The 143301-nt window shown below is 38.2% G+C and overlaps 9 protein-coding genes across 18 annotated transcripts; 5 read left to right on the top strand and 4 right to left on the bottom strand.

Moving 5' to 3' along the window:
- The first annotated feature begins 6871 nt into the window (after window positions 1–6871).
- On the top strand, window positions 6872–18739 carry LOC143851733 (rhomboid-like protein 19). 2 transcript variants are annotated; one of them, XM_077361222.1, is made up of 8 exons: window positions 6878–7295; window positions 9548–9666; window positions 13147–13207; window positions 15452–15618; window positions 16487–16601; window positions 16719–16921; window positions 17283–17417; window positions 18402–18739. In XM_077361222.1, exons 1-8 carry the CDS (start codon window positions 7236–7238, stop codon window positions 18484–18486), a joined length of 945 nt encoding a protein of 314 aa, XP_077217337.1. In that variant the 5' UTR covers window positions 6878–7235; the 3' UTR covers window positions 18487–18739. The 2 variants fall into 2 exon arrangements, with proteins under 2 accessions (XP_077217339.1, XP_077217337.1); XM_077361224.1 differs by lacking the exon at window positions 17283–17417 and having other exon boundaries at window positions 6872–7295.
- A 2608-nt stretch (window positions 18740–21347) lies between these two features.
- On the bottom strand, window positions 21348–32992 carry LOC143851074 (syntaxin-61-like). The gene is made up of 8 exons (XM_077360393.1): window positions 32856–32992; window positions 28549–28623; window positions 25594–25707; window positions 25077–25190; window positions 24653–24852; window positions 22518–22608; window positions 22089–22154; window positions 21348–21713 (listed from the first exon to the last, which is right to left on the bottom strand). The coding sequence occupies exons 2-8, from the start codon at window positions 28600–28602 to the stop codon at window positions 21603–21605; spliced, it is 750 nt and encodes a 249-aa protein (XP_077216508.1). The 5' UTR covers window positions 28603–28623; window positions 32856–32992; the 3' UTR covers window positions 21348–21602.
- A 1460-nt stretch (window positions 32993–34452) lies between these two features.
- Window positions 34453–46703, top strand: OXP1 (oxoprolinase 1). Of its 6 annotated transcripts, none has more exons than XR_013235677.1 (4): window positions 34453–34655; window positions 36266–36413; window positions 36627–36774; window positions 36872–37549. XR_013235677.1 is itself a non-coding variant. In XM_077358499.1 (3 exons), exon 3 carries the CDS (start codon window positions 42682–42684, stop codon window positions 46483–46485), a length of 3804 nt encoding a protein of 1267 aa, XP_077214614.1. In that variant the 5' UTR covers window positions 34499–34655; window positions 36266–36413; window positions 42672–42681; the 3' UTR covers window positions 46486–46703. The 6 variants fall into 6 exon arrangements, 4 of the variants coding, with proteins under 4 accessions (XP_077214614.1, XP_077214613.1, XP_077214612.1 ...); XR_013235678.1 differs by having other exon boundaries at window positions 36554–36774; window positions 36875–37549; XM_077358499.1 differs by lacking the exons at window positions 36627–36774; window positions 36872–37549 and adding an exon at window positions 42672–46703 and having other exon boundaries at window positions 34499–34655.
- Window positions 46704–53325: 6622 nt separating this feature from the next.
- LOC143850773 (coiled-coil protein) lies at window positions 53326–61924 on the bottom strand. 2 transcript variants are annotated; one of them, XM_077360024.1, is made up of 6 exons: window positions 61776–61924; window positions 61402–61614; window positions 61217–61281; window positions 58737–58972; window positions 53819–53945; window positions 53326–53713 (listed from the first exon to the last, which is right to left on the bottom strand). In XM_077360024.1, exons 1-6 carry the CDS (start codon window positions 61873–61875, stop codon window positions 53579–53581), a joined length of 876 nt encoding a protein of 291 aa, XP_077216139.1. In that variant the 5' UTR covers window positions 61876–61924; the 3' UTR covers window positions 53326–53578. The 2 variants fall into 2 exon arrangements, with proteins under 2 accessions (XP_077216139.1, XP_077216140.1); XM_077360025.1 differs by having other exon boundaries at window positions 61402–61595; window positions 61776–61858.
- Window positions 61925–63201: 1277 nt separating this feature from the next.
- LOC143851229 (ATP synthase small subunit 6-A, mitochondrial-like) lies at window positions 63202–69629 on the top strand. Its single transcript, XM_077360580.1, has 3 exons — window positions 63202–63405; window positions 63509–63551; window positions 69318–69629. The coding sequence occupies exons 1-3, from the start codon at window positions 63285–63287 to the stop codon at window positions 69319–69321; spliced, it is 168 nt and encodes a 55-aa protein (XP_077216695.1). The 5' UTR covers window positions 63202–63284; the 3' UTR covers window positions 69322–69629.
- Window positions 69630–71633: 2004 nt separating this feature from the next.
- On the bottom strand, window positions 71634–80916 carry LOC143850750 (SNF1-related protein kinase catalytic subunit alpha KIN10-like). The gene is made up of 11 exons (XM_077359999.1): window positions 80870–80916; window positions 78391–78581; window positions 76119–76303; window positions 75317–75499; window positions 74877–75008; window positions 74590–74775; window positions 73956–74045; window positions 73779–73862; window positions 73252–73392; window positions 72908–73144; window positions 71634–71889 (listed from the first exon to the last, which is right to left on the bottom strand). The coding sequence occupies exons 2-11, from the start codon at window positions 78575–78577 to the stop codon at window positions 71776–71778; spliced, it is 1539 nt and encodes a 512-aa protein (XP_077216114.1). The 5' UTR covers window positions 78578–78581; window positions 80870–80916; the 3' UTR covers window positions 71634–71775.
- Window positions 80917–85062: 4146 nt separating this feature from the next.
- On the bottom strand, window positions 85063–107925 carry LOC143849732 (SNF1-related protein kinase catalytic subunit alpha KIN10-like). Of its 2 annotated transcripts, XM_077358897.1 has the most exons (12): window positions 107787–107925; window positions 107643–107706; window positions 103621–103811; window positions 90111–90295; window positions 89341–89523; window positions 88893–89024; window positions 88627–88812; window positions 87993–88082; window positions 87532–87615; window positions 87018–87158; window positions 86674–86910; window positions 85063–85648 (listed from the first exon to the last, which is right to left on the bottom strand). In XM_077358897.1, exons 3-12 carry the CDS (start codon window positions 103805–103807, stop codon window positions 85535–85537), a joined length of 1539 nt encoding a protein of 512 aa, XP_077215012.1. In that variant the 5' UTR covers window positions 103808–103811; window positions 107643–107706; window positions 107787–107925; the 3' UTR covers window positions 85063–85534. The 2 variants fall into 2 exon arrangements, with proteins under 2 accessions (XP_077215012.1, XP_077215013.1); XM_077358898.1 differs by lacking the exons at window positions 107643–107706; window positions 107787–107925 and having other exon boundaries at window positions 103621–103830.
- Window positions 107926–116046: 8121 nt separating this feature from the next.
- On the top strand, window positions 116047–125414 carry LOC143850964 (uncharacterized). The gene is made up of 4 exons (XM_077360271.1): window positions 116047–116203; window positions 117013–117229; window positions 123709–123801; window positions 124624–125414. The coding sequence occupies exons 2-4, from the start codon at window positions 117111–117113 to the stop codon at window positions 125141–125143; spliced, it is 732 nt and encodes a 243-aa protein (XP_077216386.1). The 5' UTR covers window positions 116047–116203; window positions 117013–117110; the 3' UTR covers window positions 125144–125414.
- Window positions 125415–130346: 4932 nt separating this feature from the next.
- LOC143849296 (K-stimulated pyrophosphate-energized sodium pump protein) lies at window positions 130347–142419 on the top strand. 2 transcript variants are annotated; one of them, XM_077358283.1, is made up of 11 exons: window positions 130347–130700; window positions 131511–131595; window positions 133255–133451; window positions 136405–136490; window positions 137416–137461; window positions 137579–137635; window positions 137846–137900; window positions 137983–138083; window positions 138211–138274; window positions 138383–138516; window positions 142003–142419. In XM_077358283.1, exons 1-11 carry the CDS (start codon window positions 130623–130625, stop codon window positions 142174–142176), a joined length of 1077 nt encoding a protein of 358 aa, XP_077214398.1. In that variant the 5' UTR covers window positions 130347–130622; the 3' UTR covers window positions 142177–142419. The 2 variants fall into 2 exon arrangements, with proteins under 2 accessions (XP_077214398.1, XP_077214400.1); XM_077358285.1 differs by having other exon boundaries at window positions 131492–131595.
- Window positions 142420–143301: the final 882 nt, after the last annotated feature.

The following is a 143301-nucleotide window of genomic DNA, read 5'->3' as shown; positions in this document are numbered from 1 at the left end:
CATGATTTCAACAACTGATCGTATATATAAAAAAAATAATACAGAACAAAGAATATCCAATTTTTACATGCTCTTATGACATTAACTCATCAATCTGGACTTTCTCTTTATGCACGGATATTTTAAAACTAAGAACAAATGAAGAACAGAATAAGAGATCAAATGATTGAAACATAAATCCATGAATCTAAATGAAAACAGAGCTAAAACTGAAACTTATAAATTTACTACATTTCAAACAATTTAGCCTAGGATAACACTAAGATCTAAACTCCAATTATACAACATATACTTCATAAAAAAAAATAAAACATAAGTAAAATATTACCTGAATTACTGAAAATTGCAAACCGAGGTGAATAGATCTTGCACGAGCTTCTCTAATTCTCAACAGAAAACCGTCATTGAAGATAAAAAACTAAACATAGCTCACCAAAATCTGCCGAATTTATTTCTTTCTCTTCCTTTTTTTTAGCCTCCCTTTCAACAAAATACACAAAGATGATGATCCAATGGTGAAAAATGAATTTCCATCAGAGGTGGATTGTAATCGATCTACAAAATGAGTAGATCTAGGGTTTGTAATCACAGATCTAAAATCTAAGATAGAAAGTGAGCAAATGAGATCTAAAATTTGAAATTACAAAGAACAGATCTAAGGTTATATACGAGTTAGGGTTTCGGTTTAGCTTTCTCTAGGTTTTGAGTGACAGATCTAAGAAAAATGAGGAAAGAACTAGAGAAATCATTTGACCGGAACTCTACCGGAGTAAGGCCGGAGATTGACGGAGAAGAAGATCCAAAAAAATAGGGTTTAAGGGAATTTGGGGAAGAAGATATCTTTCGTTCTCTCTCTCCCTGCAGATCAGAAGAAGAAGATGCAGTGGCTAGCCGGAGAAGAAGAGCCGGAGAAGAAGAATAGGTCGATCGAAAAAAAAAAAAAAAAAAGTTTGAGCGAGATCTGGATTTTTTTTTAGCTCTCGCTCTTTCTCTCTTCTACAAAATCGATTTTCTTTTTTTTCTCTTCCCCTTTTCAAAAACGAGAGAAACCTATATTTATATCAAACATCTGATGCGGATATTGGTACTCCTATTTGATGGGCGCACAAATGTGCGACCCCATCTGGCTAAATCACCCCGTCCACTTGATAACTGCACTAACTCCACTTGTCTTTTCCGAAAATTTTCATCGGATTTTTCTGAGATTTTGCAGGGGCTATTTTTAAGTCTCGAGGCTTCTAAATATGTGTTCATGGGCACTTAGGGTCTTTGGATGAATGTAATTTTCCTTCAAATACTCAGATTTTTGGAGAAAATGAAAAAACTAGTGGGCCATCCCCTATTTACACTACACACACCCTCTCAGCCCGATTGCTGGGCAAACGAGCTCCGATCTCGATGAAATTTTGCAGAGGCTTAGCTGGGATCCTAAGCTAGCTTGGGGTGAAATTTGGGGTTCTATCTCGTTTATTTGATGAGGCTTTGCTCAAACAAAAAAGGATTAGGGCACGGTCAAAATGGGGTGTCTACAATGGGTCATCAGTCTCTTCATATTTTTTTTTATGTGGACAGGTGTCAGTTCAGCAGAAAAGACCTGTACGGAGCTCCAATTTTTCCCCAATTGCACTGATGTTAGCTGTGCTGAATTATGTTTAAAGTTATATGCACCTGCTGCAGTCGGTTCCTAGTGCCTTCGCTTTGATGAGGGGAACTTCAAATGTGACTGTTATTTCCGATGCTGATGTGGCATCATATATGTCCACATCAGCCTCCTCATCTTCGATTGCACTATCAACTCTCTCTGTGATTTTACAATGTTGGACGGGAATCTATGTTTTGTTACGATTTCTCTGCATTTTATAATAAAATGTTGATGTGCCATCAATTATAATTTACTGCTCCAAACAACGTTTTTTTTTTTTTTGATGGGTAAGCAGGGGTTAGGCAGACCCCAACCAGTATTCATAAAAATGGCAAAAAGTACACTAAGGGAGCTTGAAAGCCAACAATTTTAGGGGGGCAATCCAAGAAGGGCCCCTAACAAAAAAAACCCCAAAAAATACAACATGAAAATAGAGCGGAGCATCCAAAGTAAATTATCCCTAAAGTCAGGGGCGATGTCCACAAGAATAATCAGCAACCACAGGAATGGGGCACTACTCAGAAAAGCAGGGCAGCAGCTAGACCGATCCGGAATGAAGAAACCAGCCTTCCGAGCAGCTAACTTAAAATCGAATATAAGACTTCCCATCAGTAACATCAATAGAAAAAAGGATCACACACGAGCATACAAAGTTCCCCCTATCTTCCTCAAGAAAGGACAGAAGCGAAGGAGGGCAATCCACAGAGGTCATGCAAGAACCTTTACAGGGGCAATCAACTTTAGATAGAAAATCTGCGGCCCTATTTGCTTCACGCCAGATGTGGGATAATTTCCAAGAGGATAGTGAGGCTAGGACTTTTTTGATAAATTCAAGAGTTTGAATTTTGCGCCAAGAGCAGGTTGAATTTCCTAAAATCATATTCTCAGCATTTTTTGAGTCTGTTTCAATCCATAGGTGCTGGATCCCTTGGGAGGAAGCAATTTTGAGGCCGTGAGCTATAACTTCGAGTTAAAGGTCATTGATGGAGGAGGCTTTTCATGTCTAGCGAGTATAGGATTGAGGGGATACCTCTGCAATCTCGGAAAATCCCCCCTATTGAAGCTCTGTCTTCTGAGATGGATGCGTCTGTACTCAGTTTAACTGAGTTCCCTTCAGGAGGTACCCAGCTACAAGTTTGTATAAGCTCATCTTTCTGAAACAGAGGGATATTCAGGTTCATTGCAATCTGATTGTTTCTATCAGATTCAATGTCATTGAGATTCAGATTAAGCGTTCTGACTTTGATAAGGGAGAGGATATGCCTGAGTATAATCTGCTTGTGCGTCTCTCTTTTCTCAAAAATTCTTGTGTTGCGTTCCAGCCAGATGCAATAGATGGTAGCAGAAAATGCAATTTTCATTGCTATTGCAGATTGCCTCCTTCCTCTATGAGTGCATCTATCCCATTCCTCTTCAGCCAGAAGAGTGCTTGTAGGATTCCTCCTGTGGGAAAACCTCCAGAGAATGGTTCTCCAGGTCCAAGAAGAAAAAGAACAATGGAAGAATAGATGATCATGAGTTTCCTGAAGTTGCCTACATAGGGCACATCTCGAATCTCTGTTGGTGCCAAGAAAAAACAAGCGATCAGATGTGCTGAGCTTACCTTGCAGAGCTTGCCAAGCTATGAGGCTGTGTCTAGGGATATGGCCAGGGAACCATATTATATTTGCCCAAACAATTTTTGGAGATTTTGGTCTAATTTGATCATAGGCACTGCAAAAAGAGAATATGCCACTGTTTTCCAGTTTTCATATGGGGTAGTTTTCTGTGGAGGATTGGAGATATATTCCTTCTTTCAGAATCTTCGAAAAGAGAATATGCCACTGTTTTCCAGTTTCCATATCAGATTCAATGTTCCAAACAACGTTGCTATAAAAAAAAGAGCATTAGTTTCGATAGTTACACTGAAACTAAAAAACATGAATTGAAAAAAAAATGATATGGCACTGCCTTCTCTTGGAAGCAGCAGGTGACCCGTCAAAAAATGATACAGGTCGGGTTTTTAGTGACCCGTCAGAACCGAACCGCGGGTGACCCAACTCGCAAAAACACGGGTCGGGTCGGGTCAACCCGCGGGCATTTTTTAAAAACATTTTTATTTAATTATTATAAAAGAGAAAAGGATATCAAGGGCTAAGATCAAGGGCCATTTCTCTCGAATGTGGCTTTTGAAGTCTGTTTTCAACACACAAGTTCAGTGTCACTATTCTACATTTGAATTAATAAAGCTTTTTTGAAGTATTGTCAATAGATTGGAGTTGGAATAGTGCACTTGTGTCTGGAAATCAGTCCTTCTAACTTGAATACACCCCCTATTTTTCAAAATGGACGATTGGAAGGTACAACCCACACTATAGGATGATCCAAACCGTGCATTTGATGGGCCATAATGTAAATAGGTTGTGCCCAAAAAATCATTAGCATAGGATGATTCTAACCTTCCGATCTAAAGAGGGACTGACAATATGGAAACTTCTATAGATCGAACGGTTGAGATCATCCTATGGCAATGATTTTTGGGGCACGATCTATTTACGTTGTGGCCCATCAAATGGACGGTTTGGATCATCGCATGGTGTAGGCTGTACCGTCCATTTTGAAAATTAGGGGGTGAGATCATACATAGAATGGGGTGAATTTATTACCGCCCAATAAAAAATTTGTTTTGGAAAAACATAAGGGTAACCCGCGGATCGACCCGACCCATCCACACTGGGTACGGGTCACCTCGTTGCTGACCCGTAGGAATGCGGGTCATTTTGACCCTCAACCCGCGTGACCCACACCCGCATGACCCGCAGGTCGACCCGACCCGACCCGACCCACCTGTTTGCCAGATCTATTACCAATGAACCTGGTTTGGATCCAATTGCAGTGCCCAACTAACGTTGGAATCCTTGTATGAGTCGGACCATCTGGGCAAAACCAAGAGGGATTGTTCGCAATAGAAATTTGAGGGCGTGTTTTGGATTGTCGGAATCACAGCTTGAATGGATATGCTATTCCGATTCCACTGTTTAGTTTGAAAAATGAACGGAATGAAGGGTCATAAATGACACCGGGTGGAATTAAACAGGGAAAAACGTTGGAATCTCTTTCCTGCCCCAATAGGTGGTATCCTGATTCTACCCTGGTTGGAATGAAATTTTTATTGAAATAATTTTGAATTAAATTTTTTTTTTTTTTTTTTTTCTATTCTGTTTCCAAGGTAATAGCCATAGGAATCAGATTAGGATCCCGATTCTGATTCCTGATTTCAATAATTCAAACGTAAGGGACCTTCAATTTATGAAGATATCCCTCTAAATTATTTTAATCATGTCATTATCCCATAAATAGAGGAAAGAAAAAAAAAATTAGCGAGTTTTTTTTTTTAATGAGATGTTTTTCTTGCAATCTAAATAAAAGTAAAAAACTTTACAAAAATAACCCTAAAATAGAAATATCTTAATAGATAGATATGTACCACGTAAATTGTCCATAACTTTCTCAAATCACTATCCAATGGCTCTTAAATTCACTCTCAAGCAATCTTAAATCTGAGGTGGGGCCGATTCGATGATCTAAAAACCCATTAGATCTGTGTCCAATGGCTATCAACATCTCTCTTGTGCAATATGATATCCAAGATGGGCCCTTATGTAAAGCCATTCACATGATCCTGATCCAATGATAAATGACCATCCCATTATAAAAATCAGCGGTTTAGCTTTTATCATTGGAATCTTAATGAAACTCGATTGATCAATGAGCTATGATCATCTGATTAATGTGGGGTCGATGAAAATGAGCCAATCTCGTCCGTTTGATTAGAAATATTTCTATGAGTGAGAGAGAGACCCTTCGGATAAATGAGCGAAGAATTTATTTAATCACAATGAGACCGACATTAGGAACAGGACTAACGACGAATTAACCCGGAAGGGTGTGGCTCTTTGGTGTAAAGTCATGGGTTTGCTCCCCAGTGACGAGCGTTCAAATCCCCCCTTGCTTACCCGATGCGCGTGGTTTCCGGGTGATTGCGCGCATCCACGTAGGGAAATAGCCCCACCCCCGCCTTCGTTACCCAAAAAAAAAAAAAAAAAAAAGTACTAATGACGAAGATCTAAGTTTAACACTTCTTAGCTATTGCAAGGGAAATGATATATTCGCCTCATTTTCTTCTCCTGGCTACCCCCGTGGTGGAAAAAGAGTAGTCATAGACTCATAAATCGACTATTACGGGTGGCCCAGGGAAGGAAAGGGGGAGAATATATCACTTAAAGCTATCATGTGCCGTGCTGGTCAAGTTACTTTTGGAAAGGGAAAGTGAAATGTTTGCCCATTTTTCTTCCCCGGGCAACCCCTTCTTAGTGTAAAAAGAGTAGCCATAAGGCCCATTATTACACTGGAGGGGTGCATTCATGATATAAAAATTAAAAAAAAAAAACGATGCATTTTTGGAACCCACGTGGAATACACAGGATAATTGAGACCGTTGATCTTGTAGATCATCACGAGGCTAGACTCATGCTTCTGGTCCCATGCCGAACAATTGTCCCATCCGTAAAATAATGGCTGATAAAAAAATCAAGGGTTTAGCTTTCTCGATGATACCCTAAATGAGGCTCGATAATCAACAGGCTAGGATCATCGGATCAAGGTGGGGTCAACTGCAATAATCCGGGCTTTGTGTTCGCAGAACAGATCAATGGGCCCTTTCACACCTATGTGCCACACGTGGGCCCAAAACATTGTGTCGGAGTCAATTGTATTTGATAAGTCTTGGATTTCATACGGGGACAGATACGTGCTTGTCTGATCCTGATGGATAGTCTGAATCCGAAGGTGGAATTCGTCCTGTAATATTATTGACAATTATACTCAACCATCGGAGCTTCGGCAGAGTGGTGAGCTCCACAAGAATTTTTTATTGAATTTGTTAGAACCTCCAAAAATGGGTTGAAAGGGCTCCCCCATTAGATCCACATCACCGTAGTACATTTTTATAGTAGGGTAAAAGTCTGTTAGAAGCACAATGGTAACATGAATCCAATGGGGGCCCATTCATTCCGTTTTTGCAATGGGGTGCATCTTGGGTCGGGTCGGGTCGCGTTGAGCTTTTGCTGAAAAATGTTTTGTTTTATTCCTTTATCTCTCTTCCCTCTCTTTCTACAAGCTTTTATATTAGTAATGGCACTCCTATATCTTCCACTAACCTTCTAAAGATTGCCGTCCCAACCAAACGAACAAAAAACTTCCTAGGATATTAGTGGGAAAAAAAACTCCCTGGAAGTATCCCGGTAAAATAAAAATCCAAGCTTTAACCGTTAGGAAGAAAAAAAGTTATTCTTTTGGTTATTCTGGTTCCTCGGATTTTGTGCGGGATTATTTTGGTTATTGGGATTTTTTTTCCAGCTTTGGGTTTTGTGCGGGGTTATTTTGGTTCGTGTGGGATTTTTTTTGCCCACTGTATAACTAGCAACCAAACGTGGGTTTCCGGCGGAAATTCCACAAAAGTCCTAGGAACCAAAAAAAAATTCTGGCATCTTTACATCTTCCGTTCTTCACTCTTACTGAGTTACTGCCTGAACAAAAAACTGACAAATCCTATATGTTTTTCGTCCCTTCTTCCAACATCTCAACGCCTGAAATCCAGAGTTTGCTAACCATGGTAATGCTTTTTTCTCCTTTCTCCTTGCATTTCCTTTCGAACTACACTGTACGAATGTGTATATTCTTTTCCTCTTAGCCTTCTACTCTCACCTTTTAAATCTTTTTTTTACTTCTTCGGCTCATACATGCAAGCTTTCTATCTGTATCTCCTCTAATTCGTGCAGAAATCAGTTACTTCACACTATTCCTCTCCTTTTTCTATGTCTATCCGTACATTTCTTGAACAAACCCTAGTTTTCAAGATAAAAAAAAAAAAAAACTAAAATAACTGCTTGTGATATTTCAGGGGAAAAAATCACAAATTGATGGTTGTCCGCACTTCATGTGAGACCTAGAAGTAGTGTGTCTTTTTTTTTTGGGGAAACCTAAGAAGGGTTGTTACAATCTTGTTATGGTGCAAATCTCTTAGTTTCAGCAAGGTAGTGCCAAGCTGAATTAGGAACCAAGTACTTTTTTTAAATTCTCAGAGAAGCTGACTTAAGGAAATTGGGAAAGGATATGATGAAATGTCCCTCCTAATCATATGTAGGGTGACCTAATCATCAATCTATATGTTTCGCATTATGGGGCCCAACTTGGTTTGCCCATGACTCAAACATCCCTCTGATCGGATAATTCTAGAAATCCGATTCATGGATTTTAGATCGTAGATTTTGATCCAGATCTTGAATCGAAGGGTTTGGATATGCCTGATCGAAGTGTTTTTAGTAGTGTTTAAAAATACGGAGGCGGGTCAAAATGCGGCCTACGAAAAATCCTTGTTGAACATCTGCACCACTGTCCAAATTTCTTCTTTTAGACTACTAATAAAGCTAATGGCGAGGAACTCCTCAGTTAATGGTTCTTGCTGCTGAATTTTCAAATCTCTCGATATTCCTCAACCGAAGTGGGTTGTTTCAGCTTCGTCGAGAAGCCAATAAAATTGTCAAGAGCATTGGGCCGAATCTTGTACACAAGGCCTCCACAAGCTTTGCCCAACTCACACGCCCTTGTGTTTTCTCGAACCGCCTAAACCATTGTACAGCTTGACGTTCCGGATGAATAGATGTGAGCGGAACCTTTCGTTCTTCAGTAATCCGATTGTAATCAAAGAATTGTTCTTCCCTGTAGATCCATTTTAAGGGATCTTCTCTGTCGAATCTAGGAAAGTTCACCTTTCTGAACTTGGTTTGTATCAGTCCATCTTGCCCGGTCAGTCGTTGAAACGAGTTGCGACTCGATCCTTGTTGAACCAAAGCCACTGAATTTGCCAACTGATCATCCTTTAGATTCATATAGCTGCGATCATATTTTTGATCTCCTTGATGCCATCTTCCATCTTTGTTGAGCTGTCACTTAGTTTGGCTATCCCTGCTTCCATCCACTTGGAATCCTGCCCTCTCGTCACATCTGCCATCTTGATTGAAATTAGACAAGCAGAATTGCCGCTCTGATTCTATATGATATGGTTGTTGTGGGAGAAGATAAAAAAAAAAGAGTTCTCTCGCGTCTGGGGGAAGCCCTCTGCAACAAATGTATTAAAAAAGTTGATTCTCCTTAATTTCCTCCAAAGAGACTTGTCGCTTATTCTCTACATCAATAGCTCCACAACCAAACGAACACCTAAATTCCTACATACTTTGCGTGACGAAAACGTGGAAAAACAAACACCTAAACTCTTGCTTGTTCACCCTAACGACGAACAACTCCTAGTTTTCTTCCCTTACTTTCAGTTAGAGAAGGTAGCTTGCTGGATAATTCATGAATTAAGGTTGTTTACTTCCACCTTCGAGTTCCTTCTCTCTTGGCATGGCAGGATTCTGAGCAAACTTGGTCGTTGCCTCACGAAATGCAACTGAATGGTTCTCCATACTAATATTAGATTATGATATGACTAGACAATTCCAGTATAGAAATCTTGGTGAAAATGAGGAAACTTGTTGAAAAATGTGACAGTTTTAGGAATCTTACGTTGGTATTTATTTAGTGAATTTGCCTGTGGTGCCTTTTGTGCCAGACCACCTGTTAACTGATGGGTAAGAGGTCCCATTTCCCAATTTATTAGTAAAAGAATTTCACCTTTATCTACTATAGAAGCAATATTAATTTCATTTGGGGGTTAGAGTCTTTTGATGATTAACTCCAAATTTATGCACTCACTGTTTACGTTATTAAAATGATGCAGTTTGTCTTCATTTACAATTTCAAAATTTCTTCTGTATGCTCTCAAAAGGATGAATTCTTTGCTAAAATAATCTCTTCGATTGCCAGGTAGGTTTAACAGGGTTTACGAGGCTCTCCAAAGGTTTATCTGCTGTCCTTTTCATTGGATATGTTGTTCCATTACTGTTTCCTTGGACTACCAATTATGTGGCACTGGTTCCAGTGAAGTATGTAATACATCTTTTTGTTGATTTTTTTTCTTTCTCAGTACAAGTTGTTCTATAGCATTCTAGTCTTAAATACATAGTTCATTCTCAAAAAGAAAAAATGTTATATATATATATATATATATATATATATATATATATATATATATAGAGAGAGAGAGAGAGAGAGAGAGAGAGAGAGAAGTGTTTCTAAGCACGTGTTTAGGGAGCTCCCTAAGCACAAGTGGCTTAAAAAGCCACCGATTGGTTCGTTTGGCAGTACACCTCTGCGGGGTCCACAAAAAACGACCAATCGGTGGCTTTTTAAGCCACTTGTGCTTAGGGAGCTCCCAAAGCACGTGCTTAGAAACACTTTTCTGATATATATATATATATATATATATATGAGAAAACGGTTCCTACACATATGTGTAGATAAGTTCTCTACACACTAGCTTAAAATACAGTGGGGGCCACATTATTTGGGTGATCCAAACCATTCATTTTTAAGGCCCTCACATAGATAGGGTGTCCACAAAAAATCAGATCCATAGGATCACCCTAACCATTCGAACTGTGGAGGCAAAAAATGGACTAATTTGTGAGGGTTTAAAAACATCTATTTTACCTCCACAAATCGTAGGGTTGGGATGATCCTATGGATCTGATTTTTTGTAGACACCCTATCTATGTGAGGCCCTTTAAAATGGATGGCTTGGATCACCCAAACAATGTGGGCCCCCACTGTATTTTAAGCTAGTGTGTAGAGAACTCTCTACACATATGTGTAGGAACCGTTTTCTATATATATATATATATATAGAGAGAGAGAGAGAGAGAGAGAGAGAGAGAGAGAGAGAGAGAGAGAAAACGGTTTCTACACATATGTGTAGATAAGTTATCTACACACTAGCTTAAAACACAGTGGGGGCCACATTATTTGGGTGATCCAAACCATTCATTTTTAAGGCCCTTACATAGATAGGGTGTCCACAAAAAATCAGATCCATAGGATCATCCTAACCATTCGAACTGTGGAGGCAAAAAATGGACTAATTTGTGAAGGTTTAAAGACATCCATTTTACCTCCACAAATCGTATGGTTGGGATGATCCTATGGATCTGATTTTTTGTAGGCACCCTATCTATGTGAGGGCCTTTAAAATGGATGGCTTGGATCACCCAAACAATGTGGGACCCCACTGTATTTTAAGCTAGTGTGTAGAGAACTCTCTACACATATGTGTAGGAACCGTTTTCTCATATATATATATATATATATATATATATATATATATATATATATATATATATATATATATATATATGAGGAAACTGTTGGTGCGCTTAAGCTCACCAAACTTATGGTGCGCTTAAGCATCCTAACAAAGTGGGCCCACATGTGATTGGGTGCTTAAGCGCACCATAAGCTTGGTGAGCTTAAGTGCACCAACAGTTTCCTCTCTCTCTCTCTCTCTCTATATATATATATATATATATATATATATGGATGGATGGGATGGATAGGGATCGGTGGGATAGATGGGGATATGAGGTGCTTATCTGACCTGTCGAGTAGAAATAGCATAGGAGCCTATTATCATGATACTTCCTCAATTTATATACCTACTTTGAACCCATTCTTAGAACTCTATAGTTTAAGTATATGAAAAGGTTAGTTTATTTTAAAAAGAAAAAAAAAAAATGCTTCGACATATTCCTTTCTCAAAGATAATCTGAACCGTTTGTAAATTCTCTTTAGAACTTTGGAGGGTTCAATTGATTGTTAACCATGTTGCTGCTTTCATGGATCATATATGGCCTCGCTATGACTAGCAATTCAGGAGAAATTTCACTATCTGCTAGATATTAAAAATATATCTGGATGAAACGGTTCTTCAAGATGATAATGAATGTAAGAAACTTGGCTAGATATTGGTAGTGTGGTAGTCTGTACTTTTGATTGGGATAATATGGCCAACTATTTTTTTTTTGAAAAAGATTAGTGGGATAATCATCACAGTCTGCTTTTGCCTTGACACATTCTTAAAAGGCTTTCGGCGTGGGATTCTCATATATTCTCTTCATGAATCTCAACTTGATTTGATTCCCTTTCCATGTGCCGGAAACCAACCTCCATAGTTTCAACTGCAATTCAAAAAGCTGCAACCAATGATTCAGAACCTGGAAATTTGAATAGCTTGCAAATATTCTTCAAGATGACGACGGAACTAGTAGATCACAAACCCTGGAATAGTACAGGAACTCTACCTTTAATTTCTAAAGTTCTATTATGCGAAACCTTTAAAATATATATCTCAATTTGTAATATTCTGGAGTACTTTATTTTTAAGTCTTTTCTTAGAAGTTGGAAGTATCAGAAATAAACAGGAGCAACTTCAATGCTAAGTCACAAATATCGTTCTCGTGAATTTCTTGGCAAGGGAAAATCTTGGGGTATATTAAATTTGTTTTATCTTTTCGGGTTTATATTGGGAAAAAAATGATAAACAATAAAATTATTTTAAAATATATAAAAATATAGAAATTAAGAAAAAAAATATCGTAAAAATACCATAAAAGTATCGTGATTCTATCACAATATTATCATGTTAAATGAAAATATCTCTATAGTTTTAAATTCTCGGGATTATTTCCGGATTTTGTCGTTTTATCAAAATGTCGTGATAAAATCGCTATTTTTTGAAAATATCAGACATATTTGTGACTTGTGAGAAAGCTTCAATGTAGTGTTTGATTAATATACTTAATTTAAAAATTGAAACCATATCAGCAAGTCAGTTTGTCCTATGTGTAAAACACATAAGAGCTAATTTTTTTAATAGTGGCAATACAATTTTCCTTTCTAGAATTCTATGACATTAATGTCAATTACACCAGTGTGTCCCTAACCTTGTCCTCGCTCTCCGAAAATGAAATAATTAGTTACATGGGTTCTTCAACATCATTTTTATATAATAATGACGTTCGTCTTTCATTGACAAAAGCTTAATTACTGATATATTTCTCCAGGATCTTGAACCGCTTTCTGAAAATGAAACAATCACTTCAATGGCTTCTTCAATGTCAGATCTTTACATCTAATTGAACCTTTTTAAACTCCCTCAACTAAATTTAACTGAAACAGACGCCTTCTACTTCATAGGCAGGCATGCTGCTTATCAGATTCTACATTTCGTAACACGAAAGATGCATCTATTGAGATCTTATTTATTTAAAAAAATGGGGATGTAGCAAATATTTATGATATTTATCTAATCGTTTCATCGAATATTCTGAAAAAATCAAAAGTGAACAGCTGAACTGCTGCCTGTTGATCTACTTGCGCTTAAAAGATTGTCATGACACTGCTTCTAAAGTTATAATAGTTTAAATTTTTCTTATTTTATATCTTTTAAAAATAACAAAAATATATTAGAAGGCAGAAAAGAAGTTAGAATGGTGATATGTATTTGAATTGTTCATTTCTCGCACATGCAGGACCATTCCTCTTGCTTGGAATGTCATTACTGCAGGATACATAGAGCAATCGTTATTTGGGGTAAACCTGTTATCTTGTCTTCTTGTCGTTTCAGGAATTTAGTATTTATTTTAAACATTTTAGTAAAATCTCTTGTGGATATTCAAATTTGAACCATATCAGTTGACAGTACTTTTATTGTACCATCCCTAAAATTTCTTTCTTGCATAATCTACCCAATGTAGTTTGCGGGGCCTACTAAATATAGTGGACCGATCTCTTGGCAATTATGAAGCTCTAATGAAAGCACACATGCACGTATATCTCTACACACATGCATGTATGCAAACAAAGAGACTCTTGTGCCACACATGATGTATGGAAGGACGCAACCGATTGCATGCATATATGCACAATTATTTTAATTCTATGCATTCTTTGAATATCTCATGTGCATGAATTGCATGTCTCTAAGAATTGTACATCCTCAAGTGGTCATATTAATCTGTTAAAGAATTTTTGGTCTCAGGACTAGAGTATTAGGGGTTTGTAGAAGTAAAAGACAAAATGGTATTTTAAAGTAATATTTAACCTATGCTTTAAAAAATGTAATATTTAACCGAAACGTGTCTACCTGGTTAAGTGTGATTGCATTAATGAGTGGGAAAATTATCCTCACTGCTATGGGTTGTGCATGCTCTAGTAATCGTACTCATACATACTATAGTTATTATTTTTCATAACTAGAGTACTTGGGAGTTGGGATTTTTTTTTCTTGTAATAGAAGATTAACATTATATAATCGTACTCATACATACTATAGTTTTTATTTTTCATAACTTGAATACTTGGGAGTTGGGCCTTTTCGTAATAAATGATTAACATTAGAAGGAAATGTAATATTTATCTCAAACTTTCCTTATCTGGCTAAGGTGCATTTGTGTTTAATAGTTTGAAAATTTTTCCACATTGCTTTCATGTTTATAATTCTCGTGTCGAAAATCCTAGAGTTAGGAGATAGAATAAGTTCTTTGTTGTCAAAATGTTGGCTGGTATGCCTACAAGCAAAGTGCATCCTCCAGCCAAAGTCATGTAACTCGAACTGACTGGTTAACTTTATTGGATCCCCTCTTGGCTTTATAAATTTTAGCTAAAGTTGTAATGCTTTCTCATATGATTTTCATTTGCTCATATTGCACTTTAGTTCTTGTTCACTGGTATCTCTACAAGCAGAATGCTTTGCATCCTCCTCCGGCCAAGTCGCTGGTTAACTTTATCGGATAACCTCTTTGCTGTATCAATGATAGTTAAAGTTGGAATGCTTTCTCCTATGATTTTCATTTGCTCGTATTACACTTTAATTTTATGGGTCCAGTTCTTGTTCAATTTATTTCAGTATATCAGTTCTGCTCATTGATGTCTCTATTTTCATCTCTGAAAATTTAACTCATAAAAGAATTAAATCTTGGAAATAACTCTTACTAACCATTTTCCTGCAGCCTACATCTGTATCATGGATTCACAGAGGTTTTTAAATTAACTCTTGCTAACTATTATGGATATTAAGCTTCCAAAGCTCGGTGTGGTGTTTTAAATTAAGTAATGACCTTTCAGCTGAACTTTTTGTTGTGGTTGGGTTTCCTCACCAACATTTTAAATTTTGGTTTCGGGGGTAATTTCGGTCCTCACCGAAACCGAAATTAGCCGAAATCCCAAAATTCCGGCCAAAATTCGGTAGAAGCGTTTGAAATGTCGTTTTTTAAGCCGAAATTTCGGTTGAAATTCGGTAAAGGAATACAAAATTATTATTTTATCAATAATTTTGCCGAAATTTCGACGGCTATTTCAGTTTCGGGACCGAAATCCGAAATTTCGGCCGAAATTTAAAACCTTGTTCCTCACATCCCTTTCTTTTCCTTGTTCCATCAATTATCACTAGAAATGTCAAACAACTCTTTGCTGAAATTCTTCATACGTTCTTATTCCAATAGTCAATACTTTAATTTGAAACCCGCACGTCCCTAACTCACTACACTTAATCATTGGGCTTTGCACTCAGGATAAGCCTATATTTATTTTCACTTAACACCTGCCCTTTCTTGCCATTGTGGATGCTGTTTCTATATTTGTACTATCACGACCAGAATGCTTTTTTTTTTTTTATCAAATGCTTTCTACCTGCTGTACTCATTAATAATTCTAATACGACATAATAATTTCGAGGAAGGTTAATCTCATGCCCTGTTCTTGACCTGAAAATGTTAGATTCTTGAACCATTTTACCCCTCAGGGAATGTAAGAAGATTTGCAATGCCTTCTTTGCAGTTGATTTTGAGCATATTTGGCCTTCTAATCAGTGGGAAATTACTGGAGCCATTATGGACAGCTAGGGAGTTCATGAAGTTCATTATCTTTGTAAATACATTCACCTTATTTGGGGTCTATGTCACTGCTGTTACTTTTTATTATGTAACAAGGAGAGAAGCATTTCTGTGAGTATTTCCGTACCATAGTGATTGTATTCTTTGAGAGCACTAACCAATTTGGTTTGTTTCTCATATGCTTTACGATTACAAGTCGGTCTGTCCTTAAGCAAGTATATTTTGAATTGATTGATGCTTAAAATGGATTCATTGAAGATTCATCAAGATTGGTCCATGCCATGTACTACCTTCAACTTCTGAAAGCTCATTTTTCAGCATTGCGATTTTGCAAAAGATTTTGTTTTTCTCTAAGAATTTATTTCTTAATAACTGATTTATGTCAATATCCAAATCCATGACAACATTGTCCAATAATGTCGCCAGTTTGGCCTTGATTCAAATATGATTCAAAGATTACTGTTATTTCTTAGTGACTTGGTTCTCTTACTTCCCACCTAAACCATTTTCCTAGTGACTTGTTCAGATGCAAATGGACTTGGTTCTCTAGCGCATCCATGTGCCTCCCATATTTCGTACTCTCTCAACCATATTTCCTCTCTCTCTCTCTCTCTCTCTCTCTCTCTCTATATATATATATATATATATATATATATATATAAAGAATGTTGTTTGTCTCTTCTTTCTATGAAAATTCTAAATTCAGAATTCCTGAATTTTCTGGGTTTTTAGTGCTTAAAAATCTGCCAGTCACTCTAATTAATCTCTGTTAGCAAGTTGAGCCCCATCACCTCTAACTTGACCTAGTGTCCAACTATGAGCCCCCTTTTCAAACTTTCAATCACTAATAGAGGAAATAAAACAAGCTATGCCTTCATTCCTTTTTTCCCTCATAAAATATCTTTTAACTCAGATGTCCATCCACTGTCATGATTCTTTCTATCATCTGGATTATTTTTCCTCTATCTGTCTTTTGCAGGAGCATGCAGCTTTCTGGATTTTATGGGGTGTTATCTGGATTCCTAGTAGGAGTAAAACAAGCCATGCCTGATCAGGAAGTGAAAATACTATGGAATTTCCATATGAAAGCCGAGGTCTGAATGGAGTCTGAACCTCATTATATTGGATTTTTATCACTATTTTGGTCCTGTATACACTGGGAACCACTGACCTTTTATTTCAATTTGTTGTTGTATGATCATCCTAATCAGTGGCTACCATCTCTCCTGGTGTTGACATCTATTGTCTTAAGCTTTTTCACATCAGAAGCAATGCGGTATTTACCTTTTGTGCTATTTGGAACTTATGGTGGCTGGATTTACCTAAGATATCTTCAGAAGAATCCTGAAACCAACTTAAGTGGGGACCCACATGATGAATTTGCTTTCTCCACGTTCTTCCCACTCATCATTAGGTAATTATTTCTGTATCTGCTTCAGATCTGTGCCTTTTCTGTTTTAACTTTTAAGAAAAGAAGTTGCCCCATGTGCATCTTGGAATTTGCTACAAGCTAGTTCATGATTTTTCTGATCATTTAGTAACAAAAATGTGAGTAAATTTCCATTTCAGTTTCGGCAGAAAATGAAATTTCCTCAGTTCGGTGAAAATCTGATAATTTCGGCTGAATTTTTTTAAATTTCGGTTTCGGTTATAAATTTTTGTCCCAGTCGAAATCCGAAATTTCGGACTTCGGCCGAAATTTAAAACCATGTCACATAGATAGTTCTTTCTTAATGTATAGACTGTATGAGATGTCCTTTACCTCAAACCTGCAGGCCGGTCATTGAGGTCCTTGCTTTGGGTTTACACAAATTGCTGTGTGGGAAGAAAAGTATTCCCCATAAAGATTATGATGTCTCAGACAGCTTTTTGGAGCCTGGGTTTGAAACAGCTGAAGCTTCTAGAAGAAGGTGAGTCCGCAAAACTTCCATTTAAAATTTCTTTTAGGATCATCTTAAGTAAACTGGTGAATGATTGTTCAGATATACACCTCAAATTTCAAAGGCACCTTGCCTACAAACAAAACTGTGTGGATAATCCCAGGAAATGAACTGTTTGGGGAACAAACTTTTGGGTTTAGGGTGTATAACCACTTGCAAGTTATATCTGTCACATGATACTCATTCTAGGGCATCTCAAACCTCGAACCCTGTTGCTTTGGACTTCAAAACACACTCCTATCAGCTGTCAACATCGCCCAAGAACTGCAGAAATCGCCTGTTTAAAAAGATAAAATGCCAACATGGTCATATGTGATGATGACCAAATTGGACTTTCCATACCATTTACTGAAGATAATGCAGTAAACCTTTTGTAAGAACAGATATGAGAGAGAGAGAGAGAGAGAGAGAGAGGCTTCATTTTACCAGACAGTTTCTTGTGGTTTTTGCATTGCACCAAGAAATCAAAGACCCAGGAGCATGTTAGGCTCTGAATTTTGTAATCTTTGGAATAATCAACTTGCATATCCATTTTTACATCAACATTTTCGAAAATCAAATTTGCTAACTGAATGTCCTTTGAGGCTTTAACTCCAGCACCAAATAATAGATTATACATAGGCTTTGGTGACCTGAGCATGGCACTTTATTAGCAAGCATTGGAGACTCTGAACTGACAACAATTTAACAAAGTACATTGCAGTTGACACTGATCTCCAAGTCTGAGATTAAACCAACACTTTATTCAGAAATAACTGATTTCGTCCATCTGATCTTTCAGAAGAAAACTACAACTGCCATTTCTTTTGCGTATACAGTTTGAGCACTAGAATTATCATTTTAATTTGCAGTCTCGATGTTTATCCAGTTGATGAATTCTCACAAAGGTTAAGATTTGATAGACATTTTATTTTCTCTGCTTTTCTACTTATAAATTGTACTTATTGTGTACAGAGAAAGGGGAGCAAGAGCATTGGATGAAAGGCTACAAGATGCGAGGGATGGCGACCCCACGGATGAAGGTCATGCAATCGTTTGAGGATGGTGATCAAGGAAACTTCTCTTGTACATGGAGACCTAAAGAGTGGTAATTTTGTATCTGATATCAGATTTTTCTTTCCCCCTCCTAATAATATATTTAGAATAGTCACTACCAAAAATCTGAGATATCCATCCATAGTTGTAAACTCTGTTCTAACTTATGTGAAGCTTTTGGGAGAATGCCTTTTGTAGATGGACCTTTTCATTGTAAGGGAGGACTATGAGTAGGGATTTCACTCCATTTTTGGACATTTTCAAGTGGGTTTTGTGCTTTTGTTCTGATTCTCTATCAACATAACCAACTCCTAGAAAACTCAAAAAGAGACGGAGTAGCAAGACAATCTCATCTTGATGAATGAAAACGACCATGATCCAATGAACATGTGGTATATGTGCTTGGTTATTAGGACGGTTGATCTAATGAGCCTCACAGGGCGACTCCGTCAGTCCGAGTCATACACCAAACAGAGATTTCATTTGCAAGATTGAGATGTGTATAGTGGTAAATATTTTGATTTTCTATATTAAAGGTCATGGGTTCTATAGTCTCAAGAGCATTCCTTTATGGGATTGAGCCTCTAGCTCAGTAGTCAAGGCTTTGTTCTTCACCTGTGGGAGGTTCAATCCCAGCTTAGCTACCAAAACAAAGATTTGAGAAACGCAAAAATCAAAAGCTTGAAGACATTTGAGATACACAAAAATCAAGAGCCTAAAGACATATTTAGGATATCTTTTTCATTGTGCTTGATCAAAGGTCTAGAATCATCTGATGAGACTAACAATGTAACTGCGTGACTTGACCCTGCCAACCATACCAATGGACTCAATTGCCATGCATGATCATTTTGCTAGGCTCCATTTCTTCAACCTAAAGTCCAGCCACATCGATGGCCCAATTGCCACCTTGACTCATAGACACACTAAGGGCTAAAGAGGGGATGGCCCGGGGAAGGAAAAGGGGAAATATATTACTTCTCACATAATAAATGCACTCTGTTGGCATGCATCAAATGCCAAATGGAGGGTGCGGGGCTGATTTTTGCAAGGGCGCTCTGTAGTTTAGCACTACTTTAATACATGGGATTTGCTAGGGACCATCGCAGAAGGCATTTCGTGGCTGGGCTGTTGCATGTGAGAGCAACCACATCAAATGAATTAAGCTAATAAGACAAAATCTGAGCTGGCTGTTGCATGTGAGAGCAGCCACATCAAATGAATTAAGTTAATAAGAAAAAAAATCTGAGCTGGCTGCTCTCACATGCAACAGCCCAACAGCGAAATGCCTTCTGCGATGGTCCCTAGCAAATCCCAAGCGCAAATTGTTTGCCACACTCAGAGCTTTGAACATTAAGTGTGTGGACATCTAAGCTGGAAATTGAAGTTGCATCTCAGTCATCAACAAACATGCAAATTTGAAGTCTTAAAAGTTATAGACTCAATTTTTTAGAGGGTTTGGGCTCCACCAAATATTAGAGAGGTTTATAGTCCCAATTAGTGAATCCAAATTAGTTATCCAAATAAATGAAGGTCTGTGAGCCTAATTAATCATTGTTAATAAAATATATTGCAGAGTTAAACACCTTGATGGATTCGACCCACCATCCTCTTGAGAATGTAGTGGCCAAAATTCATTTCTCAAGAATTTTGCCAATCAAGCTGAAGATCCACAGCTTGTCCACACATTATTCATATGGAATCAATATAATAACAAGTAAATGAACAGAATAGTTACAGTAGAAGAAGCCATACGACCCAACAAAAAATTGTGTTCAAGAGGCTAATAAAAAGACATACATTTAAGGAGCAATAGAACATGGTTGGTTTGTTTCCATGTTTCTAAGGTTTGTTATACAGGGGAAAATACGGCTATGACCGAACTTGCACTCTCTGCGATAACTAGACTCTCTAATTCAAGGAGCTTCTCTCCATTTCAATTGCAATAAGGAATAGTGATGAGCCCAAAGTAGCCTAAATAACCATGTCTACTAGAAAAAAAAAACAAAATTTTATGAGAAATCAATGGATTAGTAGAACCCAACTAATCTCAAAACGAAAAAAAAAGAACAAGAAAAATCCCTAGTTAATTGCAGAAAAATAGATAGAAACTGTGAAAAAAAAAAAGTTAAACGAGAAAATGGAAAGAAAAATAAGAAAATCATAGAGAAAACCAAAAAAGACAGAGGGCAGATGGATAAAACCCTGAAAAATCTCTATTTAATGATAGAAATGTTAGAAGTTATGAGATCTCACATGATCTGACCATTGGATTGTGTGGTGATAAGATATCAAATATCATACGACCTCACCGAAATATTGTGTGGTTTGTAGATTAAGTAGTTGGGTTGGATCAGATCAGGATGATCTCCTTATCTTATCAAATCTTATCATGGTCGATTTATTTATATGTTAAGTGCTTTATATAAATCATTGCTTATTGCTAATTGTCATTAAAGAAGACGAGTTAAAATCAAAATTTACCATGCTATCACAGCTATTGGCTAATTGTTCAATTATCCAAGCTATTTATTTGCTGGTCCCAGATCAATCCTTAAAAATCATCTCTATCACACGATTCTGACCCTTAAAAATTTACCATGTATGGTTCTCTTGTAACGATCACCCAGTGGGACCCATTGTCAATTCACCCAAGCCAAGTCGACTCGTTTTACCTTCGAGTTTTGCTCTACGAAGCCAATCAAAACTCCTTTGATCCAATGTTAATAAAAAAATTAACGGCTTAGACTTGCCCGAGTCAACTATCTTTTACTTTGATGAGTTCTCGTCCGAGTCCGAGTTTTGAAACACTGATAGGAAGCAAAACAAACCATCCCAATGAAATAAAAGGATATAAGGCAAAAGTTACAAAGAAAGTGTAGTGAGTACTCATTTATTGCAACAAAAAAAAAGAGTACAAGGTAACCCACCATTTTTATCCTTCAGTTAAAAAAAAACACACTGAAACCTTGAAAAACTATGAAGAACTTATTCAAAAATCTTGCAGTACAATAATTTATATATCTTTCCAAATTCACCAGGAGTATGGTAAACCCCCCTTTTCAATGTGCCGCTCTCTAACTCATACTTCAAACCAGAACTGTAATTTGCTTCCCAATCCTAAGTTAGGAAAACTAAAACAAATAGAACGATAAATAGGATTAGCAAACCTGCTATCATCATAAGCTGTCCTTTTGCGCCGGCCTTCTTCATGACCAGAGCCACCTTTTTCTGCAGTAAGAGAAAAAAAACAGACAGAAACCATAAGCCGAGATTAGAAGAAAACAAAGTGTGAAAATCAAAACTGTTTTTCTTGTAATCTTCCTATATTCAGATTCATTAGTAGCAGCTTTCAGATGGATTTGGAAGTTTGACGTTTGATAATCTGAGAAATTATTATTTATTTATTTTCTGGGATTTGCTAGGCAATTTCGTAGAAAGCCATAATCGGCTCATTTTCGTAGGACAGAACAGCCACACAGGCTCACTTTTTAGCAGATTCTGTCTAATTCATTTAATTCATCTCAGATGGCTGTTCTACAAAAGTGAGCAGTAAAATGGCTTTCTGCAAATTGCTATGTCTATTGGGTATGGGCGGAAAAAAACCTGAATAAAATCGAGCCGATTACTAGTGCTGTCCATCTCCAAGCTTAATTCATCCAAGATTTTCTCCTGCAAAACCAAAATACGGTAGTTATTAATAACTAAATGAAAATTACAGGCAATATGGGTATGGACAAGTTACAAAAACTACTGCCCCTCCCCATTTTAAGAACCCTACAACAATCCAAATATTTAATCTCACAAATGGGACACCATTGGTTCATTTTAGGGAAAATTACGGCCCTAATTTAAGAGCTAAGAGGCCATACCCACAAAATACCATCTCTTATATTTCAATCTCAATAACTACAGGCTGGTACTTCGATCATTGTGGAAAAAATACAAGGCACAGCCCAAATCTCAATTAATCATTTTGGGAAAAATACAAGACATAGCCCTAATCTCAATAAATAAGGGACAACAAGGCATTACCTGTCCAAGGAGTTCATCATGTATAGTGAGCCCGACATCGCCAATTCTCACCACGCTTGCACTGAGCTCATCGAGCTCTTCATCTTGTTGCCTAAATGAATCAATTGGTAGGCATCGGCAAATCAGCAGAAATAAAGGTGCATATCACAATTAAATCGCTTATGAACATATCATATGACATCTAGAGAAGACATGCAGTTCATCTAGCCAACCGTTTACCATGATATGCATATGAGTTCGCACAACCATTTCTCTATCATGGTGCATCCAAACATCATGGATATGGATTCAAGTGTTGGTTTTGATGTGTTTTGGTCACCATGGAAACGGAAATATTTTGGTTTCAGTTGCAAATTTCGGTGGAAATCTTGTAAAATTACGGAAACTTATGAAAACCTATGCAAATGATGGAAATTTTTTCATGAAATGCTACAATATGTGCAAATACACTCTTAGACACCATCACATAAGAAAGACAACCATCAATAATGGTTTCACAATATCGAAACAATATCGAACACCAAGTGAAATGCTTTGTCGTGCATGTTTAGAACAATATCGTGCATTTTAAATTTAAATATAGAGGTTATAGTTGCAACAATTACAATTTACTCTTGTATATGAAGTTTATTTAAGATTGTGCATTTGCATTTATGGTTCTAAAGAAATTTACGTTTAATTATGATATTGATAACTAAAGGAAACTTTGCATTTCTAAAATGTGTTTAATTTTTTATCATGTCTTTTTATACTTATTTTTCATACGGAGGCCTCCTCTTATTCTAACTCTTGCTATTTTATCTCATGCAGGCCCTACTGGGGATTGTGGCAGTGTAGAGGCATAAGTTCGGTGGTGGCGGCTGCACCTTCTCACGCGACAGAAACAAATCTCTCTCCTTTTTCCTTCTCACGCTGCTGTGGCGACCGGCGGTGAAGCTGCGGTATGACAATGGCGACGCGAATCGTTCTCCTCACCCATGTATCTATTTTGATTTTTTTTTATTTACATCAAATATTGTTGGCTTTTTCTTTTTCTTTTTTCTTTTTTTCTTTTTTTTTTCTTTTTGAAAAGGTAACAAATATTATTGCATCAAATCAAAGGCTATACATAGGGACAAGGCGTACCCGGGATTAGCCAAGACAAATGCACAAAGGCCAAACCCAGCAGACCCCAAGAAAAGAAAATTAAAAAGTCGAGAATATCAATAACCATAGAGACACAATCCACCCCTGATTTAGCAACCTCGTCCGCGAGGTCATTCGCTGTTCTCCGCATATGATTAATCCTCGGATGGATAGATGAATGATACCAAGTCCCTGACCTCGTCAATCTTAGGCGCGAGGCGCCACGGGCCATAGCTCTTCGCCGTTGCCCAAGCGACGGTATTAGAGTCACCCTCGACTATGAGAGGGCCAAGGCCATGGTCGGCGTACCATTGTAATCCGAAGAGGAGAGCCGACACCTCCGCCTCATTCGCATCACAATCACCCTATGACAGGGCCAAGGCCATGGTCGGCTTTTTCTTGTTTTTGAAAATAAAAATCCGCTTAATGCTGATCTAGAAACACAAAAAACAAGGTTTTTGTTGTGTTTCGATTGTTTCAGTCAAAATGGCCGAAAAAAAGCATATTTTGTTTATATTTCATCGAAATTCAACTGATATAATGCACTCAAATGAATCCACATGGATTTCATTTCGGTGCACATGAAAAACTACATGTTTCAGACAAAACTTGGAAGCTCAGATAACTTGCAAGTTTTAACTGTGGAGCACGGTAAACAGCCAAGCATTTTTCAGTCACCCCATCATCAGCTACAGCTTAACAAGAGATCCTATAAAAAGAACTAGGGGAAGTTTCAGTAAAGTTGATTATTGGTATCATATGGAAAACTCATATCTAATATTGAACTTTCTGCAAGTGCAACAAAGTTAAACCAATATCATGGAATTTTCTTTATTCAAGAGCAAAATATAGTAAAATGCTTAAATCCTCAAATTATTTTCTAACGAATGCTCATCCGTAATTACCAGAGCTGGTTTGAGAATGATATAGCGCTTTTCATCCCTCCAATCACACTCTAAAAAAGAATAAAAAAAGAGTAGAAAACACAAAAGGGTAAAAGAAAATATTACTTTATAAGGAGGAGCTGCCTATCTGTTTCTGATGAAATAAAGCCATCATTGTCATGGGCAACATAGTGAGTGGATTTGCCAGCCTGATAAGAATGATCATTGGGAGCCCTCATCAACTCTTTGTGCATTCCATTCATATTGCCGCTGACTAGATTGGTCTGCTCTTTTACAGTTTCTACAGCTTTCCTCATAGTGCCAACCTGGAATTAAAAAATTTACTGATGAATTTGCAAACCTTCTAGCTTCGAATTCAAAATTCATAAGTGATAACGTCCCTATTTTCTAACTAAAGACTGCTAACATTTCAGAAAAAAATGAACCAAAAGAATCTCCAAGTCCAATTTTCAAATAAAATAAAATAAAATCTCCAAGTCCAAATTATATCATTCAAATAAAAAATATATACAATTATAATGGAAAAGACCTGATGACGAGCGGTGCTGGTCCATCTTCTTCGTTTTTCAAGCTCAACTTGATCAATGCCATACCAGGACGGATCTCTCGCTGCTACTCCAATTGTCTTATCCAATTCATCTACCTTCCTATCAAGAAACTAACTATTCAGCAGCAGCATGTAGAGAGTGACAAAAGCAGACTTAAATACAAGGTGTAATGCAATTACAGGTAGAGAAGACCAAAGAGATCCAGTTGACCTAAGCTGGTAAGAAATTTCCATACTCAATGCAAATACACCTAGACGAGTGGTAATACGCAATATACTTTCATATGGCTGTTTGGAAGGTAATAAAAAAAACAACAACAATAATAAATGAAGCATTTCTTCCATGTCTATGGTCAACTTTTATCTCTTTTCAATTTCTTTGAAGTTTCAATTTAAAGTGGCACTAGATGGTGATACCTGACAGAGCAATCTACCTAAACTCAAAGAACAAGATTGGCAATGATCCAGTAGAAAACTATTGCAACTTTAACTAAAATACCTGCCACTCAATGCTCTCACAGGCAGCAGTGACCTCTTTTGTGAGATGAACTTGCTCCCCGGTGTTTAAAGGAGTCTGTTCCCATTGGTGAAAAGTAGTTTGCAGCTTATCAATCTGATCAAACAAACACGAAATGATTTAGATGTATATCTTTTTGAAGAAACATGCTTCTAGAAGATTTAAATGTCTATCTTTTTGAAGAAACATGCTTCTGGCATCTAGAGTCATGGTTTTAAATTTCGGCAGAAATACCGAAAATTTGGATTTCAGGCGGGACCAAAACCGAAATTTATACTGAAATTTTAAGATAAGCCCTATAACAGTAGCAATCCTGACAAAAGAAAACAAAACAACTGTCCAGTGGAAGTACAAAAATGAAATGGAGGAGTATGTCCTACAAAACATAAGAAATGTTCAATAATCTTAGATATCATAAGAAACGTGATAGTTGGAACCAAACAAATAGAATTATAAAAAAAAGCAGGCTGTTTAATTTCAAATGGCAACAGAAAGTGAATTAAAGCATGTATGAAAAAAATAAAGCTTACTTTGATGAATCCTTCTGTTTAACTTCTGAGGAGTGTTAGACTAATAAAAGATACGGCAGCTTAAAGCATACCATCATCTAGTCTGCTGCTAATATTTCTTATCAAAATTTGCTCAATTGTCAAAGATGGAATACGTAAAGCTATCAGACGCATAAAAAGAAAGTTACATACTTATAAAATGGTAGCAGGTAGAACCATACATAAGTACATAACCATGAACTACTAGTTAAAAGGGTGACACTACTACAACAACCAGCAAGTTCAGACATTTCATCCTCAATTATGAAAATCTTTGAAGATTTTAGCATTTATTTAATGAAAATTCCAATCCTCCACGAGAAGAAATCCACCGCAATCCACTGTTTCCATGAGGCAAAACATGAGACCTGCCTAACATGATACGGGACCACTCCCTTTTTTTGCCATAAGTAGAAATGCATGCTCCAGCAAGAAGGGATAGAGGACCACTCCCTTTTCTCTGCAAGCCAAAGATCCCTCGAACTAGTTTCTTTGTTAAATATGCATTTCTCTGAAAGTTGCAAGGCAACTCATGTATGTATATACTTGGCAAACTAATGGCAGCCGCATGTCCCAAGATTTTCCAAAAAGAAAGTCAAAAAAATTCAAGTCGCTCATGGAATATGCTTCATGTAAGTGAGGAAACTTCATGATTTACCTGGAAGAACTAATAGAAACATCATATAGGTGCCAATCAGCACAAGAATGAGAAAGTCTACATGCACATCACTGATAATACCATTATGTCAGATTTGGAGAATGCAGCCATTAAGGGGTATTTTGGCAAATCGGCAAATCTATGGGTGGGAAGTGCACTTACCATTTTTCTGAGAATGTAGATGCTGTTTCTTTTAACATTAATTCCATGATATTGAAAATTTGAACATAAGCAATTTTTGAAGAAAATTACGCTTTATTGATAAGCAAAAGAAAGGAGTATAAGAAAACACATATAGAACAGGACATGACGCACTAGAGAGGCAGGTGCTGTCCACGAGCATGGAATTCCCTCCCAACACCTTAGCAAGGGAATCAGGGGGTCATTCACTTCCCTCATAACATGAGAAAATTGCATTTCCAATTCCTTGCAAATATCAATGGATTCATTAATCTGATGGGAAACCTCCAAGGGCCAATACTCAACTTTGTAACCCACATGATTGTGTTTAACGAGTCCCTCTCGACCCATAAAGGCCCACCTAAAAATAAAACATAGTGAGAAGAGAAGTGATCTCCCCAAGGAAGCAGGATTCTTCCTTGGGAGCCTTCGATTCCCGTTTCGATTCCCGCTTTCGATTCCCGCTCTGGCAACCTTGAGTAGGATTCTTCCCTGGGAGCCTTTGATTCCTGTTTCGATTCCCGCTTTCGATTCCCGCTCTGGCAACCTTGGATCTCCCTCTGATGAATCCTTCAATCCGATAGGACCAGAAAATGCAAAAAATGGCATTGCCATTATCATTTTGAAAGACGCATTCATTGCAGATATCAATGCATTCATTAATCTGATGGGAAACCTCCAAGGGCCAATACTCGACTTTGTAACCCACATGATTGTGTTTAACGAGTCCCTCTCGACCCATAAAGGCCCACCTAGAAATAAAACAAAGTGAGAAGAGAATTGATCTCCCTCCGATGAATCCTTCAATCCGATAGGACCAGAAAATGAAAAAATGGCATTGCCATTATCATTTTGAAAGACGCATCTGATCCTAGCAGGTCGCGGATTGCCCATAGAGAACCCTTCAAAATTCCCTGCAGGTCCCAAGTTGCCCATAGAGCACCCTTCAAAATCTAACTTGATACAGTTACCAGGAAGCGGAGTCCACCTTGCAACAGTCTTGGCTTTCTTGGATCTCCATCTTATAATTTCCTTCCACTTCCGAATGAGATCCAAGGTGAAAAAAGCCTCCACAATTCCTTATGCACCAGCGCCCAAGATATTAATTTGTTTTTTTTTTTAATTTTAAATATTAACTGCCTGACTGACGCCTCAGTCCCATCAAAGGAGGATTTTTTTCATACTTTCTCTTGGCCTCCACTTTTGCATTCATGGGTCTAGATTCACTTACCCCAAGCAATTCTTCAATGGATTTTAGCAACTCCTTTCTATTTATTAATGCTTAAACTTGGTGTTGTTCCAATGTTTCAGCTTTTCTTCCAGCATTTTATGACTTCAATCTATCGGTTCCTGGATTTTTTCTTAATGATTTTAACAGTCTTTGAAATAAATCCACACGTATTACAAAAAAGGCTCTTATAATTTAAGTCTTTGAAACAAATCCACACATATTACACAAAAGTAAAGGTGAAAGTTCCTCGTTTGACTCAACATCAAGACTTACTTGATCCCAAGAAGAGGCATAGAAAAATGAAAAGAAAGTAAACTTACAGATTCCTGAATTTCTTCTTTAACAATGTAGAATGGATCTTGGGCTGAAGACATCTTATCCTCTCTTACATCCTCCTATATAGATCGAGAAGTTTTAGTGTATGTATTGAAAGATATCACCTTTGGAAAAGCTCATTTGGAAATGTTATTTAAGGGATGAATGCAAATGAACAGTACGAGCAAACATAGACCTTACAAGTCAAGTGAAAGAAGTATTTGAATGGGAAAAAATAATCAGTTCAATCGCTAAAAAAAAAGAAGCAAGATGCAGCTACTCCAATGTGAAAAGAAACAGGAATAAAAGATTAACAAAATAAGAAAAAGTACACAAAGGTAAGATCAGCTTTCTGGATAAGCATGCCCGAATATTGATTCTTGACTCTGGTCAGCTTACCAGATTCTTGTTTGAACGGACATGCTTTTTTTGCCTTCGTTTTTTTTTTTTTGAATGGTAATTAGCGAAAAGAGACCAAGAAGGTCAGTACAGATAAAACAAGACAGAGAACAAAGCAAAGGAAAAGAAAACAAATCAAGGGGGAAGAAAATCAAACCGTTCCAGTCTCTCCCCTGAATACCCTATCTCTGGCTAGCTTATCCGCTACACCATTTGTAGATCGATCGCTTCACATGATAAGTATTTATAGATGCTCCTCCGACACTATCTTGAATTTCATCAAAAAATGCAGCAAATCTCCACGGAATTGAGTGTGTTCCATTAATCCATCTTATCACATTCATTGAATCTCCTTCTATCTCCACCTTCTCCGAGTCTACGTTCATTAGAAGCTTAATACCATGGTGAATCGGCCCGCATGATGCAGATAGTAGGCCAAATAAGTGGAATATTTGCCCATTAGTATTTATTTACATGTTTTTAGTTTTCCATGTTATTTATTTTCTAGGATTTTATTTTCCATGGAATTTTAGTTTCATTGCCTATATATAGGCCTCATTTATTAGGGATTAGAAGTTTTGATGAATAAAGATTGATTGGCTCCTCCCCTCTACAGGTTTCTTCTCCTTCCTCTATTCCTCATCTTCTTCTCCTATTCATCTTCTATTCTTCTCCTTTTCTCCTCTTTCTCCTCTTTCTTCAATTTCTCTTCCCTTTCTTCTATTTCTTTTCCCGGTCCTACATCACCGCACTTCCGCCTTGTTTGCATCCGTGACTCCTATAGGGCCCGAGTAAGCCCATATAACATTTCCTTGAGACATATGCCACTTATACAAAAAAAGCATTTATAGACGCTTTTTTGCCTTCATATTTACGTGGATTTATGGATATATGGTTAAGACATTGAAAGCTCATCACAATAGTCTTGCCACTGCAGCGCAATCTGCTGTGTGTTTTTGTTGTTGATTATATTGTAGAATAGTATATGGCAAATGCCTGGTTTTAAATTGTACAAATCCATTCAAAGTGGGCATAAGGATGTTTGTTTGGTAGTAGAAACATATTTAACAGGCCAAATATCTAAACCCCCATGTTATGAATAAACAGTGCAACACCTTTAGGGCCTCTTTGGATACCATACCACCACAAAACTGTTTGCAAATATTCAATCTTATACCCACATGGTTTTGAAGTTAAATATGATTATTTTTAAATATTGCATTATTAATGATATGCATGTCTCTTTGGATACCCTTTTTGAAATAAGATTATTTACAAATATGTCTCTTTGAATAGCCTTTTTAAAATAAGATTATTAGCAAATACTATTGTTGCATATATTTTCAGATACCCCTATTTGTAGGTGCCTTTCTAAACTTCTTATCCAAACGGAAAAAAGTTTCAAACACATTAACACGTGTCTCAGTACATTACCACCATATACTTGATTTGACAATTGGATGACTCCAACCGGCCATCTTGTGGGTCAACATGAATGGCAATGATACAAAACCATACTAATTGGACCATCCTAATCATCTAATAAATCATGATGATTATGGTGATTATGTGCAAGGTTTTAAATTTCCACCGAAACCGATATGAAATGACAGAAATGTTTCAATTTCCATCCTCACCAAAATGCATACCATAATCAAAATGGATACCACGACTAAAACCGTAATGTGTATTGGTCGTATATTATATCAGTATATGTAGAATAGTTATATTTACATGAATTGCATGTGAAATATAGTGTATGTATTATGTATAAATATTTATACGAATTGCATATTAAATGTGGTATGTATACATGTGAAATGTGGTATGTACAAAATTATAAGTTATGAGCGAGCGCGACAATGCATGCCACTGGGTATTCGATGTTGTTAAACCATTATGGATGGTTGTCTTGTTCATACGAGGTTTCCAAATGTGTATCTGTGCTTATTCTAGTATTTCTTGAAGTTTCATCTTAAAGTGCCACACTGGAGGACTCTAGAATAAACTGTTGATCGAGAGTTCCATATCTACACTTAGAGTGCCCATGAGAACTTTATGGTTCGTTGTAAATAAGTGAAAATCTAAAAACCCATGTCTCAAGGAAAATGACAAAAAATAATCATATCTAATGGAAATGCCCCATATGTCTGTTGTCTCTTTCTTGGTATGACCATCTCGGCCGTGGGTTTTCCCCATTTTTTTAATAAAATGCTTAATAATTTAACAAACAAGAAAGTATCAAAGAAGTTGCCAAAATTAGAATGGGAACCAATAAAATCAGTTGTTTAATTCCTCACTTGATTTACATATGGGACCACGTCTAGATGGCTCCATTCCTAAATCAGCAATACCTAAGCAGGGCCAAATCTTTGGGAAGGAACCGAAATGCACCCATATCATCTTAGGAACAAGAAGTAGAGCTATGTGGTTAATGACTAACTAGTAGGAATGTTGGTTCATGTTTGTTAAGAGAAGGCTCTTCAGCATTTGGGATATATAAAGCTTTCTTTTTTAACATTGAACGACCCACAACTGCAGAAAATAATATTTTACAACAGGAATGACAGATTTAAGGAAGAAATTGCCTTTACATAGAAGATAAGTTGGTCAACCAGTCGGGATTCATTTCAGAAGTAAATTCAATGACTTGATATATGAATGGAACTTGTTTGGTGATGTAGGAAACATTCACATTTCTTAAGACATAGAATTTCATTTGTAGGATTGAAAGAATGATGTCGCTCTTGACAATCTACATAGCTCAAGAACACACAATAAGTAACTTTAACAAAAAGTTTATCTTAAATTCTTTTAGGGGTAAAACCAAACACTTGAAAACCATCATTCAAGGGGATTCCCTTGTTAGCTTCTTGAAAGGATAGAGACCTCCTAAAACAAAAGTTGGAATGAGATTTATAAATGAGTTACACAGTAGCTAAGATTAAGAAAGCTTCGTTGTGTTTTCCCATAAGCAATAAACAGAAACTACTATTAAGAAAAGTGAAGACCGGGCTGAGATAACCCAAGGTGTGTTTGGTTGCACAAAAGGCAGGATAGTGTAGGGGTTTTGCTTTGCATTTGGGTGCCACGTCAGCAAAATCTCTTGTTTGGTTGCCTATGTAGCATCGAAATCCCTGGAGACTACCAGATAAGTTTCATAGGTAATTATTGCATATCTTGTGACATGGCGTCCATGTCCATTCCGTATACCTTCCAAGCCAAATTTCTCAAAAAATGGTGGAGTTTGGCTTGGAGAATTTTGCCTTTTTCTCTTTCTCTCTGTCTCTCTCTTCCCTCTCTCCTCTCGTTCTATATTAGTAATGACAGCCCCTCTCACTACGAGGTTGGCAACCAAACACTACTTATCACTATTCTATGAGGTAAATTGTAGGTAAATCAAATGTTTGTCTCCTCCCTATTAACTACTTATACCACTCATCTACAAGGTAACCAAAACATCAAAAATCAACCAAGAAGAATGCTAAATTGAAGAAATTAGAAGAATCGAAATCGATAAATAGAACAGGGAAAACAAGATTGAATGCTCGAAATCCGAGAATAGAAAAATGTGCACTTAAAATCGAATTCCATCTCTACTTTCCATTTTTCAAAGATTATATTCAAGTTCTCATCTAAATCCCTAAAACACTAATGATCCTTTCATCATCAGGTCAAAAAGATCCGAAATTCCCTCTGAGAAACACAAAATAAAGTAAAATCTGCCATTTATAGTGAAGAAAACTAGGTCTCCAGATTCGATTCACGTATATCTCAGGTTCTCAAAATCCATCCGCGAAAAATAGCGTTAACAGATGAAGAATCTCAGGAAAAACAAATGAAATTATAAAGACAAATTAAAATTAGGGTTTGAGAATTAAGAGAGAGTGAGAGAGGAAAAGCAGAAGAATACCTCTTAGGGGGTCGAGCCTCGAGAGAGAGAGAGAGAGATCTCAAACGTGGTTTTCTGATTTTCTTAACTGATATACAGGTTGGTGGATTATAAAATCCATATATCAAGCTGAAATATGGATTTTACATTCTTGGATTGTAAAATCCACCTGTCCAAAATTAATTCTCTCATGACGGGCTTTCTGTGTTCAGCCGACGCCCAAAATTGGAAGCCCAATTACTAATCTAAAACAGGCCCAGTTATTGCAATGTAAAAGAGGCCCAAACTGCAGTTGGCCTTTAACACCCAAATCTACCCTTCACTGCTCGTTTATATTTCACCAACCCAACTATTAGAATTTAGAACCCTCTTAATTAATGGGGTCAATTTCCATGTGAATAAAGATCCTTGATAAACAAACGGGTGAAATGTGATAGGGGATTGAATTTTTCAAAGACGGGTTCCACTCTCACTAAAATATTTATTGAAAATTTTATTCCATTCCGATGCTGGTTTGTGCTATACCAAACTAAAGAATCTGAATCAGGATAGGGAATTGATTCCCTGTATAAATTCTAGTGCTTACACAAACACCAGAATTGGAATTGTTATCTGTTTACAGTGGGGACTGTAATTGGATTAGAATGTGATACCGTTACCGATTTAAGATTCCAACAATCCGAGAATCAGAATATTCATTACATTCCATTTTTATTCTGATTGCCCGGGAATCTTAATTACATTTTCCCAGTGTTTACTTGAACATTGGAATGGGTCTATTTGTACTAAAGAATCTGAATCAGGATAGTGAATTGATTCCCTGTATAAATTCTAGTGCTTACACAAACACCAGAATTGGAATTGTTATCTGTTTACAGTGGGGATTGTAATTGGATTAGAATGTGATACCGATACCGATTTAAGATTCCAGCAATCCAAACGCAACCAGGGTGCGTTTGGAATCAGAATATTCATCACATTCCATTTTTATTCTGATTGCCCCGGAATCTTAATTACATTTCCCCAGTGTTTACTTGAACATTGGAATGGTCTATTTGTACTAAAATTTTGGCCCCAAAATTAGCGTAGTCGTACCCTAAATTTCTTAGAGGGGCATTTTTGTCCTTAAAATTCCCTCTTCTTTTTTTTTTTAATAAAAGAGCATTTTCACCTAATATTTTCAAGTCTACGGTTTTAATTGACTTTGTAGGAGCTTTTTGGGAAAGATACCTTTGACAGCACAGCTCTTTGTGCAAATATCAAAACACGGTTATGCTGATAGCATTTCAATAAGCCCAAAAGAAAATACTGGGCTAGCGTCCATCGCAGAAGGTATTTCGCGGATGGCCTGCTGCTTCTGAGAGCAGCCACATCATCAATGAAGACAAATTCTGCTAAAAAGTTAGCTATGTGGCGTAAAAAAATAAAGAAAGGAAACAAAAGCAGTTCCTTTCAGCGCCCCCTACTAATGAGCGCGGGAGAAAGAGAGAGAGAGAAATTTCCAAAGCCTTTTAAGATGGTTTTTTTGCCCCATATAGGATAATGCGCCCCACTTTTAACGTGAGACGCTTTTTGACGCCAAATCACGTTACCAAGGGGGCGCATTATCCTACAGGGGGCAAAAAATAATCGCCTCCATTTAAAATCCCATTTGATTTCTTTCTCTGTCTGACTGTCTGACTGTCTGTCACCCCTTGTGAGCAAAATAGGGTTTTGCCGTTTTGGTCTTTGCAAATCTTCCGATCTTCCAAGAGATCGCGGTGTTCGCAATTCGGTTCGCCGATCCGATCGTCGGATTTCGGATTCGGATCTGAGGACAAGGTATTGATTAAGAGATGCTACCGAGCTATATTTTATTTTATTTTTCTTTGTTTTTTTGTCTTTTGTTTTTAGATCTTGATTGAATTTATCTATTTTTCTGTTCTTATTCTTGTCTGAATGATCGAACAACCGGCATGTGTGTATGGATTATATTCTATTTTCTGTTCAGCAGTTTGGTGGATTGTTATTCTAGGGTTTATTTATGGTGGATTTTTTTTTCATTTTTCTTATTATTTTCCATTTTTCTAGTTTAAGAACAAAATAAATGTTGCAAAATTAGTGTTGAGAATCCTAACATCTTTTTTTTTTTTTTTTTTTAAATGTTCTTGAAATTTATGCCAATGTCACTGTCGTAATTATCATTGTACAAATGCTAGTTGTACAATCCATAAGCTGGAAATTGTTGTGATTTTAGAATAATAGTAGAATTTATGGAGCTGACTGAGGAATCAGAAATATTCTGGGTGTGGCAATTGGAAATGCGGGTGAAACCAAAGTATTATTGGTTTATCTTATTTTGATTTTGGAATGCATTTCTCTTTTGCTTAGAATTTTTTTATACTCTGGTTATTTTCAAATGAATAGAAAGAAAAAGAGGAAGCTGTTATATGAATGCAAGTGATCCGTAGAGGCGTAGACTCATTTTTTAATCAGTGTAACTTTGTCAATTTTCAATCTTATAATCCATATGATTTTCTGATCTTGATTGATTGATCAACATTCATTACAATCTTCTCAAATCCACAACATGTAGGTATTTCCATTGGGTTTGATCCCAGATTACCCAGAAGCACCCCCCACCACCATCTCTCTCTCTCTCTCTCTCTCTCTCTCTCTCTCTCTCTCTCTCTCTCTCTCGGGTTTGATCCCAGATTACCCAGAAGCACCCCCACCACCAGCTCTCTCTCTCTCTCTCTCTCTCTCTCTCTCTCTCTCTCTCTCTCTCTCTCTCTCTCACACACACACACACACACACACACACACACACACACATACACAAACAAACAAACAAACAAAAAGATTAATTGCAATGACTTTCAGACAAACAATATGTTGCCATTCAAAAAAAATATGGAGGGTGCTCTGTTTGTCTGTTGTGTAAGGTTGCAGTCTTGAGGTTTTAGGTTTGTTTTCAACTTACCCATGAACATGGTATACATTTTTCCATTCTATTTTCTGTACTGTGTAGCAGCAAAAGTAGCAGAGTATTTTGAAACTGTGTAAATAATGGGTGCCATGTTCTGTTTTTAATAGGACACAGTTTCCTTTTAAGAGGAGCCATGTTCTGTTTTTAAGTTTAAGGACCTTTGAAAATTGTCATTGCATTTCTCCCCCTAGTACTTGTCTTTACAAAATATATGAAGGCAATTTATTATCTTCCTACTATTGTTTACATGAAATAGATACTATAATTTGCTTAATCAGAAATATGATGTGACACGATATTGAGTGGCCTAAAGTAGGCTTGAGTAACCCCACTCCAGGTAGTTGATCATTGGCGACTGTCTTAGCCATATTTTTTTTTCCAAATTTGTTGAGTGGCAGAAATAATCTTCTAGTATGTGTTAGACTTAAACCATCGAATTGAGTCTTTTCTGTTTACTGTTTAGTTGGTGCAAACAGTTCTAAATTCACACAATGACAAAATTGAGGATGCCATTGAGAGTCTCGATGCTCCTTCCCTGGGTGATGCTTCAGGAAAATGTGGATCATTGAGCCTTGATTCTATGGTCATTGCAAGCGGAAATGATGTTCAAGGTCAGAAAATGGCTGCCATTTATTATTTAGTATGGGAATTTCCTCTTTAGATTTGCTAATTTGTTTTGTGTGTAAAAATGTTCACACTCGAGTTATTTAGACCTCAGGTTCATACTTACGTATGACATACGACATTCCAGGTTGTGAAAATACTAAGACATCAGAGCATAAGGTTGACGTTTTACGGAATGATAATACAAACTTTGAATCTAGGATCCCCATATATGGGTCATCGTGGGTGGATATATTTGTTCAAGAAATGATGAATGCATCGGATCTGGACAATGCTCGGGGCCGTGCTACTAGGATCTTAGAGGCTTTTGAAAGAAGTGTTATTGCCCATTCCAAGGAATTGGAGGAGGTAGATTGAATTGTTCTGTTTAATTAATGCGGCTGGACACTTGGTGGTTTGTTCTTTTCTTATTGACAGGCATTACCTTGATTGTGGCTATTTGCAGCAGGAAATGGCCTCCCTGAAAGAGCACCTGCAAATATTATTAAAGGATAACCAAGTCCTGAAAAGAGCTGTTGCCATTCAGCATGAGCATGCTTTGGAGTTTACCTACTCTTAGGTAATTACCATAATGCCCCTGGACAGGTGTCGGCCTCTGATAGGTTTGAGTTTACCTACTCTGAGGTAATTACCATAATACCCCTGGACAGGTGTCGGCCTGTTATAGGCTGCTATTTTTCATACCCCATCACTAGATACTTAGAACCCATATGAGATTCTCTTGGTATATGACTTTGTTTTTTCCAACTGTAACCAATCAAGGGTTTTAAAGGTGAAAGACAAAGAACCCTGAAAACAATCAAGGGTTTTGCAGACCAAATATATACAAATGGGTTATGCAATTAAAACACCAGAAGAAATACTAGATCATATTAGGAACCCTGATTTTTTCTGCTACTAGCCAAATTAAGGTTCTCTGTATCCAATCAAACTTAGGGTTTTAAATTTAAAAAAATAGAATAACGAATAATTACACACAAAGAGAGCATGCAATTCACAGCAACAATTGCAGAAAACAAGAATGAGATTAATTCAACTCAACTGCTTACCTTGATTGAGAATTGATAGCCACCAACAGAGAGAGAGAGAGAGAGAGAGAGAGAACAAAATAAACAATAAAGGTTCAAATGCAAAGCATCTAGCGAGAGGTGGCCTTGTGGGGGTGAAGGAGAATTGGGGGAGGAGAGTGTTAGGATTCACTGTCTTTAAAGAAGATTTGGTAGAGTCCGTAGCAAAAGGCATTTCGCGGATGGTCTGTTGCGTGTGAGACCAGCCACCGCGTTAATGAAGACAAAATCTGCTAACAAATGAGCCTGTGTGGCTGGTCTCACATGCAACAGACCATCCGTGAAATGCCTTTTGCGATGGACGCTAGCAAGTCCATTTTTTATTATAATTGAGCAGGTAGAATCCTATTGGATAATATATGTTAGCAAATGTGCTTAGAAGAGTTTGAGTCATCTAGGACTCTAGCTTGGGTAGAGAATTTAGCTGGATTGGATGTTTATGCAGACAATAAGAAAAAGGGAAATGATAAATGCGCCCCCTTTCATCACTAGGGACACCCAGCGACAGTGTATCCCAATGATGTACTTCGCAATTAAGGGTGTCAATTTTGGCTCGGGCTCGGAAGCTCGCTCGAGCTCGGCTCGAATCCTTAACTAGCCGAGCCGAGCCGGCTTGCCAGGCCCGTTAAGCTTAACGAGCCGAGCCCGATTTAGGCCAGGCTCGACTCGTTAAGGCTCGTTAAGAATTTAATATATTTAAATATATATATTATATATTAATATATACACTAAAAGGGTTATCCAGGGAGTGAAAGGGGGAGGCAAAATATGTCACTTCATTTTTGGAACCCCATTTGTTACTTGGACCACCCCCATAGTGTAAAAAAAGTAGTCAAATTACACTAGATAGGGCTGTCCAGGGAAGATGAGGGGTGTAAACTTAATGTAAACTTTGGAATCACGCCGAAGAAAATATCTTATTTTATTTTGTTGTAGCCATTTCAGTTAGAATTGCAGGTTGTCACAGGGTTTTCTTTCTTTTTGATGTTAAAATTTCAAGACTGAGAGGGGTGTTCTGTTTCCGTCTGGAAGGTGAGAAGAGGTAGTGTGTTATTTGTTGTAGTATTTGTTTGTGTGAAAATTTCACTTGACAAAGAAGGGCTGATTGAGGGAGAAGTTTTTCACTTGGTATTAACCCCCAATGTGTGATGGATGCGTACACCCTCAATTGGCATGTTGAATATATCATCTATCTGGAATAAAGTCCGAGTGGATTTCCTAGCAGCCTGGTTGTGCAATCAACATGCTGCGAGCGGGAAAAAAAAAAGGAAACCCCGAAACCTCTTCTCTCCTGTAAAATGAGCGGAAATGGCTTTCAGCTCCTCAAAAAGTGAGTTGCTGTTGGATCAAATATAGGGATAAGATGATGAGTACATGCAGGGACGGAGCTAGGGGGGTTGGGTCCTCAAAATACGATTTTTTTTTCCTTTTTTCCTTGAGTCAATATATTTGCCCCCTCCAAAACATTGGAATTTGTTCAATAAGATAGGTTTAGTTGCCTTTGTTTTGGTGTAAGTTCCCTAAATTATAGCTAAGAGACAAGAGAAAAAGCGGATCAACCGTCGTTTTTACTTCTCGCACTTCTTTCTGTCAGCAAGAGAGTAGCAGATCCTCCCATATTTCCAGGTCTTAGAAATCTCACGATGCGGGAGAGATTTTTTAAACCTGAATTTCTCCCTTAAAATCCAAGAAATGCTGTCAGGATTCAAACTAAAAAACCTAGATTCTAAAATCCACATATCCAAACAGCCCCTTTTTTATGTAACAATCCATGCGTTCCTATATTATAGAATGCCAATTAATCTCATAGGATAGGTTTAATTGCCTTTATTTTCTCGTAACTTCCCTAATTCTAGTGTTTTTTCCCTAACAATCCACGCAAATTAAGTTCCTATATTATAGAACGCAAATTACTCTCTCTCTCTCTCTCTCTCTCTCTCTCTCTACATGCTTGTTAAACAGAAAGCTACAAGGTGCACCATGACGTCCAATATTTTAGAAAAGTAAAGTGGGCCCACTTCGTAGGATGATCTAAGCCATTGTCACACCTGAACATATTAAAGCTGCACCCTGTAATTCGTCTCCACAGGATGATCCTAACCCTCTTATCTATAGTCCCCTATAGATTGGAGGGTTAGGAATTAGGAACATCCTATGAAGATGATTTACGGGGCAAACCTATTCATGTTGTGGCCCAACAAATGAATGGTTTGGATCATCCTACGAAGTGGAGCCTACTGTATTTTTTGAAAAATGCCAAACTTCACGCAAACACAACACAAAATCACAGTATATGAGGTGTAAATTGTGGGCTCCACCGTATGCATCAGCTAGACGGAGATGATGGGCCCCACTGATCAAAACATTACGTATAAAATGGCGGGCCCAACATGATATGCTGTAAAATAGTGGGCCCCACCCCCATCAAAATCAAAATCAAAATCAAAATCAAAATGTAAGGTTAAATGCGCACGAATAATATAAATTTATCGTGTGTCCATCACAATGGACTCAAAATTAGCATGAAAAATTAAATATTAATGGATTTTTAAATTAAAATTTGTGCCATCATTTGATTTTTGTGTTTCTAATAATTTGTTGATTACTAAATAACATCCATTCTCTACCCTCTCTTGAGCAAATTCCTGGCTCAGATTACTAAATAACATCCATTCTCTACCCTCTCTTGAGCAAATTCCTGGCTCAGCCCTGAGTATGTGTTTATATCCTCATCATAGACCAACTTTGTTCCAAAAACCTTATAGATCAAAACTATCTATCTCATAAATCCGACAATTCAAACCTTCAATTTACAGGCCACCAAGAGCCATGGGACCCTCTGATCAACATATACGGTGTAGGAAACCACCAGATTTGATTCCCAGAACCTCACAAAAGAAATCAGAAGAAGGCTTCCTTCTACCAATCTTTTATTAGGAAAATGATAAATGCGCCCCTTTTCATCATATGGGACTCCCACCTGCAGTGTAGGGCAACCAAATCCTTCTGATGTGAATTGCGAAGTACATCATTGGGATACACTGCCGCTGGGTGTACCTAGTGATGAAAGGGGGCGCATTTATAATTTCCCTTTTTATTATTGTCTGCATAAACATCCAATCCAGCTAAATTGTCTACCTAAGCTAGAGTCCTAGATGACTCAAACTCTTCTTAACACATTTGCTAACATATATTATCCAATAGGATTCTACCTGCTCAATTATAATAAAAAATGGACTTGCTAGCGTCCATCGCAAAAGGCATTTCACGGATGGTCTGTTGCATGTGAGACCAGCCACCCAGGCTCATTTGTTAGCAGATTTTATCTTCATTAACGCGGTGGCTGGTCTCACATGCAATAGACCATCTGCGAAATGCCTTATGCTACGGACTCTACCAAATCCCTAAAGAAGATAAAGACAGCGAATCCTAACACTCTCCTCCCCCAATTCTCCTTCACCCCCCACAAGGCCACCTCTCGCTAGATGCTTTGCATTTGAACCTTTATTGTTTATTTTGTTCTCTCTCTCTCTCTCTCTCTCTCTCTCTCTCTCTGTTGGTGTCTATCAATTCTCAATCAAGGTAAGCAGTTGAGTTGAATTAATCTCATTCTTGTTTTCTGCAATTGTTGCTGTGAATTGCATGCTCTCTTTGTGTGTAATTATTCGTTATTCTATTTTTTTAAATTTAAAACCCTAAGTTTGATTGGATACAGAGAACCTTAATTTGGCTAGTAGCAGAAAAAATCAGGGTTCCTAATATGATCTAGTATTTCTTCTGGTGTTTTAATTGCATAACCCATTTGCATATATTTGGTCTGCAAAACCCTTGATTGTTTTCAGGGTTCTTTGTCTTTCACCTTTAAAATCCTTGATTGGTTACAGTTGGAAAAAACAAAGTCATGTACCAAGAGAATCTCATATGGGTTCCAAGTATCTAGTGATGAGGTATGAAAAATTGCAACCTATAACAGGCCGACACCTGTCCAGGGGTATTATGGTAATTACCTCAGAGTAGGTAAACTCAAACCTATCAGAGGCCGACACCTGTCCAGGGGCATTATGGTAATTACCTCAGAGTAGGTAAACTCAAACCTATCAGAGGCCGACACTTGTCCAGGGGCATTATGGCAATTACCTCAGAGTAGGTAAGCTCAAGCCTATCACAGGCCGACATCTGTCCAGGGGCAGTATGGCAATTACCTCAGAGTAGGTAAGCTCAAACCTATCACAGGCCGACACCTGTCCTGGGGAAGGTTTCCCTCTATAAAAGGGCTTTCAAAGCTCAAATCAAAGGGTAATAACTTCTCAACCAAACTCTTAAAACTAGCTCTGCACTCCCGCTCATACTGACTTGATTGTCGAAGGGCCTGTCCGGAGTAACGACTCCGGGTTGGTCTTCTGACCTCATTCGCTCTTGTGCAGGACTTAGCTCCTTCACATCGATTCCGCAGAACTCGGCTTCTTCACTTCGGCTCCTCGGGTCCTCCAGCTCAACTCTTATGTCACTGCTGCATCTGTTACCGATTTTAGGCCCAACATCTAGGTTTCTTCTAGTTATTTGTTGGATAACTAGAAAAAAAATTCTTGCATTTTTTATGGTTGGTAAGCTGGGATTGAACCTCTGAGCTCAAGGTTGAAGAGCAAAGCCTTGACCATTGAGTTAGAGGCTCAAACCCATTGTGATTTGCTAGTTTTAGCATTTTATTGTGAACTGTATTATGAATCTGTTTGCAAATATCCATTCACTGACATGGCATTGAGTGAGTGCCGCGATTTTGCTTGGATTATAATTGCTATAGTGTAGTCTTTATGATTTCAAAAAGTCCTGACTGAAGAGTAGACTGGTTATCAGTAGGGAAATGTTGACTTAAGATCAACGGAAATTTTGTTTTTCTCAAATACCCTGTTTTTTTGTACTTTGGATCTTATTTTCACCTTATAGGTTGATGGAATTATTCCAAAATTTTTCTATTATTTTCTGAGGCAATATTTACGTTCCTCTACTGTTTTCTAATAGTAAACCTCTAAAAAAAATTAGAAATTAAATTTTGGGATTTATTTTATGTTAATTGTTTCTTAGATGCAAGCAGGACTCGTTGAATTTTATCCGGGCTTCAAAGAGTATATTCTACTCTGATGGGTTGACCACTGATTTTAAAGTTTGTTTTATTTTCAGGGATTTACAAATGGGGAGTGTTAAGGAGGAGAAATGTAGGTTTTGTATTGATAGAGGAGGCACATTTACAGACATCTATGCAGAAATTCCAGGTCGGTCTGATTGTCGAGTGATGAAGCTCTTATCCGTGGACCCTTCAAACTATGATGATGCCCCGATTGAAGGGATTCGAAAAATTCTAGAAGAATATACTGGGGAGAAGATCCCTCGATCTTCAAAGATCCCCACGGAGAATATAGAATGGATACGGATGGGCACAACAGTAGCAACCAATGCTCTGTTAGAGAGGAAGGGCGAGAGGATTGCTTTGTGTGTGACTTGCGGATTTAGAGATTTGCTTCAGATAGGCAATCAAGCTCGTCCAAAAATATTTGACCTCACTGTCGCAAAGCCTTCAAATCTTTATGAGGAAGTTATAGAAGCTGATGAGAGGGTTGAGCTGGTTCTCAGTGGTGAAGACAAGGATCATAGTAGTTCATCTCTAAAAGGTATATCGGGCGACCTTATAAGGGTTGTAAAGCCACTCAATGAAGAGTCCCTAAAGCCTTTATTGAAAGGTTTACTTGAGAAAGGGATAAGCTGTTTGGCAGTTGTGTTAATGCATTCTTACACATACCCTCACCACGAAATATCAGTGGAACAATTAGCTTTGTCTTTGGGTTTCAAGCACGTCTCTTTATCGTCAGCTTTAACTCCTATGGTCCGAGCTGTCCCTCGAGGTCTAACGGCAAGTGTCGATGCGTATCTGACTCCAGTTATCAAAGAATACTTATCGGGGTTCATATCAAGATTTGATGAGGGGCTAGAGAAGGTGAATGTCTTGTTTATGCAGTCAGATGGAGGGCTTGCACCGGAAGGTAGATTTTCTGGCCACAAAGCAGTCCTTTCGGGCCCCGCAGGAGGGGTTGTGGGTTATTCACAGACCCTTTTCGGACTCGAAACTACAAAGCCTCTGATTGGGTTTGATATGGGTGGCACATCCACGGATGTAAGTCGTTATGCTGGAAGCTATGAACAAGTACTAGAGACCCAAATTGCTGGGGCTATAATTCAAGCACCTCAGCTTGACATAAATACTGTTGCTGCAGGTGGTGGGTCCAAGCTTAAGTTTCAATTCGGAGCTTTTCGGGTTGGTCCTGAGTCAGTTGGCGCACACCCGGGTCCAGTTTGTTATCGGAAAGGTGGGGAATTGGCAGTTACAGACGCTAATCTAATTTTAGGAACTGTTATTCCCGACTTCTTTCCATCTATCTTTGGCCCAAATGAGGATCAGCCATTAGATATTCAAGCTACCCGGGACGAATTTGAGAAACTAGCGGCCTTGATCAATTCTTACCGAAAGAATCAGGATCCATCGGGAAAGGATATGACAGTAGAGGAGATTGCACTGGGATTTGTAAATGTGGCTAATGAAACAATGTGCCGCCCAATTCGACAATTAACTGAGATGAAGGGCCACGAGACGAGAAACCATGCGCTTGCTTGCTTTGGTGGTGCCGGTCCACAGCATGCCTGTGCAATTGCTAGGTCGTTGGGTATGTCCGAAGTACTTATCCACCGCTTTTGTGGGATCTTAAGTGCATATGGGATGGGGTTGGCGGATGTTATACAAGAGGCACAAGAGCCTTACTCTTCAGTTTACAGGCCAGACTCTATTCTAGAGGCCTCTCACAGAGAGGCTATTTTGTTGAAACAAGTAAAGCAAAAGTTGGAAGAGCAAGGTTTCAGAGATGAAAGTATCACAACAGAATCTTATTTAAACTTGAGATATGAGGGTACTGATACTGCCATCATGGTGAAGAGAAAAAATGAGGGAGAGGGAAATGACTTTGCTGGTGAATTTGTGAGGCTATTCCAGCAAGAATACGGATTTAAACTACAGAACCGAAAAATTCTTATCTGTGATGTGAGAGTTCGAGGCATTGGAGTTACTGGCATTTTGAAGCCTCGGGAACTGGAACTTAATTTGGGAACCCCGAAGGCCGAAGGTTCCTACAAGATCTATTTTGGAAATGGGTGGCGTGAGACACCATTATTCAACCTTGAGAAGCTAGGTTATGGGCATGTCTTACAGGGCCCGGCAATCATAATGAACGGTAACAGTACAGTGATTGTTGAACCGGACTGTGAGGCAATTATTACCAAGTATGGTAACATAAAAATCAAAATCCATTCAGCGCCAAGCAGGGTAAAAATATCAGAAGATGTTGCCGATGTTGTGCAACTTTCTATCTTCAATCACAGGTTTATGGGCATTGCTGAACAGATGGGCCGGACCCTACAGAGAACGTCCATTTCAACAAACATTAAAGAGCGGCTTGATTTTTCCTGTGCACTATTTGGTCCCGATGGAGGACTGGTTGCCAATGCTCCTCACGTTCCAGTGCATTTGGGAGCCATGTCTAGTACCGTCTGTTGGCAACTCAATTATTGGGGTGACAATCTGAATGAAGGAGATGTTTTAGTCACTAATCATCCTAGTTCTGGTGGGAGCCATCTTCCTGATATAACTGTTATCACTCCTGTTTTTGACAAGGGAAAGTTGGTATTTTTTGTAGCAAGCAGAGGACATCATGCAGAGATTGGCGGTATAACTCCGGGTAGTATGCCACCATTTTCAAAGTCTATATGGGAAGAAGGAGCTGCCATAAAAGCATTCAAGCTTGTAGAGAAGGGAATTTTTCAAGAGGAAGGAATTATCAAGCTACTTGAGTCTCCTTCTGAGGAATTTTCAGCTCGTAAGATCCCAGGAACACGTAGGCTTCAAGACAACTTATCCGATCTTCGAGCACAAGTGGCTGCAAACCAGAGAGGAATATCACTGATCAAAGAGCTCATCGAACAGTACGGTTTAGATACTGTACAGTCCTACATGACCCATGTACAAACAAACGCGGAACAAGCGGTAAGAGAAATGCTCAAGTCAGTCTCTGCTGAAGTTGTAGGCTGGTCACCCAATATCAACAAACAAGAGAAAGGCTCTGTCACCATAGAAGAGGAAGATTATATGGATGATGGGTCTGTTATCCACTTAAAACTTACTATCAATACTGAGAAGGGCGAGGCTACTTTCGACTTTGGTGGGACCAGCTCAGAAGTATATGGCAATTGGAATGCGCCCGAGGCTGTAACTGCGGCAGCGGTTATATACTGCCTGCGTTGTTTAGTGGATGTTGATATTCCACTCAATCAAGGCTGTCTAGCGCCAGTGAAAATCCATATTCCCTCAGGGTCATTTCTCTCTCCGAGCGATAAGGCCGCTGTTGTTGGTGGCAATGTGCTTACATCTCAGAGGATAACAGATGTTGTACTAACAGCATTTCAGGCATGTGCTTGTTCTCAAGGTTGTATGAATAATCTTACTTTCGGCGATGACACTTTCGGTTATTATGAAACAATTGGAGGTGGAAGTGGTGCGGGACCAAATTGGGATGGTACCAGTGGGGTCCAGTGCCATATGACCAACACTCGGATGACTGATCCGGAGATATTCGAGCAGCGATATCCAGTTATTTTGCACAAATTTGGGCTCCGAGAGGGCAGTGGTGGTGCTGGTATTCACAGAGGGGGTGATGGGCTTGTAAGGGAGATAGAATTTCGACGACCAGTTGTGGTTAGTGTGCTTTCGGAGAGGCGTGTGCATGCACCAAGAGGGTTGAAGGGTGGTAAAGATGGGGCTCGGGGGATTAATTACCTTATTAGGAAAGATAAACGTCAGGTTTATCTCGGCGGTAAGAATACGATTGAAGTGCAGGCGGGCGAGATTCTTCAGATTTTGACACCTGGTGGTGGTGGATGGGGTTCTCCTCTTTGATAGAGGATCAGATGAGGTCATTCTCTATTTGATCTTGGCAATGTCACTGTAATGGGTATTGGGATCTCCTTTACAGGAATAAATGGAGTTTCTCTATAAAGATTTTTTTTTTCTCTGAACCATGACAAACTATAAAGCTTTTGCTTTCTTCTTGGCAATGCCATTGTAATGGGTCTTGGAGTATCCTTCTTTACAGGAATAAATGGAGTTTCTCATTAGTGTATGGGGTCCTCTTTGATAGCAGATCCTTCAGATGAGGTTAGCCTCTATTTCATCTTGGCAATGTCATTGTAATGGGTCTTGGGATTTCCTTTATCACATGGATAAATGGAGATTATTAGGGAAAGTCTGGAGTCTATGATCTTCATTATTTGATGAATATGGAATCTATCTTAGTTACTGTAAAGAATTTCAAACAGACAAACAGTAGATGAAAGAACAAGCTTCACAGTTTGCACTGTTTGAAAAAAAAAATGCTTTATAGTTTGAGAATCAAAAGTAAGATTTTTGGGAACCTGGTTTCTGATTCTGAACATACCCCAAGTCATGAATCAAATTATACAATTTTTTCTTTCTATGTTCTCAAAATATAAAATGGAAAAAGGAAGGTGTCTTTCAGTGTCCCATGCAATCTACACCATACATCATTATTACATCTGCCTTGTTATAAGTGATTGAGATTTGATTGTGAGGTTGCTTCTCAGATTCTTTTAACAGTAAAAGGGGATAAACCCAGATAGCCTAAATGCAGTTGCAAAATAACTGGTCATTGCAAGGTTGCTGTTTATTTACATCAAACAGGTTACTAGTTTTTATGTGAAAAATTCCTTCTATCATCAAACTTGTGTGATCTGCAGAAAATGTGCTTGAATTTCGTTAAAATTGTCACTTCATTTGATAGAGAAATACAACTACAAACTCAAAAACCATTGACCTCTTACCATATAATCTAAACTCTTTATACAGAAGAGTGAAGAAGTAAATCTAGTACAAGATTTCTATCTTAATGCAATGATTTAAAATAGAGTCCTAGTCTGAGGTAGCTTCCATATTCTGAAGAGAAAAGCAAACACAAGTGAACCAACTAACCTGCTGACAGAAATATAAAGAGTAATTATTGTTGGAAACAAACTTCCAACCGATTGTGAGTCCAAAACCAAATATTGGACTCAAATTTAGGTTTAATTGAGTCCAATAATTGGTTTTGGACACACAATCGGTTGGAATAATCCCAAATGAATATGGCTTCCAATAAATGGTTTTGGACCCACATTTGGTTCTTAAAATCTGAAATTCAAATTTAAACGTAATTTTGAGGTCGGGTTTGGGTTAGCGCTCGGGTCGGGTCGGGTTTGTGTTGAAGTAATGTCGTTTCGGGTTGGGTTCAGGTTGGCATAAACCCGACCCAATCCGAGCCAAACCCTAATTGAAACGGATAAAATTCAAAACATGTGATAATTGTAAAGGTTGGGGTGCTAGTATTAAAAAAAGGACATGTGATAATTGTAAAAGGTGTGGTACTAGCATTCAAAAATAACAGAGAGGGAGACTTAAATTGGCTGTTGACAACATTTTCGTGAGAGAGGAGTAATAGAAGTGGTTTGGAGTGTATGAGAGAGATAGAAAGGAGATTGCTGGAAACAGTTAGATGTTTGTGAGAGATAGAGATATATGAGCCTGAGATTTCAGGTGGCGATCTCACCGTTGAATCATTCTGGTGATAGTAGACGCACTGAATGGATGGCGGTGATTGACTGTCCCACCTCTCCGATTAAAGATACACCAGTACCAGCACCTTTATAGGATTTTCGAGGGACCATTGCAGAAGGCATTTTGCTGGCGGGCTGTTGCATGAGAGACCAGCCACCTCAGATGAATTAAATCAATAAGACAAAATCTGAGCCTATGTGGCTGCTCTCTCATGCAACAGCCAGCCCACGAAATGCCTTCTGTGATGGTCCCTAGCAAATCCCTTAAAATATTTAATAAGTGTAACATAATTAGTTGAGTGCCGATGTTAGAAAAAAGGAATCCATTTATCGTCAAGGGTAGAGCTATTTACCATTTAGAATAGGGGTGCAACTTGGGTCGGCTATTTACCATTTAGAGTAGGGGTGCAACTTGGGTCGGGCTAAACCAGATCTAGATGAGTTTGAGTTCAACGGCTCATGTTGGGTTGGATTAAGGTTGTGAAAAGCCAACCCGATTTAATTTCGCGTTGGGTTCAGGCTTAGGGCTTAGGCAACCTGACTTGACCCAAACCCAACTTCCACCCTCTTTCTTTTTTTTTGTTTTGTTTCTGTTTTTGCCCTAGGCTAACCCGAACCCAACCCAACCCAACCCAACCCAACCCAACTCAACCTGACCCGATTTGGAAAAAAGACAGCTTAGATGGGCCGGATTAGGAATGAAAGATTCAGAGGCGGGTCAGCCTAGGGTTGACCCTCCTCGACCTGATGCTAAGGTTAGGCCGGGTTACCCAACCCACCCTGGCCCGTGTTGCACCCCTAATTTAGAAGGGCAATATAATCATCTTCATGTAATTTGGAAAATGCTGAACCCTATGAAATTCGCCCTAAACTTCAACAGGAGCAGCAACTCAATAATCCTCCTTACTTGGAAGGGCCCAAACCAGGGGAGAGAAGGGAAGGTCTGGGCCAAATTTGCTAGCACTGATAGAATAAGAAGGGGGCTAATGATATCAACACCCCTGTTTTTTTTCTTTCATATTTTTGCCATACTTAAAGAGGCATGGGAATAAATTGCTTGGAAGAATTTCTACAAAGGCTCCGTTTCTTTCAATGTAAAAATGAGCGTAAATTTTGTTTTATGTTCATTTTTACAACATAAAACAAATTTTATGTCCATTTTTACGTAGGAGAAGAGAAATAGCATTGAAAATAAGAAACACAAATGTTAGGAACAAGACGAATGCTCATAACAGTAAATGAACCAAAAGTAGAAGTTTAAGTGTGATATGTAAGGATGACCCAAACCTATGAAAATTTGGGAAGAACAGAAGTAGGGAACTAGGGATTTCCTATGCAATTCTGGTAAAAGACATTCCGTAACTCACCTTTGCAGGAGAGAACAGACACACAGGTTGAGTTTTTACCAGATTTTGTCTAATTCATTTAATCCATCAGAGGTGCCTGTTCTCTGCTGCGAAAGTGAACCGCGAAATGGCTTTCAAATCCCAGGGGAACTAACACTGTGTAGCACCCGTATCCAGCACCCAAGAATCTTATTAAGGGCATCAAAAGAGAGATCCCCCATCTGATGGGTGAGAGCCATCAGAGAGTTTTGTTTTCTAGAGGAGTAGAAACTTAAAACTTGACGAAGCACTTTCGATGTGTGCATGGAGTTCAAACATGCCATGATAAGTTGATCCCTTACCAATAATTCCTCATATTTGAGTTCTTTCGCACCAAACAGCCTTTTCTGTGTTCCTTGATTGTGGTTCTCTCTTCTTTCTAAACATATCTAGCAGGAGCCATAGAGATATCATTTGAGTGATCAAGTATTCCTTCGGCGTGATCAATGTTTTCAGAGACCGGCGTAAGGCGCGATGCTCAACTCTCTTCAGGCATGAGCAATGTTTAAAAAAGCGGATGTGACGCGGAACACTGCCAAGAAAAATCCTTGTCGACTCGGCGCATAGGCGGCCAAGAATGCAGTTGATGCGGTCATAACTCGGGAGAGTCGAATGAGTTTTTATTAACTCCGTAGGGCAAAACACGGAATGCACAACGCGGCAAAGAAAAATCAAAAATCCTTGTTGACTCGGGCAAGCCCCTTCTCGTGTCAACAAGTTTTTAAACATTGGGCGTGAGGAGTAAGCCTCACGGGTTTTATGATTTTTTTTTTTTTTTTTGAATGATGTATGAGTTTTATGAATTTTTAAATAAAAAAAATTTAAGAAAAAAAAATCACCACAGAATCTAAGAAAAACACATGCTTCATTTCAAAGCAAATACTAACATCAGATCATCAATTTTGTGAATAAGCTAAGGTAACAACCCTATCATCCAACTATCCCTACCAAGTTACCAACAAAATAATGCAAATTAAAGAGATTAACAAGTTTACATTACATTCCCAATTTCTCATATTAAAAAACAAGCACACAAAGTTACAGCTCACAACTCACAAACGAAAGACGGAAAATTACTTGGACTCATCAACAATCTACATCTTCGTCCTCAATGTCAATATCATGTCCATCCCCGTAGCGAATGCTCTCATCATGTCCACCATCCTCCTCCTCATAGTCTATCTCTTAGAACATGACGAGAGTGCTCTACATCTTTAACTATAGCTAGCAAGAATAATAAGTTGACAGCTAAAAACATAAACTAAGTAACTTCTACATCCATGGTACTCCAGTTATCACATAGTATGAAGCACTGCATGTGAGCCTACTTAAAACTCGCACAACAAAGGAAATCAACTCTGGTGCCTTGGATCTAAAGCAGACCCATCAAGATCTAAAGCGGACCCACCAATAGCTACAGAAACCAATCGATATTTTATTAGATAATAAATAAGAAAAAGGAAATCAAGACAAAACATCAAAAACTAGAAAGTACCTAGAAAGCACTTCTTCCTCATCTCAATGGCAAGTGAGTGTCAAACTCTCCCCCGGCCTCATGTTAATATTCTACTCAGAATCCTTGCCAAGTATCCTATTCATACGCTCAGATAATCTTTTACCCCATCCAACTTGAGAAATTATCTTCGTATTTGAACTGAGGATTTAATTAGTAACCATCTGCATGTAGAGGACGTTGTAACCATGGAGTCCATCTATCATTTATCACCTTCCAAATAAAAAAATAATTGCTTTTGTTGCCTCCACAAATATATGTGATCTTCTCATTAGCTGAATCCATCAATTTTATATCTCATAGCAAGCTTCTATTTTGAATCCACACCTCTAAAGATACCCTACTAATGGCACTGTAGCCTTAATACAAAAAAAGGCTACTTGCAAGAATCAAATAGTACTATGATGCATGCCTTTATACCCTCAACCTCCTTGGCCTAAGCATTGCTAGTGAAAGCCTCGAATTGAAACAAGGTTATGAGAGGCTATTTCTTCATATAGAAGTTCTAAAGCATGAGATATGGTGTGGCAACTCTAGCGAAGTAGCAATCACATGACGGAGAAGCTCAGAGAAGCTCACAGTTCTCTGTACTGGTGGCTAAGAGCCTGAACCCATGCACCTCTTACTTAGTTATGTTATATAGCCTCAAGTCAATGCAACGAGCAGTGCAGGGAGTCCCAACACAATGTCTTCCTCTTCTCCATTACCATCTTCCAAGGGCTAACATAGTTGGAATGGTTATCAGTGATAACCTTCACTACCTTCTCCTCTCCAACTTCATATATCTCAAAACTCGTCATGGGTATGCTCCCCATTGACGCAAGTTCGAATCCCGGGCTTACCTAATGCGCGTGGTTTATGGGTGATTGCACGCATCCGTAGGGAATAGTCCCGCCCTAAAAAAATGGGGTGGGGGTACCCTATGTCATAAAAAAACGCAAACTTCATATATCACATCATCAACAAGTCTAAACAATATATTTCAATCCTTGATGAAAACCAGAGCATCAACTCATCTCAAAAACCATGTCCTTGCTAGACTATTTAACAGAAAATTAATTAAAGATTTATTCTTCAAATCTGTCCAACCGTTTGACATGATACTTATTTTACCCATGCCTTGTCCATCCAGTATCCCATTTATGTTCTTAACTTCCTCCTTAAGGCTCCGTCATAAATAGCCTCATTTTGATGATTGAAATACACTAGAAGCGATGACTTATTTCCATTGAATGATTGGGGAGAAACTGTTAAAACAAGGAGGCGAGAAAAAAGTCCTTGAAACCTCTAAATTATCTAAAATCACCAAATAGATTATTCATAGGACCTCCCTCTACATAACTTGAACCATAATTAAAATTTTGAAAAAAAAACGACTCGAATGTCTTTTTACCGCCTTGAATGTGCATGCCTGAGAGAGTACACCTTCCACTGGAGGAATATGCCTCGGCCATGCCTGTGAGAGGTGTACACCTCTCACCAGAGGAGTAGCGTCAAATGAAAGGCATACATCTTTTTCGCCTTGCCCAGATGCATCCACGCCTTTGAAATAAAATGTTATTTTTCAACATTTTGAGGGTGCCATGGCTTGAGTGCCTCACTCTGTATGCCTCCCACGCCTATGACAACATTGGGTGTGACATGTCCTTCCATAGATGAAAGTTTCGTACAATAAATTGATAGTGACGAGTTGAGCAAGGGAAAAACAGTGTTGGAAGATGAAGCCATAACAATTGAAATGAAATAGAAGGCAAGTAAGATGGTTGATGATAAGTTTGAATGGAAGAGGTAAAGGATGAAGTGTGATGATTAGTTCGAATTGATGGGATGAGCAGGTGAATAGAGTTGAAGTTTCGAAAAGATTTGAGTGCTAGGTTGAAGATTTCAAATAGATTTACGGTGAGATTTCAAAGGAAATATTCGAGATGAAGAGAAATAGTAAGCACAAGATTTGTAAATGAATGAAAGAGATAATTTAGATTTGATAGATTAAAAGGAAATAGTATGGAAAGTATGATTTGTTTTGAAAGCTATGGAAACTAAGATTTTGGAAAGTCAGAACAAAATAGGAGGTAATTATTGAATTTGAGAAGAATTGAGTTACGTAGAGCTTGGACATGTGTCAGAAATACCTCTTTTGGATCCGGAGAAGAATCTTTGGAATCTTGATCACTTATGCTCTCGTATGGTCGTACCATGTTAAAAATGTGTGAATCTGATGTAGATTGAGGGAGAGAAAACAACTAATAACAAATCTGCCATTAATGACATACACATGATAATAATATGTATGTGTGTTACTTATTTCTAACATTAGGCATTCCAGAAAATTAACATTCAGAAGAAACATTCTTAAATAAAGGAAAATCCATACTCAGATAATATAGTTGCAGGAAAGCTAAGCATGATTAACATACTTAAGTACTCCTAAATGAGAACGATATTGTGATAGTGTGCAAGAATATGCTTTAGTGGATTGATTGCCTTCAAGAAGACGGGGTTTCAGTAATGGGTGGAAGATGGAGTCCAGGTCTCGAAACCCATCCTTTGCGGTTCCTGTAGGCTTCTACTGCCTGCAAACGAAGTCTTTGGTGCGAAGCATCTTGGCTGGTCTTCAATGCCTTCAAAAGACCAGAATGCTTGTTTTATCAACATCATCTAGCCTCAGGAATTTAATAATAAATTTGCACAGTAATTAGGCAGTAGTGGAAACTCAGACAAGATACCTTAGGAAATGCCAACTTTGGTGGAGCTTGAACAACATCTCCAAATCTGATTTCCTCATGCCCAGGAAAGTCTAAATCTTTATCTGTCTTTCCTTTCTTGTTTTTCTTCTTTCTAGCATCCAAATACCTACATGAATTGAATTAGGGAAAATTGTGTCATGTTTTTATAGATGCGTCACATAGAATGAGAAAATTTCTAACCAACTTTTAAAAACACAATAACCAACAGATCCAAGGGCTGTGGATAAGATTTCACCAAACTTGTGTGCACGCTTTTGATGGAAAAAGGAAAATAATGGAAAATGGGAGTTTCTGTTATTTATAACTCAGATCTTATGAACAGTTTCCTAAATTAGAAGTTTGAGTATTTGCCCCAAGGGTGTGGCCTCAACTGTGAGATCAGCTTCATGGCAAACTATCAAAAGAAAAATAAACAAATAAGGAGTCACAAATATCAACAACATCATCATCATCAAGTAACTCACTATGAAGATGAACATCAACTAGGAATGTGCAACTGAAGGTTGTAGCGGTGGCACGATAGGCCAAGAGATAGGGGGTGTTCAAAGTTTGCCTTGCATACATGCACAATGGGGACATGGAACTACGTGTGTAGGCTCAGGGCTGGTGCAATGGACAGAGAGAAATGTAAAGGTTTATTGAACACTTTGCGGTTCTTACGTTGTGTTAACTTACCAACTTCTCCAAAAGCTTAAGCCGTTGGAGAAAGGCATTATTTATCTTTTATACTTTAACACTCCCCCGCACGTGTGGCCCACTTGGTAAACACGTGGCACATGTGGTCCCACTTTGGGCCGACCATCGCACGTGGATTTTTGCTATCCGGGAGGTTTGAACTCGAGACCTTTGGCTCTGATACCATGTTAACTTACCAACTTCTCCAAAAGCTTAAGCTGTTGGAGAAAGGCGTTATTTATCTTTTATACTATAACACGTTTTAAAATGAACACTCAAGTGAGTTGGCATGCATTCCTTTCCTAATCTTTTTCTCTTTCAATGTTGATAGAAATAATGACATTTCTCGTTTACTAAGGGACTCCAAACTCAACAACTATGATAAGTAACCCAATGGTGGGGGGGGGGGGGGGGGGTACTTATTTCTGTCTATAGAAGAATAAAGTGGTTCTGATCAAGGATTATGCACTGAAATGGATCCACAATTTGGCTTTAGAACCTTCCGAACTCCTAGCATTTGATATGGTCGCTTCATCTTGAGCAACCGATTGAGGAGGTTTTTTGTTTGGAGAAGCAGAAGATTAGTTCAGAATTTTAAGAGAGAACATAGTGCTTGAAAGACCAATGAATTTCCCACACCTCGAAGAGATTTCCTTTTTTTATAATCCTGAATTTATCTAAGAACCAGGGACGACACCTTAAATTTAATTGATATTAAGCAAAAGATACAAGAGGACATGTTGCCTTGCCTCAAAACCCAAAAAAAATAAAAATCACTTGAACCAAATATTAGGAATTCCTAATACATCAAGTCTTAAATCCACCCCTTATAGGACAAGGGGGATCTTTCCATTCCCAAAAGACTTGATTACATTTCATATCGCTGGCGAAATTAGCAAGAGAATCCAAACCATATTGAAACCTAGGATCTTATAATATCTAAGGTCATCTAAAATACCTCTCATAGTACCAACTTCATAAAAATAAGTAAAAGCAAAAATAAGCTTAGCCACATTGATCTCTAAGGATGAGCAAAGATAAGCTTACACATCTGGAACAAATTTCTTGTCAATGATTTTTTTGGATTAGACATGTGAGTAGAAGGTCTTGGGCTCTTTCTTGTTCTTTGGATTGATGTCTACGCTTAACTTAGAGCGATTGTAATGGAGTAAGATATGATGCCTAGAGTTAGATTTTTGGGGCTTTTGGTTGACTTAATATGAAGACTCTTGTAATGTCATTCAATGGCGACAATGAGAGTTCCAAGGGAATAACCATGGAGCTTTTGGAGCATGCTACTCTTAATCCTTACTTTAAATGCCTTAACTTATGGCAACTTATGGTGGGTTGGAGGAATTACCCAGTGATTTCTTTTCCCCAGTTTGTCCCTAGCAAGTGGATTCTTGGAAGGTGTCTGACAGGTTTAGGTGAAGGTGGACTACTTCAACAGACTTTCCAAAACCTTCCCCTAAAGGTAGAGGGCCCCAAGGGCATAATGGAGTTGGCAGAGTGTCGGTATTGTTGCTATATCCGAGATCAGTCTCGATGAGTCTCAACGAGCGGAGTAAAAACCGTATTAAAGATATCAAGACGAATCGTCAAAATGAGGAAAAATCGCCCTTGTATTTGTAGTCCAAATTCTTGACTTAGAATTACAGCCAAGTTCATGATGAATATTGTAGCGCTAATGCTGTGGATTTATTGGGGCTTAACTCCATTAGATGGCTCGAGGGAGAGGTGACTTTCCACCTTGGCATTGCCTCTCATTTTTCAGGAAATCAACCACTTGTCTCTTCAATGTTGGTGGGATGAATTTATCATGTCCAGCGTGAGGCAAACCATTTAGGTCATGAACCTGCTAATTTTGGACTCCATCGGAAGTCTATTTTGAATTGCACCTGTCCCAAACTCCCAATTGTAAAAAATAGGAATGCCATGAAAATGGGGCCGAACAGGATCTGAGGGGGCGATCATCACAACAAGTATCATGCCAAAATTGAATCCTGTTAAAGTATAAAAGATTAAATAATGCCTTCTCCAACAGCTTAAGCTTTTGGAGTAATTGGTTGTTTCACATGGTATCAGAGCAATTGGCTTGGGTTCAAACCTCCTTGATATTAGAAAATTCATATGTAACAGCCAAACCCAAAAGGGCCACATGTAGCCGAACCATAACGAGAGGGGCCACACGCGAGGGGGAGTGCTAAAGTATAAAACATTAAATAAAGCCTTCTCCAACAGCTTAAGCTTTTGGAGTAATTGGTCGTTTCGCAAATCCTATCACCACTCCTGAATCTAATACCAACAGTGTGGCAAATGTCCACGCACGCACGCACGCACAATTACCTCTTTCCATAAGTGATCCAAAGAAAATTCTTTCGTAGGATTTTAGTTTATGAATCACGCTAGCGGGGCAATGGAAAGGGGAGAGGAAGTAGATAGGCATATTCGATAGGTCAGATAGTTAACACAATTTTGCCACCGACAGCATTCCCTTCTTCCAGGAGGAGAGATTCTTCTCAAATATCTTGAAGACTAGGTTTTATAAAGCCTAACGAGCCCCTTATTTGTTTCAGTAGGTAAGCTGGGATTGAACCTGAGACCACAGGGTTGAGATACAATGCCGCAACCACTCGAGCACAAGCCCGATCTCAAAAACAGCCCCTTGTTTTGTTCTATAATTAGTAGCTATCTACTTGACAAATAATATGCAATTGACGTGTTAATTCAATTTCTATATTTTGATTTTATGAACAACATCATTACAAAGAATAAAAGTATTCTCAATCAATGCGCCGAGAAAATTAAGCAAAGCGGACATTTTCATGAAGCTGGATGCCAAAAGCAAAGCCTCTGATGACCTTTGCACTTTTCACTTTTGTGGTGAATTTATCAATCCATGTATCTATTATGGAACATCCTTTAACCAATGCATATGACCATGCCATGACATCTTGTTATATATTAAAATATTGGGCAAGCCAGCTTTAGAACCTGACAGAAAAAAGAATGTGAGCATGAGGAAAGCATTCCTCAAGATCAAAGGCACATTGGGAGTGCTTACATTCCCCATGCTACCATTACCACAATGCACACACCCACATAAGCTTAATTTCATTTATATTATATAAGTCTACAATATACAATATACCACGTGTAATCAGTTTAGCATTCAAAAAAAAAAAAAACACGTGCAATCAACATCAAAGTTTTAAATTTCAGTTTCAATTCAATTTCAGCTCTGGTCTCAAGGGAAATGGAAACCTTTCAATTTTGGTTTGAAATTTCAGTGGAAATCCTATTAAATTGCAAAAACATATGGAGATGATAGAATTTTAACATGAAACTTCAGGAAATGCTAGAATAAGCACAAATACACACTTAAAAACCATCACATAAGCAAGACAACCAACCATAATGATTTAAAGAGATCGAACTCCTAGTGACATGGTTATCGCTCGTGTATGATAATTAAGTACATACAATATTACACAAGTAATTCATATAGTATTTATACATAATAAATACCCCACATTTCACGTACAATTCATACAAATATAATTATGTAAAACGCATATTGATATAATATACCACCAATACACTCGGTGTTTAAAAACGTGGATGTGACGTGCCCAAGAAAAATCCTTGTGAACTCAGCGCGGAAGCGGCTAAGAACGCGGTTGACGTGGTCAAAATTCCGCGCAGTCAAAGGAGTTTTTATTTACTCTGTAGGGCAAAATGCGGAATGCAGATGCGGTGCAACACGGAATGCGGCCAAGGCAAAAGGAAGTCGACTTGGGCGAGTTCCAAGTCGAGTCAACGAGTTTTTAAACACTGAATACACTTACCATTTTGGTTTCGGTATGTGTTTCAGTTTCGGTATCATTTCGATGGTGATGGAAACAAAAAACATTTTGATCATTCCATATCGGTTTCAGTGAAAATTTAAAACCATCATCAACGTATAGAATAGTTTATTGCATGTCATCTAATAAATAAATGGTGTATACATTATGAATAATGGAGTAAATGGTATGCCGACTATTCTACTTCCTCAAAATATTCATAGGTTTAGTTGTATTAGAAAGTGCTACAACAGACAATTAAACAACAAAACAAAGAAAAGTGACGATTGCTGAATTTTTCGTTGCAAGTAACATATATTGGTTATTTTTCACGAATCAAATGAAAAAAATAAAATATATATGACTGAAATGCTTACTTTTTCTTGCGATCTCGTTTTTTTAAGCCGATAGCAGCTAGTTCCTGATTCGTGTTCAAAAACCGAAGATCTTCAATTGCCTTCCTCTTCCGCTTTGCTTTCCTCTTGTCACGTGCTTTTGTATTCATAATTTCATCCTTATCATCTTTATGATTAAATGTAGTCACATACTCATCATTGTCGTCCACTTTAAACTCGACATCATTAATGCCATAATCACCTTTTGAATTCGCTTCCTGCAAATGAATAACATCTCTAACCTTAGGCCTCAACATCCAACACACTTATTAGAGAATACAACATGTCATGAGGCCAAATATTGAGGATTACTAAAAATTAAGAATTTTCAGAGAAAAGGTTGTACATGTAGACCAAATACAACACAAAGGAAGAAACACTAGGTTAATCATAATTGCTTAAAATGTCAAATTTATACCCTTGTCTAGTTTACTAAAGAAATAGGAAACAAGGGGAAAGCATGGAGAGTAAGAATAATCAGCCAGATCTAACAGCATGCAAGACTTAGCCAAGTCACCAGATCCCTCAATAAAAGAATTGAAAGCCAATAAAAGAATGTTACTGCACCAATGAGATGAGTTACTTTTTTTTTTGTGAATGGAATGGGATGAGTTGCTTTGGAACGAGGGAACTTATGTTGCGTAGGTGCACGTATGAGTTTTAGACTCTAGCACAAGGACTGTCAAACTCAGTAAATCCCGGAAACTAGGAGCAATGGATTCAACAATATATTATATTATATTTAAAATTGTCATATTTTAGTGGTCTGTAGAATCTTGGAATTTACATCTGAAATTTTGGTCTGCAATAGAACCTGTCACAATGCAGACCCTATCTATTGGCCATTTGATACGAAAAAAGTGCATGTTACAACTTACAAGCTCATATGTTAGCAAAGAAAGTTCACAAAGAGAAGGCTAATTGAGACCCAAAAGGGGACCCCAAGAAAACCCAACTGATTACATCATGATATCAATATTGGGTGTAGAGTGAATTATTATAATTTATGATGATTCTTGCTGATTTATATCTTCTTTTGTTAAGAGTGGGTAGGCTTTAGAAAGACCTGTTGAAGGAAAATGTGAGTAGTGTTTTTTGGAGGTAAAATATGCCATCTTTCTAACTTGAAGAGTGCCTAAAACTTAAAAGTTCACCACTTCGCCTATTAGCCACTTAGCCAGTACCTAGAGTCCTAATAACACACATGATGAAAAGTAAAAACAAATCTCATGAAATGTTGAAGAGAGGTTTCAAGGTACCAATTTTTACAATTAGCAGTTTAGGATACTCACAGTGCATAATAGAGTTCCAACTGGATCCCAAATTAACAAGTCGTGACCTTTGGTTGATTCACACTGGGCATGAGAAATTAATTGCACCAACAAGGAAGAAGCAAATGGAAGATTGCCTAAAAAAATGAAAAGTAGAGCCAAATTGGAAAGGCACCTCTCCCTCTAGCCATCTAATGGATTTCTAAAGTCTCCATTAATCCACACCATCAGCTCCATGAACGTGGTTCCAGTCCTAAGGCAAGAATTGGGACTACAAATACAAGAATGGCATTTCCCTCATTTCAAGACACTCTGCAAACCCTAATATGCCCTAGGGATCCTCTACCTTTAAAGGAGGATTTTACAACTTTTGTTGAAGTAGTCCACCTTCACCTAGCCCTGCTAGGGACCTTCCCAGTTTTCATGTGTTAGGGGTTATATTGGGGAAAAGAATCATTAGGGAAATTCACCCAACCTACATAAGTTGCAACGAGGAAATGCATTTAAAGTAAGGATCAAGAGTAGCATGCTCCAAAAGCACCATGGTTATTCTCTCATGAGTCTTCCTATGGAACCACAGGAGAGCTGCAAATGTTGCAAAGTCTTTTAGGGCAAACAAAAGCCAAAAAAAACTACTTTCAAGCATCATAACTAAATCCAGAAAAAACTCTCAACACATTTCTCCTTTTTCTTTCTTTTCTTTTTTTTTTTGAAAATGACAACCCATTTATCCTTATTGTAGTCACTCTACCGTAAGCTTAGATATCAACCCAAACCATAAGAAAGAGCTCAAGACCCACTACTTACATGTATCAAATCCAACAATAATCACCGATAAGAAATCTCTCCCAAATGTGGAAAAATCATGGGTCTCTCAAGCATTACAATCACTATCACATGCAGGCATGCAGCACATATTAAATGACGTCAATGAATTCGTCTCATTATATTTTCGTATAGTACCATTTACTTCAACAAAGAGTAATTTCTCTACATTAAAATATAATAGGTCCTTCAAGTACTACAGCCACTATCACAGATTCACAGCAGAACATATTGAATTACATCAAGATATTCACCTCATTATAGTTTCATATGATAGCATATGAAAACAATAAAACGAACTTAAAATGACCTCCTTCTCATGAAAACAATAAAAGAAACTTAAAAACAAATCATAAATTCCCTCACTTTGCCAATAGCAGCATCTCCTTTTCTCTGCTCTTGCTCGACATCGTTGGAAGTTCTGATAGAATCTAAAAACCCAAAAAAGAACAGACCCAGATAAGCAATAAAGGAATACCTAGATCAAGAAAAAGAGATGGATTATAAATTTTTTTTTTTTTTAGAAGAATCATAAAGGGTGGATCTCTGACCTGGGTTTCTTAAAGGGGTTATGAATTCCATGATTCTGCGGAGTTTGGAAGGAAGGGCGTCAAGGTCGCGGGATTTCGGAGGCGGTGGTAGGCTAGAATTGCCTCCATGAGCTGCTCGAAAGTTCTTCTCCCTTCTCTTTCGCCCTTTTCCACCCATCACTTCAGTTTTTTCTTCTTCTCCTCCTCCGTCGAATCTAGTATGGGGCTCACAATCTCAAATGAAAGGGGGCTTATTATATAAACAGTTGGGAATTCAGAAAATAATTTCTTAACCATCCTTAAACCCAAATTCATTACATTTTATAAAACTTAAGGCAGGGCATCAGCTTCATCCTAAGAACTGACTTGGGAAGGCAGAGATGAGAAGGGCTTACCTTTTTCAGGGCAATAATCAGTTCGCAGTTTTAGGGTTTCCTTTCGAGCTACAGAGGAAGGGAAGGGGAGTACTTTGACTGTAGCAAAATATATGAACATGGGTCGAGAGTTCTCTACACACTAGCTTAAAATACAGTGGAGCCCACATTGTTTGGGTGATCCAAGCCATCCATTTTAAAGGCCCTCACATAGATAGGGTGTCTACAAAAAATCAGATCCATAGGATCATCCCAACCCTACGATTTGTGGAGGTAAAATGTATGTCTTTAAACCTTCACAAATTAGTCCACTTTTTGCCTCCACAGTTCGAATGGTTAGGATGATCCTATGGATCTGATTTTTTATAGACACCCTATCTATGTGAGGGCCTTAAAAATGAATGGTTTGGATCACCCAAATAATGTGGCCCCCACTGTATTCTAAGCTACTATGTAGATAACTTATCTACACATGTGTAGAACCGTTTTCTCTTTTCCAAAAGAAACCTGCTACCTTGCTTTATTTGCAAAAAGAGTCTTCTAATTTATCTACACTAGTCTGGTAGAAACCGTAACCCTATTCAACTTTTATTTAGAGGAGCTCTATGATGATTTCTCTACTCTCTGCTCTCTACCAAGACGCATGTGCCCCATTAGATCCATGCTACTCACGTCATATGTGTATTTAATTTTGTACTCTATCATGGCTACTAGTATTGGCACTCCCATGTTTTGGTCATGACCCTAACTCACTATGCTTATTATTATTTAATCAGCTGTGAAACCCTATTACAATTCTCAAAAGGGAAGTGATATATATACTTCACATCAGAAGGATTCAATGGTGCTGATTGCCACGTACACCGCTGTTGGGAGTCCCATGTAGCGATGATATTTTCACCCCGCCGCATTACGCATGCGCTTCCCGTATAAGGTCTTTAAAGTCTAGCATTTTTATATTGTAACGACCAACTTTATAAGAGGAGCGCATGTGTAATGCAATGTGGTGAAATTGTGAAAATATCATCCCCATAAATAGGTCGGCCCCCAAAATCATTTCCATAGGATGACCCCAACGGCTGCTTTATAGATGGGAAGGGCTAGAATCATCCAATGGAATCGAATTTTTGGAACAGAACCTATTTACATTGTGGCCCATCAAATGGACGGTTTGGATCATCCTATGGTGCGACTTTATGAACTATATATACACCTATAGAGGCTTACACCTTGTAAAATTTATAGAATGGCATTTACAAGTCCGAACACTTGGCCAACTAAAGGGCACCCCACAAGCGCGCCTCAACGATGTGTAAAATGAATGATTAACGTGGGGAGATAGGATAATTCGCACCCCTTTAACGTGAATTGTGGCAGATAATTCTATTTGAAGGGTGCGAATCATCCAACAGTGGGTGCGAATTTATCAGGACCCTAAACGTGGAACCAATAGGGGAGAGAGAGAGAGATAGAGTATAAAATCGAGAGAGAGTGAGAAAGCGAGGGATTGAAGAAAAAACGAAGAGAGAAATGGCGAAATTCGATCCATGGCCCGTGTTTTTCAGGCGAGAGTGGAAACGAAACTGGCCTTTCTTGGCTGGATTTGCCATAACAGGCTCTGTCATTACCAAACTTACCCTCTCTCTCACCGGTAATTTTTCCATACCCTTTTTTCCCCCTTTTGATTTTCATCTCTCAATCTTCTTCTCATTCTATTTCTCATTTTTTATTCTTATTAATTAATCTTTTTACAGACGAAGATGCTAAAAACTCTCCATACATGCAGAGGCGCAATCGGTATGTTTCTTTTTTTTTCGATATTTCATCTGCCCTAATTCTTATGCAAACCCTAGATCTGATTTTTTTTTCTCAACTCTGTTGGAAGATTTCTTTATTTCTTTTGTGCATTTTGCCTACGATCTATTAATAGATGTAAAAGATTAAAAAATCACCACTGGAGATTTACTCTTTTGATTTCTTTGTTGAAGTTAGAGATGGGTTTTTAGGTATTTGGTGTGAAATGATGTTTAAAACCCTAACACGGCCTGTCTAACCCTCTTTTTTTTTCATATCGGTTCGGGTTAGCCTAGGGCAAAAACAGAAAAATTACAGAAAAACGTAACCCTAAAATTTTGAAACTCATGATAAAATTAATGGATGAAGGTCGGGTACAGGTTGCACAAGGCCTCAACCCTAACCCAACCTGAAATTGAATCGGATTGGCTTTCCCAACCCTAACCCAAGCCCAACTCGAGGAAATGCCAACCCAATGCGAGCCGAAATCGGGTTGAACATGTCGGGTTTGGACTGAGCCCGAACCAATTTGCACCCTTTAGTTGATACTAACTTCGAGTCTATGCTAACCTGCAAAAACTATTGGATTGGATTTCAGCTCTCTTATTGTCAAAGGATGAGATGTCGAGTATGAGAAAGAATTTGAAAGTCTTCTAAAGGTTACCAGAGAAGAGATGAGGATTTTTAATATTATGCTGTGATGGGTGCCACATGGAAAGGAGAAAAACACAGAACAGACTGACGTTTGAAAAATCGATGTTAGGTGTTTGAATCCGATAGTATTTAGGTGCACTTTTGCTTTCGTTCGAAGTAATTGTCGAGGTGGGGAAATGTTTGAACACTGGATATTATGTGTTTGAAGCAAATAGTATTATGCACATTATTTTATCCTCCAAGTTGTTGGCCCTTTCTATATTTCATTATTTTGGGTTAAGTCCCTTCCTAGCTTTAGATTTGTCTCTGCTTTTGAGTTGTGGAACAGTTGGCGGGAAGTTTGTTGTAGTTCGGAGATGAGACCTTCGATTGTTCAAGCGTGGGAGGCTCCAGCTAGTGTATTCTTCAAATTTAATCTTGACGGTTCCAGTTTGGGAAACCTGGGGCCGGCCGGAATCGAGCGTGTGCTTACAGACGACAGGGTTGGTGAGATGGGCCTTTGTGGGTCCTATTGGTGTCGCTGATTCCAATGAGGCGGAGGTCCGTGGAGTTCACCTTCTGGTGGGAGAGGATCTAAATCGAGTCGTGGTGGAAGGGGACTCCCTCTATGTTAATCAAAATCAAGGGAACGGCTTCACTGCTATCGGTCCGACCTCTGACAAGTTGCTGGTAGGGTCTAGAGTCATCTCGGAGAAAGGAATCTACACCTCCTACCAATGCTCCTGTCCCCCCCCCCCCCCCCCCCCCACCCCTTTTTTCCTAACACCAACATCCAGACGACCGCCCACCATCCTTGGGAGGTTCAAATCCGTCCCCGACCAGATCTTACCACACCTCCAGCACTCAACTCGCATGCGAAAGTTTCGGAATGGGCACCTTCGGCATCTCCAATCGCCCATTCCTCCTCTTCTTCGTAGGGTAGCACGATTAAGCTCCTGATTCCTTTCGTTCAGCACTTTGCTCCATTTTCCTCTCATAATTTTCCCCCCGTTCCCTTGATCTTATCCCTACTCCTAATGATGGAAGGCCAAAAAAGGTGGATGAGATGATAGCTGATTTGGTGGCTGCTCATGGATAAGTGTGAGCTAAAATTGAATCTAAGAGAATGTTGAATCTAGCTACATACAGCCTTAAAACAGTTTCCAATAGCTACATACAGCCTTAAAACAATTTCCAATAGCATGATTTGAAATGGTCTCTCTTTTCTTTCTTGTCATCGTGAATTGATTTCAAGAAAAGTGGTGTTGGTTACTCAATATCCTCAAAAAAGGAGAGAATAGGTCTTACTCTTGTATGCCAATGACATACCTATCAGATGCCAAATTAAAATGTCTCAAAAGTGAAATGAAGCTACTCTTTTACGTCATTGAATTTGCAAGATGCCAAATTAAAATGTCTCAAAAGTGAACGAGGCAACTCTTTTACGTCATTGAATTTGCAAGGTCAAGTAAGGGTATTTACCTCACAAAGAAAGTACGCTCTGAGTTTTTAGAAGAAGCAAGAAAAGCTGCCGTTGAAATGATTGGCTCATCTATCATATCCAATCAGTGTTCCCCTCTAGAAATCAAGGATGTTATTGAAGGATGTTATAACGGTGTTGGATGGAACTTGGTTTACCTTACCATCATGAGACTAGATTCTGGGGTATTGCTAGCCATTTCATGGACACTCGGTACCTCCCATGGTGGTTCAACCAGATTCTATGGATTCTGAAGTCTTCTCATCATTTTTTTTTCACGATATGGAGAGCTCATTGTATTGACCTATTTTTGCAGATTAGGATTGTTCTCAAATAGAGAAAATTACTACATACTATAGTAATTTTATGCGATTTTCCTCCTACCCACAATAGCTACTTCCATTTTTAAGGGGCCTGGGCTATAGGAGAGAGAGGGTGCCAAGTCCAGGATCTATTTGTAGTCTTACAATCTATGCTGTTAAGTCGACTTGCCCTGAGGAATGTGGTGCATATGTTGTCTCCTTGGCTTACCAGACCAGACTTCCCATACCATATTCTTGAGGCGTACCCAGTCCTATTATTCTGATCCACTTAATCACCCTTCAGCAAATGTTGTTTGATCTACTTGGAGATAAGTAGCCAATTTTGTGAGGATGGATGGCCCCAAGATGGCAAGATCTCCAATATATGTCTGCTTCAGATGATGTCACGATGGTTGCCAAATGGTATAGTGAGGAGGTTTTCTATTTCCAAATGGTATAGTGAAGACGGTTGCCAAATGGTATAGTGAGGAGGTTTTCTATTGCCAAAAGTTTCTGACCCACTTGATCACCCTTCAGCCAATGTTAGTTGACATACTTGGACATAAATAGCCAATGTTGTGAGGATGGATGCCTCAAAGTTCGCCAACAGTTTCTGACCAACTTGATCACCCTTCAGCCGATGTTGGTTGAAATCCTTGGACATAAGCAGCAATTGTTGTGAGGATGGATGCCCCCAAGATCGCCTACATGTGTCTGCTTTATACTTGATGCAAAATGAGAGAAAGAGGGAATTTCTGTTGGTGTGATTCCTAAAGGTGTTAGTGAAGGAGAATGCCACCTAGTTCTTTGTGTCTATATGATATCTGAACAAGGGTGGATCCTCCTCTGTTGGCGGTGATGCAAAATGTGGAGAGGAGAGACACCCTCAAGTTTTCCCAAACATCCACTCTGCACTTGACCGAGATAGATGGAGCCACCATTAGGAATGTCAAGGCCCATGGAGGAAACAAGGGGAGCAAGAGAAGCGACCCCATTGTGGCGATGCACACAAAAAACTTAAGAAAATCTAGCTTAGTGATGTGGTACATTTTCCTAGGCCCAAGAGAAGAACCAAGACATGAGCCAAGCAAGCGGACTGTTCATGACTACAATTTGGATGTTCCTGGGGTTCACTCCACTAGTGGACTATTGGATACAAATGGGGTCCACTCCAATGTGTTGTGGACTTTAGGGGCAACTCCAAGGTGTTTTACTTCCATTAGAATTCTTATTTAAATAGTATTTATTTCTATTAGAACTCATGATTTGATTAAGAAAACAAGTTTGAACTTTTTTGGTGTGCAAAAATTCTGTTGTTTTGGGGGAGAAACACAAATCTTTAAAGTCTTGCTGCAGATTTCTGCAAGGGTTCCAACAATCGGATCTACGGTTGTAATCAACCTTGATCTGGATTCATTTGACTGTGAGCATCATATCCATAGTTTATTGTTCAGGAAAGGTGAGTTGCTGTATTCTTTTTGCAGTACTTTTCATATTCTTGGATCTTATTTCTATAAAAGGAAATGATATCAGCACATCCATTTGCTTTTCGTTTCTTTTCTTTTTTAATTTGCTTGTGATAGCTTTTTGGGAACTATTAACATTTTTTTTTATAAATGAACTATAATAACATTTTACATCTCTTTAATTAATAAAAGACAGGGCGGGTTTGTACAATCATTAAAACATGGATGCACTGATATCATTTCCCCTCTATAAAATATCCATCATATTTGGTATCAGAGTCAATGGTAGATTTGTTCTACATTACTTAGGTTCATGTGGGTTCTCTCATAATTGATTCACATAAAAATTTCTTTGATGATTTGGTTGTACAATCCAAACCATCCGAACAATGGCATGTTAATAAACAATCAAAACCACCAATCCATGTGTGGGCAAGAATCCTCCATCTGGTTAGGACCATTTTATTGGTGCTGATTTTGGGCCATGCCCACCAAAGGTTATGCCCAGCATGCCCATGTGCACAATGTGCTGCAAGAGCCACTCTACTCATCACTACATTCCTCATGTTTACTTATCTTCTGCTGAGAATTTCTAGAACTGCTGTTATTCTTAGGACTTTGTCTAATCTTGTAGCATGGAATGCATGATATATATAGGGTGTGAGCTTGAAGCTCATATAGCTTATATGAGCTTGAGGGCCCAAACACATGGGTCCCACATTTTTTTTGGTCATCCAAACCATTCATTTGCAAGGCCCCATCATAGATAGGGTGTGTACCAAAAATCAGCTCCATTGGATCATCCTAACCCTTCCAAAAGCGGAGGGCAAAAATGGGCAGATTTGTGGCAAACGATGTCTGTCCATTTTGCCCTCCACTTTTGGATGGGTTAGGACTTAGGATGATCCTATGGAGCTGATTTTTTCTACACACCCTATCTATGTAAGGGCGAGAAAAGAGAAGGTACTCCCTGGAGTAGATAACTTATCTACTCCCTACCTTAAAATAACAGTTGGGGCCACATTGTTTGGGTGATCCAAAGCATTAATTTGATGGGCCCTCACATAGATAGGGTGTGCCCAAAAAATCAGCTCGATAGGACCATCCTAACCCTATGAACTGTGGAGGCAAAAAATGGACAGATTTGTGCAGGTTTATAGAAGTCCATTTTTGCCTCACAGTTCATAGGGTTAGGATGATCCTATCGAGCTGATTTTTTGGGCACACCCTATCTATGTGAGGGCCCATCAAATGAATGCTTTAGATCACCCAAACAATGTGGCCCCAACTGTTATTTTAAAGTAGGGAGTAGATAAGTTATCTACTCCAGGGAGTACCCTCTCTCTCTCTCTCTCTCTCTCTCTCTCTCTCTCTCTCTCTCTCTCTCTTTATATATATGAGGAATGTTGGTGAGCTTAAGCGCCCCAATCACATGGGTCCCACATTTTTTGTGGTGATCCAAACCATTAGTTTGCAAGGCCCTATCATAGACAGGGTGTGTACCAAAAATCAGCTCCTAACCCCTCCACTTGTGGAGGACAAAAATGGGCAGATTTGTGGACAAATAATGTCTGTCCATTTTGACCTCCACAAATGGATGGGTTAGGATGATCCTATGGACAAAAATGGGCAGAACATGGACACACAGTGTTAGTCCATCCCCCCACCCCTCACCTTTGATTGGGTTAGGACGATCCAATGGGGCTGTTTTTTGGGCCACACCTTATCCATGGAAGGGCCTTCCAAATGAATGGTTTTGATCCCCACAAAAATGTGGCCCCCACCCTATTCCTGCACTCGTGTGCCAACATTATGTATATATTATTATGCTACTTTGCCAACATAAAATAGCACTATGTATTCTGAACTGTACTGCTATATTTTGTAGGTGAACTTGCAGATGCTGATGTAGTTTCTACTTCAGCATTCGTTTCTTTTCATCGGAATGATCGGACGATTCTGCTTTAATGTTCTTAATGATGTTTGAGATGGATATGAAACTCTAGAATCTTCTATTTCTGTGTTTGAGTTGAATAAAAAGACCAAAGGGTGGTAACATTATCTTCCCAATTTCATTGGCTTCCCTAGATTCAATCTAGGCATGTTGATGCTATTTTAAACAGATTGAACTTGAAAATTAAGTGTTCTTGCATCCCCATGGGTTTTAATGGGGCTTATCTATGCATGATAGTTGTCTGCATTTTAGCTTTACTGTGAGATTTATGCCAACTCTTTAAAATATAGTAGACATTGTCTCGTCTTGATGAGCGAATATGACGATGATCCAATACACGGGTGGAATATGTTCTTGGTGGTTGAGAGTTGAGACTGATGATTGGCTATTACAGGGTGCATAGTCACAACCAAGGTTTAAAATTTCGGTTTGGGTAACCGTTCGGACCCCACCAAAAACCGAAATTTGGTAATTTGGTTCCAAATTCCGGACCCAAATTTTGAAATTCCGAAATTTCGGTAACACTTTTTTTTTCTAATAAATAATGTCATTAAACCGAGATTTCAGACCGAAATTTCCGAAATTTGGTAAAGGGCAAAAAATGGAATTTCGGAAATTTTCGGTTTCGGTCCCCCACCGGTATCCGAAATTTTGGATTTCGGTCAAAAGTTTAAACCATGGTCACAACTATCTTTGACATGTTTAAAAATATCGTTACTTTATCACGATATTGTGATAATAACATTCATATACTAAAAAAATTTCATGAGAAATTTAAATAAACAAGTAATTGGATGGCTAGGATCTTCCGATCAAGTAGATTTTTGTGGACGGATCATCCATGACATTGGTGGTTCAGATCCACTAATAATGCCACAATAATGTACGGTGGTGATGGTGACTGATACTTGGCCATAAACCAGAATCAATCTCTAACTTCTTACTTACGGGATTGTGATAGTAGAGCAATCCGGACCCTTCCAAATGATGTCAACATGATCCTGACCATTAATCCACCGGCCCCACCTTGTATAGGTCTCCTAATTGTAACATTTCTGATCATTGATCATAGAAATTGAGAGCTGATCTTGCTTATTAATTTTCTTAACCGTTGATTCGTAAGCCATTTAATGGACGGACATAAACGAGGCTTGATGGATCAAAGGGCTAGGATTATACATGGGTTAATCATCACCGTCCAATACCATTAAAAAAAAGAGTCCAAATCATCACCGTCCAATGGGAGATGGGGGCATGTTTGATCCTAGCATCTCTAGTCTCTACAGACATTACCTGACAGACACACATGAAATTCACCTATAACTAGAATGTCTGAAATCGAGATTTCTTAGCTCTTCATAGATGCTATTTCAATTTGATCACATTATCAGAAGAAAGCTTTACGTTTGGATTCAGGAATGAGGAATCGGTATTGGTATTGGTATCGAATTCCATTCCTATTCCAACTCCCTTCGTAAAGGGAATTTCAATTCCGTTATTAGTGTTTTGGTAAGCAATCAGGAATTGAAATATCTTCGTCGTCCTTCGTGCCGATATCATTATCTAAGAAAAAATTGCAAAATAAGGGGAAGTTGACAACCCAGACTGTTTGATTTGATTAATAATGACTCTACACAGACGCAAAGCCGGAACTCATTTCCATTCCATTCCACAGATTTCTTAAAATCAGTATGAAAAACTGCTGCATTTTCTCCATTCTCATTACACTACTGGAAAAGAAGGAAAAAACAAAAGTAGAAGAAAAACTTCCATATCTCTGTCCTCCCACCAATCTAAACTGAAATCCCGATTGAAAATATGCAAAATATTAAGCCCAAACACAGAGATTCAGAACAGAGCTATATTCCTCCATTGATGGTGTTTAAATACTCAAATCGAGAGCCCAATTCCACGTGAGTTGCTAATTTTATCCATTCTCTTTACACCACTAGAAAAGGAGAAGGATAAAAGTAGAAGAGAAACTTCCATCTCTCCGATCTCCCTCCAATCTAAACCAAAACCCCAAGCACATAGATTGCAAAAAATGTATAATATAAAAAGCACATAGATTCAAAACTGAGCACTATATCTCCATTGCTGGTGTTTAAATACTCAAATCCAGAACCCACTAAGAGGAACCCAGGAGATTCAGTTTTTTGGGAAGAATGATATACATCTCTCTATCCGTTGGTGTTTAACCTGTTTGGATCTATTAAATGGATCGTTCAGATCAATCAAAGATGTGACCCGTTGTAGAAATATCTTTTAGATTTGAATATATGATCCAAAGAAGAAAATAATCAAATAATAGAATATAAACTTATTCACAAAGATAGGAACAGTTCGGAGCATTATAACTTCCAGGCATAAAGACCCAAGTAAGATCCATGTGTCAGAGAACCCTGAGCTGGGCAAGGAAAGCAGCGCAGAGATCGAGGAAGAGTAACTGTGTCCCATTCACCCTCTGTAGATCAAGGAGATACTTCTCTTCACGGGTCTTGTATAGCTGTCACGACAATCAAAGGGTACAAACAATTACTGACGATCATAATGAGAAGTATGAACAATCATACATTTGGTTTTTGAAACAAAGCTGTTAATATATATCATGTAGAGTTTTCCAACTATCATCTGTTGATCTTTGAGCAAATCAAGAAAAGTAAGTTTCACACATGCTACCCAGGCATGACATGGATATGGCATTTACACTTAAAAAGTTGGAAGTGTTGGACACAAGTACAAGACCCGTATCAAAGAGTTTGGTTAACATAGGCCAATACATAATCTCCCATCTATATAGAGGAGAAGGGTTGCTTTCATGGCTCTAATCAAGTTACTTACTCGAAAGCAGCCATGGATATGACATTTACACTATCCATAGTTGCTATTGCACTTTCGGGCAAACACAATTAGTCATTTACTACTCATGTTAGTAATGTAATTGTAATGGTTGCAGTTGTCAAAGTTAATTGTAATGGTTGCAATTGTCGAAGTTTGTAGTATAATAGAAATGGATGGTAATGATTTACTAAGATTTAAGCACCCAATAGAACTAAAGTTATCCAATGTAAACAAGTCTGACAATATTACTTTTTTCAGTAGTTTTCTATTTTGAGTTGTTGTAAGTTAATGTAGAAATGTGTTGTATACTCCTCACATGTCTTCATAACTTGTGTTTCTTAAATGTGGTGAGGAACACTCATTGGAGAAAAAAACAGGAACATAGAGGGTGGTAGAACCAGCCCCAAATCCCGGACTCTCCCTTTCTTCATGTTTAACTTGAAATATGTACATGCTATTAGTTTTCCTTCAGTCTCTTCACCTGAATGGAAATGAAAAAAGAAAAACTAATATACTGAAAAACAGAATTCATCTCCTCAAAAAATGAAAATTCTGAAAGGCACGTATAAAAGTTTAAATGAAATGGGAAGCAGTACAGGCCATCTTGTGAAAATATAGTTCTTTTCCAGAATTTCTTCATGAAAAAATAACCATGGATGAGAGGAAGAAGAAAACGAGCATACCTGAACTTCAAACTTGATCACATTTGATCTAATACCAGCACCATCATTTTCTATGATGGCTGATTCATCTCCGAGGATATGATTGGCTTGAAGGGGAATATCAAACACATTTTCATGATGCCCACCAGGAGACCATCTGCATTTCATGCTGTAGTGTCCAATCTTTTTCCAACATACATTCAATTCTTGCAGCGCTTTAAGAACCTCGGTCATTATCTCGCGAGGATGAGCACGAGACTTTCACAGCCATGAAACAGAATTCCATAATAAATAAAATGTTAAGTCTAGATACAAGATAATTGAGCCCAGGCAATTAAACAGTCCCTGAGATTAAATGAACAGACCTGAAGTCCAAGAGCCCATTTCCGTTCAACCGGGAATTGTGTTCTTAAATCCATTCCCTGATGATCCATATATCCTGGAATGTGCTGCACAATAGCCGAAGCTGCAGCTTCGCTCGGATGTGGACGAGGGAAACTACATTCCTGGATAAATAACCATTCAGACATTTAGTCACGGTTTTAAATTTCAGCAGAAATGCCGAAATTTCCACCGAAATATTGGATTTCTGCCGGAACTGAAACCGAAATTTATAGCGAAAATTTAAAAATTTCGGCCATAATTATAAGATTTACATTGAAATTTCCACCGAAACCAAAATTTCAAACCTTGCATTCAGGATTTGTAAAGTCTCAAGCTATCAGATTGTAAAATGAAGCAAAAAAGGAAACAAAAATGCACCGGTGCTCCAATTATACGAGATGAGGAAAACAAAACGTTATTCAAGAGCACAATAACCAAAGGTGAGAATGAAAATGAAAAGGCAGTAAAAACTAAATCAGCATATAATAATTTTAGCAAACAAACACACCATGGGTTCTTGAAACTCAGCTCCAAGATAGCCATTGGAAATGCGGAACCGGTTGTCCAGTAGCAAATAATATGCAACAGTTGCCTGAAAGGGGTAATGAGATTATTTAGGGTACCAGAAAACAGAAGATAAGGAACAAGGAAAGAAAATAAACAAAACAAAGGGGACTTGCAATACCTCATTTTGTAGTCTGTTGCAAAGTGAGTCAACCAGTTGGTTCCTGTCATAACCCATTTTAATCACCTCCTGAAGAATTTCCTCATCAATCTGCAAGAGTGATGGCAAAATAATAGGATTTTATGAAGAACGGCATATATCATAATAAAAAATAATTATACATTTGTCACCTTTATTATTCACTATAAAGAAACCTAAAACCTATTTGATGAAACCCACACATCTATGGTAATGAACAGACCACATGCATCATAAACACAAACAACACTCCTACTCTGATTTGGTAAGGATTCTCCAGTCAACCAGACGCTCACATTGGCAAAACAAACTTCTGAACGTTATGCAGACATGAGATTACTACTATCAATTAAATGTGTGAAACGACCAATTACTCCAAAATCTTAAGCTGCTGGAGATGGCGTTATCTAATCTTTTATAATTTAACACTCCCCTTCATGCCTGACCCCTCGTTTTAGGGTTGGCCTACACATGGCACATGTGGCCCCACTTTCGGGTTGCCATTACAAGTGGATTTTTAATATCAAGGAGTTTTGAACCCAGAACGTTTCCTCTTATCTTTTATACTTTAACAAAAAGAAAAGCAATAATTGTCTGCTCTTAGGAGTGATCGTGCCTTTTTTGCTTGTTGCATAGTATCTGGTGGAGGTACAGCTAAATAGCGTGGAAGATGAGCTTGGAACCATGGATGCTGACGGATCTCAGGAATCGTCATTCGCTTCATGGGATCAACCACCAGCATTCTCGGGATCAAGTCCCTTGCTCCAGCAGACAAATGACTTGGAAGAGTATAAATTCCACCCTACAAAATAGAATAGTGCAAATTCGGGGAATAACAGTTTGCATCTATATGCACAAATCTTTAATCTAAATGCTCGATTCAGCAGTGAGAATTTTCCATACCTTTATTTTCTTGAAAAGATTGGGGATGTTTTCATCATCAAAAGGAAGTGTACCACATAGAAGGGCATACAAGATGACCCCACAGCTCCAAACATCTACCTCAGGTCCCGCATACAGTCTCCCAGAGATAACCTGCGCAAGAGATAGTTTGGAATAACATTGAAACGTCAATGTTATTATATAATAGTATACTTATCTCTTACTTTACAGAGTTTATAAATGGTGCCCGACCGTCAAGTAACGTGAAAGCGGTACCACCCTTGATATTTGACCCAACAGCAGCGCACTTTTTAAGAGGCTGCTGTTCGATCAAATATCAAGGGTGGTTCATTTGACGTACCACCGTCACCGGACCTCATAGTCAGACGCCATATAATTTCTCCACTTTACATCCACAAACTTGTGAAAGACCTTAGGTTGTGATAGCAATCGCTACATACCTCGGGAGCAGCATAGTTTGGGCTTCCACAGCTTGTCTTGAGAAAATGCCCATCCCGCATGATATTGCTCAACCCAAAATCTGCAATTTTGACATTACATTTGGAATCCAACAGCAGGTTCTCTGGCTTAAGGTCCCGATGAACCACCATATTTCTGTGGCAGTACTCAACGCCAGAAATAATCTGTTTCCAGGACAGATGCTATTCACCATTAGAAATTATGCCTAGGAAAATGGAATTGAAATTGATTTTCCTTTGCCAGGATGACAGAAATAGTACGACAATGTATTTCTGACGTTAAATTTTGGCCGAAATACCGAAATTTTGGATTTAGGCCGAAACCGAAATTTAAATCGAAACCCAAATTTAAAAAAATTTCGGCCAAAATTATAATATTTTCACCGAAATTTCCCCCGAAACCGAAATTTCTACCAAAATTTTGTTTTCGGCTGAGGCCGAAACTGAAACCGGTTTCAATCCCTGTCTATGGTGAGTACTGTATCAATTGATAAGATTGATAGAGGTATCGCGAAACCAGTCAACGTATTTCTTCATAAATGAAGGAATGATTATGTTAATCCATGTATTCTTAGGTTTGTACAGATGCATCAAACTGATAATGCAGATATGTTCCAATCACTTGAACCAAACAACTACATTTATAGTTTAATATGTCTAAAAATGGCAGAGAATTATTATTACAAGACTTAAAGAATTTTTTCTACAAAGAAATTTCTTATCATACGTGTGGAAAAAAAAACACGTCTGAATAAATATTATAAATGAGGGAATTGTCAACTACCTGTTGGAAAAAGCAGCGAGCTTCATCCTCCTGTAATCTACCCTTCTCCACTATGTAATCAAACAGCTCACCAGACTTCACATACTCCATTACAACATAAATATCTGAAGGTGTCTCTATAACCTCATAAAGGCGTATAATGTGAGGATGCATGAACAGTCTTAATATTTTGATCTCTCGTCTCACTACACAAGAAATGAATCAGACAAATCAAACAAAAATCTCTTAAAATCATCCTGAGTAAATGTTCTACAATTCATAGAAAAATGAAACGGAAACAATTAAGATAGTCAATTGAAACAACAAGATCAGTCAATAATTCATCGTGCATAAAAAAGAACTCTTAAAAAATAAAATCATAAAAATAGGAAAAATAACTGACAGATGCATTATGTCTAACTGATGCAGTTGAAAGTTGAAACCATAAAAGTACTTAAGCCAATAGAACATAGAATTTGCATCACACAAAATAGAAGTCAATTATCATTTAAATTTTAATCATTACATTGACTATTGAGACTTTAGTGAGGGAATCCAAAAGAGGAAATAGTTACCCATGGACAGAGCAAATGAAAGCAACGAATAAACATTCTTGAATGACCAAAAGGGGCCTAGGTCCTCTAGTCAATAGAGGGTAAAATGACCAGCATGACAAAAGATGGGATCCCCAGGATTACAGTGTGGGGTTCCTTTGCGGTGGAGAGGGTGAAATTCTTGCGCAGATGTCTGGTCACGGAGATGAACCAAGGGTGGTCTATGGATGAACTGAAAGGATGGGTTGCTGTGAAATGGAACCATAAAGATGGGGTCGGTTCTTGTAGGAGAAACAGGGATTTGTTCCTCCCAGTGATGAAGAAAATGGCAGGGTACTGTTTTCATGACGTACTGTAGCAAGCATGGGGTTCGGAGACAAACCTAACATTGGTGAGGCCCCAAAGTTGGATGGTTTGGGAGATTGATTTTCCAGTCCGTCGGTGCAAGAAAATTGGAATATGTTAGGGATATGGTGGAAACCCTAGTTTACAGAAAAATGCCCAAGTACAGCGTAGTGGAGGTGGATGGTGAAGGCTTCCCGGTCGAGGTTGAAGATGAAGAAGCACCAGAGGTGGGTGAGGAGAAAGAAGTATGGTTCATGATGGTGTGAGGGAGATGCTGGCCTCTCTGACGACCGTAAATCAGTGTTTAAAAATGCAAATGCAACGCAGATAGTGACCAAAGAAAATACTAGTCCACTTGTCACAACGTGGTCAAGTACTCGATTGATGCGACTGAGTACGCGACTGAGTACTTGCGACTAAGTACTCGGTTGTCGCGGTCATAATTCAGGAGAGTCAAAAGAGTTTTTATTGACTCTGTAGGGCAAAAAGCGAAACACGGCGGCAAAACACGGAACGCGGCCAAGGTAAAAGGGAGTTGACTCGGGGAAGTCCATGATGACGAGGTGGAGTTTTAAAACTATGCCGTAAACAGTCTTGAAGGGAGAAGAAGTTGGGTGTCCCACGCCCTAAAGTTGATCGGTTGTTTGGTGAACTAAAGCTGAGCCATAGTCCAAATCAACCCAAAATTTGAATGGAAAGGACTCATTTCCCCAAGCCGACAACAGTATAGTTTTGAATGTTAGAGGGGTAAGGGGTAGGTCTAACAAACAAATAAACGTTAAGTCTGACAACCAAATAAACACTCTGAATGAGAAGAAAGATTGCCAAAATAATAAAAAAATGCAGGGTGGCTTTTTTGGTCCATGAAAGTAATGACTTGGTATAGATGAAAAATGTTAGACTGAAAGCAGCTCCGGATATATAGTTTTAAGATGAACTCTTTCTGTTTATTGACTTGATGCCAGTTCATTTGGGAACAAAATAGGTAACCAATATCTGGAGGTTGTTGGCTCAAAACGAATACAGAGGAGCTACTAGCTCACACATACTTGACTCTTGTTTCATGTATAATTCAGCAGACACAATCACTTCTATAGCATCAATCAAGGCTCCATGATGAATGGGAAAAGTACATACCCCCTCCCCTCTTTTTTTAAATGCCAAGTACACATTTCCCCTTGAGCACATAATAACCATCTCTGACATGTTCCATGGTATTCTTTAAAATTTCAATAAGAAAAAATGAATAAATGTCATGAGAACATCTCTATACTTAATGACAGCATGAAGCTTGCAACAATTGGTAAGGAATATATAATTTGTAAATGCAATTGCTTAATTGTAAAGTTTGCAGTTTGTATACTATATAGTCAATGTTCAAGCTTGCAGGGTACCTTTTTCTTCCATTTCCATGTTCTTTATCTTCCGACGATTAAGGATCTTGATAGCAACTTTATGCCTTGTCAATGCATGCTCTGCAATTTTCACCTTACCAAATGAACCGATACCGAGAGTCTTTCCAAGTTTGTAATTTGGTAAAAACAAATCAACGTTGCTGCCTCTGCTGGTTGGTCCTTCCATTTTCCTGTTGTGGAAGCACGGTAAATAAGGAACTTATAAGTGATACCTAATAAAAACAAAATACAAAACATAAACGCCATATGCTGTAGCTACAAGGGGAAAACCACAAACTTCTTTTAGAACATATAAGTAGCAAGTTCTCATTAATCTTACCAATGAATAAAAACTAACAGCGACTGCAATGTGTGCTTTTTGTGGTGTCAACAAACTTTCGACAAATAAAAACACTAATGCTTAGCACGTGCAAATTAAATTTAACCTCATCCGGCTTCTAAATACTTATATTACTCAATATTCCCAAATCTACTCAATTACCATTCTAAAAAAAATTACTCAATATTCCCAAATCTACTCAATCCAATAAAATTTCCAGTTTCAGCTACCCTAAATGTTTTGTCTGACTCACTCACATGAATGGGAAAACAAAAGTCAGAAAACATTAGGGTACTATGTAATGCACATCGAAAGACAAACCAACAGTTATATATCAAACATAAAGTTACAACAATCATTGCAAAAGATACATATCTCAAGAAAATCCTCAACAAAAAAAACAGCATAGAGGAATCTCATGAAGTCTTCAGTTACAGCTATGCAAAAATAATTGCACCCTTGCACTCATACATGGACGGGAAAAGAAAAGCACATCATGGGTCTGATCTAATGCAGTCTTCATGAAATGCCAACTACTAGATAGCAAGCAAAAATTCACAGTTCTCTTCACAAAAATAACATCTACAAAAAATCCTGAGAAAAAAAAAGTCTAGAGATATAAAATCAGCTGAGTTTCAATGAATTAAGGTACATCTACAGGACGTAAAAAAAAAAAAGGAACGAAAAACACAAGTTTCAAACTTAAATTCAAACCCAAAAGAAAACTAAGAATGTACCTCAATTAAAGACAAAGAGAGCAAAGTACTTAATGAAAGACAAGGAGAGCAGAATATGGTACTATTTCAAAGAGAAAACAACAAAGAAAAAGAGTAAAACTCCTTGTATAAACTTCAATTTCCATTAAGCTTACAAAATCAGTCCAAAAACCCCTTAGATAGACCAGTATTTTCAAAGGCGGAGGCATAAAGTGAGTCATTTTTTTCCTTGAGGCACCATGTGTGACTCGTAAGCCTTGAGGCGTGAGGCATAAGCCTTAAAATAAAAAATTAATAAAATAGAAAAAATATGAAAAATACCAAAAATACCAAAAATAGTTACAAAATCTAAAAAAAGCATGTTTTTTATTTGTCTCAAATTCTACCCCATGTAAACTCCTATGGACCCTAAAATTACAATATGGGCCCAAAGGGCCATTGTATGCGAGGACTGCCGCAGTCCCCCAGGTGGGGGGATCAAGGGCAGCGTTCCCAAAGCAAGAGTAAGGGTGTTTTCATAAGATAAAAATAGTATAGTTTCCATGTTAGAGTGAAACTTGTATATAGGGAAAAAAACTCGTTAAAACCTCAAAACTCTCTAAAATCATCAAATAGATTACTCTAGATTATGATATAGGTCTTATAAGACCCCTTCAACTTAACTTAAACCCTAATAAGGGTTTAACTAAAAATGGAAAGAGCCAGAATAAAAATAGGGGTTCTGGCTGCAAAATTGATGCCAAGGTTCAAATTACCTTTGAGGCAAATGCATTTCATCAGACATATACCTTAAGTGAAAGGTGTACACTATAATTTAGCTAACATTTTGAATTTATTGCTGACAAGCGTGTCCTGCCGTGTCCAACACGACACGCATGTCCACTCGTGTCGACACTCAGTTGGACACTTTTAAATGTACACATTTTTGTGCCATGTCTGTATTATTGTATATTGTGTTTGCGTCTTTCATGACTAACTCTTCTTTTATTATAAATTCTTTTTTAGCACGTCTTTAACTAATATTTGTTGCATCATGTATGCTTTCTAACTTAGTTGTGTCTCCGTTTCTAACTTTTGGGGATTTGCCGTGTCCGACACTCCGTGTCGGTGGCAGCACGCGACACTAGTGTCCGTGTCGACAAATCAGTAATCAGATGCTATTCAAAAATCAAAATAATGACTTGAAGAGGGTGTCATTATAGATTCCAAATCCAAATACAAAATGGGAGGTATCCAAACGGGCCCTTACAGATCTGAGGAGAAAAACAAACAGAAGGAAAATTAAAAAGAAGCCGTGGCTTATACTAACCTATGATTACGGAAAGCATATGAGGATGAAAAATCTAAAACAAAAAACGATTTTGATCTTCAAAATGGTAAAGGAAAGGGAAAAAATCAGAAAAGAAAAATGCGTGCTTCTTACCGATTGAGCAGATGAATCAGAGACGAAGAACCGGAAAAAATCCCAACCTGTAATACGAAAGATCTAGGGTAAAAAGAGCAGATGAATAAAATATGAAAGATCTAGAGTAAAAAAGAGGAGATTATACCGAGAGAGAGAGAGAGAGAGAATCTTCGTTGATATGACGCAAATGCTTTCTGAGAGGAACAGGAGTAGCCACCTGGCAGCCAAATCAGGTAAACCAGAGAAGGAAAAGGGACTTTGAGAATTTATAATGGCACCCTCTTGACGTTGTGGAAATTATAACTAAGTCCCTCGGAGCGAGATGATTTTTTCGCACCCCGTGTAGGATAATACGCACCACGTGTAACGTGAATTGTGAGCAGTCTTCAACGCTCACGTTACAAGTGGAGGGATTTATCCTGCAGGGGGTGCGAAAATATCATTTCACTTTCACAAATACCTCTACCTTTAGTACGTTCCTTCATTTTTATAGTAATTGTCTTTTGCACAATGATAGGTGGTGGTCAGGCCCATTTCGATACACAGATAATAGAATTTTGGATTTCCTCAAAATTGTAGATGATGGGAGAAGAGAGAAGAAAGAGACCGGGCATCGTTTTCTGATTTATCAGCCTTCTTTTCGACAACAAGAGAGCAGGATATTGACCTATGGTTCCATCTTTTAGAAATCTCAGCATGGGGGAGAGATTTCTAAAACTTGGATTTCTTAATTAAAATTCAAGAAACGTTGTCAGCATACAACAGCTCAATATTGAATCCGCGTATCCAAACGGCCCCAACACGTTTTGACGTCAAATCACATTACAAGGGGGGGGGCACATTATCCTTAACGAGGGGTGACAAAATCATCTCCCTAATAATCCCTTTACTTTTTAAAATTCAGTCATTTTCCTTATACATCAAACTTCTTCAACTGAGGGGCATTTTTTGAATTATGTAAAGTGTAGGGGCTTAGTTACAATTTCCAAGTTGAAGAAGATATCATTACACCATAGGGAAGGTTCATAAGGGTTTGCAGAGGAAAAGAATAATATGTCTATGCATTCCACATAAGAAAAGTAAGGAGGTAAAGCGGAAAATGATACATGATAGAAAGGTGAAATTACAAAGGCCCAAGTGAAAAATAAGTTGTGTAGAATTGGATGAGCCAGTGATAGAGACGACTACCTTTTTATATGCATGGCAAACTCAATGGAGTTGATACTACTGTAAATTTGTTTGAAAGACGCAATTTCAACTTACCCAAAAGTCGTCAAGCATGAAAAAGACACTAAAGCCGGCCTTAACTTGCAAAAGCCAACAAAGCCTATTGCACAAACTTAGACTTTGCAATGAGGAGGGAGTTGTGAGGGTAATCAACTAAATCCAATGTACAGAACCTCAATCCACATCTACTATTTTCATCAAAATCCAAGTGTTTCTTCGAAAAATAAAGTAGTCAGTATCTGTAGACATGATAGTATAAAGAATCATACAGCCACTTGATAAACAGATCCAAATAGTGGAGAATATAGAAGACGAAAAGATATCATGCAGAGAGTCATGGGGTAAATAAAAATATGTGAAAATAGGTAAAAAGGAGAGAAGCAGTGTGCAGGGGTCCGCGTTTTTTTGTTCACAGACATGTGAGTTAGGCATCAGGACTTAATTTTTCCACATCTACGCACCTAATCATAGATTAAGCATTCAAAATAATACAACATAACATAAAAATACTTCAATTCTTTTAACACGAAAATCTTTCTCAGACACAAAGTAGTCCTTACTGATAATTTTTACTAACATTAAGACAACTTAATTGATTCAGAAATCCGATTAGATATCAGCCACAAAGTAGTCCTTACTGAACAGTAAGACGACTTAATTTGATTCAGAGAATCGGATTAGTAAGAGTAAGACAACTTAAACCATGAATTTAATCCTGGTAAACTGATATCTAATTCAAATGGAAATACTTGAAAACCCACAAACCTCATAAAACATAAACACGAAGGCTACTTATTCTCAATATCTCAAAATTCAATCACAAACATCCACAAAGAGAGAATCTATCATTATTTTCTTAAAAATTTGAGGAAACGAAGATTTTATTTATTTGTAACTAACAAAGAAATCAGTACCTCTTGATGCTCAAGTGATGAACCTAATAAGAAAAAGAAGAACAATAAGTAAGTTGATGTTTATGAGTAAGAATTGGGTACTGATGGAGATGGACAGAGACAGAGAGAGAGATATATATAGGGATGGCAGTGGGATGGAAGGAAGGATAAATAGAGAGCTGAAGATAAATTACTAAAACGTGTGAGGACGTATGTAAAAGAGTCCAAAATAAAGAGGAGCCTTTGAGGAAATTGCTATTTTTTTCGGTAGAAGTTTCCAAGAATAAAAACAGAATCAGGTGTATATTTTATAGCTATTTTAGAAGAAAATTCGGTAAAGAAAAAAAAGGGGAGCAGAAGGGGTATCAGATGGAGCTGATTTGGTAGGCCCCACCCATTTTTTGAAAATTAAGTGGACGGACCACACCATAGGATGATCCAACCGTCCATTTGATGGGTCCCAACGTTAATATGTTATGCCCCAAAAATCATTCCCACAGGATGATCACAACCCTCCGAGCTATAGAGGGTTCCATAATATATGGTTTCTCTTTAGATTGGAGGGCTAGGATCATCCTATGAAAATAATTTTTGGGAAACAACCTATTTACGCTGCTGCGCACTTCAAATAAATAAATTAATTAATTTATTGTTTCTCTTTAAATAAATTAATTGTTGTACGAAAATTAATGCGAGTGGAATGGGTGAATGGAACCAAAATTTTCTGAACCGACTAATATTTATTTGTTAAGGCTATGAAATCTATAGATGAACGGTCGGATGAAACCCGAGCCAGAAATTGGGACTCTCTCCGTTGATTCTCATAAAGTTGACTTGAGCTAAAAGGTAGCCAGCACAACATATTAATTAGGAAATGGCTAAAAATGAATAAATAATTAATTAACAGAAATCTTCTTAATCAACTACTTAAATAGAACATGATAACATAGATGGATTTCCTACTAATTGAATAAACTTCCAATTAGATACGATTTACTCTTCCACGTACAGCTGAGGATAAATTAGTAAAACGTGTGAGGATTTATGCAGAAGAGTCCAAAATAAAGAGGAGCCTCTGAGGAAATTGCTTTATTTTATATGATTTTAGAGGAAAATTCGGTAAAGATAAATCTCGAGTAGAAGGGGTGGCAAGAGTCTAGATTAAAGAGGAGCCTTTCAAGAAATTGCTATTTTTTATATGATTTTAGAGGAAAATTCGGTATTGATGGGGTGATTATTTTAGTAATCTAGACCATTCATATCATGGTTCCCTACCATCGATAAACTGCTCCCCGAATATCTTCTCCATCACTTAGAAACGAAAAGACAGGGTGATCTTGCCCCATTATCAAAACATGGTAGTGCCAATATCAAAACATGGTAGTGCCAATTGCCTTAAAAGGGAATCAGATACCGATTCTGATTGCTTATACCTCATTATGATGCACAGTAGGTCCGACATTTGACTGGTAAAAACCGTCTATAAACTTACTTTGCTCTGGATTTCCTACGGCCAAAAAAATCATGGCAATCAAAATTTGCCGTCCCAAGATTTCACCCATATGACCACGAAAGATACACATAACGTTGGATGATTATCATGAATTTTGGGCCGTAGATCCAAAAGACTATCAAATGGATGGTTCAGATCAATCAAAGATGTGACCCGCTGTAGAAATATCTTTTAGATTTGAATATTATATGATCCAAAGAAGAAAATAATCAAATAATAGAATCATTCCATGATGAAAATAGACTCGCTTTCGCTATGGCTCCTGTGAGTTCCTTAGCCAAGTCACTGCCTATGAAGTCGCGGTTCAAAAATCAGTCATCCTTGGAATGAACACTTGCCGAAACAAAAACAAAAAAATTGCTGTCCAAAAATTGAAAGCTTGAAACAATTGAAACTTTTTAGGAGGTTGGCTGCAGTTGCTAATTCATGATCATGGCATGTACAGAATGAAGACTTCATTATCAAATCCAGAACTTTTGTGAAACGAAAAGTTCATGGAAAATCACAATTCCTCCATGTAATACTGCACCGATACATCTTCAGCATTTTTTTATCAGAGGATCAGAAGGCAAATCATATCTTACAAACATTGAAACTTTAGGCAATTCATATAAAAACGAGCGAGGACTAGAGCGTCGCTCAACATAAGCAGTGTTCAGTAAGATACATTTTTCAAGTTGTGAAGATCAGCAGCCATCACATTTGAAAATGACGGCGATGCACAAACATCTCATTCAATTAAAACAGTAAACATCTCTGATACAAAGAAGGAAGCTGACTTACCAGAGATCTGAGAAGAGGCACCCTCTGAAGCCTGGATTCCAGACAAGTTGGCGAAGTCCAGCACAAAGCAACACAGATGGCGGAAGATAGTTTGCCTGCCGACGGGTGCTTAATTTGAAACATCTAGGCCTAGAACATAGATAAGTGATATGCAGAACAAAAACCTCAAGATTGAACAAGTGTCAGCATATACACTTATTCACAAAGATAGGTACAGTTCGGAGCATTATAACTTTCTGGCATAAAGACCCAAGTAAGACCCATGTGTCAGAGAACCCTGAGCTGGGCAAGGAATGCAGCGCAGAGATCGAGGAAGAGTAACTGTGTCCCATTCACCCTCTGTAGATCAAGGAGATACTTCTCTTCACGGGTCTTGTATAGCTGTCACGACAATCAAAGGGTACAAACAATTACTGACGATCATAATGAGAAGTATGAACAATCATACATTTGGTTTTTGAAACAAAGCTGTTAATATATATCACGTAGAGTTTTCCAACTATCATCTGTTGATCTTTTGACCAAATCAAGAAAAGTAAGTTTCACACATGCTACCCAGGCATGACATGGATATGGCATTTACACTTTAAAAGTTGGAAGTGTTGGACACCTGTACAAGACCCGTTTCAAAGAGTTTGGGTAACATAGGCCAATACATAATCTTAATCTCCCATCTATATAGGGAGAAGGGTTGCTTTCATGGCTCTAATCAAGTTACTTACTCGAAAGCAGCCATGTATATGACATTTACACTATCCATAGTTGCTATTGCACTTTCGGGCAAACACATTTAGTCATTTACTACTCATGTTAGTAATGTAATTCTAATGGTTGCAGTTGTCAAAGTTAATTGTAATGGTTGCAATTGTCGAAGTTTGTAGTATAATAGAAATGGATGGTAATGATTTACGAAGATTTAAGCACCCAATAGAACTAAAGTTATCCAATGTAAACAAATCTGAGAATATTACTTTTTTCAGTAGTTTTCTATTTTGAGTTGTTGTAAGTTAATGTAGAAATGTGTTGTATACTCCTCACATGTCTTCATAACTTGTGTTTCTTAAATGTGGCGAGGAACACTCATTGGAGAAAAAAACAGGAACATAGAGGGTGGTAGAACCAGCCCCAAATCCCGGACTCTCCCTTTCTTCATGTTTAACTTGAATTTATGAACATGCTATTAGTTTTCCTTCAGTCTCTTTACCTGAATGGAAATGAAAAAAGAAAAACTAATATACTGAAAAACAGAATTCATCTCCTCAAAAAATGACAATTTTGAAAGGCACGTATAAAAGTTAAAATGAAATGGGAAGCAGTACAGGCCATCTTGTGAAAATATAGTTATTTTCCAGAATTCCTTCACGAAAAAATAACCATGGATGGGAGGACGAAGAAAACGAGCATACCTGAACTTCAAACTTGATCACATTTGATCTAATACCAGCACCATCATTTTCTATGATGGCTGATTCATCTCCGAGGATATGATTGGCTTGAAGGGGACTATCAAACACATTTTCATGATGCCCACCAGGAGACCATCTGCATTTCATGCTGTAGTGTCCAATCTTTTTCCAACATACATTCAATTCTTGCAGCGCTTTAAGAACCTCAGTCATTATCTCGCGAGGATGAGCACGAGACTTTCACAGCCATGAAACAGAATTCCATAATAAATAAAATGTTAAGTCTAGATACAAGATAATTAAGCCCAGGCAATTAAACAGTCCCTGAGATTAAATGAACTGACCTGAAGTCCAAGAGCCCATTTCCGTTCAACCGGGAATTGTGTTCTTAAATCCATTCCCTGATGATCCATATATCCTGGAACGTGGTGCCCAATAGCCGAAGCCGCAGCTTCGCTCGGATGTGGACGAGGTAAACTACATTCCTGGAGAAATAACCATTCAGACATTTAGTCACGGTTTTAAATTTCGGCAGAAATGCTGAAATTTCCACCGAAATATTGGATTTCAGCCGGGACTGAAACCGAAATTTTAAAAATTTCGGCCAAAATTATAAAATTTACATTGAAATTTCCACCGAAACCAAAATTTCAAACCTTGGATTCAGGATTGGTAAAGTCTCAAGCTATCAGATTGTAAAATGAAGCAAAAAAGCAAACAAAAATGCACCGGTGCTCCAATTATACAAGATGAGGAAAACAAAACGTTATTCAAGAGCACAATAACCAAAGGTGAGAATGAAAATGAAAAGGCGATAAAACTAAATCAGCATATAATAATTTTAGCAAACAAACAAACCATGGGTTCTTGAAACTCAGCTCCAAGATAGCCATTGGAAATGCGGAACCGGTTGTCCAGTAGCAAATAATATGCAACAGTTGCCTGAAAGGGGTAATGAGATTATTTAGGGTACCAGATGTGAAACTACCTGTTTACTCCAAAAGCTTAAGCTATTGGAGAAGGCAGTATTTAATCTTTTATACTTTAACACTCCCCCTCACGTGTGGCCCCTCTTTTTAGGGTTGGCCTACACGTGTCACATGTGGCCTCTCTTTGGGTTTTGCCATTGCATGTGGATTTTGCTACTAAGGAGGTTTGAACCCAGGCATTTGCTCTGATACCATGTGAAACTACCAGTTTACTCCAAAAGCTTAAGCTATTGGAGAAGGCAGTATTTAATCTTTTATACTTTAACACCAGAAAACAGAAGATAAGGAACAAGGAAAGAAAATAAACAAAACAAAGGGGACTTGCAATACCTCATTTTGTAGTCTGTTGCAAAGTGAGTCAACCAGTTGGTTCCTGTCATAACCCATTTTAATCACCTCCTGAAGAATTTCCTCATCAATCTGCAAGAGTGATGGCAAAATAATAGGATTTTATGAAGAACGGCATATATCATAATAAAAAATAATTATACATTTGTCACCTTTATTATTCACTATAAAGAAACTTAAAACCTATTTGATGAAACCCACACATCTATGGTAATGAACAGACCACATGCATCATAAACACAAACAACACTCCTACTCTGATTTGGTAAGGATTCTCCAGTCAACCAGACGCTCACATTGGCAAAACAAACTTCTGAACGTTATGCAGACATGAGATTACTACTATCAATTAAATGTGTGAAACGACCAATTACTCCAAAATCTTAAGCTGCTGGAGATGGCGTTATCTAATCTTTTATAATTTAACACTCCCCTTCATGCCTGACCCCTCGTTTTAGGGTTGGCCTACACATGGCACATGTGGCCCCACTTTCGGGTTGCCATTACAAGTGGATTTTTAATATCAAGGAGTTTTGAACCCAGAACGTTTCCTCTTATCTTTTATACTTTAACAAAAAGAAAAGCAATAATTGTCTGCTCTTAGGAGTGATCGTGCCTTTTTTGCTTGTTGCATAGTATCTGGTGGAGGTACAGCTAAATAGCGTGGAAGATGAGCTTGGAACCATGGATGCTGACGGATCTCAGGAATCGTCATTCGCTTCATGGGATCAACCACCAGCATTCTCGGGATCAAGTCCCTTGCTCCAGCAGACAAATGACTTGGAAGAGTATAAATTCCACCCTACAAAATAGAATAGTGCAAATTCGGGGAATAACAGTTTGCATCTATATGCACAAATCTTTAATCTAAATTTTCCATACCTTTATTTTCTTGAAAAGATTGGGGATGTTTTCATCATCAAAAGGAAGTGTACCACATAGAAGGGCATACAAGATGACCCCACAGCTCCAAACATCTACCTCAGGTCCCGCATACAGTCTCCCAGAGATAACCTGCGCAAGAGATAGTTTGGAATAACATTGAAACGTCAATGTTATTATATAATAGTATACTTATCTCTCACTTTTCAGAGTTTTTATATGGTGCTCGACCGTCAAGTAACGTGAAAGCGGTACCACCCTTGATATTTGACCTAACAGCAGCGCACTTTTTAAGAGGCTGCTGTTCGATCAAATATCAAGGGTGGTACATTTGACGTACCACCTTCACGGCTTCACGGGACTTCACAATCAGACGCCATATAATTTCTCCACTTTACATTCACAAACTTGTGAAAGACCTTAGGTTGTGATAGCACTCGCTACATACCTCAGGAGCAGCATAGTTTGGGCTTCCACAGCTTGTCTTGAGAAAATGCCCATCCCGCATGATATTGCTCAAGCCAAAATCTGCAATTTTGACATTACATTTGGAATCCAACAGCAGGTTCTCTGGCTTAAGGTCCCGATGAACCACCATATTTCTGTGGCAGTACTCAACGCCAGAAATAATCTGTTTCCAGGACAGATGCTATTCACCATTAGAAATTATGCCTAAGAAAATGGAACTGAAATTGATTTTCCTTTGCCAGGATGACAGAAATAGTACGACAATGTATTTCTAACGTTAAATTTTGGCCGAAATACCAAAATTTCGGATTTAGTCCAAAACCGAAATTTAAAATCGAAACCCAAATTTAAAAAATTTCAGCCGAAATTATAAGATTTTTACCGCCAAAATTTTGTTTTCGGCTGAGGCCGAAACTGAAACCGGTTTCAATCCCTGTCTATGGTGAGTACTGTATCAATTGATAAGAATGATATAGGTATCGCGAAACCAGTCAACGTATATCTTCATAAATGAAGGAATGATTATGTTAATCCATGTATTGTTAGGTTTGTAAAGATGTATCAAACTGATAATGCAGATATGTTCCAATCACTTCAAACAACTACATTTATAGTTTCATATGTCTAAAATGGCAGAGAATTATTATTACAAGACTTCCAGAATTTTTTCTACAAAGAAATTTCTTATCATACGTGTGGAAAAAAAAACACCTCCGAACAAATATTATAAATGAGGGAATTGTCAACTACCTGTTGGAAAAAGCAGCGAGCTTCATCCTCCTGTAATCTACCCTTCTCCACTATGTAATCAAACAGCTCACCAGACTTCACATACTCCATTACAACATAAATATCTGAAGGTGTCTCTATAACCTCATAAAGGCGTATAATGTGAGGATGCATGAACAGTCTTAATATTTTGATCTCTCGTCTCACTACACAAGAAATGAATCAGACAAATCAAACATAAATCTCTTAAAATCATCCTGAGTAAATGTTCTACAATTCACAGAAAAATGAAACGAAAACAATTAAGATAGTCAATTGAAACAACAAGATCACTCAATAATTCATCGTGCATAAAAAAGAACTCTTAAAAAATAAAATCATAAAAATAGGAAAAACAACTAACAGATGCATTATGTCTAACTGATGCAGTTGAAAGTTGAAACCATAAAAGTACTTAAGCCAATAGAACATAGAATTTGCATCATGCAAGAATAGAAGTCAATTATCATTTAAATTTTAATCATTACATTGACTATTGAGACTCTAGTGAGGGAATCCAAAGAGGAAATAGTTACCCATGGGCAGAGCAAATGAAAGCAACGAATAAACATTCTTGAATGACCAAAAGGGGCCTAGGTCCTCTAGTCAATAGAGGGTAAAATGACCAGCATGACAAAAGATGAGATCCCCAGGATTACAGTGTGGGGTTCCTTTGCGGTGGAGAGGGTGAAATTCTTGAGCAGATGTCTGGTCACGGAGATGAACCAAGGGTGGTCTATGGATGAACTGAAAGGATGGGTTGCTGTGAAATGGAACCATAAAGATGGGGTCGGTTCTTGTAGGAGAAACAGGGATTTGTTCCTCCCAGTGATGAAGAAAATGGCGGGGTATTGTTTTCACGACGTACTGTAGCAAGCATGGGGTTCGGAGACAAACCTAACATTGGTGAGGCCCCAAAGTTGGATGGTTTGGGAGATTGATTTTCCAGTCCGTCGGTGCAAGAAATCTCTTCTCCCTCGCTTCTAGTCAACTGGTCTGTGCAAGCCAAGGGTTTTTCGCCCTTTCTATCACCGAGTATGGGGACCTGAGGGGAAGTAGGGATTATGGGCGAATCTAATATTATCTCTAATCTATTGGACGAGTTTGCAGAAGCCTCTCGGGGAGCAAGCAACTCCGAGGCGGGCGTTCAGGGTGATGTTTATGTGACAAAGGGGAGGCAAGGTCAGCTACTATTGCAAAGTGAGGAGGTGAATGAGGTTATTCCTTCTTCAAATGCATCTTCCGATAGTTGCGTGCAGACGGATAGGCGGGTGGGTATCGGCGGGGAGGATAGTAGGGGCCACGAAGAATCATTTTGGTCCGAGAACAGGAGTAATAACATGGCTTTGGTTATTTCTCAGGAGGAAGATCCAAAACCCATTTCCTGGGTTGATCCTAAAGCTCAGATTCTGGAGGTGTTCGTTAACCACATCATTTCTACGAGTAGGGCCTTGGGCTTGACTTACTCCGGATCAGAGGATCAGTTAATTGATTTGTTCAGGGTTGTAGAGGGAAGAGAGTTAGATCAGCGAATGTTATCCGACCCTTCCAGCTTAGAGGGGATCAAGAAGATGCTGCGGGAACTAGCTAAACTCAAATCTGATGTTAATTATGAAGGGTCTCATGGAAGTATCCCTAAATCTTCAAATAGGAAAAGCAGTAGAAGAGGAGGTCCAAGGGGTCTGTTACCTCTCCAATCGGTGTGTCCATGAAGATAATTTCTTGGAATGTGAATGGGTTGGGGTCTTTGGAACAAAAAGCCCAAGTTAAAGCAGTTGTAAAACATAATAAACCTGTGGTAGTCTGTATTCAAGAAACTAAGTTGGGGGGGATGAATAGGTCTCTAATTAGGAGCTTAGGTGCGAATGCGAATTGGGAATTCCTGGCCTTGGATGCCATTGGAGCTGCAGGGGGAGTTCTAGTGATGTGGAATCAATCAAGGTGGGAAGTACAAGAATCTTGAATAGGCAAGTTTTCAGTTTCAATAGTATTGAGGCAGGTGGGGGAACCTATCCTGGTAACCTTCACAGGCATTTATGGTCCAACAGTGAGGAATGACAAGGTCAAGTTATGGGAAGAATTAGCCGTAGTCAGGAATAAGTAGGGTCATCCGTGGTGCTTTGGGGGGGGGGGGGGATTTTAATGAAGTTAGATGGGTGGAAGAAAGGATGGGGTGCAGTAGATCCAATCAGTATATGGGTGATTTTCAGATTTTATTGCTAGGCATGAATTGATAGATATACCATTGTCGGGGGCTAAATTCACTTGGTCTAGAAACTCCAGGAAGAGTCGGATTGATCGGTTTTTGTTTTGCCCAGAGTGGTTATCCATCTTTCCGGACTCCTATCAAAAGGCTCTTATTCATTTGGTCTCGGATCACTGCCCGCTATTGCTGGATCCGAGATTGGGTTCTTGGGGTCCATCCTCGTTTAGGTTCGACCTGGCTTGGCTGGAAATTCCTAAGATGGTGGAGTTGATGGGGGGATGGTGGGTATCTCACAAGGCAGATGGGGCGGCGGATCTTGTCATAGGGGAAAAGCTCAGAGCGGTAAAAAAGAAACTCAAAGAATGGAACTCTAATCGACTGGGGGAAAGATCAGGAAGGAAATTGTGGTTATTAGACCGTATTCGAGCGATCTCTTTGGCGGATGAGGAGGGGACTGCTGTAGAGGAAGAGCTGCTAGAGTTGGGTCGTTACAAGGAAGAACATAGCTGTCTTCTATTGTAGGATGAAATATCTTGGAGGCAGAAATCAAGAGCTTTATGGTTAAAGGAGGGGGACAAAAACACAGCTTACTTTCACTGCATCGCTAGTGCGAGGAGGCGAAACAATCATATAGCGGCTCTTGAGGTTGACGGTGTTTCTTCATTCAATCGGGGTGTCATCACCAAGGAAATTCTGGATTTCTTTAGGTCTTTATATTCCTCGGAAGTCATTGTGAGACCGGTCTTAGATGAAGTGCATTTTAAGGTTCTAGACGAACACAGCAGGTTGGTGCTGGAAAGGCCATTCTCTAATGAAGAGGTAGAGACTGGCGTTTTTTCGATGGAACGCGATAAAGCTCCAAGGCCGGATGGTTTTTGTCTGGCCTTCTTCCAATCTTGCTGGGAGTATGTTAAAGGGGACATCTTTAAATTCTTCAAGGTCTTTTTCGAAGGGATGGAGCTGGATAGAGGTACTGGAGCGTCGTTCATAGCTTTGCTGCCAAAAATTAAAAGCGCGGTGAAGGTCTCGGATTTTCGTCCTATTAGTCTAGTTGGTTGTCTTTATAAAGTTTTGTCAAAAATATTGGCTGACAGACTAAAAGTGGTTCTTCCCTCGATAATTTCGTTGAATCAGTGTGCTTTTGTGAGCCAGAGGCAGATTTTGGATTGCTCTTTGGTGGCCAATGAAACGGTGGATTGGATGGTTAAGTCGGGTTCTGCGGGGGTTGTGTGCAAACTTGACATGAAAAAAGCGTATGATAGAGTTGAATGGCATTGTTTGGACCATTTCCTTGGGAAAATGGGGTTTGGGAATCGTTGGCGGGGGTGGATAAAAAGTTGCTTATCGTCGGCTTGGTTCTCCATCTTTATTAATGGTTCTCCAAAAGGATTTTTTAGATCAACTCGGGGCTTGAGGCAAGGGGACCCTTTATCTCCTTTCCTGTTCGTTATCGTTGCTGAAGCTTTGAGTCTCTTAATGGAGAAAGGCAAATCCGTGGGATTAGTTGAAGGGATCCAATGCGGCCCGAACGGCTTCGAAGTGTCTCATCTGCAATTTGCAAATGATACTCTTTTATTTAGTTCCCCCCAGATTTCTAAAATATTGAATCTTAAAGCAGTTCTGAGGTGCTACGAAATCATCACTGGTCAAAGATCGAACTTTTCAAAGTCCCGAATGTATGCTGTGAATGTGGGGGAGGAGGAAGCAAAGAATTTGGCTAATCTAATGGGATGCCTTTTGGATAGGTTCCCTTCTTCTTATCTTGGGCTCCCTTTGGAAGGTGGCAGACCAAAAATAGGTTCGTGGGCGCCCATTGTGGAAAGAATCGAAAGGAGACTAGATACATGGAAAAGGAATTTGGTATCCAAAGGGGGAAGATTGACTTTGATTAAGACCGTGCTGTCGAATATTCCTATTTACCAATTATCATTATTCAGGTGCCCTGTTTCTATTGCAAAGCGAATCGAATTGATTCAGAGGAGGTTTTTGTGGGGAGGTTCGAAGGATAAAAGGAGCTTCTCTTTGGTCTCCTGGGAAGATGTTTGCAAGCCGGTACTATGCGGAGGTTTGGGGATCCGTAAGATCAAACAGGTAAATGATGCTCTCTTGGGGAAATGGGTGTGGAGGTTTGGCGAAGAACAGACTCAGTTATGGGCGAAAGTTATTGGTGGTAAATATGGCGCAGACGTGGAAAAGTGGAGATCCCTAAATCGATACAACAAACCAGGGGTGACTCTGTGGAGGGATATTTTGCGATTGAGTCCATTTTTCGACCGCGGTATAAGATATAGAGTATACTCGGGGGATAGAATTTCTTCTGAAATATGGTATGGTGTTCCGACATCCCTTTAAAAGATTTGTTCCCTGATTTATATGTGGTGGCCAGGGACAAGCAAGTCTTAGTCAAAGATTGCTTTGAGTTTCGGGCCAATAAGGTGATCTGGAAGCCGCTGTTCCGCAAAAATTTCTTCGACAGGGAATTGCTCTCGTTGGTTTCATTTCTTCAGGTCTTGGACGGCAACTACATTAGTTCATCAGGGACGGATAAAAGGATCTGGGTGTGGGATTCTTCGGGTTACTTTTCGGTAAATCTTTCTACAAAGGACTGTATCTGTGTGCGGCAAATCTGTCTGTGGCAAAAGTGTGGAAGTTGAAGGTTCCCCCAAGAATTTGTTTCTTCGGATGGACGGTGATTCAAGGCCGTATTCCAACGGTAGATTTTTTGAGGGCAAGGAATATGATCATAGTCAATCATTGTGCTATGTGTATAGAAGCTGGAGAATCTGTGGAGCATTTATTTATTCATTGCAAAGTCGCTCGAGAGGTATGGGGAAGGGTTCTGTCGAGATTCGGTATCAAGTGGGTATTCCCTTCCCAAGTGAAGGATCTTTTTGAGGGGTGGGCGTTTATTCCATAGAGGTCAAAAGGTAAAGTCTTGTGGTCGATTTCATTATTGGCTACGCTGTGGGTTTTGTGGTTGGAAAGAAACAATAGGATTTTCGCTGGGCGTTCAAATTCTCCTTCTTGTATATCAAGGTAGTTGCCTTATCGATTTCATGGGCGAAGGCACTGCCCATGTTCAAATTTGTTTCGGCTTTCTACGTGTGGGCGGGATGGAAAGTGGTATGCAACAGTCAAGTACCCGCTCCAAGAATATCTCAGCAATGGGTCAATCCTCCTGTAGGTTTTTCAAAGCTGAACTTCGACGGATCCAGCTTGGGTAACCCTGGTCCAGCTGGGATCGGGGGTGTCTTAAAGAATTCAGAGGGGGATGTTGTGCAGGCTTATTCCGGGCCTATAGGTGTCGCAGATTCAAACGAAGCTGAAGTAAGAGCCGCTTATCAAGGCTTTCTGCTATTAGGAAGCGAGAGGGTAGCGAACACTATCGTGGAAGGAGACTCTGTAAATGTCATTAGGTGGCTTAAGGGTTCAGTGGCTCCTCCTTGGAGATTTCTTCGTTTTTTCGATGAAATAAAGGATATATCGGTCGGATGCTCGGTAGATTTCCTTCATGTTAAGAGATCAGCCAATGAAGTCGCGGATAAGTTGGCTAAAGCGGGTGTGGTCAAGCAGTCTCTGGAGCTTTTCAACTTTCTCCCCCCTTAATTTCTTATTGTATTGTTTTCCTATTTTCCTTTCTTCCTGTGTGTAATTCTGGCCTAGTGGGGTGTGCGGGAGGCCTTTTTTTTTAGGTCTGTCCCTTTTTAATATATTCAGTTACCATTCAAAAATAAATAAAAATGGTGGAAACCCTAGTTTACAGAAAAATGCCCAAGTACAGCGTAGTGGAGGTGGATGGTGAAGGCTTCCCGGTCGAGGTTGAAGATGAAGAAGCACCAGAGGTGGGTGAGGAGAAAGAAGTATGGTTCATGATGGTTTGAGGGAGATGCTGGCCTCTCTGACGACTGTAAACCAGTGTTTAAAAATGCAAATGCACGTAGATAGTGACCAAAGAAAATACTAGTCCACTTGGCACAACGTGGTCGAGTACCCGATTGACGTGACTGAGTATTGACGCGACTGAGTACTCGGTTGTCGCAGTCATAATTCAGGAGAGTCAAAAGAGTTTTTATTGACTCTGTAGGGCAAAAAGCAAAACACGGCAGCAAAAGGGAGTCGACTCAAGGGAGTCCATGATGACGAGGTGGAGTTTTAAAACTATGCCTAAAACAGTCTTGCAGGGAGAAGAAGTTGGGTGTCCCACGCCCCAAAGCTGATCGGTGTTTGGTGAGCTAAAGCTGAGCCATAGTCCAAATCAACCCAAAATTTGAATGGAAAGGACTCATTTCCCCAAGCCAACAATAGTATAGTTTTGAATGTCAGAGGGGCAAGGGGTAGGTCTAACAAACAAATAAACGGTAAGTCTGACAACCAAATAAACACTCTGAATGAGAAGAAAGATTGCCAAAATAAAAAAAATTGCAAAGTGGCTTTTTTGGCCCATGAAACTAGATACTTCAAAATGAGTGGAGTACCCATCTCACAAGGATATGATGAGGCTGTGCTGATTTTTAGTACAAGAAAGATGTGAGGGCTTTTAAAAATTCAACCTTGATTTAGTTTAAATTATTTTAACATGTTCTTAATGGATTCTTAACTATATCCCACACACACATATCAAATCCTTGTCGTATTTATATCACAAGATTTAATAGCTTGCAGGATCCGATACCAGATCCGTGCAGTCTCTCATACCCACGCTCGTATTCATGTAACATAGTTGTTGGCCGCAAAACCAATCAAGCTTGTGATTAATTTGGCAGGCCCAACTTTTTCTTCAGTAGTGATGGCAAAGCGCGTCAATTTTTTCCATATGAAAGACCGTGTTGCGAGTCCCAATGCCACCAAGGGGTGCTCGCTTCAAAATAAATTGGTTTTTTTTTTGGTGGCGTGGGGAGGGGGGGCGTGGTGGTGGGGGGGTCTCTCTGTCCTCAAAGCGCGTCTTTTTCGTAAAGCAGGGGGTGGGCATATCCCATGCATGGCCAGCTATGTTGCCCTTAATGCATTCAATTTCAATTCACCCATGTTTTTCGTCTAGCCAACAAAATGGGTCTATTTCCAAGATAGTGGATGGGGTTTCTTTTAAGTCCTAACTTAGTCGAAATGCATGCTCTAGTGACAAACACCGTTCATATGAAGGAGGGGGGGCGAGGGGACCAATGTATTTGTTATAATAGAAAGGAGGTTGGACGGAGGGTAGATAGAGATTGGAGGGGCTATGGAGAACCAAGGGCTGAGAACAAACGAATAACAGAAGGAAGACTTCGAAGATGAGGACACAAGCGATCTGAACTAAAAGGAGTAACTGATTAGAAAGTGTTTCAACGAGTTGAAAGATGGGCATGATAACGACAGGCTGGAAGCTTCATCAGAGGTAGCCTGTTTGGAAGGAAAGTGGGGAGGAAGAGTAGAGGTTGATGACAATGATGGACCAGAATTGGTCCAGTCCGCTAACTATAAGGAACTGGAAAAGCAATTTGTAATGGGTGGAGTGCCCCTTTCCCTTTATAACAATGACAAAATTAGGACGAGACGCAGGAGACGATGATGGAATGTGAGACTCAAATCAGGTAGGCAACAAAGATACTTGTTGAATCGTCGGCAGCATTTAGTGAGCCAAGGTGTTTAACAGACAAAGACAACTTCATCAATATGAGGAAGTTTTGGGTGTGGATGTGGAGGGGAAAGAAAACGAAGCGGATACTATCTTCTCGGAGCTAGAAAATAAAGAGAAAAATCAGTGACACTGTGACAGTAAAAGAGACTAATAATTTAGGTAGATCGTGAATGAAGGTTGCGAGGGAACTAAAGAAGTTAAGAGTCCCCATTTAATTATGACGAAGAAGGGGGGAAGAGGAAGGGCATAATGTTGATTAACGGAGGTACAAATAGGTAAATGAGGGACTTGGTTGAGAGTCATAAACCCTAGGCGGTGTCGACGAGGCTTGTAAACGTGGGACAGGGACGACATGGAATGTGAATTTTGGAGGTTGATTAGAATTGCGGGAGGCAGCATTGCCTTATGGGATAGCAATGCACCTTGAGAAAGAAGCTTCATGCATAGGTAGTTTCAGTGTTGGTTACCTTTATATCTTTGTTTGATGACTTCAAGCGGGTTCTAACTGCGATGTACAATCCAACTAATCCTTGTAGGTGGACCTGTGGACGGATTTAGAAGAGCGAGGTTGTTGGTAGATTGGTCGTGACTCGTGAGTGATAAGTGGCATTTCCTAAGATGGCTCCTCTTATTCTACGAAAATCCAAGCAGCAGCTCCACGAGTCTGCTCAAAACTGGTCGATTCTTGAGCCATTCATTCTCCCGTCAACCTCTCGGTTAGCGTTGCCAGCCACTAGAGCAATTAAGAGAACCTAAAGTGAATGAACTTAAAGAACCAAAGGTTTAGCCCCTGACTTTATAGAGATGGTACACCGTTGTGTGAGGCTACGTATATGGATGTGCATAAAGAAGGGACATCTCTCGACGGGGAAGAAGTTGTAGTAGCATGTCACGAACTAGCTACCAATTGAGCTCCTCTAGATGTAGTAGTCAATCAAGATGGGTGCCGGACATTCAAAGAAGGCCTGACCCCTTCTTCAGTACAATCAGATCATGAAGCAGAAGAAGGGGTAAATGGGATACCACTAGGATATAACAACAATGAGTTTATTGATATTCCGCAAGTGTTGCGATTGACATGGTCCAATAGTAGATTGAACTCGGTTTTGGCTCGGCTTGGAAGAAGCATTTTCCTGGGTGTGACTAGATGACTATCCTCAGGCTGACCTCTCGGATGATGTATCAATCATTCTTGGGTCAGAGGTTAGCTTTGAGCCCTAAGTTGTTTCGCTTCAAAAACATGTGGTTGGAAAAGCAGGGATTCGAGAAAAAGTTACGAGGGATGGAGAAGGGCACAAGGAAATGGGTGGAAAGGTCAAGCGTTCATGCATAAATTGAAGCATGTAAAAAATGTATTAAGGAATGGAAGGCCAGAAACATAGTAAAGGAAGAAAGCAAAAAACAATGGTTGTTAAATGTGTAGAGAGCTATGGAACTAACTAAAGAGGATAGGGCCATATCGATTCAGGAAGTTGCTAGATGATTGTCAATGAAACATAAGAATGAAGAAATGTTGAGAATAGAGGAGATTATATGGCTCAAAAGTCCAAAATCCAAATCCTTTGACTTAAAGAAGGAGATAGAAACAAGGCTAACTTCCATCGGATGGCTAATTCTGGCAGGAGAAAAAACAACTTGAAGGTTTTAAATGTTGAAGTGAGAGTGATGGAGGATCAAAGGGAGATAGAGGAGCTTCCATAGGAAGCTATATAAGGGACACAATGCTTGGAGGCTGACGCTCAATAGGATTACTTTCAAACGCCTTGAGCCTAGTTCAATTATAAGGATTGAGCGTGTCTTTTAGGAAGACAAGATTAAGAAAGTGATTTTTGCCGTGGATAGGGGCAAGGCTCTGAATCCTGATGATTTCACTAAGGCATTTTTCTAGGACAGTTGGATTGGAAATAAAGGGGACCTAATGGATGTAATGCGGTAATTATTTTTCCATAGGGAACATCAATAGGGACGCTAAAGATACTTTTGTCTTTCTGTACCCAAAGAAAGCAAGAGATCGAGAGATGGACTTTAGACCATAGCTGCTAGAGGGGGAAGTGAATGCGAGGAGTGATGTGATGCGGGAAGCGAGGTGTTTAGAAAAGAAAAAATGCGGGAAGAAAAAACGCTCAAAAGAAAGTTAAGAGAAAATGTGTGGGAATCATTGTTGAAAGTCAATATGAAGCATGTAATAAGCCTCATTAGAAGCGAACAAGAAATAGAATGACAGAGTAGGATTATAGTAGGTTCGGGAGAACTAATTAATATATGTAAGAATTACAAGTAGAAAAGAAGACTTCGCAACAAATTAGAATTACAATTTTATTTTTATTTTTTTTGAATGATAGAATTACAAGCTTTAGGAATTTACAATTTCACATGTTTGATTCATGCATATTTAATATTAAGCTTTCTGAAAAAGATCATAATAATTTTCATTAGAACTTACAACGAGTTTTCAAGTTTTAAATGCATATCAAATGGAGAAAATACACCTAAATAGGATGTATTTTTATTTAAGAAGAAACACATAAGCGTCAGGGAAGCGCACTTTCCCTAAATTTGGGAAGCGAGAAGAACTTAGCTTTCGAAGTGAGTTTCTGGGGAAGCGAGCTTCCCATCCAACTAGGAAGTTTCCAGTAACTATGCTTTAGACCCATTAGGTTGGATGGGAGCCTTAGAAGGTCATTTCCCCTACACATGGGACATTTGTGGATGGGAGGCAAAATTCTTGATGGAGTGTTGATTGCTAATGAGTGCATTGACACTTGGCAATATAGAGAATGGAGAAGGGTATGATTAGAAAGATCGATATGGAAAAAGCTTATGACAACGTGGATTGAAGCTTATTGTTGAATATGTTGGAGCATAGGATTTGATGATCGATGAAGAGGGTGTATAAGAGAGTGCACATCAAATCCTTTCTTTTTGTTTATTGTTAATGGGATGCTGGTTGGTTATTACCCAGTTTGAAGGGTCATAGGCAAGGCAATTTGTTATTGCCATTTTTGTTCACAGTGGTGGGAGAGGCATTCAACAGGTTGGTGGCTGTAGGGATTGCCAACGACTTCGTTAGGGGTGTGTATATTGGTAGAGAGAGGGGCGTTCACATTAGCCAGCTTTAGTTTGTCGATGACACTCATTTGCTTTGCATGAACTTAAAGGCACAAGTGGTTACTTGAAGATGATTTTGCGGTGGTTTGACGTTGTGTGGGGACTAAAGGTTAATGGGCGGAAAAGCTCCATAACAAGATTTAAAATTTCAACAAGGATGGAAACAGTGTTTCAACACGAGGATGCGGGTTAAAACGAGGCCACAAAAATTCTAGCTGACTCACCACAATGCGGTCGAGTACTCGGTTGACGTGACTAAGTACTCGGCTGGTGCGGTCATAATTCGAGAGAGTCAAAGGAGTTTGGTTGACTTTGTGAGGTAAAACGCAGACTTGGACAAGAACACAGCCAAGGTAAAAGGGACTTGACTCGAAGGAGTCCATGATAACGCGGGGAACTTTTGATACTATGGGTGGAAATGTTAGTGGAGATCATGGGGTGCACTGCCACTTCTCTTACCATATCTTATCTCGGGCTTCTTTTGGGGGTGGGCTTGATGACGAATGCCTTACGAGAAACAGTGGTGGAGGAACAAATGGTGAGGAAACTAGAAGGATGGAAGAAGAATTACTTATCCTTTGGTGGGGGAGTGACGCTGACTAGGGCAATTCTTTCAAACCTGCCAATCTTCAAGGGGGTGGCCCATAGAGTGGAAAAGGCCCAAAGAGATTTCCTTTTAGAAGGAAAGGAGGAAGGGAGGAAGATTAAGCATCTTGAGAATTGGAATGTTTGTAAAAGGAAGGGGTTTAGGCTTGTTACAAATTTGCTAGAGTTAAGGATAGGGAGTTTTTGGTGTTCAAATGCTGTGAAGCGTCGGGACGGGGGGGTGGGGGGAGAATGGGTGTTTCATAGGAACCTAAAAGAATCTGAGTCCACTAGTTTCTCTCAGTTACTTCAATTGTTGGAGGATGTTATCCCTTCGACCTCCAACACTGATAGTAGGGTGTGGGTTGTTGAAGCCCGTGATCATTTCCAGTGAGAGATCGGGGGCGCTCTAGAGTTGGATATGGAAATCGACCATTCTGCTCCGAATCCAATGATTCATTTGGATGATGATTCTCGATGAGATCAACACTTTGGACATTTTGAAATAAAATGGGTTCTATTTCGTCAATCGGTGTGTACTATGCAATCGGAATGAGAAGATTGTGGACCGCATATTCCTTCATTGCTCCATTGTTGGAAGGACGTGGTTTTCTTCAGTGATTTGGGGTTGTTTGGGTTTTTCCTCTAACTCTCAAATAGTTATTCTCGAGCTGGGAGAGACCTAAGCTCTATACTAGGATTGTACTCATGTGGTGGTTCCTCATGCCATCTTTTGGATCATTTGGACCGAAAGGAATCGATGCCTGTTCGAATAACCCTTTGGAGATTACTATGGGAGATAAGTTTTTGGCTGCTACTGGGGCTCCTGGCAAGGAGAATTTCAAAGGTGTTTCTCTTTCCGACCTATTCAAAAAATAAAATGAGGTTGTAGCGGATAGAAAAGGTAGAAAGAAGAGGTTGGTTTCGTGGGTTCCTTCTCCTTCGGGATCCATCAAACTAAATTTTGACGGGTGCTCATTGGGGAATTTTGGGACCAGCTAGAATAGGGGGTTTGTTTAGGGGCAGGAATGGTACATTGATGTGGGAGTGCTCTGGTCCTATTGGTATTACTGATTCCGACGAGGCTGAAGCAAAGAATCATTAACTGGATTGGGAATTTTCTGATCAAGATTTGAGGGGCATCTTGAGGGAGTCTCAAAATGAGTGTGGTGGGGACGAGAAGATTAGAGGACCGTGGCAGTTGGGCCTCATCATAAGTGAGATTTTCAACATCATTAGAGAGGGGAACTGTTCTTTTATCCATACTATTAGGGAGGCCAACGAGACAGCTTACTTGTTGGCCAAAGCTGGTGATAGTCAAGTGATTCTTATAGAGGGGCAATCTCTGCCCCTTATGTATAATTTTTTTCCTGGGCGTGCTATATCCCTTTTGTATATTTGGTTTCTCTCTTTGAATGAATCTGGTTCTGGTTGCCATTTTCAAAAAGAAAGTAATGACTTGGTATAGATGAAAAATGTTAGACTGAAAACAGCTCCGAATGTATATTTTTAAGATGAACTCTTTCTGTTTATTGACTTGATGCCAGTTAATTTGGGAACAAAATAGGTAACCAATATCTGGAGGTTGTTGGCCCAAAACGAATACAGAGGAGCTACTAGCTCACACATACTTAACTCTTGTTTCATGTATAATTAAGCAGACACAATCACTTCTATAGCATCAATCAAGGCTCCATGATGAATGGGAAAAGCACATACCCCCTCCCTTCTTTTTTTAAATGCCAAGTACACATTTCCCCTTGAGCACATAATAACCATCTCTCACATGTTCCATGGTATTCTTTAAATTTTCAAAAAGAAAAAATGAATAAATGTCATGAGAACATCTCTATACTTAATGACAGCATGACGCTTGCAACAATTGGTAAGGAATATATAATTTGTAAATGCAATTGCTTAATTGTAAAGTTTGCAGTTTATATACTATATAGTCAATGTTCAAGCTTGCAGGGTACCTTTTTCTTCCATTTCCATGTTCTTTATCTTCCGACGATTAAGGATCTTGATAGCAACTTTATGCCTTGTCAATGCATGCTCTGCAATTTTCACCTTACCAAATGAACCGATACCGAGAGTCTTTCCAAGTTTATAATTTTGTAAAAACAAATCAACGTTGCTGCCTCTGCTGGTTGGTCCTTCCATTTTCCTGTTGTGGAAGCACGGTAAATAAGGAACTTATAAGGGATACCTAATAAAAACAAAATACAAAACATAAACGCCAAATGGTGTAGCTACGAGGGGAAAACCGCAAACTTCTTTTAGAACATATAAGTAGCAAGTTCTCATTAATCTTACCAATGCCTCAAAACTAACAATGACTGCAATGTGTGCCTTTTGTGGTGTCAACAAACTTTCGACAAATAAAAACACTAATGCTTAGCACATGCAAATTAAATTTATCCTCATCCGGCTTCTAAATACTTATATTACTCAATATTCCCAAATCTACTCAATTACCATTCTAAAAAAAATCACTCAATATTCCCAAATCTACTCAATTCCAATAAAATTTCCAGTTTCAGCTACCCTAAATGTTTTGTCTGACTCACTCACATGAATGGGAAAACAAAAGTCAGAAAACATTAGGGTCCGATGTAATGCACATCCAAAGACAAGCCAACAGTTATATATCAAACATAAAGTTACAACAATCATTACAAAAGATACATATCTCAATAAAATCCTCAACAAAAAAAACAGCATAAGGGAATCTCATGAAGTCTTCAGTTACAGCTATGCAAAATTAATTGCACCCTTACACTCATACATGGACGGGAAAAGAAAAGCACATCATGGGTCTGATATAATGCAGTCTTCATGAAATGCCAACTACTAGATATCAAGCAAAAATTTAAAGTTACCTTCACAATAATAACATCTACAAAAAATCCTGAGAAAAAGATAAAGTAAAAAAAAGTCTACAGATATAAAATCAGGTGAGTTTCAATGAATTAAGCTAAATCTACAGGATGTTAAAAAAAAAAAAAGAACGACAAACACAAGTTTCAAACTTAAATTCAAACCCAAAAGAAAACCTCAATGAAAGACAAAGAGAGCAAAGTACTTAATGAAAGACAAGGAGAGCGGAATATGGTACTATTTCAAAGAGAAAACAACAAAGAAAAAGAGTAAAACTCCTTGTATAAACTTCAATTTCCATTAAGCTTACAAAATCAGTCCAAAAACCCCTTAGATAGACCAGTATTTTCAAAGGCGGAGGCATAAAGTGAGTCATTTTTTTCCTTGAGGCACCATGTGTAACTCGTAAGCCTTGAGACGTGAGGCATAAGCCTTAAAATAAAAAATTAATAAAATAGAAAAAATATGAAAAATACCAAAAATAGTTACAAAATCTAAAAAAAGCATGTTTTTTATTTGTCTCAAATTCTACCCCATGAAAACTCCTATGGACCCTAAAATTACAATATGGGCCCAAAGGGCCATTGTATGCGAGGACTGCCGCAGTCCCCCAGGTGGGGGGATCAAGGGCAGCGTTCCCAAAGCAAGAGTAAGGGTGTTTTCATAAGATAAAAATAGTATAGTTTCCGTGTTAGAGTGAAACTTCTATATAGGGAAAAAAAACTCGTTAAAACGTCAAAACTCTCTAAAATCATCAAATAGATTACTCTAGATTATGATATAGGTCTTATAAGACCCCTTCAACTTAACTTAAACCCTAATAAGGGTTTAACTAAAAATGGAAAGAGCCAGGAAAAAAAATAGGGGTTCTGGCTGCAAAATTGATGCCAAGGTTCAAATTACCTTTGAGGCAAATGCATTTCATCGCAGACATACACCTTAAGTGAAAGGTGTACACTATAATTTAACCAACATTTTGAATTTATTGCTGACACGCGTGTCTACTCGTGTCGACACTCGGTTGGACACTTTTAAATGTAAACATTTTTGTGCCATGTCTGTATTATTGTATATTGTGTTTGCGTCTTTTATGATTAACTCTTCATTTATTATAAATTCTTTTTAGCACGTCTTTAACTAATATTTGTTGCATCATGTATGCTTTCTAATTTAGTTGTGTCCCCGTTTCTAACTTTTGGGGATTTGCTGTGTCCGACACTCCGTGTCCGTGGCGACACGCGAGACTCATGTCCGTGTCCACAAATCATAGGTGTACACCTTGCAACAATGTTTGCCCAAATGCTGACGCCTTCTGGATTTAACATTTTCTACTTTGTGCCTTGTGGCATTTTACCTGAGTTACATCTAGACCTCCCCAAACCCCGCAATGGCGGGAGCCTCGAGCACTGGGCCGCCCTTTTTTTTTTCCCTCGAGGAGGTGTAGGCGTCGAGCTCCTTTGAAAACACAGTTATAGACCATATACTTGCCCTATTATGACTCCAAAGCCTTCCAAAATTAAGGATTCCTAATCCTAGACACTTCCCAACTTTAAAACAATCCCAAAACACTTTTATTTTAACTTGGATTCTAAATACATTTAAAGTAGACATCCCAACATAAAACCAGCCCTGTAATAAGTCAAATTGAGACTTTCTAAAAAAGCATAAGATCCATCCGAAAATAAATAAAAAATGAGAAATAGCCCGAGGATATTTTAGCACAATTGATAACATCATCTTCCACAAAGAAAGAACCAGCCAACTCCTCCTTAAAGATGCTTAGCCCTGTTAAGAGAGCTCAACAGGGCTACTAGGCCAAAGAAAGATTTTAGAACCTCAGCAAAGGCATCCCTAAATACACCCAACTCCGGATGGCCCTGGATTACTGCTAGAGTACTTAATTTTAAGAGTTCCAATATCAGCTTCCTTTTCAAATATAGTTATAAATTAGCCCATCAATGTTCAATTGCTTTCCCTGTGTTCCTCTTGTGCAAGTATCTATGGGAAACTGATTGGTATGATTACTATTTATGTTTTGCTCTTTAAAATATAGAAAAATGATATGAGGGTGTGCTTCGAGTATTTTCCGGTACATTATTATGGATTGGATTAGTCTTTCTAATCGCTATCCTTAATTCTCTCATCTCTTTAACCTATTCAGCATTTCCCGAATTATTGACTCGAGGCTCTTTATTATTTTCATTTTTCCTATGAACCAGATTCATCAAATTAAGTTCCGAATCAGTGGATGATGCCAAAGGGCGATGCCATACGCAAAAAGGAAGAGACTCATATAATGGCAATATTAATAAAAATACTAAGAGTGGGATTAATAATTATGTGGAATAAATGATAAGAAAGATCTTTTTTATACGCACTCCCGGTGAGAGCCAATAATGTTTTGCTACATGTCCTCATTGCCAGGATAAACTGTAACTCAGTTGCTCATTATAGCAACCGAGGGACACGTGGCAACACATGATTGGGCCTCCCAAGGATGCCTATTGGTCATGCTTCTTCCTATCATTCCTCTTAAAATGTAACACTTAATATTTGTATGTGTGTATGTATTTGTACACGAGAAAAATGGTGCGCTCTTCGCGAACATTTTTAATGCAAAAAATACATGCTTTTATGAATTAAATTTTTTTGTGGTAAACATAGAGCTAAAGCATAAAAAATGTAAGGTAGTTCATATATAATTGAGATCTATAGAGAAATTTATATGTACGAGATGTTTAATAGCTATAAAGAAATTTACATTTATAAGGTATTTAATAGTTAAATGGAAATCTACATTTATAAGGTTTTTAAATAAAATCAAGAGCCACCACAAGTTTTCCCATTACACAAATCATAAATAGATAGATATAATTCATTCGAAAATTAGTTGTTCAATCAATAGAGTTATAGTCCCTAAAACAGTAATCAGATGCTATTCAAAAATCAAAATAATGACTTGAAGGAAAATCCAAACAGGCCATTACAGATCTGAGGAGAAAAACAATCAGAAGAAAAAGCATATGAGGATGCAAAACCTAAAACAAAAAACGATTTTGATCTTCAAAATGGTAAAGGAAAGGAAAAAATCGGAAAAGAAAAAATGCGTGCTTCTTACCAATTGAGCCAGACAAGACGAGAGGCGATAATCAGAGACGAAGGACCCCAAAAAAAATCCCAACCTGTAATACGAAAGATCTAGGGTAAAAAGAGCAGATGAATAAAATATGAAAGATCTACAGTAAAAAAGAGGAAATTATACCGAGAGAGAGAGAGATATAGATTCTTCGTTGATATGACGCAAATGCTTTTCTGGGAGGAACAGGAGTAGCCACCTGGCAGCCAAATCAGGGAAACCAGAGAAGGAAAAGGGACTTTGAGAATTTATAATGGCACCCTCTTGAAGTTGTGAGAATTATAACTAAGTCCCTCGTAGGGAGATGATTTTTTCGCACCCCGTGTAGGATAATACGCACCACATGTAACGTGAATTTTGAGCAGACTTCAACGCTCACGTTAGAAGGGGAGGGATTTATTTTACAGGGGGTGCGAAAAAATCATTGCCCTTTCACAAATACCTCGACCTTTAGTACGCTCCTTCATTTTATGGTAATTGTTTTTTGCACGATGATAGGTGGTAATGTTGAGATTTATACAACATTTTCACCCTCGCTGTAGGATAATGCACCCCCCCCACCCCCGCCCCCGCCCCCGCCCCCTCTTTAAAGTGAATTGTGGTCAGGGCCATTTGGATACGCAAATATTAGAATTTTGGATTTTCTCAAAATTGTAGATGGGAGACGAGAGAAGAAAGAGACCGGCCGCCGTTTTCTAATTTCTCGCCCTTCTTTTCGACGGCAAAAGAGCAGGATATTGACCCATGTTTCCATGTTTTAGAAATCTCAGCATGGGGGAGAGATTTCTAAATCCTGGATTTCTTATCTTGAACCCTCTTTTACAATGTTTTCAAACTAAAACCCGAATTCTAAAATCGAGTATCCAAACAGCCCCAACACTTTTTGACATCAGATCATGTTAAAAGGGGCGTGCATTATCCTTAAGGGGGTGACAAAATCATCTCCCTAATAATGCCTTTACTTTTTAAAATTCAGTCATTTTTTCTGTAGATCAAACTTCCTCAGCTAAGGGGCATTTTTTGAATTATGTAAAGGGTAGGGGCTTAGTTACAGTTTCCAAGTTCAAGAAGATATCATTGCACCATAGAGAAGGTCCATATGGGTTGGCAGAGGAAAAGAATAATAGGTCTTTGCATTCCATAGAAAAAAGCAGGGAGGAAAAGGGGAAAACGATACATGATAGAAAGGTGAAACTACATAGGCCCTTTTTGTGGCAGAAAAAACATTTCTAATGAAATTTTTTCTTTCCAAAATATAGAGGGGAATCACGTGATCGTGGTTAATTATGAATTTTTTTATGATAAATTTAAATTCTCAAGTGGAGAGAGAAGGGAAATGCAGGTAAACATAAATCGTTTTGTTCAAAATTAGAGAGCTACCAAATCCGTTTGTATAAGGAAAGAGAATCGTTAAGAGACATTTTTTTTAAAGGATATGCCATGTGGGATGGAGAATCGTGAGAAGTGCTGATTTTTTTATTGCTTCCCACACGTTTAGGAAAAAAATAGAGAAGTGGCTGATTTTTGCCTAAATATTATAGGGGAATAAATATTAACGTTTTGATATTATGTAGGAAAAAAATAGAAAAGTAGCTGGTTTTTTGCCTAAAGACTCTACGGGATAAATAGAAACGTTTTGATATTGTATTTTGTATATACTGAATAAAAAAAACAGATGCCACGTGGCGCACCGACATCATCCAGGATTCTGTTTTACATATATATTGTGTGATATGAAGTGTGTAAAATGTTAGAAAAAGGATGTGCAAATCTGTAATTTAAGGATTCGAGAATACTTATAATGATCTAATCCCTTAACTTATGAAAGCAGAAATCAACAGTAACTATTCTCTGCAAGAATTAACTGTAAACAAATAGAGAAAATCATTATATCACTTATCGAGTTGAAGCACGAAGGATCTTCGTTGTCCTTAAGCAAATCTCACCCCCACTAGGACGAATCGGTGCAGATGCGTGCTTTGGCGTATGCCTCCAGGATACAACAACTCGTAAGTTCGGATGCCTTAGAACTTGCTTATATGTGCCAAATCTCCTTGATTAGAAAGCTTGGGGGAGAAAATAGAAGTTGCCGAAAACATATCAAAGCAAAAAGAAGAATAATGGAAAAACAGAAAGCCGTTCCAAAAATATGTCTTTATGTTTTCCACAAATGCGGTTTTATATAATAAGAAGAGACACGTTAGATGAAATGTCTCACCCTTTAATGCGTTAATGACGTTTCCCAAATGGCCACTAGACCACGTTTACACCGTTTCTCAAACGGTAACAAAAACATTAGACAACGTTTAAAAATTCGTTAAGTTAAATGAGAACAAATATAAAAAAATAGAAATCAAAGAAAAGAAGACTTGAGCCCACGCACGCGCTCGGCGGCTGCGCGCGTGTGTGGTATGACCAAAATCTTACCGGGGCAAATGGGTGATTCATGCACGTAGGATCCTCCTTTCCTCTTTCTCATTCACAAGACAATGAGAGTGAAAGTATATATATGGCCACTCTCTTCCTCTCACACTTCCCATCTTGGACTAAAGGTTCTCACATGACTTTAGCCAATTTGCAGGGAGATTCAAGTTTTTGGTGAAAAACCTCAAACACATAAAGTAGGTCACAAAAAGATAAGCCAAAAAAGACAAAGATTTGTTATTTTAAATTACAAATGACTTTTTCTTTAAAGAAAAGTCAACATAAAAAATGTAGGAACTTTTAGAAATATTTTTCCTTTTTAAACATTTCCAAAAAATTCATGCAAACTAAACAAGGCAATAGTGTTCAGGACTATTCCAGAGGAAACTGAGTTATGGCAATAGTATTGATGGGGCGACTATTTTAGCGATCTAGACCATTCATATGACCCTACCATCGATAAACTGCTCCCCAAATATCTTCTCCATCAAATGTTATAATTATGAGGCGAACACACCTTGTCTCTTATAGTTTAACCAACTTTCAAAAGCTATTGCAATTCACAGATAGATCTTAGCAGACACTTAGAAACGAAAAGACAGGGTGAGCTTGCCCCATTATCAAAACATGGTAGTGCCCATCAATAGCCTTATTATCATTATAATCATCAACAACAACATCATCATTATTATAGTAAAATAGATGGCTCAAAGAGTTAAAAAAAAACAACAATATAAAAATTTAACAAAATGGAGGGTATAGGATTGCCTCAGAAAGAGAGGGATTTCACTTTCATCGAACTTCTCGTGTATCTTCTTTTCATTATATTTGCAATTCCGTGATATTTGTTGTCAGGAGTTGATGGTCGAGACAGTGTTGAATTGATCAATAGTCACTAAGGATGTGTAATGATTTATGTAATGAATTAATGGGCATGCAATTCTCGAATGTTCACTACTCTACTATGGAAAATATTTGATCTTCAATTAAGAATAGAACTCATGAATCGGGACAATACCATGTGTTGATGCAGGAATTAGGACTCAAGCCTCGGGGAAGCTCCGACACTGGGCTTGATTGATGCGGACGACTTGTAAGCACAACACAAACTCATTAGAGAGCGAGGAGTTTGGACTCTAGGGGAACCCTTTGATGTTCAAGTCAGTATGCATCACCAAATAGCTTGAATTGAGCGCATGGAGCAAGAAGAACTAGAGGAAGGTGATGAGCGAATAGGAGTCCATAAGATAACTGTCTTGGTCAGGGGTCCCCCTTTTATAGACTTGGAGTCGGAGGTAGTTTTGGAAGGTTGCCTTCCGTGGAGTCCTTGTGATTGGACAACTTACTTTAGATGCTGGTTTCTATCTTCATCCTCAACGTCAACAAGTTGTCTGTCTGGACACGGTTTATAAGTTAGGGCTACGGGACGAGGTGTGAAATGACCTGTGTGCCCTCAATTACCATTTTAGTTGTCCTGGCCTTCGACCACCTCGGAGCCACATGGCGGTGCCCTGTTGGAGGTCGGATTTTCACCCTAACACCATGTATTATTTCTTTTCAAATCAATAAGGTGGTTTTCTACTTTTACTTGTGATCTAATCAGAAGGTATAGGTTGGGGTTTACTATGTAAAGATGGTAGTTTTGAATTTAGAGCCAATATCATAAGGTATATTTATCTCATCAAAGTCATCTTTTTGTCATCTACTTTTTTATATTTTCATATTTCATTCGTTTAGGCTTATGTTGTTGTTGTCTCTTGAGAGCAAGGACCTACTTGATTTATCCATGCATTTGCACGTGCAAGGTGCCAGTGTTGGTGTGTAATGATACAATACGTACATATTAATTAGATTATTGCTTGAATATATCACTACAAGTCTAATACCCTCATATATCATGTGGACAGCTAGGTTTTTAATGTTTCGAGCACCAGACAACTTGTAGACCTTTTCCATTAAAGGTTTATGTATTTCTCATTTTCACGAGCTTCATTCCAAACTATTGCATCCATCAACTGAGTAGTTTGGGGAGTATATGAGAGTATTAGAGCCGTAATGTAATATGTAAGTTCTGTTGTGAATAGAACTAGAATGAATGCCTGTACTAAACTCAGCCAAAATTATTTAGTTTTCACACCCAAGTAATCTTTTATTTTCATAAAAATAATATTGCATTCAAATATCATATTACCCAATTTAACTTCTACTCCGAGTTTGTATTATTAGCTGTATATTTATTATACATTGACCGCATCGTCTTGTTCTACATGTTATAATTCAATACTCCACTGCTCAATATGTCATTCTCAATTTAATACCCATAAATACAATTGATTATTATCTTTAAAAAATATATAATTGAATAATATCTTCTTCTTCTTTTTTGCAATTCCTTGATGTTGTTCAATACTCTGGTAGTTAATGTATTTATTACATATACAAATCATAATCAATTTTCTTGCAATTGTTACATATATAATACATCTCTGATACCCATATCTTCTAGCATTTGCCATCGAAGCACTATTCGAAGTTCATTATTTTTAAAGTTTCAAAATTAGAATACCCTTGTGCATATTGATCAATACATCTATAGCAACTATATTTAATCAAAATAATTACTAAATTAATATTGTGGACAAGCAAACATAATGGTACTTTAAGCTATAAATTTAAAAATAATGACCTTGATTCGCATTATTAAGTAGGCTAGTGTCAAACCAAGATTTTAACATAGAGCTTTAGCACATATGCATACCTTCAACTGGAAATTGTTTTCAATGCCACCCAGAATTTTCTTTCTTCAACTAAACATAGAGAAACAATAATAACTATATACTCATAGGATCTTAGATTCACCACTTTATAATATTGGCTACCCGATTTTCGTAACTTCCATTCTATCATTTTTTTGAAGGTGTCCTTTTGAATTCCCATTCTATCGCTTTTGGTATATATGAATGAACATATCAAAGCATTCCATTACTCGATTTAACTTGTACAAATATAATAAATCATAACTTTAGATTTGTGTTGAGTTTTTATAGTTTTATACTTTGTGATGTTTACATCATCTCTCATTAGGGGTGCAACTTGGGTCGGGTCAAGCTTTTGCTAAAAAATGAATTGGAATTAACCCTAATCAGCCCCGATTTTAAGCTAAAAGCTCAACCCGAATTCCGAATAATCGTTGAGCTGCACCCCTATCTCTCATGATTCTTTAGATGATTATTTATGTTTTCTCTTCCTAAAATTTGCTTCAGTTTTATTTGGGCTACAACATACACATTCAAGGTAAAATACGCATCACCATAAATAATTAAAGATAGGTAACAGACTACTGTCATCCTTCAACCATGTCTTCCCAATTAACCTCCTCAATTGTTATTCAAAAAAATCGAATAATTAATTTTAATTGTCATAGACCTAATTATTAATTTTCTTTGACCTTCTTGCATTTTAGTCATTTTTCTCCATTAACGATAAAGAAGACAATGCTTCAAAATGCAACAAAATCACTGCCAGCTGTAAACATGCCTTCAACAACAAATAGTTGGTTTTTTATAGCTGTAATAGGTAGCACAGAATACTCTACATAAAAACATTCATGATAAACAATAATTGAGTAGTCAATAATGCAAATCATCAATAATATCACTTTAGTTATATCATGTTAGTCGTCCCCATCAAAACAATATTTATATCTAGTATTATCAATTCAAAACATAAATTTCATGCAACTGGTAAACTCATTTTCCTTCTTCTTTAATATCGTATTCCCAATACTAAATCTAACCTACGTAAATACAAAATAAAGGAGAGAGTTCTTAATAGTTTAAATTGTGTATGCACAGTTTTCGGATGCACTAATGATAAGTTTTGGATTTTCCGCTAAACTTGAATGATTTACAAAGAGAATCAATGTTGCTATGCAGAGCACTTACACGATAAACATAGAAAGAAGATCATGGTAGACATGGAAAGAGATAGTAGTGGAATATTATATTCTTACCCTGTTACTAATTCAATCTAGGTGCCTATTCTAGCAAGGTTCCTCCTTTAACCAACTTGCCTAATCTACCACCATGATGATCCAATGGTGTGATTTCAAGTATTCTAACGTGCCTCCTCAAACATATAGGGCGGCCCAGTGCACAAGGCTCCCGCCATTGCTGGGCCTGGGGAGGGCTAGATGTATGCAGCCTTACATCTGCTTTGCAGAGAGGCTGTTTTCGTGACTCGAGCCCGTGACCACCAGGTCACAATGCCCCCTCAAAAGTTCATGGATCGAAAATCGATATACGTTTGATTACAATGAAATTTCCCAGTATGAAACTAGAATTTCCTCTAGATTTCCCCATAAAGAATAGAATCATTTGATTTGAAGGGCACTGCCGAAGTTTGATGATGAATATCCCCTAATGGTGTTGTTGACGAATGTCTGAAGATGTCTGAGACTGATTGCTGAAAAAGACACCGCTTGTTGATGTGTCGCGAAGAGGGCTTACAAGCCAATAGATCGTAGCCTCGATGAGGTTAGATGATACTCAAGCCTCGATGGGCGAGTTGGAATGAGTCACTAAAAGCCATCTTTAATTGTCTTATAAAGCACATTCCAAGAATGCCCTCTTTAAAGAGATTAATTCCAAGTGAGTTTATATCACTAATCCAACAATCTCCACCTTGAAAGAAAATCACCACCTGCCATTGCCAAATCACCAAACTTACCTTGGCATAATATCGAGAGAAGTCAAGCTCCACTCTAACTTCTCTCCTTGAACCACTTTAGTGAGCGTATCCGCCACATTCTCTTTGGTTCCCACTGTAAACAATCGGATCCTTCCATCTTCAATGATTTTCTGAATGTAGTGATATTGGACGAATATGTGTTTGGTCCTTCTATGATTATCCAGATTCTTAGCCAAATAAACGGTACTCATGCCATCACAAAACAAATCCATGGGTTCTGACTCAATGCCAATCTCAGCCATCCAACCTTGAAGCCAAACCGCTTCCTTGCAAGCTTTCTGTTGCCACATGTACACTTCTTCTTGAAGATTACCATGTAAGAACGCCGTCTTCACATCCATTTGCTCCCTTTGTGGTTGTGGTATGTTGGCATGATTTTCTCCATCTTGTAGTGCAAGATCTTGGGTATTTCCGTGTATTCGCTGGTGGTAGATTGGTGGATGTTATTGGTCGTGGGTTTTGGCCCCCTACAACTCCCCTTGTGTCAATTGTTATATTATATGTCACATATCGAAAGGGCCACTAATATTCCCACCACCATGTTTTGATAATGAGACAAACTCACTGTATATTTTATTATTTAAACCGTTGTCAAAAGCTATTACATTTCCCAAAAATTCTCCGCAGCCAATTAAAAATGAAAAGACAAGGTGATCGTGTCTCATTATCAAAATATGGTAATGCAAATATCACTAGTGTCCAAAATACCCATATCTAGCATCTGGCTTTAAACAACTCAGCTGTCTTTTATTATTTAAACAGCTGTCAGAGGTTATTACATTTCCCAAAAAGCTCCAAAAAGCAAAGACAAGCTGAGTTTGTTCCATTATTAAAACATGATAGTGCAGATATCAATTATCCTAAGGCCCTCCCGTCGAGCGTTTTGCCCTTTTATCTGGTTCTTATCCGACTTAATTGAGGAAATGACATATTCAACTCCTCAACATCCTCCACCCCACCCCTTTTAGTGTAAATAAATACACCAGTGGGGGAGTGGACCGGGAAGAAAAGGGGGTGAATACATCACCTCCCCTAAATTTGTCTTTGTGTCCATGTCCCAGTTGGGAGACACCAACGGACCCACATGTTCTGTCCATTCTCAACCCTCTGGATCCGGATCCTTTGGTAGGACCTTAAGGTACCGTTGACAGCCGTGGTTTTGGTCCTTTTGGATCATCATGTAGGTGGGCCCACTTGTAATTATACGGAGAATCATTTTTTCCCGTCAAAATTTCCATTTCTAGAGCTTCTCTCTTTTTAGGTTTGGTTTTGTTTTTCTTCTATATATTCTCTCATCTTTTCCTTTTTCTAGGGCTTCATTCTTTTGCTCTCCTCGGTACTCCGTTATCTTTGAGGGCAGAAATTGCAAGGTTCGGTGCCTTAATCTATTTGGTTATCTTATGAATTTTTTTTTTTTTTCACTTCTGAATAGATCTTCTGTTTTAGATCGCTGAAGGGTTGGTGGGATTATAGGATAGACTTTCATGGGAATTTGTAGACGATATTGATTTTGGAGCTTCTGGTTGAAGTTAGGGTTAGGTTTCGTGTTAGGGTTTTGGTTCCTTAAGATTAGGGTTTTGGATTTAGGGTGATATTGGTCCATAATGTTGATTTTTTCGACAATAGGGATATGCATTCTTCGAAAGTTATAGATTGTTTACCTTTTGCTGTTTGAGATTGAATTTATTAGGGTTCGACTAGGTTATGGTTTTTAGAGATTAGGGTTTTGGAAATAAGGGTTATGTTGAGTTTGGGGTTCTTGATTATCGGTGTTGGAGAGCCAGCCTTGTGTTTCTGCTTGAAACTTTTTTTTTCTTGAGATTATGCAAGCTCATTTATGGAGGCCAGACGATTTTTTTTTTCTTTTTTGAGGTTGAAGTTATTTTTGGAGATTAGGGTCAATGTTAGGGTTTGGGTTTTCGATTCCCGATGTTATTGGAGAGGGTAGTTCTGTGATTATGTTATTGTTGGAATTGGTTTGTTTTAGGTTTTATGAGACCTTGGAATTTATTTATTATTTTATTTGTTATTTTCATTTTCTTTACTGTTTATGGATTTTGAGTTTGGTGTTGTTGAGCTGGCGCATTTGGAAATTTGGGTTTTTTGAGCTTGGTTTTGTTGGAGTGATGGTAGATTGTTTTGGACTTATGGGGGTGGCTTGGTTTTGCGGTGTGGATAGGGAGGAGGAACATTTGGCGGTTGTTGATTGTTGATTGCTGGAGGCGGTGTTTGTCTTGGTTCTGTGGGTTTTGGAGGAATTTTGTTGGATTTTCCAATATGAGTGAGGACAGCAGCAGGAGCAGGAGCCCTCCAAGAGCCCGGCGGTTCCGTAGTAGCGAGCGTACGTCTTATCGTGATGCGCCTTATAGAAGAGATCGAGATCGTCGTAGTTACAGGTTTGTCCTTGAGCTATATCATTTCCTTAACTTCCTCTCATCCATTGTAGATATAAAATTTTCTTAGTTATTGGTTTTACTTGAATGGTTGCATTTGATTTTTTTGAGTTTTGTTTACATTGGGTTGGAAGGCAACAAATAGTGGGTGCTCATTTGACAATTTTTGAAGAATCTGGTGGTTTCTTTTATTTTTATTTTTTCTGCATCCTTACATAAGTTTGTTCAATACAATGAAACATTAGTAAAGACGGAGGTTTACTTCACTAAAGTTGGTATGTATTTATTGTTTTGCAGAGGCAAATCTATTTATAATGAGAAAATTCTTTACAATATTTGCATGCTGTTTTCTAGTGTTTTTTATTCAATGGTACTTATCATTAATTTAATTTCTGATTAAGTTTGAGTTGTTAGAACATATTTGTGATCACAAGAGGTAATTGGATCGGGGGACAACTGAAGTAAATGGCATGGTAAAATTTACTTGCGTTGCAATAGCTTAATCACTGCCTCTTTGAAATACTATTGTGTGAAATTGTGATATTGCGTCTTGGTTGGAAGTTCTGCAAACGATTTCGTTGTTGAGATCGATAGAAATATAGAAAATGTAGAAGGAATTATAATGAATATTTGTTTCTCTAGGTGCTAGGAAGTTTCATGATGATGGTGTGATTCTCTTCTCTACTTTGTGGCTCATGTGAATCAGGGCTAATAGAAATACGTTGCGCCGAAAATTACGTACTTCTGATGGTGGTTGTAGCCTAAGGGCGTATTTGGATGTGCAGAAAGTTTTTTCCTCGGAAGTACTCTTTTCCTAGAAAGTTCTTTTATGGATATTTTCTCTGAATGTTTTTTTTACTATTTGGTTCACATCTTTCATTTTTTGGAATTTTACATTCTATAGTTAGGTTGATGATGGTTAACATTTCCCATAGAAAATTATTTAGAGGAATGATAATGTGAAGGGTGCTCTTTGTCACAGTGCCATTTCATCCAGCGTGGTTCACAGGGCCTATGGCCCGTGAATTGCTGTCCCATATGTACAAAGTGTGTATATGTTAATAGTGGGGACACGGTCGGTATTATAATAGTTGCGTGTGCTCGTCTTGTTGTATCTTAAAAAATTCGTTACCACAAGACCTTTGGGAGTCACTCCTGTCCAAGCACGTATGTTGCTTCCTCCCTTTAACTGGGAGCTTGCTTGGGCATCGAGTGGTGCATATCCTTGAGGAGATTCCATTCTAGTCAACGGGTGATCGAGTCCCTTTAGGAGTCTTAGACTTTGGCAACGCCATATTGTAACTTCATTTGGAATTCAGTAATAAAAATTACTGCTTGCCACTTTGTGCCCAATTGCTTTTAGTGTGCTTGTGAATTCCGCTTTCCTTTTTGTGCTTGCTTTGTATGTTTGAGACTTACAACCTTGCTTGACTGACTTGCTCTGTCAAGAGGCATCGCAAGTATCGCATGGACCTCGTCATCAGACTGACGGTCTGTGACACCTTGCAAGGGCCCAATGGCAAGGTTGCCCCATTATATCCGTGTCACTCATCGCAATTGGGGCAACTTTAACTCTAAAAATGACCAAATGACCCTTATCTCATAGAAAATGGTTAAAATGCCCTTTATCTCATTAAAAAGGACCAAAGTATCCTATCCCATTGAAAATGACCAAATTACCTCTCTTGTAGAAAATGACGAAAGTACCCCAATTTCATAGAAAATGATCTAAATACCCCTAATTGCTATGAGGTAGGGGTAAATAAAAGATGGGGGTATTTTTTGATTAATTTCTATGGGATAGGGGTATTTTAATTTTAGTTAATTTTCTATGTGATAAGGGTAATTTTTTTTTGGGATATGATTATTTAACTTATTTTTTTACAAGAGGAGTATTTTTTTTAGAGGAATGATAGATACAAAGGAGCCCTTGCATAAACAGACGCAAAAGGGCTCTTGATTGGATCCACATCATCAAATGTAACTCATTTTACTTTTTCAACCAATTTTAAAATGTAACTGAAAATGAGGTGGATCCAATGAAGGGCCCTTCTGCGGCTCTTTATGCAAGGGCCCCCTTGTATCTATCATTGCTCTTTTTTTTATATCATTTTTTTATGAAAAGGGGTGTGTTGTTCATTTTTGATGAGATGGATCTTAGAAGCAGGAATATTCCCTCGGGGTGCCGCTCTCGACTCGGAACCTCGATTCGGCGCTCCTTAGGAAGGAGCTCCCAAGGAGTGCGATCTCGAGGAGATGGAAACCGCTCCCAGTTCCCAACCCGCTCCTATTACTCCATCAGTACCCCCCTCACCAACTTACTTACATCAATCTCATCCAACTGTTCAAAGTACTTCGTTGAAGCAAGCACTGAGGCAATACTTCAGAAAGCATGGGGAAAGAGGGCATAAAAATGAAGACTGTTAGAAATTACTACTTTTGATATACTTAAATTTTGGAAGATTATTTAAGATAGTTAAAATTTACTATTTTTATGTACTTGAATTTTGAAAGACATGATGAAAATATTACATTAACGCTCCCACGACGCTCCCAACCTTAGACTCTTCTAAACCCCCACGCTTCCCGCACTCGCTTCGTGCTTCTAATGAGATGGATATTTTGTATATAAGATAGTTAAAATTTACTATTTTTATGTACTTGAAATTTGAAAGATATGATGAAAATATTACATTAACGCTCCCACGGCGCTCCCAACCTTAGACTCTTCTAAACCCCCACGGTTCCCCGCTCCTGCACGTGCTTCGTGCTTCTAATGAGATGGATATTTTGTTTATTTTTTATGAGAGGGTATTTTTGTCATTTCCTATAAAATAGGAGTGTTAATATTTTTCCATTTTTAAGGTTTTATTTTAATTTTTTACTTAAGTTTTGTTATTTTTCTCAAATATACTGTGGATTGACTAACTTATTGTGGATACACAAACTTTCTCTAAAGCTATTCTTTTGTCATGAGATATGGGTATTTTGGTCAAATTTTCAAGATATAAAGATATTTAGTTATTCTCCATATGATAATGCTATTTTTCTCATTTAATACTAACTTGGAGTATTTTTTGTCATTTTCTATAATATATTGGTGTTTTGGTTATTTTCTATAAATAGGCCTGCTTTTGTTTCAAGCATAGTTGCCGGAAACTCCTTGGGCGGTTGGGAAACCTGTTTCCTCTAAAACGCATTTCTCGCGGTTGGGAAACTCGTTTCCCCTAAAATGAGGGAAACACGTTTCGGAAACGTTTCCAAAATATGATAAAAAATTGGAGAAATTTTTCTGAAACACATGGAAAATATATGGAAAACTTATGTAAATAATGTGTAAACACGTGATAAACGTATGCAACACTGGGAGAAAACACATATGAAACGTGTAGGAAACATTTGTGGAACTTACGAAAATCATTTTGGAAAAAACACATCATTTCCTAAGACGTTTTTCATACGATTTTCTATTGTTTCTAGTTTCTCGTTTCCCGAATTCGTTTCCCACGCCGGTAACTATGGTTTCAAGTCCTCTCTTTTTATATTTTTGATCATCCCTCTCTTGTTTTATGATTTCAAGTCCTTTCCAATTTTCTCAAACATACTGTGGATACACACATATGTGTGTGTTTTAGGGGGGGGGGGGTTGTTCTAGGTGATTGGGTATTTTCTTGGAGAAAATTTAAACATAGAAATAAAAAATACTTAATAAATAAGTTATCCAAATTCACCCTTAGGTCGGGGTTCGATCCCAGCTTATCTATATTAAAAAAGAGTTATCCAAACAATGGGAAGCTTATATTACAGGGAAAGTTTTTTTCCCCTGAGAAAATAGAATGCATACATCCAAACATGCACTAAATGTATACGTGTACCTCAATTTTATGGTGCCGGGGATTTTTTTGTGCTCATGCCAACACATTAGATGATTCGCCCTTGATAATTAAAGATCCTAATCAGTGTTTGACAAATCCATCTAAGGCTCCATAATAGGGTCCATTCCCCCGCCTCATTTGGCCCACATGTGCAGGCTGGCCAAGAAAAGGATTGAATGGTGCAGCCATTTCCATTACGGAACACTTTGCCAGTTCTGGCTCTTCCTGGATTACCGTCTGAGCTCCCATCAAAGCTAATCCAACTGTGAGGTGAAAGTTTTCATTTTGGTGTAGTTTTCACCTTCAACGTTCTTTCATAGATACCTTCTTCCAATTCCTTATAATATCACGCATGCTGTAGCTCGATAAGACATTTTCATTTCTGTGATGAGCAACCAAATCTACCTTGATATAGTCAGAAAGGGGAATCAATGTCTGTCTGCACGGAAGGAAAAAGAGGCTCCACTTTTTTGTTTTATGGGGCCTTGATATAGTCTGATACGGCGGAAAAGCGAAAATAAATCACAAGAATAGGAAATCGTAGTCCTACGATAGCAAAATAGAGAGAAAAGAAGAAAACTCCAAGAGTGGATGTCTTCTCTCTTAATTCAGTAATTGATAAAAAACTAGAAGTCCTACATGTCTCATTCACTCTCTTTTATAGATTAAGAGGGATTCTAAAAATGGAATCTCATACAAGCAAAAAGAAACATAAAAAATTGGCACCGTCATATTAAATGCAACCTAAAAAGTGAACTCAATCATAAATGACCTTATTTAGCTATGCATGGAATGGACATATTTCTTATTTGGCAATGCATGGAAATAGAAATAAATCTGTCCTAACTGGCATGAAAGAAAATGGAAATAAATCCATCTAATTGGCATGTAGGAAAATGGAAACAAATCAGCCCTACGATTTGGGTTCATCAGCCTCCCCGGGTTGGAGAAAATCCGTTCTCAGATTTGAACCTTCCAAAGAGCACATGTTTTCGGTGGTCCTCGTCGCCATCATTCTTCCATGGTTCAAAAATACTCGTCCTTGAATTTTGAAGTAACAAAGAAAGATCATTATATGAAATTGACCCAACCACATTATATAATTTCCAAGATAAAAAAATATATTTTATTGATCTTCAATGAGCTCGAAGCCATGAGTAACCACGGTAGACTTTAATATAGGATCTAATAAAAATGGGTCAAGATAAACTGATAAAGAAATCGACGTAATATTTTTCTATTCGCCCATAATTTCAATCTCTATTAATCCTCCTAATTTGCTGTCAGATTTAAGCTCTTTTGGTCCTCTATTCAAGTGATTTATTGATCACTTGGTCTTCACTGAAAGGCAAAAACTCATCGTCTGAACTTTAGGAAGGATTAAATATCCTTCATCTGAATATTCGTCATAGATAGGTGGTGACTCCCAATCTACGATTTCTTAAGTAATAATATAATGGTTTCAAGTCTGGTGTTACCTTCCCTGTCTTGAGACCTGATTCCCAATGCCTGGAATTACCTCCGGTAGCCTCAGTCCTCACTGGTCGTCGCGACAGATATCCCTGACGTTGGCTCACAACGTCTACGTCTGATACGTCATCTCGGCTTGGGAAGAAGTATGAACTGATCTCAACTGTTCCGTGAGTTCCTCTACTTGCCTCCTCGGCGCTAGGATCTCCTCTTGGGATTCTTCCTTCGCATCTTGAACCGCTGCTCAAGCTATCTGCTTCATTCTTGGTGCCATCAACGAACGCTCGATCGCAAACTCAAGCTCTGATACCAGATGATGTAGTCCTACGATAAATCACAAGAAAATAGGAAATTGTAGTCCTACGATAGCAAAATAGAGAGAAAAGAAGAAAACTCCAAGAGTGGATGTCTTCTCTCTTAATTTATTAATTAATAATCAAAACATAAGTCCTACATGTCTCATTCACCCACTTTTATAGATTAAGAGGGATTCTAAAAATGGAATCTCATACAAGCAATAAGAAACATCTAAAATTGGCCCTTCATATTAAAGGCAACCTAAAAAGTAAACTCAATCCTAAATGACCTTACCATGCATGGAGTGGACATATTCCTTATTTGTCCATGCATGGAAATAGAAATAAATCTGTCCTAGCTGGCATGAAAGAAAATGGAAATAAATCCATCTAATTGGCATTTACGAAAATGGAAACTAATCAGCCCTACAATTTGGGCTGCATCAGGCCTTCATTCCGAAGGCGGACATATTCAGATGGGGCCATGTTGATGTGGATGTGGCACATTTCAGTAGTTCTCACTTTTAAGGAATGGTGGTCCTTTTAATGTATACAGTTTGGTATTCTTTTTGTTTACATATCTTAAAATGTGATCAGCCAAATAACAGTCATGTTTGGAGCTTTGAATATTTTTGATGAATAAGCAACCGCTAGTAATAGTATGACTTTTTCTGTAGGGGAAACTGTGCATATTTATCTCTAGTTTTCATTGAGAAGTACCTCAATAGTACTTTTTATCTTTAACTGTTGTTCTTGTAGCATGTATTTGAAAGTGCTTAATCAATGGCTGTTTTTCATCTTCTTGGCAGTATGATTATATATTTGTCCATTATTTTTTCAGGCAGGACTCTCTCTGCAAAAACTGCAAGCGGCCGGGGCACTATGCCAGGGATTGCCCTAATGTGCCTGTCTGCAACAACTGTGCACTTCCTGGGTAAGATGACTAACTCTTCTCATTTTTCGTCTTTTGTGCCACCTGCTCATGCACTTGAGACCAATATTGGTGTATAGTGCAACATCAATCTGGCAAGAACGCCAAATAGTCTGCTTTTATCGGTAAATGGCTTTCACCATATACCGTTGTTTTTTGCGTAGTTCCATCAATTACATTCTGAAATAAAAGGAAAAAGTTTTAGGGCATTCTGGCCACTGATGCGTCGCCTGATTTATTATTTATTCTGAAAATGACTAAAACTTCTTGACGGTGGAATAAATCAATCAACACCAAAGGAAACAGACAAATCTGGGTTGGTGTGCACTCACTTGGAAAATGCTAGAAGTAGGATATAATAAGAGACTGGTGAGTGCCTAGTTAAGAGTAATGGGTACTTACAGAGGCTACACTTATTATGAATTTTCTTTACTTAGACCCTGTTTGATTTGGATTTTGAGAACTGATTATTGGAATCAAAATTGAATGCGGGTAGTCCAAAACTGATTACTGGACTTAAAACTGTTTTGGACTTGCAATCTGTTGTCAAAATCCTGTTTGTTTTGGATTTTGAGAACCGATTGTGAGTCCAAAGCAGATTATTGGACTCAAATTTACTTTTAATTCTGAGTTCAGTAATCAGTTTTGGATTCACAATGGGTTCTCAAAATCCAAAACAAACAGGCCCCTAGGGTATCACTATACTCAGTGAATAAACTGTTCTAGCTTCACACCTCTATCTTTTGCTTTAGCAGTTCTTTTATTTGTATGTTCCTTCTGTTATATGTCCTCATTAATTGGTGCTTATTTATTCGTTACTTCTAGCCACATTGCGGCTGAGTGCACTGGAAAAACCCTGTGCTGGAACTGCAAGGAGCCGGGGCACGTTGCAAGCCAGTGCAACAATGAGCCCATTTGCCACACGTGCGGGAAGATGGGTCACCTTGCTCGAGAATGCTCTGGCCCTGGCCTTCCTCCCTTTGACACCAGAGTCTGCAACAACTGCTACAAGCAGGGTCACATTGCGGCTGATTGCACCAACGACAAGGCATGCAACAACTGCCGCAAGACCGGTCACTTAGCTCGCGAGTGCCCCAATGACCCTGTCTGCAATATTTGCAATGTGTCTGGCCACTTAGCACGCCAATGCCCCAAGTCAATGTTGGCATCTGAGATCTCCGGTGGGCCTTTTCGCGACATTATTTGCCGTACTTGCAACCAACCAGGTCACATAAGCCGGGACTGTGTGAGCATTGTTATCTGCAACAACTGTGGCGGACGTGGTCACGTTGCTTACGAGTGCCCATCTGGCAGGATGCTCGACCGCGGTCTTCGAAGGTATTAAGCTTTTGCTCTTAATATTTGACTATATAAGCTGGATGATTACTGTTTTGGGGATGTTAGTTAATTGGCAATTGGGGGGATTTGGTGATTTGAAGTGCTTTGTTATACTGTTGTTTTTCTAGTGACTGTCTTTTGGGATCTTGGTGTGTTGCACTGTAGTTTCATCATACCTGCTATTGATGTTAGCATTTTGTGCCCTTACAGATGTAAGCACACAGACTACATGAATTTTTTTTCTTTTCAGTTAGATGCAGCCTTCATCTTTTCCATTATTCTAGCACTTCCAACATATTTGTCTGTTTCCTTTGGTTTGCTTTTACCTTTGATTAAGCATGATGCAATACATCCGATAAGATGTCTATAAGCATTACAGGCCCCTCATATCAACTGTCATGGTTGTTTTTCTTCATGAAGACATAAAGTACCATGCTTTTAAAAAAATAAAAATAAAAAAATAAAAATTCTAGCTTCCTATCTTGGCTTGCAAAGCATTTGGTCGAAGAAATAAAAACAAACTAGGTTGGATTTTTCCAGCCACAAACCAGCCCATAGAAAAACGCCTCTTTAATTTTTTATGCACCTACAAACCAGCTCTAAACCTCTACTCCAATTACAAGAAAAAGCCACTGCCAATAAATAGTTGGAAACTCTCCAATACAATGCTTGGGCTGCAAGAGAAAAACACCAACAGAGAAGAAGTAGATTGGAAGAAGATTTTTGCTACACAACACTTAGGGAAGCCAACAAGAAGTAGAAACCCTGGTTTTTCTTCCCCACAAAATCCTCAAATAGCCTCAAGAACAACAACCCCTTTTTAATAATGTTTTTGCCTTCTAGAACCTCACACCTTTCCCCTTCTTTTAACTCTCTTTTCACCTTCACCATGTGTAGTGAGAATAAAGAAAATATCCCACATAGGTACCAAGTGGGACCAATTTTAAAAAAAAACGGTGATTATATGACACCAGCTTAACAATCTTCATCTTGATGCATAATCACTAGCTTTGTCAAGTATCTTGAATCCTAGAAAAGATAAAATCCAATCCTAATTCTTCTTGACCTGTCTTGGTGTGCATATCCACTACATTCTCGGTTCACATTTTCAACAAATGGATCCTTATATCTACAATACAATGACTTCCTTAGTGTAGTTAATAATACAACTGTTATTTGGACTTCTATCTATCAAGTCAAAACACATTGATCCTTCAATCTACCAAGTCAAAACATGTATTGAACCGATATGTGTGTGTTTGGTTCTTTTGTGATTAACCAGGTTATTGTCCAAATAAACGACATTCCTGTTATCCTAAAACAAATCCTTGGGTTTTGACTTAATTCCAATCTTACCCAACAAACCTTGAAGCCAGACCGCTTCTTTGCAAGCTTCTATTGCCATCATGTACTCGGTCTTGGTAGTACATCCGTGTATTAACAAATCGAAAAACACAACTTGAAGTAGATTTCCTTCTGTTGTCTTCCAGTTTGTTTTAGCCCATATAAGAACTTCAACTTGCACCCAAGCTTCCCCATACTTTTTTCAATCCTCAAGCTGTGTCGCATGTACACCTCTTCTTGAAGATCACCATGTAAAAATGTTGTTTTCACGTTAATTTGCTCAAGCTCTAAATCATGCCCTGTAATAAGCCCAAGCATCAACCGAATGTTCACTAACTTTACTATTGGGAAAATATTTCAAAGAAATCAATGCCTTATTATTGTGCAGAGCCTTGGGCAATAAGCCATGCCCTATACTTTTTCGCTTTGCCATCTACCGATTTCTTAATTTTGTAGACCCAGTTGTAACCTATTGCCTTCTACCTTTTGATTACTCCACCAAATTTCGTGTCTATGTTTGGTTGCCGGGTTTTTTTTTTTTTTTTTTGTTCCTGGGAGTTATGTGGGAGAGTAAGTTAAATTTTGGTCCCATCCCATGTTTGGTTGCCTTTTAGCACTAGGTTTTTTTTAATCCACTCTTGTAATGATTGCTTGTGTGGTGAATTTTTTAATCCCACTTTTGTAATGATTGCCTTTTCATCCCATCCCAAAATAACCCCAGGAACAAAAATAAACTCAGGAACCAAAAATAAGTTTGAGAAGAATTTTTTTCTACCCAACAGTTCAAGCAACCAAACAAAGGGTTTTTTTTTTTCCCACCATAATCCGGTCAACCAAACATGGGATTTTTATTTTACCAGGATACTTCTAGGACTTTTTTTTCCCACCTATCTCCCGGGGTATTTTTTTCTCCCACATAACTCCCAGGAACAAAAAAAAAACTTCCAATTCCTTTCAGAGTGTCGTTTCAACTTTTTTGCATCATTCCTATTGTTGGCATCTAGAAATGAGTTTGGTTTGTCATCCAAAAGCTATGAATGCTTTAAGGGTAAGACGGTCAACATAATCATTGAACCATGTTAGGCAAGTTTCTTTTGAAGACCTTTGCATAGGTTGCACAACTTCTTCAGCATCAATTACTTATTCATCTTGATTCTTCTATTCTATACCTTGATCACTAAAATCCATGAGAACATCTTCCTTATGAATCCTCCTTTGAAGTAGAGCTTAGAGGTTGAATTTAAAATTCACAGATACCTTTAACAATGGGCTTTTCTTTGTTAACATTTTTCAATCCACTCAACCACATGTCCTTCTAGTGTCTTCTTACCTATTGCTCCGCCTCCGATTGGTTGCCGGAATTTTTTTGATTCTTGGGACTTTTGTGTGGAATTTCCGCAGGAAACCCGCGTTTGGGTGGTGGGCCCAAAATAATCCCAGGAACCAAAATTACCCCGCATGAAACCCCAGGAAGGGGAAAAAAAAAATACTCCAAAATAAGCTTGCACAAGAATTTTTTTCTTCCCAACAGTTCAAGCAACCAAACAAAGCCTCCGGTCAACTAAACATGGGATTTTTATTTTACCGGGATACTTCTAGGGAGTTTTTTTTCCCACTAATCTCCGAGGAAGTTATTTGTTCAACAAAAATCCCAAGAACCAAAAAAATTCCGGCAACCAAACGGCATGACAGCAGAAAACATGCTCTGGATTTCCCACTTATCGAAATAGGAGCTAAGAACAGTAAGGGCTGATCAGGGCCCCAAAAAAGTGGAGTTCCATTAATTGAAACAGGGAGTGCATGTATGAATTCCCGAAGAAAAAGTTGGTATAACAAGTGGGTCCATACTCCATATTACCTGAAAGTTATATCCCCGTTGGATCTACCGATCTACTTCACCCGATGTTACAATGACATTGGTATTGAAAAACGCAAAATTAAAAGGGAAGGGAAGTGATATATTTGGCCTTGTTCTTCCTCGGGCCATACTCCTAGCGTATTTATGAGTACTATTTTTACACTAAAGGGGTGGCCCAAGGACGAAAAAAGATTGATAAATAATGATGAAGTCGGTCCAATGGGATGCCCTGGGGCTGGGTTTTTGTATGGGCGCCCCTTCAGTTTACGAGTGATTTTATATGAAGTCCTTGTGTACTACTTGAAAATCAACTCCAGAAGATAATCCTAACCCTTTGTCTGTAGGACGGAACATTATAGGAACAATATTGATCCAAGGGCTAAGATCATCCTTTGGAGATGATTTTTTATGGTCTACTTATTTACATTGGGGCAATCCAAATGAACGGTTTGGATCTTTGAACAAGGTATCCTCTCTGTATTTTTCGAAAAATACACACAAGCACTCGTAGACATTGAATAAATTGGTGTGCGGCAAAAACAAGTCCCTCAGCTAGCCTTTAAGTTTTTTAATGAACCATGTTTTGATAATGAGACAAACTCAGCTTGTCTTATGCTCTCTAATTGTCTAATGAGAGTTTTTTAGGAATTATAATAGCCTTTTATAGCTATTTAAATAATAAAAGACAAAATGAGTTTGTCTCATTATCAAAACATGGTATTGAGAATATATACAGAGCCAAAAAAAAATAGAAGTGATATTTTTGCCCCATTTTCTTCCCCGGGCCAGCCCCCTTCTGTGTATTTATGAGTTATGTTATGACTACCCTTTCCCACTACAAAGTGGGTTGCAGGAATTTTAAGGAAAAGTTTGGAAAGGAAATATATTTCTTCTAAATAATCTAACTTTCTTTTATACACAAATAAAGATAACTTGAACCAACCCTATTAAATTCTTATTTAGAGAACATTCAATTTATGATAATATCCCTTTCTTATAAATTACCCCTTTTTTTTATTACTGGGATCGGGACTAGCAAGAATGGCCGAGACAACAAACATCCATCTCATTCGTACTTTGGATGCCCGTATAATCATCGACGATCATTGAAGTGACTAATTCCCGGAAGTAAATGGGCGTTGAGGATAAAGAAATTTGCCATTTCTATCTAAGAAGGAAAAACAAAAGAAGAAGTTGCTAACTAATAACTCGAAATCCAATTATGAAAGATTTCGCTGCAATCGGTAGAGTAATAATAAGTAGAGGATCGATAGATGAAGGGCACCGCCCCCGCATGAAGAGCCAGATTGAATTCACATTAATAAAATTATTTATAACTATCTATTATTTCTAATCCCAATCAGTGTTTCATTTAGCAGCCAAAATCATATCATTTCCTCTAAATAGTAGAAATTAAAATTTTCCCAAGAAAAATCTTTCCAAGAGAAATGTTTTGCTTGCAATCCACACAAGGAAAGATGACTAAAATTCTAAGAATAATGTGAGAGAAGTGCACGACAGGTTAAGGTTCCTTGCGTAGACACAAAGCAAAAGTCTCAAGATAATGGCTATAGCCTATAGCGAATATGCATGATTTCCATACAATATTAGAATCGTCCGATTAGGTTGAAAACTTTGCCAGATGGATGGTCTATAATCCAGAGGCAGTCAGAAATCAGTAGTGGGTCCCGACCCATTCAACTTATTTGCATTAAAAAACATTCCATCTGCGAAATCTTGGAAGAGTAATTTGGTAATTTCAAATAAAGCCTTATCCAAAGAGAGGAGGGATTTAACAAATATTTTCACTCCCCCTGCAGTACGCATTCGCTCCCCTTTTTGACGTAATTTGACGTCAAAAAGCGTTAAAATTGTCCACTGTTCACGTTGTAAGAGGTGCGAATGCGTACAGCAGGGGAGTGAAAATATCATCGCCCTTTAACATAAGCTTCCAATCTACCTGTCTCCGCCATTTCTGTCCACCACGTTTTGTAAATCGCGTGTCGCTTTCCAAAGCCCACGAACTTTTGTGGGGTTTGAAATCCCAACCAAAACCTTGATAAATATTATAATATTATAATAATCTTCTTCATCAATCAATCAACCAATCTGTCTTAAATCCATAAATGCTCAATTAGGGTTTCGTCTCCTCTCGATCTGTGTTTGAAACTTCGAATTAGAAAATTTCTTTTGGAAATCGGACTCTCCATCTCCTTGCCTCTGTGAGTAGGAATTAGGGTTAGGGTTTTGTCTTTGATTTCTCTTCAAATGCTCTCTCAGCAGAATGCCGCAAGCTTCTACATCTCAGAGTTCTGCTTACCTTACCGCTCTCACCATAGAAATTGAGAAAAAGCTCCAGCGGGTGAGATTTCGATTCTACTTTTTTTACTCACAAAAGATGATGATTTGAACCGATCCTATTCAATTTTTACTAGAAGGACCTTCAATTCATGGAAATAGGGAAAAATTTTTCTGTCTGAAATGTTTTCCTTGCAATCCAAACAGGTCCTTTTACTGAATTATATTGCCTTGAATCAGTTTCCGTTGTATCTTCTTGTCGTGTTATTATAATTGTAATGAATTTATGATAGAACACAGTTCTGTCAAAACAGAAAATAAATAAGATGAAGAGGAATAGGTTATGATAAAAAAAGGAGAAAACAGTGAGTTAATTCGAGGGAATTTAGCCTCCAACGTGCTAACAGAACTAAATGTGATTAGTGCTTGCTGAATAGCCATTCGATATCTGCATGTTTTATAAATTAGGGAAAGCTAAACACGAAATAGAAATGAGCATAATTGGAAAAAGAAAATTAGGAAACCTACTGCAATGTGGAAATAAGCGAAATAAGGAAAAGCAATTGTAACAATTTACTGTTTAGTTGTGAAGAAAACGGGTTGAAGGAGTCTAACTGATTGTTTTGCTTCTCATTTGGATCTTTTCATTGTTGGGTTTCTTCTTTAAGTGCGTTTAAGGGTTTTTTCTTTAGTATTTAAGCTATCTGAACTTGATTTTTGGGCAGTGGAGTAGTTGATATTTTCAGGTTTTTGTTGGTTAGTTGTACATGATTTTTTTATTACTTTGGTTTTGGTTGTGGCTTTTTGAAGTTATTGATTCTCCGTAGTCCATATTACGGAGGTGTTGATGTGCAGTTGGTTATATCTGATGTAGGCACTAAGCTCTCCATCTCAGCGAATCAACTTGTTGCAAGAGCTGTTTGCGGATGTAGCTTTAGAGATTGATTTTCGAGCTCGAGGTAAGACAAAATTGTAAATTTTTCTTATGTCTTATATATATCTTGAGAAATGCTTCCTTTTGAATGCATTAATGGCAATTTGTGTTGAAGTTATGTCCAATGCCTGTTTCCACATTGGAACTTAGAGTTGGGAATTTTGGAATTGAAGAGTAAACCTATGTATTCGTGCTGGAAAAGATCCACACATATTATACTGGATTTGGAGCTTTATTGCATGGTCCAATCAGAAGTTGATGCATCGAGATTTTACTCATAAACGAAATGAATTACTCAGGAATGATAGATTTGTGAACTGCAGCTACCAAATTGAAACCTGAAAGCTAGTGGGACTATACAAAAAAACATCATAATCATAAAGATCTATACAAATATCTCGAATTCTAAAGATTAAGAGTTTGAAGAGCTGAATGATTCTATGGAAAGATCATTTTTAGACAGAAAAGATAAAGTTGGAAAGTTAGAGCATTAGGCATCGGCCACAATCCAGGGCCAGATTTGGACACTCCGGATCATGCTCTAGAATTGGCCATGAGAGCTAATATGGAGCCTTTAAAAGTAGAAATCACTGGGAGAGCCAATATGAAACCTTATAAAGAAGATAAATAACAATGAAGATTTTATATAGCTTCTCTCTTGGAGGTGATAAGCCTGCATCCAACAAATTTCTAAGCGGCAACGATGGCTCATCTCTGTAACTTTGTCCTTCGATAGCATCCATGGATTTTTTCTCCAACGCGCCTTCAATCTGCAGAGTTGTGGCGGAATCTTACCTTCATACTGGCTGCTAGGTGCTTAGATTGCATATGTTGCACATAAAGCGGGAGAATTTCATCCTTCTGTAGCCTTCAATATATAGTCTAGATATAGTGAAATTCAAAAGAGATGGGAAGATTGATAAGTGGCAAGCACCTAAAATATGTCAATAGAAAAGAATAATAAACAATTTGAAAAATGTACTTCCAATAAAAATTAGAAATTAAATTGTTTGCTGATTATTTCTGTAGGAGTTTAGAAGATCTATGTTTAAAAAATGGCAACAACCACAGTAGTACATAACTAATTTGAGTTAAGATGACCTTCATGATATTATGGTAGCGATAGCTGGTGGTAGAATCAGATCTTGGGAAGCGAGGTCTGGAGCATGTTTTTTGGAGTGTTTTACTATAGGAAGCATGTTGGACCGCATACACAATAAATGTAGCCTTCATCCACATTTACACACTTGTGCAGTCACTCGCACATTTTCACGCAACACTAGTAGTCACACTTGCAAAGGCATTCACATTCATTCTGAGACAATAAAAATGAAAATGAAATGCAACATTAATTCAACTAAGATGCAACATTAATTCAACTAATGTTCTTTAGTTTGGTGTTTGCATAGGTTTAATACTTTGTTAGGCTTTTGTGAATGGATACAACGTTTATTTCTTGAAGTTTTATGGCAATACAACTGTATCATTGTTTGCATATGTATTTGTATACTGAATGGTCTTTGATATGATGATTTTCAATATTTTGCTTTTAGTTCCTGAGGATTATTAAATCTTGTTTCCTATGGAGAAAATGGCTTTGCATGTCACTTTTGTAAGTTAAACCTATAAAGTAAATCTTGATTCTTGTTGGTGTTGTGACTAACCTGTGCTGCAATTGGAGCAGAAATAATTCTCAGCAAGGATGAAGATGAAGCTACTTCGTCACGTGATGAAATTGAGAACTGCCTGTGCTTTTACGACGTGCTTGCTGATCATTATGTTAGGATGCCTGAAAATGGGAAACCTATTCTTGATTTGATTGTCCAACTTTGGAGCCAATCATTTGCATCTCATATTTTTGCCCTTCTTTTCCACAAATGGGTATGAAGTCGTGCATTTAATGGATTGTTTCATAGCATTGCTTGTTTTACAGAAAATTATGATTTGCTAAGATGTTGAACAATTTGTCTCATATTCAATTTATTTTACATTTGTAAGTGAAAGAATTATATTTTTTTGTAGGAGCTTATGAACTTGCTTACCTAATACTGCCAACAATTTGAATTAGAACATGTCGGATGTTTGACATTGTTGATTGTGGATTGGAAGCCACTTTGTTTCACTGCTGACTAGTGCACTTATGGAAAACCTGATTAGTCTCAGTAATGAGTATGGTAGATTGTTGTGGAATCTCATGTTTACCACTATTACTTAGGAACTATGAGGAACAGGGATTTTAAAGTCTTCAGAGGGATTGGCAATTGATGTCCAATTCTCCAATACAATCATTTACTGCGACCAATTTATTATGGCTTTCCAATTGAAATATCATTTGCTCGGCGGTATGATCCATCAATGTATTGATTCCAATTCGATGTGTGAGCTAAAGCCTGAACTATATGGGCCGCCAATGCAAATATGGTCATTTCAATGGTGGTAGAGGGTTAGACACTCAAGCGTGTCCTCGTGGGATGCCCATCAATCATTCACTGTGAACAATTTATTGTTGCTTTCCAATTGGAATATCATCTTTTGGAGCTTTTGCTCGTGGGTATGATCCATCAATGTTTCGATTCCACTTCAACGTGTGAGCTGAAAGCTGAACTATGTGGGCAGCCAATGCAAATAGTCTTATCAATGGTGGTAGAGTTTAGGCACTCAAAGTGTGTCCTCATGCTTGCATCGACTCTCCTTACTTCTGCTTTTTTCCGGTGAAAGATGGCTCCGTCAGTTGTCATCCAATGGACAATGAGGAAGGTCTTCCCTGCCGGCTTAGAGAAATTCTCACTTCTGTGAACTCTTCTTGAATCTTGAGCATTCTGCATTCTCAAACCTTCCAAATCTCTCATATCTATAAAGAAGCGATGGGTATGTTTAGTGGCTTGGTTGATGGCTATGGGATGGACTGTACTGTAGCTCCTGAATGGTTTTTTAGTTCTTCATGTAGACTGGTTGGGCCCCATGTAGTTATCTTTCCTTCTGTTCTGGTCATTTAGAAAATCTCCTTCATTTAACTACAGCAGAAAAGTGATGTCCTGGTGGTTGGAGTGCAACTTTTGCAAAGATAATAAGATATGAACTTTATGCAGGGTCTGGAGGCCACTTGCTAGAATATTCCCTTTCTCACCCATTATTTATGATTCCCATTCCTTTTCTTACAGCAATAGGAATACTCGCGTGGAGGTATGTAATTTGATACCAAACTAAATTTTCTTCGTCATATGATTAGCCTCGCAAGATTTGTAAGGCCCATTTCTAGAACCCTTTCCCCTCTAAAGCAAGTCTTCTCAATTAGCGCGCGCGCACACACACACACACACACACACACACACAATGCCACCAGACACCTCCAATCTCCCCCCCTAGCCTCCCTCTCTCTCTCTCTCTCTCTCTCTCTCTCTCTCTCTTCAGCATTTGCATGAGTATTTCTAAATGCGGATGTAGGTCAAAACGCTGTCAAAGAAAATCCTAGTCGACTCGGCATGACGGCGTTGACTACTCAGTTGACGCGGTAATAACTCGGGGAGAGTCGAAGGCATTTTTATTGACTCTGTAGGGCAAACTGTGGAACACGGACAAGGGAAAAGGGAGTCGACTCGGGGGAGTCCACGACGCTGATTTGCACTGCCACTGTAAGAGTCTCTTTTCCCACTACACCATGGTTCTGGCCAGTGTGCTCAATCTTCACGAACTACTATGCAAGACAAGCTACATCCTTCACTGTACCCTCTTCCACGTTCTGTTAATGCTTCAGACATGGACTATGGACTAGCACCCTTGGCTTGAATGGTCTCCATATGTCCACAATTATTATTATTATTATTTTTTTGAAAATTAACAGTTTCATTCCAGAGCCAAATGGCAAAAGTACAAAGGAGGGACCAGATGTCCCAAAGACATGTACAGAGACAAATGGCCCTATATCATTCCTATATCAAAGGTAGATACAATTGTAGATAGTAGTTCTACGCTGTGTTTGGCTAAGCCATTAGCCATTGAGTTTGCGGATTGCCTTCTGTGCACAAATTGGGGGCAGATTAATCGATCTAAGTCTCTGATTTCATCGAGCATTTGGTAAATTCTCAGGAGAGGAAATTCTTAAAGAAATATGTCCTCAATTATCACCCTACAGCCTTTCTCTCTTTGTGCTTGTAACCTTCCCTCTTTACTTCTCCCCCCTAAGAACATAGTTTGTAATGGTGTTTAACCAGCACCATGGGATTCTAGGTCCCGAGGCATGGCCGCCACACAACAATGCATATTCATTTTTTGAAACAAAAAACTGAACATGAATGATACCTGTTTCTGCTTGCATAAAATCAAAGTGATTAATTCTTGTTAGCATGTTTAGGCCTCGTCATTCTTGCTTTGGGTAAACATATAATTTACTTTCAATGACAATTATTACTCTAGGATGTATAAGTGTTTAGCCAGAGAATTACACAATCTCCATTTCTCGATTGTGACATCATTTTCTAGTTCAAATTTATTTTGTTCATCATAGCATCCATATATTGAGTACAATTTCAATAGGGAGATGATATTTGCAATCCCTTGTTTTGATCTTGGCAGCCCTTTATATTAAACATCTGTGACTGAGCTGTTGATAGCTTGTTGGGAATCGTTGTGGCCAGTGAAAGAAGTCTAAAATAAAGAAAGGGTGAATATCAAAACATGGGAGTGTTAATACCAGCTTCCATTTAATGAGCTTGAATTCTAAATCAATGTACATTTGTAAAGAATATTTATTATTCCATCAAAAACTTACCTTCAATTCATACTCTTTCAATATATTTTTGGAACTGGGTAGTAAATTCCTGACTCTATTTTCCAGTTATTTGAAGTTCCATTTGAAGCTTCAGAGCCGGAAGCCCTTCGTTACGCATCTGCCTTAGTTCAAGGTGCTACAAATGTCTTCTGGTAAGGGTGTTAGCAATTATGTGCCGGTTTGTAGTCATTAGATTAGCTAATATTGATTAGGCTTGTGGCTATTAAAGTTGAATGTTAAAACTAAACAGTCCATTGCTTCACCGTAGTGGCAGAAACTTCAAATGTTATTTGATACGAACTTATAGCAATTGTGTGCAGGTTTCTAGTCTTGGATTAATTAATATTAGTTATGACTCGTGGTTATCAAAGTTAAACACTTAATTCGTGGCTATCAAAGTTTACACTTAAACTGAAAATCCCATTTCATATAATGTTAGTTGCATAAGCTTTCAATGTGAAAAAATAGAAAAAAAAATGATAATTTTGTTATTTGAATAAAAACTGCACTTTGGAAAGGCTTTAGTCCAGGTGTTGGGTGGCATGGGATGCCCATAATCGGTAATATTTTCATTTTTTTCATACTGGGTCTACAAGGTGTTTAGAAAATGAGCAAGTTTTACATCCAATACACAGAGATTCATTAATACCCAGAGTGTGTAAGGCATTCATACTACTACACTGTCAGATCAGGTTTCATTTATGAGTTTGAACTACTTAGTCAATTTTTGCCCGAACACCTAAAATTGGAAGTTCCCTCAGATTACGTTTCATGAAATAAATCCAGGTAAATTAATAGTCATCGGCAAAAATGAGTTCTAGGAAGAGCCATGTACGGAAGTCATGGAGTAGGTACCAATTTTTTCCTGCACTATTGGGCGTAGTGTAAGACTGTTGCGCATAGTTCTTACGCTACAAGTTATTTTAAACTGATTTCTACATTTATAATTATCTTTCATAAATGCTTTACCATATTTGCAAAATCAGTTTGTTGTCAATTCATGTGGTTATTATGCTTCACTATTGTTCTCCAGACCTGATGACATTTCTGGTGTGCCCTGAAATGGTTATTTGCCAGGATTGACATCCAAACGAACACAAGGCGTTTCTTTTCTTTGTTTCGTGTAAGAGACATAAAAACCCATATCTCTATTCTGACTATTTGTACTCTTCGTTATCACTCCATATTTATTTCACCAGAGTTACCTACTAACCATTGCTCGTTCTTTCTATTGTACTAGTATCTTCTTGAGGATGTTGCACTAGTTCCTGTGCACTTAAATAAAATCTCCTTACAGGTTACTCTCTCTCTCTCTCTCTCTCTCTGTGCGCGTGCGTGCGTGTCTGAAGAGAATAATTTGTTTCTTGTTTCTGGTTCTCCAATTTGCTTTGATTTGATCATCCATATGATATGATATGGAGTCTCTTATGAAATTTCTAAAGTGGCTACCTGAAATGCAGTTAAACAGATAAACATTGACAAACCCCTTGTTTCAACTTATTTTCAGGCTCAACGGGACTTATGTCTTCTACTTTCGCGGTTTATATTCTTTTACAATTTAGGTGCGGGCTTCATCAAGTCTTCAACATGCTGTTATTTAAGCAGAGATGTCTATTGTTGTAATATCTTGTTTTATGCATGCAGTTGACAAGCTTGAAAGTTTCTTAAACCAATTTCCCACTTTTCCAAATGCATTCTTGATTGGTGGTCCCAAAGATATTTTTGTCATTGAGCTTACAGATCAGGTATGTGCTTCTGTTTGAAGCTAAACACTGAAATCTTGCATTCAGCAAAGAGTTAGAAATTGCCCCTTCTTGAGAAGGGATATATTTCAACTTATATTTTTCTTCATATGATGTCAATACTTGGCAGCTTCAAAAGTTGAAGGTGGAGCCAGCATTACTACATTACCTGTCTCACATGAAGGCCCTTCAGGGTATTGATAACGCCTTTGCTTAACCTCAAATTATACATGCGTTGAAGAATTAAATGCTTGTTACTTGTTTGATATAACTCAAGCTGTATTTTGGTTTTTCCTACTTAGGATTGGAGCTGAGAATGGCGACAAGTACAAGATTGAAGGCGTGCCTTTATAGCTTCACATCTCCTGGTGGTCCAATGTATCCAACAAGAGCTGTCCGTCATGCGGCCTGGGATACATTAGATTTGCTTTTCCCTGTAAGTTTTTATTTAATCAATTTTAGCCTTGTTTTTTTTTTGATAAGAACTTTAGCCATACTGATACTAGGAATTTGGTGGAGTATAAGTACTTTAGAAACTCTAATAGTTATCTTGGATGGAAGTCAAATTCTTGGATCAATGTTTACTTGTCTAGATCTGTTTGACATGTTATATATTCCTGTTCGACGTCAATTTCTCATGGACGGGTAGTGTATACTCTCATTTATATTGATCGAGGTTTTAAATTTTGGTTCCAGATTCGATTTTGGTCGTCATGGAAATGGAAATGTTTAAGTTTCGATTGAAAATTTGTGGAAATCCTATAAAATCACAGAAACATATGTAAATGATAGAATTTTAATCTGAAACTTCAGAAAATGTTAGAATAAGTACAAATGCACACATGTTAGAATGAATTGTTTAATAACATCGAACACCTAGTGACATGCATTGTTGTTCATGCCTGATAATTTAGAACACACCACATTTCACATGCAATTCATATACATAATACATACACCTTGCTTCCTTTACAATCCATATAATTTTAATTATGTAGCGAATAATAATATAGTATACAACTAATACAGTTATAATTTTGATTTTTTTAATGGCAGCAACAGTTATAATTTTGATTACGATATGCTTTTCAGTTTCGGTATCGTTTCAGTGGGGGTGGAAACAAAAAAATTCGGTTGTTTCGTGTCTTTCTCGATGGAAATTTAAAACCATAGTTTTGATATCAATCGTCTTTATTAGGTTCGGTAATGCATATGCAATGAGAAATTAAGGATGCTGTTTAGGACTCACCTGTAGCTTGGTTATGGTCACTCACAGAAGTACATAGGATCTGTGAAAGGCAAAATGGTATTATCATGAACTTGTCCAGATGAAGTTCGAGAATAACACGAAGAATAATTTAGAAATTGGGCTAGTATCTACACGTCCTTATTGGTGCGGGAATGGAGGGGCAATGGGGTTGGCATGGCATTTTCATTTTAGATAAACTTGAAAAAACCAGTTCATGCAAAACAAAGCAAGCAAGTCAGGGAGTTGATAATTCAAATCAGCTCAACCAAGTGTGTAAATGCTCATCAAATTTGATTTTGTATTTGGGGAATTTCAGTTGATTGGATTTGCCGCCAAAGTGGTTGGAATGATCAATTGTTTAGATAAACTTGGAGGAAACTGTTTGTCCCAAACTAAGCAAAAATAAAAAACTAAATATATCATGGTTTATATTAAATGCATTATTAAACAATTTCATCTAATTCTTACAAGAAAATGCTTACAATAAAAGTAAACCAAATATAAGTTATATATGTTCCGACAACTGTGTAACTTTGACTACAAATATTGGAAAATGCATTTATTGGGATTTATGTTTTCTCTCTTTCTCTCTATATTGGTAATGGAACCCCTACAGCTCTTTATTTTGGTAATGAAACCCCACACCAGTAAATTACTTCAAATTGACAACCAAACACTACTTACCACTATTCTACGAGGTAATTGCAAGGAGACTACTCCCTGTTGACTGAAGTTTTAATTCACCACTAATCTACGAGGGTACTATGTGCAACCAAACCGACCCTCAAAAAGCAGAGAGGGAGGGAGGGAGGCTCTCACAATTTTGGCAACTAAGCTTGTGAGTATAAACTTAATTTTATTCAATCATGTCATGGTAGCTAAGGTCATAGGCGCTCACAATTTATAGATACTTCAAATCCCACAAAATTTATGATTAGGACTCATAAATTTTATCCAAATCAATATGGAAACCCCAATTGCTATCCCTGCTAGCTCCTATCAGCTTAAAACTATTATCGTGTACTTTTCTTCTTAAAACAAAATTCTGAACACTCTTAAGGGCTCTTTTTCTACCAACGTAACAAGACAAGTGTCAAATGACTTGGTTCCTAATAATTTAAGTACTTGCTTTACAAGGACTCTATTTAATCTTACTACAAACAAATTGGGACCCATCGTGGAAACTAACCCATTTCAACTCCAAAAATGAAAGAGCTCCTTTATGGTGCAATGTGGGCTCCCGTGTTCACTTCCACAACTTAAGTGATTAATTGCAAATGATTTAAATACCCCTATTATTTAAGATTTTCGTAATAAACATGTAAGTCCCATTTTAGGTGCCTAAAACTTAAAGAAACCAAGTGATATTAGTGGGAAAAGATTGTAGTACCCCTCCTATAACTCAAGGGACTTGAAAGGAACCTAAAGGATACAAAAAAAAATGGCCCTAGGATGGTCTCCACCATATTCCCCCACATGAAAAGTTTGGTAAAGTAGGTTTGGGCATCCATGTTATTGGTTTGAAGTATTGTGATCACGAGGTATGCTTTTGATGCATTCGTTATTACCAGCTTAGGCAGAAACTTAGATCCTCTGCTTTATTAGGTTTGTAGTGCTTTATTAGGTTTGCAGACGTCCGCTCGCGAATTCATTATTAAGTAGTAAAAATTTACAAGACGTCCAAATATATGATTGTTGATTATCTTGAGTGCATATAGACAAAGTATCGTGTTGGATCCGAATAGTAAATTTGCGAGAGGTCCGAATACTATGATTGGTGACTCTGTTGAGCGTATATCGACAGTATCATCTTAGCGGACATCTAAGCAGAAGGTGATTCAAATAATAAATAATGTCCTCTCTGTGGCAAAGAGGAAAGCAGCAAATGCTCAGGCAATTAGCAGGTATAGTGCTGAAATATTGGACTTATTCTTCAACATTAATCCCGCAATCCATCACATGAGGCTATCGGGAACTGGCTGATAAATTTTCGATAAGGTGTCTAGAGGAAAGGAATAAGAAACACACTATCTCTAGTCTCTGTACAGCAATTGAGTTTCTGGACTGTTGGCCCATTATGGGATCAGAGATGGGTTCGTTTTATGCATTTAACATACTACCATTCTGTCAAGGAGATCGGCAGTCAAGACTGCAGGATAATTTGGAATCAACGATGTATCTCATATTTTCCTCCTTTTAAATTTGATATTTGATATCATTCAACAACAACAACGAAAAAAGATTACAGAAATTCCTAGGAGGATGTCCAAATCTCAATACAAATTCTGATTTGTTTGCATTAGTCCAGTGTGTGATGTGAAATTCACCCCATTTACTTCATGGCGTAGGCAGTACCCATTTGCCATGTAAACTGGAACCAGTTTTTTGCATGTTAAGGTTTTACTTATACCTGTGACCGATGTTGAAAATACTGGTATTAGGTAAATACCTAATATGCTCCTGTCTTTGTTGACTATAGGTGTTTGACTGTTTGAGTAATCTTTTTAAGACATCATTGAAACTTTTTTACTGCTATTGCATCCATTGCTTTAAAGCCCTTTTTGCATTTTCCATCAGTGTATTTGATAGGCCATGTGAAAAGAGAACTCTATATTTTGTGCCTCTAATTATAGCAATCCACATATAGTAACTCAGCTCTTTAATCTTTCACAGGTTGGACAGTACCCTCGTCACCTTATAAGCCTGTTTTTTCGATTGCTGTATCCTTGGTACTGGCCCTCCTCCTGCTGGTATTTCATCCTGTCTTGTGTAAAAGCTGTTCTATACTCTATACTAAGATTGATTTTTTCCAGTTGGGAGAATATAACAAAACCTAAGAATCCCTAAACGTAAGAGTTGTATGTGTACTCAAACCAAACCCATGAACCCTAAAATGTAGTTGTTATATGGGGATTCAATTTCATATGTTGTGTGAACTTCACTGAAGGGCCAGTCGGTTCCAGCAAAAACTATTTATTACATTATCTTATTTGTTGCTTGTAGTTTATTTATTTATTTTTTTGGGACTGTAACATCCTTTAATAGCTAATTACAATGGTATTAAAATGAAAATGAGTGGTGTTATTAAAAGAGTGGGTTTGGATGGAGCGTTGAACATCTCTAAAGCAATTTGGAAGTTAAAAAATTGTTGATCGGCTGGTAGGATTATGAATATTTGTAATTGGGATTACACAAAAACTAGGGAAGATTTGAGGGTTGGTAGGATTATGAACCACGCGCTTGCTTCTTTGAAAACTAGATCAAGAGATCTGAAAGAGAACATTAGAACTACATAACCTTGGACATCTTTTCCAGATAGACACAAGGCCAAGTGTTCTCAGTTACCCCGATTCTTCTTAAGGCGTGAAGAACTCGTACCGAGTTTTCGCTAGTAGCTTTTGCATGTGAGAACAGCCACACAGGTTGACAGTTTTGTCTTATTCATTTGAGGTGGCTGTCCAAGGTGCAAAATCCAGCCGTGAAATTGCCTAGCAAATTCCTTTTATAGATGGAAATTACTTTTTTAAACTGCCAATCTCCGAATGTTTCTTTTAAAGTATTGCCAAATCTGACATTGGATGTGTCAAATTCCGACACTCTTACCGGTACTTATCCAACATAGCCTTGATGTCCTCCCAAAATTTTCAGAAATCTTAAAAGAAAAACTCGTCTCTTTGATTAACAATCAATACTCCCTTATAAATGCAATGAGATCCTAACCAAAACTCTAAAATTGTGCTGGGCAATATGGTTTCAGTGAAGCAAGAGAGTAGAATGGTTACACCAAAGGCTTTTCTGCTACCACCCATTCTCTCAAGTGATAGAAGCACGGTATTATTCCTGAGAATGGTTGCCAAAAGGGGAAGGGCATTGGAGTGGATGTCACAAACAAGGTATGTGTGGAAATAAAAAATTGATAAGTGATAGGGACAACAACACATAACATGTTAGTGTAGGATTCAAAAATTGATA

This window comes from Tasmannia lanceolata, unplaced genomic scaffold (assembly GCF_043159265.1).
Source record: "Tasmannia lanceolata isolate RefF3 unplaced genomic scaffold, GAP_Taslan_0.1 ptg000018l, whole genome shotgun sequence".
Taxonomy (NCBI): domain Eukaryota; kingdom Viridiplantae; phylum Streptophyta; class Magnoliopsida; order Canellales; family Winteraceae; genus Tasmannia; species Tasmannia lanceolata.
Note: the sequence above shows the minus strand (reverse complement) of the source record. Positions and strands in the feature narration are given on the sequence as shown.

Bases quoted from the DNA above. Each gene is read 5' to 3' on its own strand.
- LOC143849732 (XM_077358897.1), bottom strand. From the start codon at position 103,807: ATGGAAGGACCAACCAGCAGAGGCAGCAACGTTGATTTGTTTTTACAA. The intron at 89,025-89,340 runs GTATGTAGCGAG...TCTCTTGCGCAG, and splicing joins CAAACTATGCTGCTCCTGAG to GTTATCTCTGGGAGACTGTA. The intron at 87,616-87,992 runs GTATTGCAAGTC...TACCCCTTTCAG, and splicing joins GCAACAGACTACAAAATGAG to GCAACTGTTGCATATTATTT.
- LOC143851074 (XM_077360393.1), bottom strand. From the start codon at position 28,602: ATGTCTTCAGCCCAAGATCCATTCTACATTGTTAAAGAAGAAATTCAG. The intron at 25,708-28,548 runs GTAAGTTTACTT...TTGTTTGATCAG, and splicing joins AAGAAGAAATTCAGGAATCT to ATTGATAAGCTGCAAACTAC. The intron at 22,609-24,652 runs GTAATATTTTCT...TGATTCATTTAG, and splicing joins AGGCAGCTCCTCCTTATAAA to GCAACAAGATGAAGAGCTCG.
- LOC143851733 (XM_077361222.1), top strand. From the start codon at position 7,236: ATGTTTTTCGTCCCTTCTTCCAACATCTCAACGCCTGAAATCCAGAGT. The intron at 7,296-9,547 runs GTAATGCTTTTT...TTCGATTGCCAG, and splicing joins TCCAGAGTTTGCTAACCATG to GTAGGTTTAACAGGGTTTAC. The intron at 13,208-15,451 runs GTAAACCTGTTA...CCTTCTTTGCAG, and splicing joins TAGAGCAATCGTTATTTGGG to TTGATTTTGAGCATATTTGG.
- OXP1 (XM_077358497.1), top strand. From the start codon at position 41,995: ATGTCACTGCTGCATCTGTTACCGATTTTAGGCCCAACATCTAG. The intron at 42,039-42,671 runs GTTTCTTCTAGT...TTTTATTTTCAG, and splicing joins ATTTTAGGCCCAACATCTAG to GGATTTACAAATGGGGAGTG.
- LOC143849296 (XM_077358283.1), top strand. From the start codon at position 130,623: ATGCCGCAAGCTTCTACATCTCAGAGTTCTGCTTACCTTACCGCTCTC. The intron at 138,084-138,210 runs GTATGTGCTTCT...AATACTTGGCAG, and splicing joins TCATTGAGCTTACAGATCAG to CTTCAAAAGTTGAAGGTGGA. The intron at 138,517-142,002 runs GTAAGTTTTTAT...AATCTTTCACAG, and splicing joins CATTAGATTTGCTTTTCCCT to GTTGGACAGTACCCTCGTCA.
- LOC143850964 (XM_077360271.1), top strand. From the start codon at position 117,111: ATGAGTGAGGACAGCAGCAGGAGCAGGAGCCCTCCAAGAGCCCGGCGG. The intron at 117,230-123,708 runs GTTTGTCCTTGA...TTATTTTTTCAG, and splicing joins CGAGATCGTCGTAGTTACAG to GCAGGACTCTCTCTGCAAAA. The intron at 123,802-124,623 runs GTAAGATGACTA...CGTTACTTCTAG, and splicing joins AACAACTGTGCACTTCCTGG to CCACATTGCGGCTGAGTGCA.
- LOC143851229 (XM_077360580.1), top strand. From the start codon at position 63,285: ATGGCGAAATTCGATCCATGGCCCGTGTTTTTCAGGCGAGAGTGGAAA. The intron at 63,406-63,508 runs GTAATTTTTCCA...ATCTTTTTACAG, and splicing joins ACTTACCCTCTCTCTCACCG to ACGAAGATGCTAAAAACTCT.
- LOC143850750 (XM_077359999.1), bottom strand. From the start codon at position 78,577: ATGGAAGGACCAACCAGCAGAGGCAGCAACGTTGATTTGTTTTTACCA. The intron at 74,776-74,876 runs GTATGGAAAATT...TCTATTTTGTAG, and splicing joins ATCTTTTCAAGAAAATAAAG to GGTGGAATTTATACTCTTCC. The intron at 74,046-74,589 runs GCACGATCACTC...TCACTCTTGCAG, and splicing joins CTATGCAACAAGCAAAAAAG to ATTGATGAGGAAATTCTTCA.
- LOC143850773 (XM_077360024.1), bottom strand. From the start codon at position 61,875: ATGTTCATATATTTTGCTACAGTCAAAGTACTCCCCTTCCCTTCCTCT. The intron at 61,282-61,401 runs GTCAGAGATCCA...TTGGGTTTTTAG, and splicing joins AACCCCTTTAAGAAACCCAG to ATTCTATCAGAACTTCCAAC. The intron at 58,973-61,216 runs GTGAGGGAATTT...ATTCATTTGCAG, and splicing joins GAGATGCTGCTATTGGCAAA to GAAGCGAATTCAAAAGGTGA.